General features: G+C 37.2%; 10 protein-coding genes, 1 non-coding gene and 7 pseudogenes across 15 annotated transcripts; 6 read left to right on the top strand and 12 right to left on the bottom strand.

The window, feature by feature from the left end:
- Nucleotides 1–7,473: 7,473 nt before the first annotated feature.
- On the bottom strand, nucleotides 7,474–7,580 carry LOC147925325 (small nucleolar RNA R71). The gene has a single exon (XR_015585557.1). It is a non-coding gene; the product is annotated as a small nucleolar RNA R71 (small nucleolar RNA).
- Nucleotides 7,581–49,783: 42,203 nt separating this feature from the next.
- LOC147925324 (zinc finger BED domain-containing protein RICESLEEPER 2-like) lies at nucleotides 49,784–50,910 on the bottom strand (annotated as a pseudogene).
- Nucleotides 50,911–59,171: 8,261 nt separating this feature from the next.
- Nucleotides 59,172–61,898, top strand: LOC104750246 (putative elongation factor 1-gamma 2). The gene is made up of 8 exons (XM_010472016.3): nucleotides 59,172–59,343; nucleotides 59,443–59,498; nucleotides 59,676–59,825; nucleotides 59,911–59,971; nucleotides 60,065–60,117; nucleotides 60,205–60,306; nucleotides 60,535–61,021; nucleotides 61,312–61,898. Exons 2-8 carry the CDS (start codon nucleotides 59,490–59,492, stop codon nucleotides 61,689–61,691), a joined length of 1,242 nt encoding a protein of 413 aa, XP_010470318.1. The 5' UTR covers nucleotides 59,172–59,343; nucleotides 59,443–59,489; the 3' UTR covers nucleotides 61,692–61,898.
- Nucleotides 61,872–63,679, bottom strand: LOC109129473 (alkane hydroxylase MAH1 pseudogene; annotated as a pseudogene).
- Nucleotides 63,680–65,151: 1,472 nt separating this feature from the next.
- Nucleotides 65,152–66,848, bottom strand: LOC104750245 (alkane hydroxylase MAH1 pseudogene; annotated as a pseudogene). Its single transcript, XR_015585296.1, has one exon. The product of XR_015585296.1 is annotated as an alkane hydroxylase MAH1 pseudogene (transcript).
- A 5,939-nt stretch (nucleotides 66,849–72,787) lies between these two features.
- On the bottom strand, nucleotides 72,788–73,052 carry LOC147925323 (small nucleolar RNA U3; annotated as a pseudogene).
- LOC109129472 (uncharacterized) lies at nucleotides 72,969–74,003 on the top strand. The gene is made up of 3 exons (XM_019237734.2): nucleotides 72,969–73,047; nucleotides 73,260–73,427; nucleotides 73,698–74,003. Exons 1-3 carry the CDS (start codon nucleotides 72,969–72,971, stop codon nucleotides 73,919–73,921), a joined length of 471 nt encoding a protein of 156 aa, XP_019093279.1. The 3' UTR covers nucleotides 73,922–74,003.
- Nucleotides 74,004–78,530: 4,527 nt separating this feature from the next.
- LOC104750244 (prolycopene isomerase, chloroplastic) lies at nucleotides 78,531–81,492 on the top strand. Its single transcript, XM_010472014.3, has 10 exons — nucleotides 78,531–78,805; nucleotides 78,975–79,198; nucleotides 79,305–79,415; nucleotides 79,489–79,542; nucleotides 79,631–79,722; nucleotides 79,820–80,015; nucleotides 80,222–80,413; nucleotides 80,501–80,659; nucleotides 80,760–80,996; nucleotides 81,082–81,492. Exons 1-10 carry the CDS (start codon nucleotides 78,631–78,633, stop codon nucleotides 81,394–81,396), a joined length of 1,755 nt encoding a protein of 584 aa, XP_010470316.2. The 5' UTR covers nucleotides 78,531–78,630; the 3' UTR covers nucleotides 81,397–81,492.
- An 86-nt stretch (nucleotides 81,493–81,578) lies between these two features.
- LOC104753535 (uncharacterized protein At1g43920, Chloroplastic-like) lies at nucleotides 81,579–82,369 on the top strand. Its single transcript, XM_010475776.2, has 2 exons — nucleotides 81,579–81,949; nucleotides 82,023–82,369. Exons 1-2 carry the CDS (start codon nucleotides 81,773–81,775, stop codon nucleotides 82,317–82,319), a joined length of 474 nt encoding a protein of 157 aa, XP_010474078.2. The 5' UTR covers nucleotides 81,579–81,772; the 3' UTR covers nucleotides 82,320–82,369.
- Nucleotides 82,370–84,611: 2,242 nt separating this feature from the next.
- On the top strand, nucleotides 84,612–86,772 carry LOC104753534 (putative pectinesterase 29). Its single transcript, XM_019237733.2, has 5 exons — nucleotides 84,612–84,919; nucleotides 85,066–85,225; nucleotides 85,770–85,985; nucleotides 86,111–86,385; nucleotides 86,472–86,772. The coding sequence occupies exons 1-5, from the start codon at nucleotides 84,678–84,680 to the stop codon at nucleotides 86,686–86,688; spliced, it is 1,110 nt and encodes a 369-aa protein (XP_019093278.2). The 5' UTR covers nucleotides 84,612–84,677; the 3' UTR covers nucleotides 86,689–86,772.
- A 1,956-nt stretch (nucleotides 86,773–88,728) lies between these two features.
- On the bottom strand, nucleotides 88,729–89,681 carry LOC147925322 (uncharacterized). The gene is made up of 3 exons (XM_087492578.1): nucleotides 89,372–89,681; nucleotides 89,029–89,252; nucleotides 88,729–88,872 (listed from the first exon to the last, which is right to left on the bottom strand). The coding sequence occupies exons 1-3, from the start codon at nucleotides 89,679–89,681 to the stop codon at nucleotides 88,729–88,731; spliced, it is 678 nt and encodes a 225-aa protein (XP_087348704.1).
- Nucleotides 89,682–90,678: 997 nt separating this feature from the next.
- On the bottom strand, nucleotides 90,679–92,340 carry LOC104750243 (F-box/kelch-repeat protein At1g57790 pseudogene; annotated as a pseudogene). Its single transcript, XR_015583700.1, has 2 exons — nucleotides 92,183–92,340; nucleotides 90,679–91,959 (listed from the first exon to the last, which is right to left on the bottom strand). The product of XR_015583700.1 is annotated as an F-box/kelch-repeat protein At1g57790 pseudogene (transcript).
- Nucleotides 90,861–91,211, bottom strand: LOC147925321 (F-box/kelch-repeat protein At1g57790 pseudogene; annotated as a pseudogene).
- Nucleotides 92,341–98,330: 5,990 nt separating the features above from the next.
- Nucleotides 98,331–99,630, bottom strand: LOC147925320 (uncharacterized). Its single transcript, XM_087492577.1, has 4 exons — nucleotides 99,564–99,630; nucleotides 99,254–99,328; nucleotides 98,794–98,934; nucleotides 98,331–98,650 (listed from the first exon to the last, which is right to left on the bottom strand). The coding sequence occupies exons 1-4, from the start codon at nucleotides 99,628–99,630 to the stop codon at nucleotides 98,331–98,333; spliced, it is 603 nt and encodes a 200-aa protein (XP_087348703.1).
- A 243-nt stretch (nucleotides 99,631–99,873) lies between these two features.
- Nucleotides 99,874–100,251, top strand: LOC147925319 (uncharacterized). The gene has a single exon (XM_087492576.1). The coding sequence runs from the start codon at nucleotides 99,874–99,876 to the stop codon at nucleotides 100,249–100,251; it is 378 nt and encodes a 125-aa protein (XP_087348702.1).
- A 1,076-nt stretch (nucleotides 100,252–101,327) lies between these two features.
- On the bottom strand, nucleotides 101,328–101,848 carry LOC147925318 (S-protein homolog 7 pseudogene; annotated as a pseudogene).
- A 1,477-nt stretch (nucleotides 101,849–103,325) lies between these two features.
- LOC104750242 (E3 ubiquitin-protein ligase ORTHRUS 2-like) lies at nucleotides 103,326–107,126 on the bottom strand. Of its 2 annotated transcripts, XM_010472012.3 has the most exons (9): nucleotides 106,553–107,125; nucleotides 105,441–105,976; nucleotides 105,214–105,339; nucleotides 104,996–105,098; nucleotides 104,850–104,914; nucleotides 104,657–104,759; nucleotides 104,417–104,537; nucleotides 104,034–104,248; nucleotides 103,326–103,747 (listed from the first exon to the last, which is right to left on the bottom strand). In XM_010472012.3, the coding sequence occupies exons 1-9, from the start codon at nucleotides 107,024–107,026 to the stop codon at nucleotides 103,532–103,534; spliced, it is 1,959 nt and encodes a 652-aa protein (XP_010470314.2). In that variant the 5' UTR covers nucleotides 107,027–107,125; the 3' UTR covers nucleotides 103,326–103,531. The 2 variants fall into 2 exon arrangements, 1 of the variants encoding a protein (XP_010470314.2); XR_015583693.1 differs by lacking the exons at nucleotides 103,326–103,747; nucleotides 104,034–104,248; nucleotides 104,417–104,537; nucleotides 104,657–104,759 and having other exon boundaries at nucleotides 104,896–104,914; nucleotides 105,181–105,339; nucleotides 106,553–107,126.
- A 2,293-nt stretch (nucleotides 107,127–109,419) lies between these two features.
- On the bottom strand, nucleotides 109,420–114,045 carry LOC104750241 (E3 ubiquitin-protein ligase ORTHRUS 2). Of its 2 annotated transcripts, XR_015585435.1 has the most exons (10): nucleotides 113,416–114,045; nucleotides 111,867–112,396; nucleotides 111,588–111,713; nucleotides 111,388–111,487; nucleotides 111,235–111,299; nucleotides 111,056–111,158; nucleotides 110,778–110,922; nucleotides 110,246–110,460; nucleotides 109,938–110,043; nucleotides 109,420–109,842 (listed from the first exon to the last, which is right to left on the bottom strand). XR_015585435.1 is itself a non-coding variant. In XM_010472011.3 (9 exons), exons 1-9 carry the CDS (start codon nucleotides 113,884–113,886, stop codon nucleotides 109,648–109,650), a joined length of 1,950 nt encoding a protein of 649 aa, XP_010470313.1. In that variant the 5' UTR covers nucleotides 113,887–114,045; the 3' UTR covers nucleotides 109,420–109,647. The 2 variants fall into 2 exon arrangements, 1 of the variants encoding a protein (XP_010470313.1); XM_010472011.3 differs by lacking the exon at nucleotides 109,938–110,043.
- Between the last annotated feature and the right edge of the window lie 11,761 nt (nucleotides 114,046–125,806).

Here is a 125,806-nt window from a genome sequence, read left to right as displayed (position 1 = left end):
GACAAGTACAAGAAGGATTTGAAGATGGTCAATGAGAAGCTTGAAAAGATCCTACTAAGCCAACAAAAGTCCATCCAATTCATTAGTGAAGAAGAGGTTCCAGTTCAAGAAGGAGATAGGGAGTTTGCTGAGTTGTGTTATATGCAGAACCAAGGAGGAGGATACAAAGGCTACAACCAAGGTGGAGGATTCAAGCAGAACAACCTCTCTTATAGGAGCACCAATGTAGCCAACCCTCAAGACCAAGTCTATCCACAACCTCAGCCTCAACAACAGAACAACTATGCACCTAAGCAGCAGCAACAAGTGTTCCAGCCCCAATTGTGTCCCCCACCAGGGTTTCAGACTAACCAAGGCCAGGAACAAGACCTAAGAGCAATGATACAACAGTTGTTGATTGGGCAAACCACTGGAAAGATTGAGGAAGCCAAACAGTTTGTTGAGTTGAACCAAAGGCTCACATCCCAATACAATGATCTGAACATGAAGTTTGAAGGTCTCAACTCTAGAGTGAAGTTTATGGAGAGCAACCTTGCCTCTACCTCAGCTCCTAAGCCCAACCAACTCCCTGGAAAAGCAGTTCAAAACCCAAGGGAGTTTACTGCCAAAGCCATTCATATATTTGAAGAAGAAGTCACTGAGGACAGTGAAGTTCAAGTTGGGGAGGATTGGTCATTTCTTGAAGCTCATAGTGAATTTTGTGCAAAGCAGACTGAATCCAGTATTGAACTCGACCAGGTGCTCGAGCAAGCACTCGAACGAGTGAGTGTTCGAGTGGTCGATCGAGCTGAAGAGTCAGAAGCTGTCAAGCCTGCTAAGTACATCCCTCCTGCCTACACACCGCCTCTACCATTCCCAGGACGTTTCAAGGCATAGAAGCTTAAGGAATTAAGGGAAATCATTGAGAAAAAAGAAATTTTGGCTTTGCAACAAGAGGAAGAGAAAGCTTTGAAGGAAGAGGTTGTGATTGAGAAACAAGAAGAAGTGATGGCCATACAAGAGATCATCATTGCTTACCAAGAAGAAGAGAGAGGACCTGCCTTGGAACAGTATGATCCATATCCTCTCTATAAGGATTTTTTGCTTGATTTGTCAAAGAAGAAGGCTCAAGCTCAAGATGAGAAGGATCTTGAAGACCTTGGAAGAGTTATCATCCCAATTAAGCTTAAGGATCCAGGTCCATTCTATCTGCCTTGCACACTTAGTTATCTTCACTACAACCAGTGCTTATGTGACTTGGGAGCATCTATCAGTGTGATGCCCTATTCTATAGCACAAAAGCTTGGGCACACTAACTTCAAGTCCACCAACCTTCATATATGCCTAGCTGATGGTTCAAACAGAGATGTGGTTGGCAAGTTGGAGAATATTCCAGTCAAGATAGGAAGAGCAAGGGTTCATACAGATTTTGTGGTATTGGAGATGGACAAGGAACCTGAAGATCCTATCATTCTTGGGAGGTCATTCTTAGCCACAGTTGGAGCTGTTAATGATGTTAAGGAAGGTCTTGTGACCTTGAACATTGCTGAGGGTATAGCTATGAAGTTTAACATCTATAACCCAACCAACCTCCTACCATTGATGATCAACCTTTTACTATCAAGGAAAAAGGTGGTCATGAAGGTTTAAGTGAAGTGGCAACTCCATAGGACAATCTCTCTCTTCATGAAGATTCTGTGGAAAAGCTTAAGAGGTCAGTTCAAGAGTTGACTGATATGGTTAAGGATCTCCAAGTCAAGCTAAACAAGAGGTCTTTGAGGAAAGCAAGACCAAAGCTCAAAATTAAGAAGAAATATGGTTTGTGTGTTAAGGGTGAGGTGATCAAGGATCAGACTCACAGTGATCAAGAAGTGCCAGGGAGGATTTCATCACCTCCTTGGTATCTAAACAAAGCCTAAGAAGGCAACCAAAGTCAAACTTAGTGACTTTAAACAAGCTCACTAGGAAGGAAGTCCATAAGGTATCCTTTGTAAATAAGCTTTATCTTCCTTGTAGTTTTGATGTGTTTTCTTTTATGTTTATGTTGGACAGGCCTTTCAATGAAAGTGTAGATGGGTATGGAGATATTTGGACTTGGGGAAGTAGACTCGCAAGCCCACTCGACCAGCCCACAAGAGGTACTCGACCGAGTTGGCAAAGAACTAAGGCCCACTCGATTCCCATTTCTCTAGAATGATCGAGTGGAGGGAAGAAAAAGAAGAAAAATTTGAATTTTCAAAATTTGTTCAAGGAGCTCGACCACGTGCTGGTCGAGTGTGGGGTCGAGTGGCAGCAAAAAGCAGGTCAAAGATTCCCATTTCAAATTTTGAATGGATTACTAGGAAGTCTCAACAAGCGGCTGAAAACTCCATGGATCGTCGTGATGCTAGTCTTGAATCAAGAGGAGAAGCTGGAAGAACCACTCAACGACCCACTCGAGCAAACACTCGACCGAGTGGTCATCCAAGTGGTAGGTCGAGTCAGATGCCGAGTTCAAGGAACCAGTCAGCTGAGGAAGATCCTGAGAGGACTGAAAGTGAAGAAGAAGGAGAGCCAACTCTTATGGAATTCATGAGGAGAAACAAGACCAAAGGGAAGAGGCCAACAGTTGAGATTAAACAAGAGGAGGTTGAGAGTGAGAGTGAAGAAGAAGATGAAGAAGAAGATGGAGAGGATGATGGAGAAGCAGAATCTTGTGGTTTGACAAAGAGGCAACTTTATGAAGCCTTCATGAGAATGGAGTTCCTGGGGACTAGATATCCACACAAGGAAACCATGGAGAAGCTAGCCATTGATGAAGATGTGGAGTATCTTTTTGAAAAGAGCAACTTAACCAAGTTCATGGGGCTTTGCATGGAGGGTTACAAGGAAGAAAGTTGTGAGTTTCTAGCCACAATCAAGATGCACACATATGCAAGGAAGGATGATGAGTTGGGAGCTGGTCATATTGCCTTTACTATCAAGGGGAAGAAGTATGAGCTTCCAATGAAGAAGATAGCCAATATCTTTGGCTTTGAAGTTGGGAGTAATAGGAGCTTAATGATACCAAGAGAAGAGCTCTTTGCTGTTTGGGAAACCATTGGAGACAACATCACTTACTCATCCTCCAAGACCAAGAGTTCAAAGATAAGAAGCCCAGTCCTAAGGTACTTCCACAAGGCCTTAGCAAACACCTACTTTGCTAGGAAGGAAACTGGAAATCTCAATGAGGGTGAGCTCAAGATGATTGATATGGCTCTCAATGGAATCATCCTTAAGGCAAGAGATGGAACCATCATTCTTGGGACCACTGTGGAGACTGACCATGCAATGGTGCTCATTGACCACATGATATATTTGAGAAGTTGGGTAGGCAAGCTACAAAACAAAGGGTCAAGAGGAGCCTTAGCCATTGGAGGCATCATCACTCCAATAATACAAGCTGCCAAGGTCCCACTTAGAGGAGAGAAGGTTTTGCCAAGATGGATTGATTCAAGCTACCTCACCTCTACTCTCATATTGGCCAAGGAAATGCATCAAGGAAATCACATTTTCAACTTTGAGCTCCCAACAGTTGGGAAAAAACAGTTGATCTTACCTAACCAAGAGCTCACCACCATTCAAGAAGGAGCAAACAATGACTTTTGGCCAGCTGATGAGTTCTTGTTTGATGGGATAGTTCAAGTTAGAATTGATGAAGCCGGAGATGTGCAAATGGCTGATGGGGAGGAGCAGTTTTACTTTGAGGATTATGAGCCCAACCCAAGAGATAGTAAAGGAGTGAGAGAGACTAGCAAGAGGTTGACACTCCTACAAAGGTGGAACAAGTGGCATGGGAAGAAGTTTGATAAGTTAAAGAAGAAGGTGGGCAATATGGCTAAGTCCATCAAGAGCCTAAAGAAGGAGATTGCTGAGTTGAAAAGTGGAAATTCTTCACCAACACCATCTAGCCCTTTGAGGAGGAGTAGCTCAACTAGAGCACTTTCAAGAGTTGAAAAACCTGTGGAACCAGCTAGAGCCTCCATGTACGAGCCAAATCAGAGGAAGAGGAGTTCAAGTAGCCGAGAACAACAATTTTCAAGGCACTCGACCGGGTCACTCGAGAACCCACTCGACCGAGCACCCAAAATGCACTCGGCCGAGTTCCAGCCCAGAACACCTTATGGGTTCCCAGCTCCAGCTGCTTATCCAAACTATCCAGGTTACCCTCCCTTCCCATCCCAATACTTCATGGATCCAGCACTCTTGCACCAGTTCTACCAGCAACAAGGTCAGAGTTTTGGCACTCGCAGTCCAGCTCGACCCCCCCACTCGAGCACGTACTCGACCGAGTCCCAGTCGGTTCCCATCGTCGAGCTGCCCCAATCACCTTCTCCAAGTCACCAACCAGACCCCAACTACACATTTGATAGCATGAATGAGGATGTGGACAGCTTCTTCTCCAATCCTTGAGGTACCACTATCACCTTCACTTGTAAATATCATAGCATTTGATGTTGTGTTTTGTTTTCTATCTTAAATCCTCTTACAAATTTCTTTCACACAGAGGACTGTGTGATTTAAGTTTGGGGGAGGGTTTGAGATAGCATTTGATGTTGTGTTTTGTTTTCTTATTTCAAATTTTTAGCATCATCATGTTAGTGTTTGCATAGCATCTAAGGCATAGAAAACCCCTAAAAATTTGAAAATTTTTGCAAAACGTTTTATAAAAAAAAGAGTGTTCATGTAGTTTGCATTGCATAATAGCATCTTGTTTAGCATGTTTCATGTAGGACTGTTAATTATTTGCATTAGGGATCTATGATGAGTTTTGCCTTGTTAGCTTGTTTAATTCACTAAACTAGGATCAATGCCCAAGTTAATAGTACTTTGATGCTAGTTGAGTAGTTAGAAGCATAAGATTGAACCAAGCCTTGAATTCCTGCATTGCATTTGGTCTAAATTGAAGCATGTTGTGATTTGATGTCATTTCCTATTTATATGAGCCTAATATTGACTTGTAATTATCAGTTTGTGCATTGCTTTAAACTCATGGATACCATATACATATTTGGATCATCTTTCTCCTTTTTACCACTCTTGTTGATCCAAGTAGCTGATTGAATCATTAAAATCAGTTTCCAATACCCTTAACCAACTCTTCTTTCAAGCCATGTTTATGCTTGAGTGTGTAAGGCCTATTTTGGGATTGAGCTTGGTAGAAAGTGTTAGGTTTGAACTGACAAGAATAATGCCTTTTGTAGTTCTAGTTTGCATTTTCCAAACTAGATAGGACTAGGTGATTTCATTGTTGGGTTTGGGATTTGGTTGTTTGAAAAAGAAAGAAAAGAAAAGAGGAAAAGAGAAAGAAAAGGTTAGAGTCTTTAGGAGGGGAATGTGTTTAAGTAAAATCAAAGTCTAGTGAAAGAATGGGAAGTATGATATTGTTTAAAGATGGTTTCAGTCAAAAAAAAAAAAAAAAAAAAAAAAAAGAAAAAAAAAAAAAGAAGAGTATAGCAAAATTCTTTTATGTCTTAAGAATAAGAAGAAAAGAGAACCATAACAAATAAGTGATACGTTACGGTTTTGACTCACTTTGACCCCGTTTATTTGATAGTTTTGTAGTTGTTTGAGTCCTTTTCAGGTTATAATAAGAGGCTAGGAAGCTGAAAGCAAGGATTGGAACAGCAGGAGCAATCGGAGAAGAAAGGAGTTGAATTGGAGCAGAAAAGCTGATTTTAGACCCAGGAACACATGCTCCCGATTTTCGAGCACATGCTCCCAACTCTACGGTTTCATGACGACACGTGGCAAGCATCTAGGCGCCGATTCCCTGCCTAATTCCCCTTATTTTAGGCGATCCTTTGTGAGAGAAAGAGGGCTGAGATCGCTTTTTAATAGGGAGATTTGAATTTGGAATCTTTCCTTATTTTTCTCTACTTGTATGCTATTTAACCTAGGGTTTTTAGGAGAGATAATGGACCTTTTTTCTTTTTTTTTTTGAGCGACGTTTTTGTGAGAGGGAGAAGAGCGGCTACCTTGTGAAGCATTCTCTGAACCCTTTTTATTTTTATGTCATTGAATTTCTCATCTTTTGCTATGATTCATTTCTCTATGTCTGAGTAGTTTTCTTTGCTAGATTAGGGGTTTCAAAAGGGGTTTCATGGGTTAGCAACAGAACACAAATAGGGCTTTATATAATCGATTGTCTTCACTATTGTTAGACTTAATGCTTAGGTTGATTTGATCACCCAATCTATGATTCTAGGTTTATCTATTCATCAAAAGTGTAATAGTTTCCTAGAAAAGACATTAGTGGGCAAATTATCCTAGACCTGCGAAAGTTGATGTGTAGGTGATTTGTGAACTTATCATTCCTGTTCTTTAATGCTTGTCTGCGATTCTGGGCTCAAACGACAGTTTAGGGTTTATGGACCGCCGAGCATGTGCTCCGGATGTCTGAGCATGTGCTCCGCGTTTCCGCACAGAATCGATCAGATAGAGTTATTGATACCACAACAGTGGATCAGTTTATATTTATGTTTGAGTTCTAGACTGGTACTTAATCTATGCCCTGAATAGTTGTTTAGTTGCTATCTCTGAAATTCCCGAGAATTATTCCTAATCTAGTGTTTTGCTTATTGCCTTTTTATACCGTTTTAATCGCGTTACTGTTACCAAACAAACCCAACTTTGAATTGTCTTAGCTTGAAATTGAACCAATAGAACCATAGAGTAAAACTTGGTCTTCGTGGGATTCGACCCCTAAGTACTACTTCTTTGCTGTGCACTTGCAGTAGGAAAATAGGGTTTAAAACTCTGTGTATCAAGTTTTTGGCGCCGTTGCCGGGGACCAAATTTTTACCTTTGGTTTTCGGCGAAATTACTAGACTAAGACCTTACTGATTTGTCTTCCTGCTTCTTCTTTGCGTGTGTTTCAGGTGCATGTCAAGAAGATCTACAAGTAGAAACAACACCGAAGAACTAGTTGCTTTGTCAGCCGCAGAGCTCTCTTTGGCAGAAAGAACAAACCGCAAGAACAGAAAGTTTCAATCCTTCAACATGGGTGACAACAGAAACAATGAGGATATGGCTGCCGAGTTGCAGCAACTTTGACAACAGTTGGGGCAGTTGCTCCATGCTCAACACGAAAGAGCCGCGCCGCCACAACCGTCCATTGGGGACAAGGACAACCCGCATGTATTCTACACCAACCGAGCGGCGATTGTTCCTCCCACCATCCCGAGACAAGATTTTGAGATCAAGCCACAGATGATCTCTCTAGTGAAGCAGCACCTATTTCACGGTCTCCCAGCTGAGATTCCGATGGACCATATCGAGAATTTTGAGGAGATATGTAGCACCACTGGTTCAAATGGGATACCGCCAGACTTTCTGAAGTGCAAGCTCTTTCCCTTCTCTCTTGCGGATAGAGCTTCACGTTGGCTGAAGTCATTGCCACATGGGTCTCTGACATCATGGGAACAGTGTAGATCTGCGTTTCTGGACCATTTCTACACCAAGGCTAAGACCGCTGCCCTGAAGAACAAGATTTCATCGTTCCAACAGCACACTGGAGAAGCCTTCTGCGAGGCTTGGGAGAGGTACAAAGAGTACCGTAGAGAGTGTCCGCACCATGGATTCAGTGATGAACAGATTCTGGGCATTTTCTATGATGGAGTTAACTGGGACTACAGAAACGTTCTCAACTCGGCCAGCAATGGGGATTTTATGACAAAGTCTAAGGAAGGAGCATATCAGTTGATTGAGAACCTAGCTGCAAGCTCCAGCAACAAGGCTCTTGAGTATGACAGGTCCGTGAAGGTCAACAGTGTCGATACGCAAAAGATTGACGAGTTGACAGCCAAGGTGAACCTTCTTCTGAAGGGGAGCCAGAAAACTGTCCATTTTGTCGATGAGACCGGAGACATGCCGCTAGCTCAGGAGATTTGTGATGGAGAGGATGAAACGATGGAGGTTAATTATGTGAGTGGGCAAGGTTTTGTGCAGAACAGGGGTTTCAACCCAAACTACAGAAGCCATCCGAACTTGTCCTATAGAAGCACCAACATGGAGAATCCTCAGGATCAGGTGTATCCGCAGCAAGGAGCTCAGAATCAGATGGGTTATCAGAAAACCTTCTCAAACAACTTCCAAGGCAAACAGTTTGTGCCCACTCAAAACCGTTTCCAAGGGGGGAACCAGCAGGCATATACAAGCGCTCAGCAAGCACCGCCTTTCACCAACCAGCAGTTGGGATCTTCACCTGCTAGCAGCTCTCAAGATGAGCTGAAAAACATGATGCAACAACTCTTGGTGAATCAACAAAAAGCTTCAGTGGAAATCAACGCTAAGGTCGATACAATGTACAATGACCTTAATGGGAAGTATGAGGCAGTAATGTCACATGTGAAGAAGCTTGATGTTCAGGTTGCACAGACTACTGAAGCCGTGAAAAGAACTCCTGGGACTCTACCCGGAAAAGGGGAAGCAAACCCGCGGAACGAGTATGTCAATGCGATTGAGCTAAGGGGAGGAAAGAAGTTACCCCCTAGAGAAGCACCATCCGCTAGGATTGACAAGGGCAAGGGTATTGCTGAAGAATACCTTCCTCAACATGCTGCTGAGACTCCACCGTTGAGTCAAAAAGAAGCCGAAGCATCCGGCGAGCATGTGCTCCCACCCAGCGAGCACGTGCTCCCGACTCCCGATCAGACCGTTCCTACTGAGGTACCTCCTGCATGCGTGTACACCCCTAGGGTTCCTTACCCTGTTCCTCCTAAGAAATCTCGCAAGGATTTGGAGGATGCAAAGTGCAAGGAGATGTTGTGAGAATTGACGGTAAAACTACCCCTAGCTGATGCTGTTCAGATGATACCTGCTTTGAAGAGATATGTGAAAGGGTTAGTTTCTGGGAGAGTGTCAGAGGAAGAGAACGTGATGATGGTTTCAAGAGAGTGCAGTGCTGTGCTGCAAAACAAAGTGCTAAAGAAGAGAGATGATCCAGGGCGATTTGTCTTATCCGTGAGAATCGGTAAAATGATTTTTGCAAACTCCCTCTGTGATCTAGGTTCCAGTGTGAACCTTATGCCATATTCAGTGGCTAAAAGGCTGGGATACACGAAGTTCAGGTCTATACGGATTTCGTTAGTATTCGCGGATAGATCCACCAAGCGCCCCATAGGAGTGTTAGAGGATTTACATGTCCAGATAGGGGACACGCTTATACCAGCAGACTTTGTGGTTTTGGAACTTGAGGAAGAACCACGTGACCCCCTGATCTTAGGTAGATCATTCTTATGCACGGCTGGTGCGATTATAGATGTGCAAGGGGGAGCGATCGATCTCCAGCTGGGGGATATGATCGCAAGGTTTGAGATGAATAAGCTGCTCAAGAAACCTATGATTGATGGTCAGACTTTTGTGGTTGATGATGGTTCAGAGGTTGCACATGAGGTTACCGATGAAGTTCTCACTCTCGACCCGTTGGAGGTTGCCTTGACAAAGGCAGAGGGTAAGTATGGATTCTTGAATGAGGAAGCTGACGGTTTTACACGCATTTTGGGTGCAGGTACACGGTTCCAGCAACTGGTAGCTTACGCCAGCCTAGACGATGAGAACCAATCAGGGGAGGAATTCGCCGAGGGAGCACCTGCTCCGGTAAAGTCAGCGGACGGTCCTTGGAGCGAGTTAAGAGCTCCAAAGGTAGAGCTAAAACTACTTTCAGCCGGACTAAGGTACGCGTTCCTAGGTCCTAACTCTACATACTCCGTGATAGTGAACTCTGAACTAAACAATGTAGAGACCGCTTTGCTCCTTTGTGAACTTAGGAAGTATAGAAATGCTCTAGGGTATTCACTAGATGACATCCCAGGAATCTCACCAGATCTTTGCATGCATAGGATACATCTAGAAGATGAATTAATGACTTCGGTAGAACATCAGAGGAGGTTGAACCCGAATCTAAAGGATGTTGTTAAGAAAGAGATAATGAAACTTCTAGATGCGGGTGTAATTTATGCTATTTCTGATAGTTCCTGGATTAGTCCAGTTCATGTAGTCCCTAAGAAAGGTGGAATTACAGTGGTTAAGAATGATAAGGATGAGTTGATTCCTAATAGGACAGTTACGGGACATCACATGTGCATAGACTATAGAAAACTTAATGCTTCGACCCGTAAGGATCATTTTCCTTTGCCGTTTATTGATCAAATGCTTGAGAGATTGGCTAACCATCCTTACTACTGTTTCTTAGATGGCTATTCAGGTTTCTTTCAGATCCCAATCCATCCCGACGATCAAGAGAAGACCACATTCACATGTCCTTACGGCACCTTTGCTTACCGCAGAATGCCGTTTGGCTTGTGCAATGCACCAGCGACCTTCCAACGATGCATGATGTCCATTTTCACTGACCTGATTGAGGATATAATGGAAGTTTTCATGGACGATTTCTCCGTCTATGGGAGCTCCTTTTCCGTTTGTTTGTCTAATTTGTGCAGGGTGTTGCAGCGGTGTGAAGACAAACATCTGGTGCTGAATTGGGAGAAATGCCACTTCATGGTCAGAGATGGGATAGTGCTGGGACACAAGATTTCTGAAAAGGGGATTGAGGTTGACAAAGCCAAGGTTGAGGTGATGATGAGTTTACAACCGCCTAATTCGGTAAAAGGGATCCGCAGTTTCCTTGGCCACGCCGGTTTCTACAGACGGTTCATTAAGGATTTCTCCAAGATAGCAAGACCTTTCACACGATCAAAGGAGCTTTGGTTAGCACTCCGATTGTACAACCGCCAGATTGGGACCTTCCCTTTGAGGTCATGACTGATGCGAGTGATTATGCCGTGGGAGCAGTTCTGGGACAGAGAAAAGACAAGAAGCTGCACGTGATATACTATGCCAGCCGCACCTTGGATGAGGCTCAGTGCAAGTAAGCTACAACCGAGAAAGAACTTTTAGCGGTTGTGTTTGCTTTTGAGAAGTTCCGATCATACCTTGTTGGTTCCAAAGTGGTTGTTCACACTGATCATGCAGCATTGAGGTATCTACTGACCAAGAAGGATGCAAAACCAAGGCTACTCCGTTGGATTTTGTTGCTTCAAGAGTTTGACTTGGAGATTAAAGACAAGAAGGGTATTGAGAACGGAGTTGCAGATCACTTGTCAAGAATGAGGATAGAAGAAGAGCTACCCTTGGATTGATAGCCTTCCTGAAGAACATGTTTACTCGATTGGCACCTTTGATCCCGCCGAGCACATGCTCCGCCTGGGAGCACATGCTCCGAAAACCCCGTGCAAGGCAATCGACACCAACAAACAGCCGAGTTTTCCTTGGTTTGGAGAGTATGCAAACTACCTAGCAGCAGAGAAAGAACCTACTGAGTTTGTGGGGAACAAGAAGAAGAAGTTCCTAAAAGACATAAGGCGGTATTTTTGGGATGAGCCTTACCTCTATAGGCATTGCTCGGATGGTGTTTTCAGGAGGTGTGTGACTGAGGAGGAGGTTCCTGGAGTCTTGTTTCATTGCCATAGCTCACACTATGCTGGACACTTTTCTACTTTCAAAACTGTGTCCAAAGCTCTTCAAGCGGGTTATTGGTGGCCTACCATGTTCAGAGATGCGCAGCAGTTCGTGTCTACTTGCGACACATGTCAGAGACAAGGGAACATCAGCAGGAGGAATGAAATGCCTCAGAATTTCATCTTGGAGGTTGAGGTATTTGATGTTTGGGGAATTGACTTCATGGGACCTTTCCCGAACTCATTCGGCAATGAGTACATATTGGTGGCTGTAGATTACGTGTCCAAGTGGGTAGAAGCTTTGGCCAGCCCCAATGATGATGCAAATACCGTGCTCAAGATGTTCAAGTCGGTTATTTTCCCACGGTTTGGTGTCCCACGGGTAGTCATTAGCGATGGTGGATCGCACTTCATTAACAAGGTCTTTGAGAGTCTTCTCAAGAAGAATGGAGTGAGGCACAAGGTCGCCACCCCCTACCACCCACAAACAAGTGGCCAAGTTGAGATCTCTAACCGGGAGATCAAGAGCATTTTGCAAAAAACAGTGAACACAACAAGGAAGGATTGGTCTCTGAAGCTAGATGAGGCTCTATGGGCTTATAGAACCGCCTACAAAACACCCCTGGGGACTACACCGTTTCACTTGGTGTATGGTAAGGCGTGTCACCTTCCTGTTGAGCTAGAGTACAAGGCTGCTTGGGCAGTGAAAATGCTGAACTTTGACACTAAGAGCGCCCATGAAAGGAGGAAGATGCAACTGCATGAGCTAGAGGAGATTAGGCACCTCACCTATGAAAACTCAAAACTCTACAAGGAGCGTACCAAAGCCTACCATGACAAGCGGATCCTCACTAGGACCTTTGCTCCTAATGATCAAGTCTTGTTGTTCAAATCTAGGCTGAAACTGTTTCCCGGAAAGCTAAGATCACGATGGTCCGGACCCTTCACCATCAAGGAGATTAGACCATATGGGGCTGTTGTGTTTCTGGACACAAAAGGAGGAGAATTTGTGGTGAATGGACAGAGGCTGAAACCATATCTTGCCGCCTCTGAGAACGCAAGGGGTGAAACCTTCGCCCTAGGCGACCCTCCTATTGCCTAAGGAGCTTTCGAGTCAAGCTAATGACTTAAAACAAGCGCTGGGTGGGAGGCAACCCACCAGGTATATATTGCTGAGTTTTTCTTTTTCTTTTTAGGATTTGTTTCTTCTCTTTTCGGTTTCAGGAATGTTGGAAGAAGATGCGGAGCACATGCTCGCAGGACGCGAGAAACCCGATGCACATGCTCGGCGAACTGAGAAAAAAAGAAAAAAGATGCGGAGCACATGCTCGCAGGACGCGAGCAACCCAATGCACATGCTCGGCGAACAGAGAACAAAAGAAGAAAAAGAGAAGAGCGATTGGGCCAGGTAAGTTTAATGAATTTCAGACCCAGGCCCACCAGGCCCAGGTAACCCACCAAATCGCAAACCCTTCTCTCTTTTCTTCTCCTTCTTCTTCCTTCTTTCTTCGCTTTTTCTTCTTGTCTAGGTCTCTTTTTGGCTTATTTTCACTTCGGAGACGGTGTGAAGTAAGTCTGGGGGAGGGTCACCTATGACATTTGTTTTCTTTATCTTTCTTTTTATTGAGTCAGTTTGTCATGTGAGTCGAACCAAAAATTGTGGGAATTAGGACCGAAATCTGTGATGTTTTTAACCATTTGTGAGTTTGACCGTTTTTCCTAGTGACCATTGTTGCAGAACTAAGAGTACAGAGACGAGCTAATACCTCTTCACATTCGGACCCTTCTCCTGGCCAGAAAAGCTTCATCCCATTAAGGTTTCACCGGAAAGACTTAGACTCTACTTTATTGGAACCTAACCGGATTTAAATTCTTCTCGTTTTGGGCATTAGGATAGGGAACGTGTCACATATTTAGGACTTCTTATTCATTTTGCCAATCTTGCTGATCCTGAATAGCTAGCTCATTTTAAGTTAGTACCACCCCGAGCCTAACCTCCTTTCAAACCACTTGCACTTGTATTTTTTGTTTTCTCATTCTGTGCAGCTATGTGCAAAATGGTCGGGGAGAGCAGGACTGACACAATCTCTAACTCGCTCTTGCTGGAGAATCAAAGAGGAAAAAGCCGGACGGACAGAGCACGTGCTCCAACCCAGCGAGCACCTGCTCCGAAATTATATAAATCCGAGTCCGCGAGTTGTTTTGAGCAGAGAGAGAGCCTAGGATACTGGGCAATATCAGAAGAAGATCTACCATCATCCTTCAAATTTTTTATCTAAAAAAAAAAAAAAAAAAAAAAAAAAAAAAAAAACGTTTAAGGATGATGGAAAGGGACCATAGCTAGTGTTACACACCCCCGAGCATGCGTTGTACCCTGAGGAGAAAAGAGAGGCTGAGTTTGAGAAGATAAGAAGAGGAGAGTGATTAGAGGTTGTGGACATCAATGAGTCCACTCTCCCTTACCATTTTGTGCGATATCCTGCATCTCTTTCGAAGTAATGGTAACTCCTAAACACTCTATAGCTCCACCATTAAAACAGTCTTTTATCTACCAAGCCTCGATTTCACTAGCTTAATGCCCTTAATAAGGAGCTCACGCCAATTTTAATTGAATGTAAAGAGTCTTTATCTGGAAAGTGATCTTTTTCTGGGTTTGATTGCCAATTATGGTTCTGGTTTTGGAGATGTTTGCTGGAGAATTTTATCGGTATAGCTTGTTCTAACACATGTGGTCTGCAGGTCATGGTCTACTCACGGTTTCTGAGATTTTTGCGAGTTCCCACCATGGCTCTCTTGGCGCTTGGTTTGAGTTTGTTTGAGGACAAACAAAGATCTAAGTCCGGGGGAGTTGATATGTTACAGTTTTGACTCACTTTGACCCCGTTTATTTGATAGTTTTGTAGTTGTTTGAGTCCTTTTTAGGTTATAATAAGAGGCTAGGAAGCTAAAATCAAGGATTGGAACAGCAGGAGCAATCGGAGCAGAAAGGAGTTGAATTGGAGCAGAAAAGCTGATTTTAGACCCAGGAGCACATGCTCCCGATTTCCGAGCACATGCTCCCAACTCTACGGTTTCATGACGACATGTGGCAAGCATCTAGGCGCCGATTCCCTGCCTAATTCCCCTTATTTTAGGCGAGCCTTTGTGAGAGAAAGAAGGCTGAGATCGCTTTTTAATAGGGAGATTTGAATTTGGAATCTTTCCTTATTTTTCTCTACTTGTATGCTATTTAACCTAGGGTTTTTAGGAGAGATAATGGACCTTTTTTCTTTTGTTTTTGAGCGACGTTTTTGTGAGAGGGAGAAGAGCGGCTACCTTGTGAAGCATTCTCTGAACCCTTTTTATTTTTATGTCATTGAATTTCTCATCTTTTGCTATGATTCATTTCTCTATGTCTGAGTAGTTTTCTTTGCTAGATTAGGGGTTTCAAAAGGGGTTTCATGGGTTAGCAACAGAACACAAATAGGGCTTTATATAATCGATTGTCTTCACTATTGTTAGACTTAATGCTTAGGTTGATTTGATCACCCAATCTATGATTCTAGGTTTATCTATTCATCAAAAGTGTAATAGGTTCCTAGAAAAGACATTAGTGGGCAAATTATCCTAGACCTGCGAAAATAGATGTGTAGGTGATTTGTGAACTTATCATTCCTGTTCTTTAATGTTTGTCTGCGATTCTGGGCTCAAACGACTGTTTAGGGTTTATGGACCGCCGAGCATGTGCTCCGGATGTCTGAGCATGTGCTCCGCGTTTCCACACAGAATCGATCAGATAGAGTTATTGATACCACGACAGTGGATCAGTTTATATTTATGTTTGAGTTCTAGACTGGTACTTAATCTATGCCCTGAATAGTTGTTTAGTTGCTATCTCTGAAATTCCCGAGAATTATTCCTAATCTAGTGTTTTGCTTATTGCCTTTTTATACCGTTTTAATCGCGTTACTGTTACCAAACAAACCCAACTTTGAATTGTCTTAGCTTGAAATTGAACCAATAGAACCATAGAGTAAAACTTGGTTTTCGTGGGATTCGACCCCTAAGTACTACTTCTTTGCTGTGCACTTGCAGTAGGAAAATAGGGTTTAAAACTCTGTGTATCAATAAGAAACCTCTCCTAAGGCTTGAAAACAAAAGAGAAAAGGGTATTTGAGAAGAGAAGAAGATAAAGGGTAGAACTAGGATCATTTGGGCTTAGAATGATAGGATCAAACACTTGGGTTACTTTTGGGTAGACAAGGTTTTGTTCTTGTATGTGTCTAAGTGCTCTTACCTTTAGCATTCTTCTAAAGCTCAATCCATTTTTTATGATAGAACCTTGATATTGATAAGCCCCACTCTAAAGAGAGACCATCATTGTCTCTAAACCTTTTACTACCAAACCAAATGAGTTTAATCATTGCATAGAATTGCCTCATGTTCTTGATTAATGAATGTTAAAGGAAATGGTTGATTTGAATGCATGTGGACATCTAAGACTCAAATCAGTAAAGGTTGTGATATGCTTGTCTAAAATCTTTAAGTACAGCTCATTCAACTTGCATCATAGTACTAGTAACTTGGACATTGATTCTAGCTGGTTTATTTGCAAGCTTTAGGAGCTGAGATCCCACTTTCAACCCTCCCCTACTTTCTTATGTCTTGTTTATTTGCTTGAGGGCAAGCAAAGACTAAGTTTGGAGGTGTTAATGTTCACATATTTTACCATGTTTTCCCTTAATATATTCACATCTTTTGCATCCTTTGCTATCCTTTTTGAGCATTATTGCATAGTTTTAGGATTGTTCTTGCATTAGTGTGTAGTTGCATTGCATTTGCATCTTTTCTTGCATAAACAGGTGATTTTGGAGCCTAAGGAGCATGGAAGCAATGCTGAGGAGAAGTGAAGCAATCATGAGGAGAAAGCAAAAGAGTTAAGGCTGGAGAACCAAGGTCTGGAGTCCAAATCGACTGCCCACTCGACCGTGTGCTAAGAGTGACTCGACCGAGTGGAAGGAGCACAAGAAAACCCAACTCGACCTAGCACCGGGTCGAGTTGGCCGAGCCGCCTGGCTGTTTTGTCTTTTAGCATTTTTAGGGCTTCCACTACTTTTTCTATTTAAAGGCCTTGTACCCTGCAGCCACCCAGAGTCCAGCTTTTTAGATAGTCAAAAACCTAGTTTTTACCCTTTTGGGAATTATTCCTTTTGCACTTTTATTTTTAGATCTTGTACCTCCTTGAAGGAGAAAAACATAAGATTCTTGGATTTTGGTTGTTCCATAACTTTCAAGATATTAAGAATTCGTGTTTGATTCCTTCTTCAATATTGTAGATCTTTCCTTTATCTTTCTATTGATGCAAGTTTCGGTATTTTCTGGGTTTATTACTTTGTTGTTCATCATGTGTTCTTGTGAGTAGTTGCTTAGGATCTTGAGGATGGGTTAGGTTGGGTTGTGGTAGAGGTTTGTTTGATTTGGTCAAGCTTAATTGTTGTAGATCTCTTCTAGGCTAGATATTCTTAATGTTGTTCCTATAACCGAGAGGGTAGGATCTGATCTCAAGCATCTTAGCATCAAACCAATGTCTAAGGAGCATAGATAAGGCTAGATCTAGAGACTATCATTAGGCTTGCTAAGAGATTAGAAGTCTTGTTTGATTTTTGACATATTGCTTAATGCTTGCTTGTATAGGTTTTTTACTTTGTGAGAACAAGTCTAGAAATATATGAGTTTGATTGTTTTTTGCCATGAGAGTGGATTAAACATGTTCTTAGAAATTATTGTCTAGAGATTAGCTCAAGTTGTTTGAGATTTGTTGGCCAAGTTAGATGACCTCAATCATTAGTCCAGCCCATGAATCCCTCCTCAAGACCTTCCTTGTTTATTGATTTACTAGCTTAAATCCTGTTGTTTGATTTGCTTTTGTATTGCTCTGTTTTTCTTGCATTGCTCTGTTTTCCGGATTTGTCCAGCTCGACCCTGCACTCGATCTACACTCGATCGAGTGCTTGCTCGAGTTCATCCCCAGAATTCTTGTTTATGCTTTGTAGTTGTCCTGTCTTGTTTCCTGTTTCATTTTAGTTGCCTTTCTGCTGCATTCACTTAGTGTCATGTTCATTACTTGTCTTGCATTAGTTCATTACTTGCATTATCATAGTTCTATTTCTGTTCTTGGTTCATCATAGCTTTGATTAGTCTGTTCTTTTTACATTTAGCATCTATCTTAGTAGTTTTTACTTTCTGCATTTTACATTCTGCAATAGGATTGTTAGTGACAAACATCCTTTACATTTGGCTTGACTTAGACATTTATGCACATCCTGATTGCTTGCAAACTCTCAGATTGGATTGACACCTCTTATACTACAATTGCATAAGGGGAATTGAAACACCTTGCTTTCACCATTGTTCATCATCATATCATTCATTTACATTCCATTTCACACACCGAGAAAAATACTAGTTTCAAATTTCAAGGGTGGAAAAGCATATACCTTCTATTTGGCTTGGTGGATCCCAATATATTACCTTTTCGCAAGCATGAGCTTCCCTAATTTCTATGAAAGTGGGCTTTCTCCCTTCAAGTAATGCTCGATGTGAGATGAGATTCAGCCGAATCATTGCTGCTAAGCTCCTCCTTGTCGTAGTTGGATGCTCCATGTACAACTCATCCAACCTAACTTTTTGATCCGATGTAAGAACACTATCATCAAACGGTGGCTCCACATAAGGTTCATCTAAAATGCTTTCATCAAATATGGTCTCCTCTTCTTGTGGCCAGTCATCGTAATCCATGGTCCCAGAAGCATTTTTCATTTTTTTTTTAAATCTACAAAAAAAAATAAATAATAATAATTAGTAAAAAAAAAAAAAAAAAAAAAATCTTAGACTATACTCAATTCTAAAATCTCAAAGGAAATCGTTTTGGTCCCCGGCAACGGCGCCAAATTGATCAACATGTCAATTAAACCCAATGTGTTGTAACATCCGAAAACCAAAATCCTGGTTTAGGGGTTGCATCGGTCGATGCATGAGGTGCATCAGTTGATGCATGTCCGGTTCTGCGTGTTTCAACTTAAGTTAAACGCTGCGTTTTGGGCAAAGGGAAAAGGAAAACGCCTTATATCGATTATTTTGTCTCAGTAGTCAACTTTGGCCGCTTTTGAGAGAAACAAAAGAGAGAAAGAGTGTTCTTGGTGTTCTTGGTGATTTCCGTGGATTGGTGGCATTTTCTGATGAAATGTGAGGCTTAGGACGTTGTAGGAGGCTTCTAGAAGTGTTTTCTTGCTTGATTGAGGATCAGAATCTTCTTGGCAAAGGTAAGTGCTGGACCATGGCTTATCTAGGCTAGAGATCTCTTTTATTTGCTTGTTTTGTGTTGTTAGGCTTGTTAGATTGGTATTTGGGACGATTGGAAGTTTTCTTGTGGCTTCAGGGAAAAATGATGTTCGGCATATGCATCGGTCGATGCACTTTGTGCGTCGGTCGATGCAAGTCTGCGAGGACGGCGCGATAAACTTTAGGGTTTTCATGCTATGTCGAGCATGCATTGGTCGATGCAAAGGGAGTATTGGTCAATGCAAGTTCCACTTGCATCGGTCGATGCCCACCATGCGTCGGCCGATGCAATCCCCAACTAGTGTCGATCGATGCATGTTGGTGTCGGTCGATGCAGAGTCCTGGTTTGTTATTGTTGATTGTTGATTGTTGGTTGATGGTTAGAGATGTCTCTATTGCTTGTGTGTATAGCCCAGTAGATGCGAGGATTGCCTTACTGACTGTTTATAAAATATTCATGCATTAAAATTTGTGTTTGGGGTGCAGGTAAAGCCAAAGTGTGATCGTGGAATCAAGGCAATGAAGAGGAGGATGTTCTAGGGACTCGATTGGATGTTGTCTGTTTATGCTAGGTTGCTAGAGTTGGGTCTGTAGAACATTGTTAGGATTGCTGGTTCTATGTTTCCCTATGGTTTGGTTAGTGGAATTGATATACTCGATTATTGGTTATTAATTATTGGATAATTTGTTGGTTATTGGTATTGGTATTATTTCCGCTGTTTGGTTTAATTGTGGTTAGGAGACTAGTGGGTATGGGACCACTAGTTATACATTATTTATTTATATTATATATTATTATTATTCTTATTATTTATTAAAAAAATAAAAAAACGGGTCGAGTCGTTTCAGTATGGTATCAGAGCTCTTACGGTTCTAGGTTTGGGTTCACTAGGTTTCTGTTGTTGATGTTGGGATTGAATGTCTTGATTGATTATGTGAGTTAGTCAATTGTGTGTGGCATGGAGTCCTAGAACATCCTCTTCGATCCTACAGTGTGATTCCAGGGTGAGTTTATGTCTCAGTGTTATAATAATTGTGTGGTTAAGCCTTCTGTTCATGGTAGTGCAGATGGTTAGAGAGGATGCTGTTGCTGGTCGTGGTCGTGTTCGTGGACACGGACGTGGTCGTGGTAGGGGCAGAGTCCCAGCGGTTAGTGAGACTGCGGACCAGAGTGTGACAGCAGAGGGTGTTGGCGAGTTGCAGGGTGTCAAGGGGGATTCCATGAGTGTGGCCGGAGGGGGTGATGTTGATGCTCTAGTAGCCGGTAATGTTAGGGCCCTAGGTGTTGGAGTCCCAGTGGGTGGAGTCTCGGGTGTCGACCTTGCGGGTTTTCGGGCACAGTTGATAGCGCGGTTGCCGCCAGTGGCACGGCTCAGGCTCGGGTAGTACCAGCAGTGGTGGCGGAGGAGCGGCAGCCAGTGGCTGACAGAGATGCTGACAGAGATGGGCCGTATTGGTACCGAGCGGTTTTTGGGAGGTACTGATCCTACCGCTGCAGATTCATGGAGGACGAGTGCTGAACGTAACTTCCATACTCTAAGATGTCCTGAGGAGTGTTGTGGCTGCTAGGAGAGTGCAGAGGGAGATGTCTTGGGCTGACTTCATCTTGGAGTTCAACCGCAAGTATTTCCCTAGAGAGGCACTAGATAGGTTGGAGGTGCAGTTCCTTTAGCTAGCTCAGGGGACTTGGTCACTGTGGGAGCTTGACTTGGAGTTCAGTCGACTTCTGAGGTATGGGGGTTAGGATATGGAGTCCGAGGAGGCTTAGAACAGGAGGTTTTTGAGGGCCCTATAGAGGGCGAAGTTATGCTACGCGTGTAGAGCTGGTTGAGACTACAGTAGGGATTGAGGAAGATATCCAGGCACAGTTAGTGGCGGTAGCCCAGCAGTTCAGCCTAGTATTGCTCAGCATCAGGGAGGTTCTAGCAAGGGCGGCAAGCCTGCGCAGGGATCCAAGAGGAGATGGGAGGCTACGCAGAGGCCGGGTGGTCCGAGTTGCTTCGGGTGTGGGGGCAAGGACCACAAGATTGCTAGCTGTCCCAAGAGGAATGCTCCGACAGCAGCAGCTCGTGTATGTTATCATTGTAGGGAGCCATGGCACATCAGACCCTTGTGTCCCAAGTTGCAGCCGGTAGCCGTGGAAACGTTGCAGCAGGTGCAGCCGGAAGGGCAGCAGGTGGCAAGGATTGAGCAGGCGCCACGGGTTTACACGACTGTAGAGACTGGTGGAACCATTGCCGGGGAGATCACAAATATAATTTTTACTACTTTGTCTTTGTGAATTCTTAGTAAATCAGTTTTTATTTTGTCCTGTGATAAAGTGTTAGGTTCTCAACACATGAGGTTTGTGTAAGGACCTTGTTGGTGGGAGGGTTTTAGTCCCATGTTATCTTTTATTCTGGAGCTACTCATAGCTTCATTACCCCAGAGTGTGCAGAGAGTGCGGGTATCCTGGGAGATCCCGGAGAACGTGCAGGAGTTGTCAGAGTTGCTAGAGGTAAGTTTCAAAGAGTCATTGGTCGAGCGAGGGGTATCGATATTCAGATCGCGGGAGAGTCTAGGTCTGCGGATTTTCTTATCAGCCCAGTAGAGCAATATGACGTTATTTTGGGGATGGACTAGTTGAATCGGCATATGGTTCATCTGGATTGTCATCGCGGTAGAGTGGAGGTTGAGCACTCAGGAGGGAAGTTGGTCTTTCAGGGGATTAGAACGACTTTGGGGAGTCTCTTGATCTCGGCCATTCAGGCTGGGAAGATGGTCGAGAAGGGCCGTGAGGCTTATTTGGTTACTATATATATGCCGGAGTCAGTGGGGAAGTCTACGGTTAGCAGTATTCAGGTTGTGGAGGAGTTTAAGGACGTGTTTCAGTCATTGCAGGGATTACCACCTTCTCGGTCTGATCCATTTATGATTGAACTGGAACCATGGACAACACTGTTATCCAAGGCTCCTTACAGGATGGCTCCAACAGAGATGGCAGAGATGAAGAAGCAGCTAGAGGATTTGTTGAGCAAGGGATTCATCCGTCCTAGTGTATCACCGTGGGGAGCGCCGGTGTTATTTGTTAAGAAGAAGGATGGGAGTTTCTGCTTGTGTATTGATTACAGGGGTCTCAACCGGGTCACTGTGAAGAACAAGTTATCTCTTCCCAGGATCGATGAGTTGTTGGATCAGTTGAGAGTTGCTACTTGGTTCTCCAAATAATAAATAATAAATAAACTACAACTAGTAGTCCCATACCCACTAGCCACCTAACCACAATCACAACCAACAGCGGAATAACAAATACCAATATCCAATAATAAACCAATATTATAACATAAACAATAACCAATACTTAACCAACAGGAAACATAAAACCAGCAACCTAGCAATGTTTCTAATAACCCAACTCTAGCAACCTAGCAATGCCAGACAACAACCAATCGAGTCCCTAGAACATCCTCCTATTCATTGCCTTGATTCCACGATCACACTTTGCCTTTACCTGCACCACAAACACAAATTGCAATGCATGAGTATTTTATAAACACTCAGTATGGCAATCCTCCCATCTATTGGGCTATACACACAAGCGATAGAGATACTCTAACCATCAAACCACAAGCAACAAACAAACTAGACTCTGCATCGACCGACACAAGGCTTGCATCGACCGACACAAGGCTTGCATCGACCGACATCACCGGGGGACTGCATCGACCAACGCATGGGAGCATCGGTCGATGCAAGTCCCCGACGCATACTCGACATCACGCGAAAACCCTAATTGCATCGACCGACGCCTCCACATGGCATCGTCCGATGCTCTTACGTCAATCTACGTCGTCCTCGCACTTTGATCTACAGGTCAATTAAAACCCAATGTGTACTCCACCACGATCTAGTGGTATCATTGTAACACTTCAGGATCGAATCCACAGAGACCAAGCTATTGCACTATGAAATTATCAAGATCAAATATAGCTAAGACAAAAGAAGCTTGTGTTTGAAAATCACTAACAAAGCAGTTAAATAAAAGAGTTTTTAAAATCAATAAATAAAAGCATTGGGTGCAGGGAATCATTAGGGATTATGATCACGAATTTAGATGATTAGATAGGAATACATTAAACACAATTATTGAACTCAAATCACGTTTGTAAAGCTATCCTACTTCTGCAGTGATAACTATCTAAGCAATGAAATTACTAAATCCTAAACTTCCGTTTGAATCCAGCAAATCAAGCAAGCATTAATAGGTTCAGGTTTTATTAGTTCACAAGATGCCTCAACTTCAACTTCTGTTGGCTAAGGTCCACCTTGCTCACCTAAGTTCTTTTCCAGCAACTCAACAACACTTTTGGTGCAACAATGAATTAAACCTAAGATCATAAACTAGGTAGCTAATCTAGTTTAGGCTTTAAGAACAACAATAGAAGAAGAACAAAATAAATCAATCCCCAATCTAAAACACCATCGTTAGAGAATCATAAAACCCTTTAAAGCCTGAAACCCAATAGAAAAACTACTCAGACATGAAGAAACAGAAACAGCTAATCAAAGATGAAGAAAGCATAATTGAATAGCAAAAGAATAGAAATAGGGTTTAGAAATCTTCTCCAAAGTGTTAAAGAGGATTAGAGATCTTTTCCCAAAGTTACAAGTGCTCAAAGGCTGCGTAGAATAAAAGTTTTTCTTTTTAGAGGTCGTGCCTCTTGCTTAAATACTAAAATAAAACCCTAAAACTCGGTTTAAAACAAAAAAGTAAAAGTTGCTTCGGGTACGGGATCGGTCGACCCAAAATGTGGATCAGCCAATCCAGGATGCTTTTTTCTGTGTTTGCTTCATATGCTTGCTAGTCCGATCAGTCTTCACCAAAATGGCTCCAGATGCTTGATTTCATCCCCAAAACACTCAGTTTCCTTCAAAAGCAACCTAGAACCTGTCCAAACTCATAAAAGACCAAAATGACTCTAAAAGCACACTTTAACTAATAAAAGACTCAAAACAAACCTAAAAACTATGGATAAAACCTATAAAATACAGACACACCACACTTGCATCGACCGACGCACAAAGTGCATCGAAACAATGCACATGCCGAGCATCGTTTTCCCTGAAGCTTCTCGCCGGATCTTCGTTCCTGTAACCACAAGACTCGATCCCAAGCCACAAGAAATCCTCACACGAACCTAAACAATGTTCTAACAAGCCCAAACAACACATAAACAAACAGATCAGAGAATCTCCAGCTTAGATAAGCTGTAACGCCCGCGAACCAATTTCTGGAATTTTGGTTAGGGTGTCGATCGACTCCACATGTGGTGTTGGTCGACACCGTTTGCTGACGGTTCGATTGGTTCGATTTTAATCGTCCAATTTGTGTGGTTGGTCTAAGAGAAGCCCTAAACTCGAGTTTAAAAGGGGAACTCGACTTATTTCGTCCTTTTAGCCGTTTTTTGGACAGAGAAGCAGAGAGAAGAAGGAGAAAACATTTTTGAGAGAGATTTGTGAGATCCTTTGTTGTTCTTGAGAGATCTATTGCTGTGGAGTGAAGATCTTGTGTTAGGAACGAAGGAGAAGGCTTCTAAGTGTTGGATTCGTCGTTGTTGAGTGAGAATCTTCCTTCAAAAGAGGTGAGTGCTTGACCATGGCTGATCTAAGCCTGAGATCTCTGTTGTTTTGGTTGTTCTTTGTGTTTGTGGTGTTTTGCTTGTGTGGGTTGGTTGTTTTTATGTTCCCATAGGTTCCTGAGAAGTTTGGAAGAGTTTGGGAGGGTTTGGAAGCGGTTTGGAACGGAGGTTCGTCGTTCGGCTTCGTGCAGATCGATTCTGCGTCGGTCGACACCGACTTAGTGTCGGTCGACACCGACTTAGTGTCGGTCGACACCAGACTTAACCGAGTCTTGTTTTCCTGGTTTGTTGTGTTGTTTGTGTTTTGGTTGTTGGCTTTAATAATAGAATATCAGTTGCTTGTGTGTATAGCCCAGTAGATGGGAGGATGGCTGCACTGAGTGTTTATTAAATACTCATGCATCTCAATTTGTGTTTGTGGTGTAGGTAAAGGCAAGTGTGAACGTGGAATCAAGGCGATGAGGAGGAGGATGATCTAGGGTCTCATTTGTGTGTTGTTGGTTATTTATGGTTATGTGTTGGAACATTGGTTAGAGTTATGATAGGTTGTTGGATAGAATGGTTAGGAATGTTATTGTATTAAGGATATGTTGGTTTGGTATTGTTTGTACGTTTCCGCTGTGTAAGATGGTTATGGCTGGTTTAAATGATTTTCTGTGGTTTGGGTTGATTTAATTAAGTAGTATGGGATGCTTAGTTATATATATAGTATTTAAAAAAAAATACGGGTCGGGTCGTTTCAATTTGGTATCAGAGCGTATACGGTTCTAGGATGGTCATGTGGATGTTGTGGAGCGGCTTAGGGATTTAGTTGGTTGAATTGATCTCTATGTTGTTTGATACTTGATGTTGAGTAATTAAATTGATTATGAGTAGTTAGTCAATTTGCTTGTTGTATGGAGTCCTAGCATCATCCTCTTCGAGCCTTCAATGAGATTCCACGGTAAGATGTGTGTGTGCTCTGTGTGTGATTTCCAATTGTGTGCTTAGCCTTCTGTTCTGTCAGTGCAGAGAGATGGTTAGAGAGGGTGCTGTTGCTGGTCGTGGTCGAGGGCGTGGACGTGGACTTGGTTGTGGATGCGGACGTGGTCGTGGTAGGGATAGAGTTCCAGTTATTAGTGAGACTGCGGACCAGAGTGTGACAGCAGAGGGTGTTGGCGAGTCGCAGGGTGTCCGGGGAGATTCCATGAGTGTGGCCGGAGGGGGCGGTGTTGATGCCCCAGTAGCCGGTGATGTTAGGGCCCCAGGTGTGGGAGTCCCAGTGGGTGGAGTCCCGGGTGTTGACCTTGCGGGTTTGCTGGCACAGTTGTAAGAGCGGTTGCCACCAGTGGCGCCGGCTCGAGCTCAGGTAGTGCATGCAGAGGTCGCGAAGGAGCACCAGCCAGTGGCTGCTGATGTGCGGGTTGATTCTCATTATGTCAGTATGCTAAGGGAGATCAACAACATCGGTACTGAGCGGTTTTCGGGTGGTACTGATCCTACTGTTGTAGATGCACGGAGGACGAGAGTGGAACGTAATTTTCAGTCTCTCAGATGTCCTAAGGATTTTTGGGTGGACATAGGGGTCCACCACTTTATTGGCGATGCTTAGTTGTGGTGGAAATCAGTGGCTGCTAGGAGAGTGCACAAGGAGATGTCTTGGGCTGACTTCGTCGAGGAGTTCAACCGCAAGTATTTTCCTAGAAGGGCAATGGACCGATTGGAGGTACCGTTTCTACAGTTATCTCAGGGGACTCGGTCGGTGCGGGAGCTGGACTTGGAGTTTAGTCGGCTTCTAATGTATGGTGGTCGGGCGATGGAGTCTAAGGTGGCTCAGATTAGGAGGTTCATGAGGGCGCTTCGTGAGAACTTGAGGGTCCACTGCAGAGGGAGGAGTTATGCTACGAGGGTGGAGCTAGTGGAGACTGCAGCTAAGATAGAGGATGACACCAGACTTAACCGAGTCTTGTTTTCCTGGTTTGTTGTGTTGTTTGTGTTTTTGTTGTTGGCTTTAATAATAGAATCTCAGTTGCTCGTGTGTATAGCCTAGTAGATGGGAGGATGGCCTCACTGAGTGTTTATTAAATATTAATGCATCTCAATTTGTGTTTGCGGTGCAGGTAGAGGCAAGTGTGAACGTGGAATCAAGGCGATGAGGAGGAAGATGATCTAGGGTCTCATTTGTGTGTTGTTGGTTATTTATGGTTATGGGTTGGAACCTTGGTTAGAGTTATGATAGGTTGTTGGATAGAATGGTTAGGAATGTTATTGTATTAAGGATATGTTGGTTTGGTATTGTTTGTACGTTTCCGCTGTGTAAGATGGTTATGGCTGGTTTAAATGATGTTTTGTGGTTTGGGTTGATTTAATTAACTAGTATGGGATGCTTAATTATATATATAATATTAAAAAAAATACGGGACGGGTCGTTTCATAAGCCATGGTCATGCACTTACCTTTGCCACAGAAGAAATCCAACCCAAACACAGGAAGAAAACGCCCCTAGGAAGCTCCTACAACGATCCCAGCTACAGATCTCTACAGGGTCAACCTCAAACTCCAAAACTCGAGTTTTAAGGGTTTTCCCTTTACCCAAAATGCAGCGTTTAATTTAAAACTCGACCGAGGAAACCGAACATGCATCGACGGATGCGATCCCTAGACCGGGATTTCGGTTCGCGGATGTTACAATTCTCCCCCACCAATTTAGATTCGTCCTCGAATCTCAAACAACCATCAGTCAAGGACTCCCGTGCAACCGTCTCTATGGCTTGCACTCCTCCGACCGTTCTACGAAAGGTCACCTCTAGGCGATAGACTCACGTTTCAGGTATTATTTGCTCCCGACTATTGGACTTTCCTTTCCTCGCAGGTCTAAACCTTGAGTTTATATTGGCTCCTCATCAGATCGAGGTCTGCATGCCATAATATATATAAGGAAGTCTAATACTCTTCTGTCGGGTTGCCACCCTACAGCGTGCCCCCGGATCGTCATCCGAAGTCGATATATCAACCACACTCCCAAGCCACAAAAGTATTAGAATATGGCGGTACTAGGAGAACCAAAGTCCCCCAAGAGTCGTGAGCAAACAGGGATTTCGGTTCGCGGATGTTACACATATTAACTACGTTTTTCTTGGTACGAACCTAAAGTATAATCCTACTCTGTAGTGGAAACTATGTTACATTCATCAAGGACGTTTCGCAGAAAACTTTGAACACATCACAATGATTATTTTCTTCTAGGTAGAGACTTTTTTTTTCTTATCTCTCTAATATAGATATTTATTAACATGAAACACAAATACAAAAGAATTTTCAAATAATAATATTTAATATTAATCAGATAGTTGGTTTAACCATTGCGCTACAGAAGATCTTTTGTTACACTTGTATATATGGTGTAGAAGAACATATTTTGGACTTGGGGATCTTGCGTTGTATAGTCACACTGCTAACATTTTATCTTATTTTTAATTTTCTATTCCTGTAAATAACCTAAGAAAATTTTACTTTGGAAAATGTTTCGGATTCAAGTTTTAAATATTCTCTACGTTTTTCTCGGTGCAAACCTGCAGTATCATCCTATATGTATTGGAAACAATGTTACATTCATCGAGGAGGTCTCACAGAAAACTTTGAACACATCACAAGGATTATTTGCTTCTAGGTAGAGACTTTTTTTCCTATCTCTCTAATAGAGATATTAATTCAATGTATGTTTAAAATACAAATATAAAAAAATATGAAAATATTAATATTTAATACTAAATGAAACAATAATTACTCCTATGAGGCTTTGAACCCAAAAATCAAATTCCAATAAGATAGCTGGTTTAACTATTGCGCTACAACAGATCTTGTGTTAGACTTGTATATATGGTGTAGTAAAACACATATACAAAAGAATATGAAAGTAATAATATCTAATATTGAAAGAATCAATATTAGAAAAACGTTTGAAATAAAAGAAATTTCAGCTGCCGAGCTTTGAACTAGGAAATCAAATATCAAGTAGATAGTTGGTTTAAACATTGCACTACAGCAGATCTTTTGTAAGACTTGTTGATGTGTGTGGTTTTTCACTTCAAATCTTTTACCTTAAAAAGACCACACAACTGCTGAAAGTGCACAGCTAATCGGTAGTAGTATTTAAGGATCGATCCCACACAGAGAGAGTTGTTGTTCAACGGAATCCGACGGAGGTAAGTAAGGCTAGGACTCAATAAAAATAGGGTTTTGGTTGTCACGGTTGTAGCAAGCAAATAAATGTAAATATAAGCAAGTAAAAATAATAAAACAAGCGTTGGGCATCAAAATCGCAGGGGTTCAATGATCTATCTATCTAGGAAAGTTTAGGGTTACTTTGTTTATCTAAAACTCGGACTACGAAACACTAATGAACTGTTAACTTAAAGTTCTCAAGCTAACCGTCTAAGATCACTACAATTCGTTACTCAACTGTCGCAGGCAACGACGCATAGATCAGAGCATTTAAAACAGGTTCGATTCTAATCTGTGGAATTCCATAGGTAAGGGGTATGTGCTTCCTATGTCTCCCCACACATCTAAGCTAGGTCAAGCACACATGCAAGCTTTTGGCAAAGCACACACACTTTAGATCATAGTTAGTTCATGAGGCTAACTTAAAGCATTAAGTAAAGACTTAGAATTAAAGCATAGAATAAACAAGAATATAAATCTAACAAACCCTAAAAATTGCCACCTAAACTAAGATCATTTTCCCCCCCCCCCCTTTGATTATCCCTTTAAACCCAACTAGAAAACTACTCTAGCATGTTTAAGGGGATCATCAAAGCAAGGTTTAAACAATTCATAAACATAAAAGAATAAATAGAGAAGTGGGTTTTAGATATTACTTCAATGATTGTCAAACAAAGTTGTAGGATCTTCTCCCTTAGAAACAAAGTACAAAGCAAATAGAATAGAAAGAGTTGGTGGATCTCAAAGCTTCAAAGAGAGGGACGAGGGAGAGGTCTGGACGTCGGCTGCTCCTCTGGTCGTGTCTCTTGGCTGCTCCAATGATTGCACACTCAAAACCCTAGGGCTTAGAAGAGTATTTATAGGGTTCTGTCTAGGTTTAAGGTTTTTGTAAGGGTAGAAACGTCTTCTCTTGTTAAGTGCATGGCAAGGGGCGGCGTAGGAATCTTCTGGAACGGTGGTGAAGACTTGGACTGGGCCGCCGTGGTGGTAGCTGGTCAGCCTTCAATAAAAAGCCCATTGGCTTGATGGTTCTCCTTACGTCGGTTTAAGGTACGTCTCAGTAAATCGAGCATAACTTCTGGATGGGTTGATGGATTGACTTGATTCCACTTCGAGGAGAAATATGACTCTCTCAACTTTCCATAGACACCAAGTATGTCGAAATGTGAGTTTTGAAAGTTCTTCAAACGTTGCCCGTACTGTAAAGCTCTGAAACTTTCCTAAAACGTATTTTCCTTGCCTTTTGGTCCTTTTTGCTATAAACCCTGTAAAACCTTCTTGGAACCTAAAATACTTGATAATGGACATTAAAGCCTTGAAATCATATTAAACTCTTCCTAAATGCATACTAAAATTATAGCTAAAATGGGTAAAATAATGATATTATCAACTCCCGGAGACTTAGTCTTTCCTTGTCCTCAAGCAAATAATCAAACTAAATCATGGAAAAGAGGTTTTGAAAATACTGGGAATTCACTTATCTTTGGGGATATTGTCTTTGCACTTTTCATAGCCTTGACATTAGGAACTTCCATTTGTAATCCATCATGAGAGTCATCAACTCTTCTTGATCCCACAATTCTTTAGAGTCTCCAGAATCTCCATTGTCATCTCTTTACATAAATTAAACCAGTAATAAAAAGTGAAATCTTACCAAGAGAAAATCGATCAATGGCTTGCAGACTCTCTTCAAGCCAAGACTTTCTTCATATGATTCCTTTCCTCTCCTTTTTCTCACTTCTCTTTTTCTTTTTAATCAAAGGTGTAGGCGAATACTGGGGTCATCGGTAATTTACCTACCCCTCGCTTCCAAGCTTTGTGTGATCATTTAACTCAAGAGTAGAATAATGAGGTCACAGGTAATTTACCTACCTCTCTAAACTGATCAAAATCATCTCATCTTTTATTCTCTCTTTTTTTTTATATAGTATTGAAGGGAAGAGAGAGGGGAACATACTCTTGAAGAAGTGTAATGTCTTGTGTGGCTTGAATGTAGAGATCTAGTCCATTGTATACCAATTCCCAGGGCTTGATAATTAAGTCCGGTTTAGGTCCTATAAAAGTTAGAGACAATGTTATATCATCTGAATATCCATCAAATAAGGACTTGGGGGATTGTTGAGTCGGCTCACAGTCTTTCCAAACTTTGGTTCTGTTGTCAAGCATAATCAAGAATTATAAGAGTGTTAATCCAAATCAAATAAACCTTTAGAATAAGATCATAATCCCCTACTAGTTTTGACTCAATAAAAAAAAATGTGACTCGATAAAATGTCAAAATTATTGATGTAAAAATTGGAAAAATGTCTCAACTCAACAAAATAGAGAGTATCATTAGTATAGGATGGAACATCCTTCCCCCCAGACTTAAATCACACCGTCCTAGGTGGGAAAAAAGAAAGAGATGAGGATTAAAAATCATAAGGAAAAGTGTACGGTTTAAGAACAATGTCACCTTGATGGAATGGTGTTGTGTCGACTCTAAAACATTTTATGGTTGCCCAAAAAATTGTCTAGAGGTCGGCTGTGGAATGAAAATGTGGTGACTAACCATTTGTAACTTCCTTTGGTTGGTTGACATCGAGTTTGAACTAGGCTAAGTTACAATCGAATTCTGTTTGATATATCTCTAAATGCATCCTCCTTGAAACAAAAAAACTAAAACCATCAATAAAAATGAGGAAATAAAAATAACAAATGCATACCTAAATAAAAGAATGGTGATTGTTGGTGGTGAGGATGGTGGTGGTTCAGATTAGTCTCGTGGTACACGGATGAACGGACATGGACATAGCAGCTGGTACGGTGGTGCGGTATGCGGTACATGGGGAATGGTACGCGGTACACGGTGCAGGACATGGCATCGGCTATGGCTCGTATGGCTGGGGGGACTCTCGGCATCGATCACATGAGGATTGTGATTGATCCGTTGCCTTCGGCTAGCTTCGGTCACATTGAACATGGCCGGTCAGTAGGTGGTGCTTGCCACTAGACATAGTTGTGCATTGCTAATCCATGGGTACTTCTTCTTCCTTCTTTTTTTTTTGGCTTTTCTGTTTTCTATTTTTTTTTATGTTTTTTTTTATATAAAAACCTGATAACTAAAATGCAAAAATATCAATAGTAAAAGAAAATAAATCCTAAAAATAAATACTTACTAGCTTGGGTTGCCTCCCAAGAAGCGCACTTGTTTAACGTCGTTGGCTCGACGTTAGTTGCTTTCTCAAGCAGGGTGAGGAGAGTGGGTTGTCCTTAGACAAGCTCTCTTGAATCTTTCTCCATCAAAGTTATCGGGTGGCTCTCTTGCATAGTCTTCTTCTCTACACCGTCGAGTAGGTGGGTTGAATGGTTTAGCTTCATAGAAGATGTTTCCATTGATGTTGGTGAGAGTCATTCTTCGGTTAGGCCAGTCCATGACGGCTCCGGCTGTGGCTAGGAATGCTCCTCCAAGGATAAGTGGTGTAAACCTTCCTTTCTCAGCATTGATAACTTGAAAATCAGTTGGAACATTGCAGATTCCAACTCTCACATGAATGTCTCGGACCATTCCTTCGGGTATTGTGAATGAGGAGTTGGCGAGTCCTATGCGTATGTCCGAGGGTTGTAAGTGTCTCAAGCCAATCTTCCTTGCAGCATCGGTTGACATGATGTTGATACATGAACCGGAATCACATAATGCATCTTCGAATTTAACATCATTGATGGAACAAGTGATGGGGAATCGGCCAGGGCTCTCCACTTTGTGCAGTGTGTTGAACGGTTGTGGGTATTGTAAGGCTTGATCATTTAGCTCCTTCATCTCTTTCCTTGACTCACAACTCTCAAGAAAGAACCGGTCAATATGATAAATAGAACAAGCTTTTTCAAAAGTGGTACCTTGGGGAAGTCTTCCTACAACTCGGTTGAAATCGCCTAGATCTCTTAGGCTTATCATGTGTGGGTACCAACGGTTGTTCAAGAGGGTGAGACAACGTGGTTCATATTGGAACTGTGTTCCCTTGAATGGCTCATCTTCTTCTTCATAAATCTCCCCTTCTTCAAGTTCTTGCAAAGGTTGGCCTCTTTTGAAGGTTGTGATGGTGTTACAAGCGACATGGGGTGTTGATTCGTCTTCTCCTTTTTGAGAGGTGTCGAGTCAGTTGAGGTTGCAGGTTTCGGTCTCCATGGAACCTTGTTGCTTGTTCTCCACGAAATTCTCTTGTGTTGAAGTGAAAGAAAGTTTTCCTTTTTCAAAAAGGAAATTAGAATGTTTTCCTTTTACGAATAGGGTTTCCTTTTCCTCCTCTTCTTCCTCATCAGATCGAGCTCCTTCCTTCTTGTGTCCAGCAACACTTGAGGTTAAATCCTCAATCTTATCAGCAAGATCTTGGTTCTTCTCCTTTTGTTCAGCTTCAATCTCCTTATGGCTCTCCTTTGCGAATGTAAACTCATCGGATATGAGTTCTCCAAAACGTTTTTGTTCGAAATCCAGACCAAACATCTTCCTCTCAGCTTCATATGCTCGGTTCTCAATATTCCCCACACGCCTTCTTGTGTCTAAATCCCTGTTGAATAAAACTCCAAACTTGGACTCATGGTCCTTTGTTAAGTTCGAAACTTCATTGCTCAAGTCTCTAATATTGATAGCATTATCTTGGGCACTCTTGAGATGTCTCTCTTGTTCTTCTTCAAGACAATGGAGTCTTCTCTCCATGGATTCAGCATGCTTAGATCTTTGATCCTCTATGCTTCTAACTCTAACAGCAATGTCATCGATTTTTCTTGAAAGATTGGAATCGATTTAGTCAAGCTTCTCATGCAGCATCTTCATTGTCTCATCTTGAAGATCAGCTAACTGACTTATTAGGTTCAGCATCTTTTCTTCTTCAGCTTTTTGTTGTGTAGACTCACGAAAATTGTCTTCAAAGACTTGGTGGGGAGATCGAATAAAATCAGGCTCTTGGTGTGGATAGGGGCGGTTTAAATTGGTATTGGGCCTCCTTGGATAAGGTCTTCGCAAACGACTTGGCCGGTGACTTGGGACAGGTTCCCAATCTTCATAAACTTCAAATGGTGCTGGAGATGGTCGGGCTCTAGGGTTACATCGGTTGAAAGCTTCTTCATGGTGTTGAAATTGTCCAAAATTGTTGTTTTCGGTAACTTCTTCATTAGGAACTGATATGTCATGCAACAGTAGAATTCTTTGAGCTTTTCTTCTCCATCTTCTTTAGCAGATGATAGATCATAGGGCTCATCATTCTCCATTGGCAAATCTTCATATTCTATAGCTCTTTCCTCGAAATAAGCTTCTTCCTCATCGGTTGGGTAATCTTTTTCTCTAGTCCACTCCTTGGACTTATTAGGATCGGTGGATACTACAGTGAGGCTCCATGTTCTTCTTCAGCATCAGTAGGTGGATATAATTGATCTTCACTCCAATTATTGCATTCACCGGATTTGTTGAATAAGGCTTCTACTTTTCACTCTAGACGGCTCTCAATGGTGTCGATGGTGTAGCCTATGTTGATGAGCTTCGTACTATGGTCTTGTAAATCCTCAAAGTTGTTTAAAACTTGATTGTTGATGGCATTGATTGATTCCTCCAAGCGTGTAACGCCCTTGGTAATAGTCTCGAGTTTAGCTCCAAACTCAATGCTCATCTTATCCAACTTAGCATTAAGAACTTTATCAGCCTCCTCTTGACTTGATATAAGTTCATCCATCATCTTCATGAGCTTGTCTTCATTGTAAGAGCCCCTTGCAGTGATAGGTTTTCGATTTTCATAGAAAAAGTTTTCATTGACATCGACATTCATAACTTCTTGCGGATCAAGGTGTTGGTCCGTTGAAAAGCATGGCACGTCCTTGTGGTACGGAGTGTAAGAATTGTCAGCTCGGCAGTAAGCTGGTCCAAGTGGTGCTCGGCCTCCAGATGGTCGAGTGAAAGCACTGCGACAAGGTTGCCTAAGTGATGGTACAATGCTTGGTCGAGAGCGACCAATGCTTGTACCTTGCAGCGAGTGGGCTTGCGGACCGGATGAGTCTCCGTCCGTGGCTTGGTAATGTGACATGAGCTCGGCTATTGTGAGATTCTCAAAATCTCCTGGGAGAGCGTCGAGGTCCATCCTCAAGGTCTCCTGAAACAATGAAAAACAAAAAGAAAAATTAAAAGCAAGGTGTCCTAGACATTACTCTAGTTCCTAAACTCTTGTAAACAACAATCTCTCTCCGACAACGGCGCCAAAAAGCTTTGATGTGTGTGGTTTTTCACTTCAAATCTTTTACCTTAAAAAGACCACACAACTGCTGAAAGTGCACAGCTAATCGGTAGTAGTATTTAAGGATCAATCCCACAGAGAGAGAGTTTTTGTTCAACGGAATCCGACGGAGGTAAGTAAGGCTAGGACTCAATAAAAATAGGGTTTTGGTTGTCACGGTTGTAGCAAGCAAATAAATGTAAATAAAAGCAAGTAAAAATAATAAAACAAGCGTTGGGCATCAAGGGGAATCCCAGGGGTTCAGTGATCTATCTATCTAGGAAAGTTTAGGGTTAGTTTGTTTATCTAAAACTCGGACTACGAAACACTAATGAACCGTTAACTTAAAGTTCTCAAGCTAACCATCTAAGATCACTACAATTCGTTAGTCAACTGTCGCAGGCAACGACGCATAGATCAAAGCATTTAAAACAGGTTCGATTCTAATCCGTGGAATTCCATAGGTAAGGGGTATGTGCTTCCTATGTCTCCCCACACATCTAAGCTAGGTCAAGCACACATGCAAGCTTTTGGCAAAGCACACACACTTTAGATCATAGTTAGTTCATGAGGCTAACTTAAAGCATTAAGTAAAGACTTAGAATTAAAGCATAGAATAAACAAGAATATAAATCTAACAAACCCTAAAAATTGTCACTTAAACTAAGATCATCTCCCCCCCCCCCCCCCCCTTTTTGATTATCCCTTTAAACCCAACTAGAAAACTACTCTAGCATGTTTAAGGGAATCATCAAAGCAAGGTTTAAACAATTCACAAATATAAAAGAATAAATAGAGAAGAGGGTTTTAGATATTACTTCAATGATTGTCAAACAAAGTTGTAGGATTTTCTCACTTAGAAACAAAGTACAAAGCAAATAGAATAGAAAGAGTTGGTGGATCTCAAAGCTTCAAAGAGAGGGAAGAGGGAGAGGTCTGGACGTCGGCTGCTCCTCTGGTCGTGTCTCTTGGCTGCTCCAATGATTGCACACTCAAAACCCTAGGGCTTAGAAGAGTATTTATAGGGTTCTGTCTAGGTTTAGGGTTTTGTAAGGGTAGAAACGTCTTCTCTTGTTAAGTGCATGGCAAGGGGCGGCGTAGGAAGCTTCTAGAACGGTGGTGAAGACTTGGACTGGGCCGCCGTGGTGGTAGCTGGTCAGGCCTTCAATAAAAAGCCCATTGGCTTGATGGTTCTCCTTACGTTGGTTTAAGGTATGTCTCGGTAAATCGGGCATAACTTCCGGATGGGTTGATGGATTGACTTGATTCCACTTCAAGGAGAAATATGACTCTCTCAACTTTCCATAGACACCAAGTACGTCGAAATGTGAGTTTTGGAAGTTCTTCAAACGTTGCTCGTACTGTAAAGCTCTGAAACTTTCCTAAAACGTATTTTCCTTGCCTTTTGGTCCTTTTTGCTATAAAACCTGTAAAACATTCTTGAAACCTAAAATACTTGATAATGGACATTAAAGCCTTGAAATCGTATCAAACTCTTCCTAAATGCATACTAAAACTATAGCTAAAATGGGTAAAATAATGATGTTATCACTTGTATATATGGTGTAGAATAACATATTTTGGACTTAGGGATCTTGTGTTGTTTAGTTAAAATGCTATCAGGTTATCTTATTTTTTATTTTCTATTCATGTAAATAAACCTAAGAAAATTTTACTTTGGAAAATTTTACGGTTTCAAGTTTTTCATATTCACTAGGTTTTTCTCGGTACTAACCTAAAGGATAATCCTACTATGTAGTGGAAACAATGTTACATTCATCAAGGAGGTCTCGCAGAAAACTTTGAACACATCACAATGATTATGTTCTTCTAGGTAGAGACATTTTTTTTTCTTATCTCTCTAATAGAGATATTTATTAACTTTATGTTTAAAACACAAATACAAAAGAGTTTATAAAGACTAATATTTAATATTTAAAGAAACAAAACTAGAAAAGAATTTGAAGTAAAAATAATTTCTGCTGCCGGGCTTTGAACCCAAAAATCAAACATCAATCAGATAGTTGGTTTAACCATTGCGCTACCGCAGATCTTTTGGTAGACTTGTATATATGGTGTAGAAGAACAGATTTTGGACTTGGGGATCTTTCGTTGTATAGTCATACTGCTAACATTTTATCTAATTTTTTATTTTCTATTTCCTTAAATAACCTAAGAAAATTTTACTTTGGAAAATGCTTCGGTTTCAAGTTTTAAATATTCACTACGTTTTTCTCGGTGCGAACCTACAGTATCATTCTACTCTGTAGTGAAAACAATGTTACATTCGTCAAGGAGGTCTCGCACAAAACTTTGAACACATCACAATGATTATGTTCTTCTCGGTAGAGACTTTTTTTTCTTATCTCTCTAATAGAGATATTTATTGACTGTATGTTTAAAATACAAATATAAAAAAATATGAAAATATTAATATTTAATATTAAAAGAAACAATAATTACTACTGTCAGGATTTGAACCCGGAAATTAAATTCCAATAAGATAGTTGGTTTAACTATTGCGTTACAACAGATCTTGTGTTAGGCTTGTATATATGGTGTAGTAAAACACAAATACAAAAGAATATGAAAATTATAATATCTAATATTAAAAGAAACAATATTAGAAAAAAAATTGAAATAGAAGAAATTTCTGCTGCCGAGCTTTGAACCCGGAAAACAAATATAAGGTAAATAGTTGGTTTACCTATCGCGCTACAGCAGATCTTTTGTTAGACTTGTAGGTAAAGACATTTTTTTTTCTTATCTCTCTAATAGAGATATGTATTAACTTTATGTTTAAAACACAAATACAAAAGAATTTTCAAATAATAATATTTAATATTTAAAGAAACAAAACTAGAAAAGAAATTGAAATAAAAATAATTTCTACTGTCGGGCTTTGAACCCAAAAATCAAATATCAATCAGATAGTTGGTTTAACCATTGCGCTACAGCAGATCTTTTGTTTGACTTGTATATATGGTGTCAAATAACAGATTTTGGACTTGGGGATCTTTCGTTGTATAGTCACACTCCTAACATTTTATCTAATTTTTTATTTTCTATTCCTGTAAATAAAATAAGAAAAATTTACTTTGGAAAATGCTTCGGTTTCAAGTTTTAAATATTCATTACGTTTTTCTCGGTGCGAACCTACAGTATCATCCTACTCTGTAGTGGAAACAATGTTACATTCGTCAAGGAGGTCTTGCACAAAACTTTGAACACATCACAATGATTATGTTCTTCTCGATAGAGACTTTTTTTTCTTATCTCTCTAATAGAGGTATTTATTCACTATATGTTTAACATACAAATATATAAAAAAAAAATGAAATAATTAAAAGAAACAATAATTATTGCTGTCAGGCTTTGAACCCGGAAATCAAATATCAGGTAAATAGTTGGTTTAAACATTGCGCTAGAGCAGATATTTTGTTAGACTTGTATATATGGTGTAGAAGAACAGATTTTGGTCTTAGGGATCTTGTGTTGTTTAGTTAAAATGCTAACATTTTATCTTATTTTTTTTATATATTCCTGTAAATAAACTTAAGAAAAATTTACTTTGGAAACTTTTACGATTTCAAGTTTTACATATTTACTACGTTTTTCTCGGTACAAACCTAAAGTATAATCCTACTATTTATTGGAACCAATGTTACATTTATCAAGGAGTTCTTGCAGAAAACTTTGAACATATCACAATGATTATGTTTTTCTAGGTAGAGACTTTTTTTTTTCTTATCTCTCTAATAGAGATATGTATTAACTTTATGTTTGAAACACAAATACAAAAAAATTTGGGGCATTATCAAAAATACCCTCTTTTCCATTTCTCTTTTTAAAAATACCTCTTCATGTTGACCATTTTTAAAACTACCCCTCTTTATGTACAAAATGACCAAACTACCCTTTCTTTGAATGACAATAAGAATGTACAGTCACCAAAATTAAAAAAAATTCCCGCCAAAAATGAAAAAATTTTCCCCCAAAAACAAAAAATTTTCCCGCCAAAAATTATTTTTTCCGTCAAAATGATTTTTTCCCGCCAAATTTTTGAAATTTATACCTTTTAAAAACCTTGTAAACCCTTTTAAAAACCTTGTAAACGGTTTTAAAAACTTTGTAAAAGCGTTTTCCTTTAAAACACCCTGTAAAAACCTTGTAAAAGCGTTTAAAAGATGTTTAAAAAACCTTTTCAAAACCATTTAAAACCTTTTAAATCTTTATTTTTAAAAATCTTTTAAAAGCGTTTACAAGGTGTTTATAAAACCTTTTAAACACTTTGAAATTTTTTGAACCCAGAAATCAAATATCAATCAAATAGTTGGTTTAACCATTGCGCTACAAGAGATCTTTTGGTAGACTTGTATACCGTTTTTGGAGAAAAAGAAAGAGAGAAAGAAGTTCTTAAGCGTTCCGGAGAGTTTTGAGAGATTTGTGGTTGTTCTTAGAGAGATTTGTAGGTGGAATCGTTATAGGAGCTTTCTAGGAGTGTAGATCTGTCGTTTTAGAGTCAGAATCTTCTTTGGCAACACTGAGTGCATGACCATTCTATGATTTTGCTTGCTTATGCGTTATGTGGTTGATTCCTCGGCTTGTTAGAGTGTTTATGTATCACTTGAGGCTTTGGGAAGCTTCCTTCTGGCTTTGGATCGTGTTTTGGTGGTGTAGGAATGGAGATCCGGCGAGGAGCTTCGGGGAAAAATATGCTCGACATGTGCATCGATTGAGGCACTTTATGTGTCGGTAGATGCAATGCGAGGACGACAAAATTTGACCTAGGAGCATCGGTCGATGCCATGTGGAGGCGTCGATTGATGCAATTAGGGATTTCATGAAATGTCGAGCATGCATCGGTCGATGCAGTGTTGGTGTCGGTCGATGCAGGTGAACCTTGCATCGATTGATGCAAGCTTGTGTTGGTCGATGCGACCCTAGTTGGTGTCGGTCGATGTAGATGTCCTAGTTTGTTGTTTATTTGTTGATAGTTGTTTGATGGTGTCAGTTAATTGCTTGTGTGTATAACGCAGTAGATGGGAGGATTGCCTTACCGAGTGTTTATAAAATACTCACGCATCTCATAAGTGTTGTGGTACAGGTAAAGGCAAAGTGTGGTCATGGAATAAAGGCAATAAAGAGGAGGATGTTATAGTAGCTCATTGACGTGGTCTAACTTCTGTTACGTTGTTAGAGTTGAGTCATTAGAACATTGATAGGTTGCTGGTTTGATATTTTATGATTTTGTTGGTTGGATTATTATTGCTATTGAATTATTGGTTATTGGTTTAATGGTATCTTATGGATATTTTTTGTTGTATGGTTTGATTGTGGTTATGTGGCTAGTGGGTATGGGACCACTAGTTAATTAATTATTATTATTAAAAAAATGGGTCGGATTGTTCCAGATACTACGAGAACTATAGTCCTGCAAGAGTCGTTCAAGATCAACTGTTCTTAGAGCAAACAATTCTGAACATGTCTGAGTCCTATCTCCTACTCATGTTCCCTTCCCGTGGTTTGCGTAAAAAATCACAATGTCCTACCAACCACATATTTCCGTCACTGGAATTCCAAATAACCACACAAGGATCACCAACATGCCATAAGGGCCGCCACTAAGGCCAACAAATATCCTAAACAGGACCACCACAAAGGCCAAAAATGTCTAAACAGACCGCCACCAAGGTCAAACAAATGTTCTAAAAAGGATCGCCACCAAAGCCACACAATTATCCTAACAAGGACGGTCACAAATACTACTCGTCTCGAAGGAACGTCACGACGACCATTTGTCTTGAAGGACCGTCGCGACAACCATTCATCCCGAAGGACCGTCCCGAAGACCATTCGTCCCGAAGGACCATCAGGAAGACCATTCATTCCGAAAGACCGTCACGAAAACTACACATCCCAAAGGATTGTCTAAACAGGCCACACGTCCCGAAGGACCGTCACACAGACCATACATCCCAAGGACCGCCTAAAAAGGCAACATTGGCTAAACAGCCCGCCAGAAAAGCCACACAATTGGCTAAACAGTCCGCCACAAAAGCCACCTAAAGTCTCAAAATACCGCAACACACAGGCCACACAGTGACTCAACAGTCCCCCAAAAAGGCCACACAAAACCCACCAAGGCTCTCAACCACTAAAAATGGACAAATTCTAACTCACATAAAACTTTCCATTTTTAGCACTTTCCACTTTTGAAAACTGTCCACTTTTAGAAACTTCCACTTCAGGAAATTTTCCTCTTTTAGCACATGCCTCGCGGAAAATCATATTCCAAACACGACCTCATCTTGGTACTTAGTCGCACAACCAACCATCCCTAAGCGACCAAGTATCAAGAGGGATGGGCTAGAATAGTCCATTCCTGCTCCAGCCACGGACTACGACTGGGACGAGAGTTGACAAGCTCAAGTAGCGGCCTACTTCTCGAACTACTTCTTGAACCTTGCCTTCATCCTCACCTCTGGCTCCCAAGAATGCTCCTCAACACCATCACAGTCTCATAGGAATCTCATCAAAGGAACCTTCTTCTTCTGAAGTTCCTTGACTTTCCTCTCGAGAACCCTTACTCGTCTCGCCTCCAGGGTCATGTTGGGCTGAAGATCCTCGGGAAAGGATGGGAGGCCTACTTGGTTACAATTTTGATGCCAGAGTCACTGGGGCAGTCTGTGGTTAGCGCTATCTGTGTTGTTGAGGAGTTTGAGGATATGTTCCAGTCGTTGCAAGGTTACCACCATCTCAGTCTGACCCCTTCACAATTGAGCTAGAACCGGGGACGACTCTGTTATCAAAGGCGCCTTCTAGGATAGCTCCAATAGATATGGCAGAGCTGAAGAATCAGCTGGAGGATCTTCTGAGTAAGCGATTCATTCGTTTTAGCATGTCACCGTGGGGAGCGATGGTGTTGTTTGTTAAGAAGAAGGACAAAAAATTTTGCTTGTGTACCGATTCCCATTATCTGAACCAGGTCACTGTGAAGAATTAGTACCCTCTTCCCTGGATCAATGAGTTATTGGATCTGTTGAGGGGTGCTACTTGGTTCTCCAAGATTGATCTTGCGTCTGATTATCATCAAATCCCAATAGGTGAGGTAGACGTTAGGAGGATGCTTTCAGGACGATGAACGGCCATTGTGAGTTTGTGGTGATATCATTCAGTTTGACTAACGCGCCAGCAGCGTTTATGAGACTGATGAACAGGGTGTTTCAGGTGTTTCTGGATGTGTCTGTTATAATTTTTATTCACGATATCCTGGTTTATTCTAAGAGTCTTAAGGAGAATGCAGTGCATCTGAGAGTAGTTCTGTAGAAGCTGTGGGAGCAGATGTTGTATGCTAAGTTGAGTAAGTGCTGTTTCTAGTAGAGGGAGATGAGATTTATGGGTTACATTGTCTCGGCGAAGGGAGTCTCTGTGGATCTAGAGAAGATAAGAAGTTTCTTTGGTTTGGCGGGTTACTACAGGAGGTTTGTGCAGCAAGGCACGACCGGTGACTAAGTTTACAGAGAAGGATGTCCCTTTTGTTTGGTCACATGATTGTGAGGAGGGTTTCATAAGCATGAAGGAAATGCTGACTACTACGACAGTACTGGGTGAGCCCTATATGGTTTATACAGATGCATCTAGAGTTGTTTTGGGGTGTATGTTGATGAAACATGGGCAGTTTATTCCCTATGCTTCGCGGCAGTTGCGGAAGCATGAGGACAACTATCCTACTCATGACTTAGAGATGGCTGCTTTAGTTTTCGCCCTAAAGTTTTGGAGGTCTTATTTTTATGACTCGAAGGTGTAGGTGTTTATAGATCATAAGAGCCTAAAGTACATATTCACTCAGCTTAAGCTGAATTTGAGGCAGAGGCGTTGGATGGAGCTGGTGGCGAATTATGATCTGGAGATAGCTTACCATCGTGGTAAAGCTAACTTGGTTGCAGATGCTCTGAGTTGGAAGCGGGCGGCTTCAGCTAAGGAGCAGGACATGGAGTCTCTGATTGGAGAGATTAGTGCATTGAGGTTATGTGTTGTCTCTCAGGATCCGTTGGGTTTGGAGGCGGCTAATCGAGCAGATCTTCTGAGTAGAGTGTGGTTGGTTCAGGAGAAGGATATGAGGCTGGTGAGTGCCTCTAGAAATGTTGATTCAGAGTATCAGGTCTCTGCCAATGGTACCATCCTTGTGCACGATCAGATATGTGTGCCCAAGGATGAGGAGTTGAGACAGGAAATCCTGAGGGAGGCTCATGCGAGCATGTTCTCTATTCATACAGGGGCGACTAAGATGTATCGTGACCTCAAACGGTACTATCAATGGGTCGGGATGAAGAACAATGAACCTAGTTGGATCACAAAGTGTGACGTCTGCCAGCTAATGAAGACTGAGAGTCAGGTTCCGGGCGGCCTGTTGTAGAGTTTGCCCATTCCGGAGTGGAAGTGAGACATGATCACAATGGATTTTGTGATAGGATTGCCAGTGTCTCGGACCTTTGATACGATTTGGGTCATTGTGGACCGGTTGACTAAGTCGACGTATTTTCTGGCCATTAAGACGACCGACGAAGCAAAGATCTTAACTAAGTATATTTCATGAATTAACGTACATTAGCACCTAGTAGGGATTCAGTATCTTTCGTGAATTAACACTGGCTTGAAGATGGTTCAGCATAATTGCAATTTGTCCCAAAGAAAGTTAACTCGTCCTTTAACAAAGAATCGATCGATAATGGTAAACCGCATCCACATTGTTGTTGTATGTTAGTTGTGAGTTCTTCTTATATTTTTGCTAAGCATAATTGGGTGAAAAATGGATTATGATCATGATGCGGGAGGATTTAATATATATTCAGGACCATTGATGTCAGAAGAAGGAAACTTGGAAGATATATATATATATATATATATATATGTGTGTGTGTGTTGAAAAACATGATAAGGACAAATCTTGGTGGCTGTATGATGAGCTCAATTTAAGCAGATAAATGTAAGAGGGACGATAATCGACAGGCGCAAGCCTCGCTTCCAGCTCAATTTATTTGTTTGTTAGAATTGTATGGTGTAAGAATTTTATGAGCTTGAGTTCTATATGTATAGTCATAATGCAAATAGTTTATCTGTTTTATATTCTCCATTAATCATTTTAATAATCTTATTTTCTACATTTCCTATCGATGAGAAAATCAAGCTTTTAAGAATCCTACTACTATGTAGGGAAAACGATGTTATTCATCAACGAGCTCTCCGACAAAAGTTGTGACACATCCCAATGATTTGTCTTCTCCAAGAAACTATATTTCCCACTAGTACAGAAAACAAGAGATTTTTATCCTCTATGACTATTGAGTGTTTATATCGATGCTCTTCTTACAAGCGAAGCGAATGGGAGGAAATCTGATCGTAGTTTAGAACAAAAGAAATTTTCGCTTTTGATAGTTTCATTTAGCCATTGTACTACAGCGAGTTTGTAAATAATACAAAAAAATATTTTACATATAAATATACAACAATATAAAGTATCTATTACATGTTAAAATTTAAGGATTTTATATATAGATTTAATGCCCAAACCCAAAGTTGTAGGCATTTTTGTTACAAAAACTTTCACAAAGTAATACTTAAACCCTAGATGTTGAGGATTCTTAATTTTGTGTGCGAGGCTGTGAGCTCAAGAAGATTTATATTTTTCGGCATTAATATTCAATTTCTTCCTTGATCACCTTTATATCAAAACCTTTAAAGGTGCATGAATCTTCTTAGGATAGATAGTTTAAACCGGTTTACTGAGTAAAGCAAGATTACATTCTGGTTTAAGTGTTTAGTATATAAACTAGATGATTGAGGTTAACATCTTGTAACAAAATTTTAATTAGATTAAAAAAACGGTGTTTCCCACCTTCACTCTCATCTTTTCCGGTTAATTGGAACTTAATATGGTATCAGAGCACTTCTTTTGAGTTTCTTTTGCTTTCGCATATATTAATCGGAGATGAGTTTTCCAATTTCATCGATTTCTCACTTTATCCAACTTCTTGTTATCACGATTTGTGATTTGTATCTTCGGATCTTGTTTCTGATTCAGATTCTTTTGATTTCTCTTTGATTGAGCTTTGGTGAACGGATCTTGCTTCAATTTCGATTCTGATTTCACTTAAATTTCTTTACTAATCTCATAAAATGATTTTGTCTGTTCTTCTGCCGCTTGCTCCGAACAATCGACCACCACTGCCGCCGACTACAATCAAACAACCACGTTGTGCAACAGATCAATATGCTAATCCTTATTCTTTTAACTACGGCTTCGGTTTTTCATTCTTGACGACGCTCAATGTGGATGGGTTTGAGTATTAGGAACAAGTTGGGATTTATCAATGGTACAATCACTAGACCTCCGGAAAATCATAGGGACTATGATGCTCGGACTCGATGCAATGATTTAGTATCCACTTGGTTAATGAATTCGGTTGATAAGAAGATAGGTCAGATTATTCTTTTTATAGCTACTGCTGAAGGTATTTGGAATAATTTGGTCTCCCGTTTCAAGCAAGATGATGCACCACGGGTGTTTGCTATTGAACAGAAGCTTAGCAAGATTGAGCAAGGTTTGAATGATGTTTCTACTTACTATACTGAATTGCTCACATTGTGGCAAGAACACAAGAATTATATAGATCTTCCAGTTTGCCCTTGAGGGAGATGTAAGTGTGATGCAGCTGTTAAATGGGAGAGACTACAGCAGCGGAGTAAAGTAACAAAGTTTCTTATGGGTTTGAATGAAAGCTATGATCAAACTAGGCGCCACATTTTGATGTTAAAGCCTATACCTACGATTGACGAAGCTTTCAACATGGTAACTTAAGATAAAAGACGGAATCATGTCAAGCCTCTCACTCGAGTTGACAATGTTGCTTTTCAAACTGTTTCACAATCAGATGGGGGATATGCAGAATGCATATGTAGCAGCTTATAATACAATCAAGTCTTATCCGAAGCCTGTTTGCACAAACTCTGGTAAGACAGCGCACACAATACATAAGTGTTTTAAGCTACATGGATTCCCTCCAGGATATAAGACCAATTCTATGGGTTACAGTTACAAAGGGAATGGTCAAAACCAGTTTCAACCACGTATGTCAGTCTCTCAATTCTAGCCTAGGATGATGCAAACTCAACCTCGGATGCAAATGGCTCCTTATGAAGCAATGCAGAAGGCCAATGCTATTGATAATGTCTATTCAGAGACTAATGGATACTCAGACTATGGTTTGCCTACTAATGTTGCTGCTGCGGCTAATGCGGCGTATATGCCGCCACAAGGGCCGTCTTATGGTGTGAGTGATGGTACTAATCTGTAGATTCAAGATCTGACACCATAACAGATACAACAACTCATATCTCAACTCAAGAGTCAAGCACAAGTTTCATAGAATGTAACTACGTCTAGTATGCCTCATATTGCGGCTGCAAATATTTCTTAAATTGGTTTGATGACTCAGAATTAGTCTTCTGGTACTGTTACATTTCCTTCAACTAGTCTTAAATATAGAGATAATACTCTAATCTTCAAAAATCATACTCTTTCATCTCTTCAGAAAATTCTTCCTCATGATGCTTGGATAATAGATAGTGGGGCTTCTAGTCATTTTTGTTCTGATTTAGCAATGTTAAGTGAGTTAACCCCTATGTCTAATACTACGCTTACTCTATCGAATGGTGCTATGGTTGCTATAACTCATATAGGTACAATATGCATCACATCAAAATTGATATTTGCATAATGTTTTACATTTTCCTGATTTTAAATTCAATTTGATTAGTGTTAGTTGTTTAGTGAAAACGTTGTTGTGTTCTGCTCATTTCTTTCCTTCATGTTGTTTAATCCAGGAATTTTCTCAGGACTTAATGATTGGGAGGGGTAAATTGTTTAACAACTTATACATTCTATAAAAAGAGCAAATATCGCTCTCACCATCTACTCCTGCGGTTTGTTCTTTTTCTTGTTCTATCTTGGATGATGGAGTTCTATGGCATCAACGTCTAGGACATCTATCTCTACCTGCTTTAAAGAAACTTGTCAGTCTTATTCCTTCTTTAAAACATATATCATTAGATGTCATGCAATGTAAATATTGTCCTTTAGCAAAACAAAAGAGACTAGCGTATATTTCACGTAATAATCAGGCTTTACGACCATTTGATCTTGTTCATCCTGACATTTGGGGTCCTTTTAGTGTTGAGTGAGTCAGTTGAAGGTTTCAGATACTTTCTAGCCTTAGTTGATGATTATACTAGGGTCACTTGGGTTTTTATATGCTAAGAAATAAAAGTGGAGTTTCTACAGTTTTTTCAGCTTTCCTTAAACTCATATCTACTCAATATGACTCGAAGATTAAAGCTATACGTTCTAAAAATGCACCTGAGTTAGCTTTCAATAACATTGTTAAGGAAAATGGAATAGTGCATTATTTTTCATGTGCCTACACACCTCAACAAAATTCAGTAGTCGAACGTAAGCATCAACATTTGCTTAATGTCATTCGCTCTTTACTTTTTCAGTCTAATCTATAATATTAAAAGGGCAACATTTTTTGCTATGTAGGCATAAAGTTTAAGTTTATTACATGTAATGCCATTGGAAATAGAACAAACAAAAAATTGAAGAGAGGATGGTTTGGTATTAAAAAAAAAATTGAAAAACACGCGGATCCTATATATATCCGATCCGAAAATGATGGGTTGGAGAAAAACGGAAAACAAGAACGATGGAAATAGTGTATTTTCATAATTTTCAAAAAAGGCATACACGAGGTTTAGATGAATCACGATCCTAACGTGTTGGGCTACGCTAAACAATCCGGCCCAGTTTCATATTACGTATCCAATAGTTTGGATCATCCATTGACTAATATGGGGATCATCCATTGGCATGTTTGCTTTGTTTCTATACTATTCAATATCCATCCATTGACTAATATGGGGAACTGATTAATAAATACACAGATATTCAGTTCATGCAATCACGCATGTTATGGGAACGAACGGTACAAAAAAAAAACAGGTCAACAGATATTAATTAACATAAAGTTTGCCCAATCATTCGTAATAATTAATTAATCGATAAATTAAAAATGAAAATACAACCGCAAATATAGTAATTCATCTTTTCGGTAAACTAAAATCATATCAATCAAAGTAAATTACTACGATTTAATTGAATGACAATTTTCCAAATTCAAAATTTTAATAACGATTATGAGAAAACAATTTTGGTAAATCTTCTTAAAAGTAAATATGCATTTCACATGATAAATATTCCTCAATCTACATCAAAATTACGGATATTTAGGATTTTGAAAACGTTTACGTAATATTATAGTTGACAAAATCTTAACTACTTGCCTAATCTTCCTTAAACAATATCATCGGATCTTTGCTATTAATATCGTGGCCTACAAGTATAAAAACCATAAAACGTGATGTAATTATCACTCAAAGCAAAAACAGAAAACAGTCTACGATTGCAATCGTTCTACAAAAAAAATATGGCAGCAAACAATAATTTCACAAGCTTTAGTATCATTAAGCCTTTTAAGACGATTTGGAAGATTCAAGTCAAAGTCAAGATTGTGTATTCTTTAAGACAATATACGTTTTTCTCCGGAGAAACCTTAGAGATCATAATGGCTGATGTAGATGTGAGTATATTACATTACTCATTTTATTCCTTTATGTTTACAAAAGCTATTATTATCACAGGTGATAGAGTTGGAGATAAAATATTGATTCTAGGGATACTCTAACACCATCAGATACCAAACTTGCTTTTAAGATACGGAGAAGACAACTGCTATTAGATGTTGCTTTGCCATGACCATAAACAGAAGTCAGGGACAGTCTCTCGAAAACGTTGGTCTATATTTACCTAGACCATGTTTCTCTCACGGCCGTATGTTGCTATCTCTAGAATGACTTCTAAAAACGGATTAAAGATCTTTATTGTTGACAAAGATGGAAACCGCAGAAAAGGACAATAAATGTAGTCTTCAAAGAAGTTTTCAAAAACCTGTAGATTTCAGTGGAGAAAGCATAATGGATCATGGGTACTAGGTATTTTCTGGAATCGATGGACTTAAATAAAAGCCTTTTTGTCTGTTTCAGATTCATGTGCTAATCGGTTTTCAAAATGTTGTTACACGGGGTGTACTTACTTTTTAAAGATACTTTAGGATAAGAATGGAGGAATGATCAAAACAATGATTCTTTTGACTTTAAAATATGGTATTGCACTGTTTCATCATCCAAATAGCTTTGTGTAAACTCCATCAGTGTGGCGATTTAAGAGGATGCTTAGCCGTGGGCGTTCAGATATCGGAGCGGGTTTCGGGTCGGATGATTCGGGTATTGGGTAAAATGGATATGGATTCTAATATCCATACGGATTATTAGGCATTGACGTTCGGATGTCGGATCGTGTTCGGATCGGACAATTCTGATATCAGGTACAATGGATATGGATTCTAATATCCATACGAATAATTTATTAAATGTCGGATCGGATTTCGGGTCGGATATTCATAAATCGGATACAGGTTTTGGATATTTTATACCTGATTGTTCTTTGGAAATGTGAACAATGCGAGACTAAGAAAATAAACAAGCCAATCACATCCTCAAATGTTTAAAACCATGTCAATAACAACCCAAAAATGTGAAAACCATGCCAATAACATCCAAAAAGGTAAAAAACCAAGACAAGAACATCCTAAAAACCAAAGTAAATAATCATCCAAAAGAACAAAGATGAGTAAAAAGATAAAAGAGAATTGAAAGTAGTTCAAGTAATGCATTGTCGAGGACTTCAATGATGGGTTTAACCTACATCAAGTCTTCTAGTTTAAGTCTTGACATTCAAACTCTGAAAAGAAAGGGAAGTAGTAAGTGATAAATGTTATCCATTAAAACTACTAAGAATAAATAAATTCGGTTTGGCCATACCTTTTTCAAGTTTATCAAGCAGTTCAATGTCGACAAGCAATTGTGTATTCGTAACAACTCCTTTCTCACCTAAGTTATTCTCATTCTTCATCCATTGTTGTGTGCATATCAAAACTTCCACCATGTAATGAGTTAAACAACTTCTGTGTGGCTCTATGACCCTCCCACTAGTACTAAATGCACTTTCAGATGCAACTGATGACACCTGCATTGCAAGAACATCCCTAGCTATTTCTGACAAAACAGGATACTTACCACTATTGAGCCTCCACCAAGACAGTACATCCCACTCTAATCCAACAATGGTTCTAGGATTTTCAACTTTTTCCTTTAAATATACATCCAACTCATCCCTACCATCATCAACCCCAATCTCATCAACCAACTCCTTATACATGAAGTCCATCCTCTCATACCCCATACTATCACACATTAAATCAGTGGACTCACCTTGGCTAAGAGAAGTCGAAGACTGTGATGATTGACCACTTGGTACTTTCTGGAGCCGATTGCTATACTCTTTAAAAAAGGATGTCAAAAAGGTTGTGATTGATTCACTCATCTCCTTAGAATCGGTTGTATCTTTCCCATAAAGCTTGTCAAAGAACATCTTAGCAAATTGCATTTTCTTGCGTGGATTGAACACACTTGCAATAATCAGAAACACATTGATGTTTCTGAATCCATCCCATTACTTATCAAACTTCAGCACAATAGCATCGACTTTTGATTTAAAGTCACTATCAATACTATTGCTTAGTGAGATCAAATTCCTCTCTATAGTCACTATCTCTCCATAACACTTATAAGAAGCAACTGAAGTTGAAGCAGACACAACCAAAGTAGAATTGTAGAAAATGATTAGAAATCTAACTAACCTTTCTATGGCATTCCAATCAGCTCTTGTAGGCGGCCCAATCTTTTTTTCCCATTCTCAACCTCATTAAAGTAGTCATTGTACATCTTGTCTTCTGCCTCCATTCTATCAAATGCCACTCTAAAATCAATAGCTCTTGACAACATTAAGTATGTAGAATTCCACATTGTTTTGATGTCCAACGGTAAACTCCCTCTAGTCATCTTCCCTGAAACAGCTTTTTGTTCAAACGAATCACATCTACTAGTAGAAGACCTCACATATTGAACTGCATTGCGTATGGCTGTCACATTCTCACTCAATTCATGCAACCCGTCCCTAACAATCAAATTGAGTATATGCGCATAGCACCTCATATGCATACACTCTCCATTTAAAACAAATGCTTCATTGTTCCTTAAGTTGAATGCCTCCTGAAATTTTTTCAAAGCAGAAGTATTTGCAGCTGCATTGTCAACTGTCACAGTTAGAATCTTCTCTATGCCCCACTCAGCCAAACAGTCAAGAAGAACTCGTGATACTGTTGCTCCTTTGTGATCTGTAATATACTTGAACCCAATAATTAGCTTCCTCAATCGCCAAGAAACATCAATGAAGTGTGCAGTTATTACCATGTAACTAGCACATGTTGCTTTAGCAACCCATATGTTAGTTGTCAAGGAGACTCTTGGCTTACTAGCAACAATCCAAGTTTTCAGAGATGCTTTCATCTCCACCCACGTACATTCTAACAATGTCCTTTGTAGCTGTTCTTCTGGAATGTGGTTTGTAGAGGTTGACTTTGTTGCAGAAATGTTTCCAACCGATGCTTTCAATGAAAGCAAGTGGCAGCTCTGACAGCACAATCATCTCATTCGAAGCCTCCCTGAACACTTCTTCAGTAAATTTTCCACTCTAAAGTTGTCCCTGATTGTTAATCACAGTCTGTGATTGTTTCTGCTTCCATGCTTGAAAATGCTTGCAGCTCTCCATATGAGCCTTCAAGTGAGAAGTCCCTGACTTTGAATCACAACCGTAAGACTTGTGGCAGTAGTTGCACTTACATCGCTTAACATTGTCATCAAATCTTGTGAAATGTCCACAAACAGTAGATTTTGTACTCGGCTTTCTCTTTGGTTGGTCCGGTTGTATTGAGCCTCCACCATCTGTTGGACCATCTTTCCTTTTGTTTCCACTCTTAGGTATCAAATTTGGGCCATCTTTCTCCTTGTCAATGTTGCCTGGAAATGGTGAGGAACCCATCTAAAAAGAAAAAGAATGCAAGTTAATAAACCAACTTATATGAAGCATCTGAATTTTGTTTCTAACTAGAGAAGAGAACAATAATACTCACTACTAAGAATCGGGATTGAGTAGAAGACTTATACGGATCATACTTATCATCCACACTACTCAAAATATTGTTTCTATCTAAACTTGAAAACCATCTTATACGAAGCATATGATCTTTGTTTCTAACTGGAGAAGATAACAATAATACTCACTACTAAGAATCGGGATTGAGTAGAAGACTTATAGGGATCATAGTTATCATTCACACTACTCAAAATTTTGTTTCTATCTAAACTTGAAAAACAAACTTATACAGATCATAACTTTGTTTCTAAATGGAGAAGAGAACTATAATACTCACTTCTAACAAGAGCAAAGAACTATAATACTCAGAATCGGGATCAAGCAAACCATTAACTAATCTAATTTAGGAGTTAAGAATCAAGCAAATTAAAACAAAAAATCAAGCAACTAAAATACAGATCTCACTACAACTTGAATTCCTCTCAAGGAAAAAGAAGAATAATAGAATAACTAAGAAAGAATATGAATCATAGACTTACCGATATCGATTTCTTGATACCTTCGATGGAGAAGAGTGGGGCGACGAGAATTGTATTCGGGATTCCATGGAAAGGATTTTGCTTTTATATGTAGAGAATTGTGAGATATAAGGGAAGAAGATCATGGATAAAACCATATCGGTGTATAGATCGCGAGAGATAAGGGATGTGGAGATCGATGTATCTCGGAGGATCGAGAGAGAAAAGTAAACGGGGATCGGATGAGTTCGGGTGTTTTTCGGGTTTCGGTTTTTATCTGATCCGTTCCGATGTCCGACGGATTGATAAATTAATAACCGTTCGGTTATTGTCTTCGGTTCGGTGCATATCCGTATCCGAGTTTTTCGGATCGGATATGGTTCGGGTAATCGGGTACGGGTAAAACACTGAGGCCTAAGGATGCTAATGAAAAGGAGAAGCTGATTATGTTGGAAAGACTAAAGTTTCTAAACATGTAAGGAATCTTTTGGGGTAAAGATTGAAGCAACGGGAGGCACAAAGGATAAAAGGAATGTGTCAAGAATCTAGATGTTTGATGGTTGCAGTCATCTATCCATAATTTTCTTTATTTATGTTATTACTTTGGCAACTTAATTATGTTCTTGATGTTTTAAATTTCAATAATTTTCACATGCTTAAGTATTACAAGTCACTCCTAATTTTGAAGTTAGAACGATCTATAAATAAAAAAATAAAGTATGTAATTACTAATCGATTAACAGAGTTCTCATATAAGCATGTTTATGCAGAACCACCATATTCCACCATCTTAGAGAATGTACATGCATATCACACACTTTGTTAGAATAAGCTATAACAACCAAAAAAAACATAACAAATGAAAGCTAGCAAAATGAAAATTATAGATTTGATCATATAGCTTAACGGAATTAAAAACTGATTGACGACCCCGCACTAACTTTTTCCATTAATCAAACACGAACGTTAAGTGGGCTATGTTTGTTATTCATGGTATAGTATTACCTACACATATTACAAAATTGTGCAATTAGATATACGAAGAGGTTAAGCAAAAATCTATAGTGAATATCTTAACTAAGTCGTATCTGTAAGTATATTCTTCTTCACCGGTTATGGTTTTATTTGGTTCAAATTTTCACTGTACGAGAACAAACAAATGAAATCAGACATCTTCAGAAAAATGACTTATAAAGGAAACATGCAAGAACAATCAAATACATGATCTACTCTACTAAACAAATTTAGAGAAAAATATATCTATTTACAAATCGTATTTTATCAAATAGCAACAATTTTTTTATATGCGCAAACATAAGAATAATTTCAAATATTGAAATAAAATTTTAAACAAATCTACATAAATTACTGTAGAATGTGTACAAACATGAAATTATCCACATATAAACAACGAAAACATGAAGAATATTACCCAAAGTCTTTTGATAAATGTATGAAAGTTGAATAAGAAAATTTGAATCTTATTAACGTAAAAAAAAAAATTAAAACATATACAGATCTTGGCTTACCTAATCGATATTAGTTCCAGAATTTGCTTTAAGTAGGAGATAGGTTGGATGCTAAACACGATTGATTGAAAATTTTGGGTAGGAAAATAGCACTACCGATCACTCTGTTTCTTTTGTAAAATAAAACTTATAGCTGTTCATCTTCTCCAAAATTTTTATTACTTCATTTTCCCTAGGTGCAGGTGGTGCAAACCAAAATAGCTTTCTCGTGGACCATTCATTACAAAATTAAGGCCCATCTATGCAATACACGACACAATATATGTTAAATAAATTAAAAAATATGTTAAATAAATTAAAAAGGTAGTATAAATTATGGGCCTTTAATAAATAAGAGCTGATCCATCAAATTGCATCATAATGGCTATGGGTAAACAAAACTAAACCCAAGAATCCAAACTATAAATCAGTAGGCATATATACAATATGCAACAATCAACACAAACAACAAACATTACTACCAGAAAATGATATTAAAAATAGGCATACTATTTGTAAGAAAAATATTTTACAAAAACACTTCCAACAAACACAAAAAACAAATTTCTAACTAACAACAACATAACATTTTCTTTCAGATTAAAAAATTAAATTTATAAAAACATCATCGCACGTACGTACGGATCCGTCTCTAGTATTCCTTTACAGCATTGGAGTGATTATGTTTTGACAGCTGTGTTTTTAATCAATAGGATTTCATCACCTTTACTGAACAATAAATCTCCTTTTGAGCTTCTTCTTAAGAAATTATCATATTACAATAAACTTCACACATGTAAATTTTTTCCCCTAGAACTAAACCATGTGTTTTTCTTGATTATCCTGATGGTTTTAAAGTGTACAATGTTCTTGATTTAGAGTCCAGTTTACACTAGTGTGAAGTTTATACTTGGTCTGGCTGCTAAACAGGGATGGAATCTAACGCAAATGGACATTTCTAACGCATTTCTTCATGGAGATTTTGAAGAAGAGATTTACATGTGTTTGCCTCTAGGCTATACACCCCCGCCAAACACCACGTTGCCTCCAAATCAGGTACTTTAAGGACATTACATGTTCCAACCGAGAACCAGCATGTCGATATACTCACGAAGCCTCTTCAACCTGGTCCTTTCCATCACCTGCTCAAGCTAATGTCACTATCAAGTCTTTATCTTCCCAACCAGAAAGTTCAAAGCTAAAGACTTGAGGGGGTGTATTAGGATAGATGGTTTAAACTGGTTTACTGAGTAAACCAAGATTACATTCTGGTTCAAGTGTTTAGTATATAAATTAGATGATTGACATTAATTGAGGTTAACATGTTGTAACAAACTTTTAATCACATTAATAAAATGGTGTTTCCCACCTTCACTCTCCTCCAATCGTTCTTCATCTTTTCCGGTTAATCGAACTTAATAAATCTTGCCACTGTTTTAATTAAGCTATGTCAATCGAAGCTACAGAGCTGAATCGAATTTTAGCCTTCAGTCTTAATCTTTCTCACACTCACTCTCTGACTCTCTCAATCTCCCAAGAGAAACGGAAGAAAAAGATAGAAACACATAACAAGAACCGAGGATCCAAGAAATAGGAAGAAGAAGAAGAAAAAGACGCGACCCTATTACGAGTTCGGGACTTGTTTGAGATTCCTATGTATCAGCTATTAGCAATTCACTATCTTCACATTAACTGAATTTCTCGGACGAATATTACACAACATCAATACGAGTTTTATCCTTTTATAGGATGCTCTGTTACAACAACTAGAAGTTTAGCACAACACTTTAATAACCATAACATGGACATTGAGCTAAACCTCAATCATCAAGTGGTTAACAGCTTCAGTTCATTTACCTCACCAAGCTCGACACTATCAAATTTTAGTTTCCCATAATATGTTTACTACTCATGTATTTTTTAAACCCGAATTTGCCTTGTTTTATTAGACGTAATGATGACGAGGCTACTGTTTTTGTGAAATTAAAATCGACCACATACATAGATATGGATGTGATCATATATAGTTGGTATTATTTTAGAACAAGAGTATAACGATAGCATAAACTTACAAATTACAATCTAAACTTGACGAGGAAACTTTAATCAATTTACTTGATGCATGCTCTTTGAGATCATCACACGAGTTGGTCGGAGCCACCTTTCGCAGTCTTTTCTGCTGCGGCTGGTCCATGTTTTTTTTCGACTTTATTATCTACAATTTTCTCTCGAGGGCTACAAAAGATTCTTCCCAAAAAATGGGAAGCAAATGCCAAGAATATGATCGCTATGACGATCAAACACCATTGCCAAATTGGAACCTCCATATCCCTAGCTTTGTTTCTTGATCACAGAGTAAACGCAGAGCAGAAGAAGAAGAGGAAGATATTGCTTGAAAGTTGTTGGTACTGTTGACCAAGAGGCGTAAGTTGTGAAGTAATAATACGCAAAGACTTGTGGAAGGTAACCAATTTTATAAACTTCGTAGAAGAAATTGAACTCAATATAAAAATATCTAATGTATGTATGACAAAAGAACAATAATATAGTTTAGTGGACCTAACAATAATGCTCACTAATCGTTTTGGAAGCTACTTGATTAAGAGATTTATAAATATGTTTTTCATTTTCACAAAATGCAAAAAGGATTACAAAACTCATCACAGTTGTATTAATTATAAACCATACTTGAAGTTGGAGTGTCAAAATCCTACATATGTAATTAAAGAACAAAGCGAGAGAACTCACGTCTAGAATATATAGATATTTTCGACCAATCTTGATATAATTATATAGAAAATGGAAAAAATTACGTAGATTACTTTTTTTTAATGATTAAAAGGTACAAGTATGTCAAGAAAATATCCAAACATGTAATTTGACATATATTTTTTTGGAAAGCTAAACCTTCTTAATGCACATGGAACTCGTGATCTTTGGGATCTATGATGTATCTTAATTAGGAGGTTAACCTTGACTAAAAAAAAGTAGGAGGTTAACCACTAGATCAACTAGTTCTCAGTTCTGAGTTATGTAGAATTTTAGTTTTTACGTTATAGTATAAACGAAAAAGATTAAAAAATTTTGTGTTTAGAAATTGAGAAATTTACTCGAATGTCACACCAATTACCAAATTTTAGTCTAATAAATTTTCTAATGATAAAATATAAAGTATTTTTGAAGGTTCACAAGAAACACAAAACAAAAAGAGAACCATCTCTGTTTGTTTCATCAAATGAAAAATTTAATGAATCATTTACGAATTTACGAATCTCTTTTTAGTAATTCATTCACAAAAAAAAACAAAACAATAAGGGAAATTACTGAAACAAATGACAGTAATTTTTGTTATATGAATGAAATATGTTAACAATGCGTATAAAGAGGTGGAACCATTCAAATTTTCAAATACAAAAAATGGAAAAACCAAAATTAAATATGTTAGTCGACTATAAATATGCATATAATTTTTCTTATTATTTATATTTTATATTGTATTTGTTTGTTAAATATTGAATTTTTGTAACTAGAGGAAAAACTAAATTTCCAGACCGTTTGTGCAACTAAATATATATATTAATATTTTAACCCGCAATATACTTCATGACCATTTGTTTGTTATATTTAATTTGTTTTGTTTAGTGTTTGAGAATCTATTTTAATTTTTAATTATTATAACAAAAAATAAGGGATCTAAATACATAGTAAATCATTTATACGCTATGATTAAGTCACATTTTTCCTAATAATTTAATTATTTTACACAATCTTAGTTAAATCAACTTAATTTTTATATGTCAAATATTCTAACATTAATAGTGTTGATAAATAATATAATGAGGATTTAACCCGTCTTAGCATAAATTCAATAATATTTATTAATTCAAACATGTCCTCTTTATAACTCATATACTATATAACCGTATTATATAATATTTTAAATTTTTTAATTTTACATATTCATAATATTTTAAAACTTTATTAAGTTTATCTATATTAATTATAATATTTAAATAAATGTGAATCAAAGTGCTTCTTATGTTAAGAATCAAAGCTCATAGGTTTTGGAAAACATAATAGGAATCAAATTTTTGTTTTTTTTTTGTTTAAAAAAGATTCAAAGATAGAATATCTTCAATACACAATAGAATGTATGGTTAAATATATCATAGTTTTTGTTTCCATATTGATTCTTATGTATTTTTTTAGTTGGAATGGTATGTAAAATATTTAGGAAACAAAATCAGAATTAATGCTATTTTTGGATTTTTTTTAAGGATTAACTTTGTAAATAAGTTTTTAAATAAATATAAATACAAGGGTAGAACTCAAAATGTACTTCAAAAATGTATACAGTAGAACCTCTATAAATTAATAACCTCTAAAAATTAATAAATTTCTCCGGCCCTAAGTTGAGACTAGTGTAATTTTGGACACTATTCGATAAAATAATAAATTAATAATTTTTTTGATATTCTCATGTAAAAATATGGTCCCATCAATATCATAAATTAATAATCAAATAAACTAGTATATATATATCTAAGAAATATATATATATATATATATATATATATATATATATATATATATCTAAGAAAATCTAGTGAAATATGAATCTATTATTGTTTGTTTGTTCTTGAATTTGCATTCTTGTTGGAGAGTATCTCTAATCTTTTTGATTGCATCAAAAACTTCTGGTGTTGTGTTCTCAAATCGCATCTAAAAATTATAGAGAGTTCTTGACGCGATAATTGCTTCCGTATGTGTAACTGGTTCTAAAGGTACCTTGAAAAATAATAGTAGCAATTTCTTCTAAACTCTGAATTTCTGATAAAAAATTCTTTTCATAAATTAATAAAATTTCATAGTCCCGACCTTATTAATTTATAGAGGTTCTACTGTATATAGATATATGTTAAGGAATAGGATGTTAAAAGGAAAAAAAATAGACATAATAAGCATACAGAATTAGTAAAGTTACGAGAAACGTATTTCACCATTCACCAATTTGTAGAAAAAAGAACTAGTAAAATTTGGACATTTTTATTGTAGAAAATAAACATGGTAAAAATTTAAAAAGTTATAATCAGTTAACCAGAACAAACCCACATTTGATAAACAAAACCAAAAAACTAAACCGAACACAGAACCAAAACCTAACGAGAAAGGAATATTCTCGAGAGCCAGCCGACTACACACATCCCTAATTTTACATACACTCTTTTATACTATCTTCGCCGCCGCTTTTGTATCCTTCTCTCTCTCGCTTTGCTCAAACTCTCTCGGAAAAACCTGCTGAAGCTTCTCTCTCGTAAGAATCCATTTCTCAACTTGTTCTCCTTATCGCTTCTCTCATTTCGAAATTTGATCGACGACTCATCGTTTACTTGTTGTTTTCTTTTGGTACTAGATCTGAACTCAGAAGATCTCCGAGTTCGTATCTTCTTCGTTTGAGCAATGGCTTTGGTAAGTTTCTATGAAACGCGATTCATCATTTCCTTAGCTCATTATACGTTTAATTAGAGCAGTGTACGATTGTTTTAACATACATCTGGATTTTTTGTGTTGCATAAAGAAACTGATTTAGTGATTTGTTGAGTGTAACTATGAAATTTCTCATGAGTTTTGTGGGAACCTTGCTAGGTCTTGCACACATACAAGGGAAACAAAGGTGCCTTTAAGGCACTCGTTGCTGCTGAGTATGCAGGTGTGAAGATCGAGGAGGCTGCAGATTTTCAGATGGGTGTCACTAACAAATCCCCTGAGTTTCTTAAGATGAACCCTATTGGAAAGGTTTGGAATCTGTTTCCATAAGGTTTTTGTTTTGATTGATGTTTGCTTTGATTTCTTAGCTGATAGAAGGTTATGATCTTACTAGGTTCCTGTGCTTGAGACTCCTGAAGGTGCCATTTTTGAGAGCAATGCCATTGCCCGATATGGTATTAAGTTCTTTTTCTTTTTCTTTCTGTGTTACATGATTCATTGCTTGAAGGTGTAGTCAAGATAATGACTATTTTGATGTTCCAATTCAGTGAGCCGTAAGAATGGTGAAAACTCTTTGAACGGATCCTCCCTCATTGAATACGTAAGCTCTTGTTTGTCGTCTTGTTTTCCTTTTTATTATTTCTTACACATTTTTGTTAATGTCTATGTGTATGGGTCGACCTTTCAGGCTCAAATTGAGCAGTGGATTGATTTCTCCTCGTTGGAGATTGATGCTAACATGTTGAAGTGGTTTGCTCCAAGATTGGGCTATGCTCCTTTCTCTGCTCCTGTAAGCTTACCATAGTTTTTATCTCTTCTCTCATTTACTCTCTGTGCTTAAAATTATGCACCCCTTGCACTCTAATTTTACTACTAGACTAGTGTTCTTAAGCTTACCATAGTTTTTATCTCTTGTCTCATATACTCTCTGTGTTTAAAATTATGCACCCCTTGCACTCTAATTTTACTACTAGACTAGTGTTCTTCTCGTCTTTATAATGGTTTTGTATGAATGAAGGCTGAGGAAGCGGCAATTTCTGCATTGAAGAGGGGACTTGAGGCTTTGAACACTCATCTCGCCTCCAACACTTACCTTGTTGGACACTCTGTTACCCTTGCTGATATCGTAACCATCTGCAACTTGAACTTGGGATTTGCAACCGTGATGACCAAGAAATTTACATCTGCGTTCCCTCATGTTGAGAGATACTTCTGGACAATGGTAAACCAGCCAAACTTCAAGAAGGTGTTGGGTGATGCCAAGCAGACCGAAGCTGTCCCTCCAGTTCCAACGAAGAAAGCTGCACAGCCTGCAAAGCCCAAGGAGGAGCCTAAGAAGGCTGCCCCTGCAGCAGAGGCACCAAAGGCTGCTGATGAGGAAGAAGCACCAAAGCCCAAAGCCAAGAATCCTCTTGATTTGCTACCCCCGAGCCCAATGGTTCTTGATGACTGGAAGAGGCTGTACTCGAACACCAAATCCAACTTCCGTGAGGTTGCTATTAAAGGTATGTTATATGTTGACTTCTCTTAATGTGCCTTTGAAGTCTTGCTTAATGAGATGCTAGAAATGTTTTTAGGCTTATGGAATCAATTTGTTAAGAACAATACTACAAACTGCTTTACTTTTTCTAATCTACCTGAACCAGAAGGACTGTATAGAAAATCCATACCTGAAACAACAATTCAGCCTTTTATCTAAACAGCCCACAGCAGCTCTAGACTTATAGCTTAGAGTTGAGCCTGAAAGTACCCTCTGTCAAAAGCTCAATGCCTTCAATGTTTGTATTAAATGCAGGATTCTGGGACATGTATGACCCAGAGGGGTACTCACTATGGTTCTGTGACTACAAGTACAACGATGAGAACATGGTGTCCTTTGTTACTCTCAACAAGGTTGGCGGGTTCCTTCAGCGTATGGACTTGGCACGTAAATATGCCTTCGGTAAGATGCTTATTTGCGGGTCAGAGGGTCCCTTCAAGGTGAAGGGTTTATGGATCTTCCGTGGACCAGAGATCCCCAAGTTCATAATGGATGAGGTGTACGACATGGAGCTGTACGAGTGGACCAAGGTTGATATCTCTGATGAAGCCCAGAAAGAACGTGTTAGCCAGATGATTGAAGATGCAGAGCCATTTGAAGGTGAGGCTCTCTTGGACGCCAAATGCTTTAAGTGAAAAGGCTCATTACTGTCCTCTCTATCTCCGTAGGGGTTTTACGCTGTTACTTGTGTTTTTGATATCCTCTAGAGTCCTTACAATCGTTGAATTGTAGAGTCTGGTTTTCTTTTTTCGGGATTAAGAACTAGTTGCTTCCCAGTTCCCCAATGGTATTGAGACAAAAATGCTTACTTAATACATTACAACTTCTAGTTTTTATTTAAATTCCATAAAAGTTGTCATCTCTTACAACATCGTAAGCAACTTTTTTAACAGAGAAAACCGTAGAATCGAACCATAATCTTAATTGAAGAGTCGTCTTAGTCCAAACTATTTTAGGCAAACCCAAAACCACCACCTGTGGATGCTCTGCTTCACTTGTTAATAAGATAATAGTAATAGTTACCATAGAAGCTAAGAATCATATCTTCTTACTGACCGTGACTTTGAGACCATGCTTCATACTGAGAATAACAGAGCGAACTGGTTCGATCATTTGACCTTCAACGATCTAAAGTCGTAGTTTTGTATGATGTTGACAGCTACCATCTTCAGCTGCAAGAGAGCCAAATGCTTACCCAAGCAAGTTCTTGGACAAATTAAAATACCAGGAACTTGTATGAAGGTTCATGTCTTAGCCCTCCTTCGTCTGAAATCCACCTCTCTGGTTTGAAATCTGATGCGTCTTCTCCCCATACAGATCTCATTCTTCCCAGTGCGTACATAGAAATTAGAATCATTGAATGCGCTTCAACTTTGTGTCCGCTTGGAAGCACATCGGACTCCAATGGTGACTTGTGATTAAAGGGAAGTGGTGGGTAGAGTCTCATAGTTTCGGACAAGGCAGCATGTAGATATACGAGCTTCTCTAGATCTGCTGGATCATACTTTGTGTTCATCTCACGTCGTATTTTGGCCATAACTTGGGGATGCATAGAAAGAAGCCAGAAGAACCAAGTGAGAGCTGAGCTTGTGGTGTCTCTTCCTGCTTTCAACAGACTAAAAACAATATCTCTGATAAACTTATCATTTCTCGGTTTCAAGAACTTATATTTGATAGTGTCCACGTTAATATAATATGTTAACACGTCCATTGATGTCTCTCTTTCCCCACGGCTTATCTCCTCTCTTCTTGAAGATATGATCTTCGCAAGCATTTCATCGACAGTGAGCATCGAAACTCTCAGCTTCCTCTCAAGACCAATCCCAATCCATTTTTGAAGCTTCCACAAAATAACCGGTTTGAGATGTCTATAGAAGATCGCTTCTTCACCGAGATCTACAGCTTCAGCAAACTCATCTTCCGGCATTTCAGTGGATAGAGATATTGGATCATAGCCGGTCATTGAAATCGAGGAAATATCAAACATATATCTCTTAAACATATCTTGTAAGTCTAAGATGATGTTCTCCTCAACAGCTTTATCAAGAAAAGGAATTAAGACCCTTCTCCAACTTACTTATATTGCTACTCACCAAGAACTCAAGGAAATCTTTATGGTGAAAAAGGGTGTGATTTGACTTCCTCAGATCCTCCCACAACTCCGAATCAGCGGCTACAATTCCATCTCCCAAAACATCAAAGATCTTCTTGAATTCAGGTCCTTTAGGGTAATTATGAAAGTTTGAACTTAGTATGTGATGGATGTTCCTTGGATCAGCCGTGAGTAAGAAGTCTGTTCCAGTAAACCAGGCTCCTTTGAAAACAAAATTCAGATCGCTGGCCTCAAGAGCCTCAACCATCCAATCATATATTCGATGGATTTCGACAACCAAACCTGGAATCACCCCGAGGAAAGGCCAGTTCTTGATCAAAGGGCTTTTGTGAGATTTCTTGTGGATGAAGAAACATTGGAATACAAAGAAAAAAAGGAATGCTATGATGAAGACTTCAAGTAAGCTTAAGATCATCATTCAAAAACAAAGGATTTCTTGAACAAAGTATCTTTAGTAACTTGGTTTGATATATAACCTTTTATAATTAAAAGGTATTTGACTGAAAAAGGACACCAACAGCTTAGTAATTTGTGTTAATGTTGATGTTGACAACTAATGATTAAACTGAATGCATAAACGTTGTGGTAGGAGCCCGAACCAAATTTGGGGTTTTAATAGAGACTCAAAGCCGAACTCATTTAATTTGTTGTCTTGTATTAACTGCATAAACGTTGTGGTAGGAGCCCGAACCAAATTTGGGGTTTTATTAGAGATTCAAAGCCGAACTCATTTAATTTGTTGTCTTGTATTAACAGCTGGGTTAACTGTGGCACGTGCTATGTACCATAATTTAAAAATCAACTAGAAAATGACCTTCACGTTTAAATATTTACTTCTTTTTTTTGCAACTTTTTCAATTTAAATACCATATACAATTGGTAATACAGTATTGTGAATTGATTAGTAGTAAAAATTTCTAAAAAATACCACCTTTTAAATATAATATTTTCAAAATTAAAATTCAAATAACAATCAGTATACAGTAAAATACTCCCAAATTATGCTAGTCATTTTCTCTATACTAGCGTTTACAAATTACAATGTTAAGGTAAAATTTATGTTGCATCTCATATATAAAATAAAGTTCGATATAGATTCTGATACGTTTTCGGATCATTTTTATTTTTCTCCTAGACATTGTGTTATTGTCTACTCTTAGTGCATCCAAAGACTTGTTTAGATAAACATGTTATAATTGGCCTCAACATATTAACGTTCAATACCATAACGAACACGATCTTTTCTTTGGTTTTCATAACAACACTATTCTAATTTTCTCTTTGGTGAATAGCGTCAACTGTTTATTTTTATTTTTTTTCCTTTTTTGTCAAACAACGTCAACTATTTCTTTATATTTCTCTTGTGTATATTTTTTTTTTGAAATATCTTGTGACTTAGCTTCCACAAGTACATGCATATATTATCCTCATGTTTCTACTTCCACAAGATATAGCAGCATCTGAACAAGAGGATTGAGGAACAAGAGTTGACGTGATCTTATGACATTAATTGACAATAGAACACAGAGAGGTTCAAGATGTGATTACATTTTGGGTATGTGAGTTGAGGTTTGTGTGTGAGACATTAATGTTGAAAGATAATATCAACATAATTTTTCAAATAATTTAACTAATTGTTATTATTGTTTTTTTATTTCGAATTGTTTAATTGTATTAGTTTTACAGTGAGCGACCAATCGGCAATCGGGCCAAATGCTTTTAAGTGAAAAGGCTCTGTTCAATAGGGGTGTATTCTGTTTGTGTTTTAAAATCTTCTGGAGTCCTTCTATCTCGGGTTTAAGAACTAGTTGATTCTTAGTCTTCAAATGCCGTAAAAACACTCGAGTTCTATAGTTGAAATCCATTTGAGTAAATTCAATAAATATTGTGGCCTCTTACAACACCATGAGCCACGTTTATATAGAGAAAAGAAACCGTGGAACAGGATCCTAATCTTAGTTGGATAGTTATCTCAATTTAAATGAGTAAAGGAAAACCCAAAACCTTGCAATATCTAAAATGAAGATAGAAACAACACCAAAACGTACGTAACAACTTAATGATGACCTGAATCACTTACTAAAAATAGAATATTTATAGTTACCGTAGACTTCAAAGCCTATCATATCTTCTTACTGACTGTAACTTTAAGACCATGCTTCATACGGAGAATGACAGAAGGAACTGGTTCGATCTTGTGACCTTCGACAATCTTAAAGTCATAGTTTCGTATGATGTGCATAGCTACTATCTTCATCTGCAAGAGAGCCAAATGCTTACCCAAGCAAGCTTTGGGACCGGCATTAAATGCAAGGAACTTGTATGAAGGTTCATGAATTAGCACTCCTTCGGCTGAAATCCATCTCTCTGGTTTGAAATCTGATGCGTCTTCTCCCCATACAGATCTCATTCTTCCCAGTGCGTAAATAGAGATTATAATCTTTGCATGTGCTTCAACTTTGTGTCCACTTGGAAGCACATCGGACTTTGATGGCGACTTGTGATTCAAGGGAACTGGTGGATAGAGTCTCATCGATTCGGACAAGGCAGCATGTAGATACACGAGCTTCTCAAGATCTGAAGGATCAAACATTGTCTTGATCTCATGTCGGATCTTGGCCATAACTTGGGGATGTGTACAAAGAAGCCAGAAGAACCAAGTAAGAGCTGAGCTTGTGGTGTCTCTTCCTGCTACCAATAGACTTAAAACAACATCTCTTATAAACCTATCACTTCTCGGTTTCAAGAGCTTATATTTGGTCGTGTCCACATTCATATAATACGTTAAAACGTCCATTGATGTCTCTCTCTTCCCGCGACTTATCTCCTCTCTTCTTGAAGATATGATCTTTCCTAACATTTGATTGATAGTGACCATTGTAGCTCTCATCTTCCTCTCAAGACCAATCCCAATCCAATATTGAAGCTTCCACAAAATTACCGGTTTAAAATGTCTATAGAAAATAGCTTCTTCACCGTGGTCTACAGCTTCACCAAACTCCACCTCCGGCATTTCAATAGATAGAGACATTGGATCATAACCAGTCATTAAAATCATAGAAGTATCAAACATGAATCTTTGGAACAAATCTTGTAAATCTATGATGATGTTTTCGCCAGCAGCATTATCAAGAAAAGGAACAAGACCCTTCTTTAACTTACTTACATTGCTACTCACTGATATCTCAAGGAAATCTTGATGGTGGAAAATTGTATGACCTGACTTCCTCAGATCCTCCCACAGCTCCGAATCAGCAGCTAAAATTCCATCTCCCAAAATATCAAAGATCTTCCTGAATTCAGGTCCTTTTGGGTAGTTCCGAAAGTTTGAACTTAGTATGTGATGGAGGTTCCTTGGATCAGCCGTGAATAACAAGTCTGTTCCAGTAAACCATGCCCCTTTGAGAGCAAAAGTCAGATCACTGACATCAAGAACCTCAGTGGTCCAGTCAATTAATCGAGGTATTTGGTGGAGCAAGCTTGGCAGCATCCCTAGGAAAGGCCAGTTTTTCAACAAAGGGTTTCCCTGAGATTTCTTGTGGAGGAAGAAACATTGGAATACAAAGAAAAAAAGGAATGCAATGATGATGAAGACTTCAGTTAAGCCTACCATCATTATTCTTACTCAAATAATATTTGGATATAGAAAAAAAGAGTCTTTATAAAATGTGTTTGCTATAGTGCCAATGCTGTGTGTTACCATCTAAGTTTATATATGGAAAGAAAATTTCAGTGGATTCAATTGAATGCATGAACGTTGTGGTAGGAGCCCGAACAGGTTTTGAGTTATGTCATTGTATTAACTGTGTTAACTGAATGCCACATGATCTAGTCGGCTATATTCTCTGTATTTTGTAAAGACATATATATATCTAAAATCAGTTCAGATTACAACTGACAAGATTAGGCGGTTATAATATTTCTAATTAAATTCAAGCGTTTCAATTTTGGTTGGTCTGTGATATTATTATATAATTTTCATTGATAATTTATTAAATGGTGTTACTGTGTCAACTACTATTCAACGATTTTAAAATCATAGTCTCAACAGCGGCTACTACTATCTTTATCTGCCAGAAAGTCAAACAATTACCAAACCAACGCATTAAATTAAAAGCCAAGAAAATATATGTGGGTTTTTTTATGTCTTAGACCTCATTAACTGACCTCCTTATCAATGAAAATGTGGGAGTAGAAAGTGGTGAGTATGAAGTTATATACACGTCCCTGTGGAAGTAGCAGCAGCTGAAGAGGACATGAAACATTGATCAGGATTGAGGAACAAGAGTTGACGCGGTCTGAAGTCTGATGAAATGACATGGGGCAGTTGAGTAGAACATGCATAGAAGAACGTACGTAAGCTGTAGATAGAAAATAATAGACTAAGTAAGTTAGGTGTGCGTTCTGAATTATGGGCATAATGAAAAGTACCTCCAACATCTTTCAAGCTCACCTAGTGAGAAAGATAAATTCTTTAATATCTTACAGAATGCAAGACACATATGGATAGTTTTCAAACCCATCAATATGTATTAATGTGAGGCAACATAAAATTCATGGTCTTAAAAGCCATGATGACTGTCACATTATTATGGGTCATTTGTTACCAATTTCTCTATGAACCGTGTTATTACCAAATGTGATTTCTATCATAACAACATAATATCATTTTTTCCGAAAAATATGCTCAAATGCGATCAACAACAATAAGTTAGTTACTGAAGCTGCAAAAACAAATTATCTATACCTTATGTCATCTCGAAATGTTACTTCATCCTTCCTTCTTTACAGTGAATGTATTTGACTGTTCACTTAACTAAATAAATAAATTTTTGTGACCCTCGTGGATATATATCCAATTGAAAGCCTGAAAGGTATGTCTACTCATATTCGTGGATCAGACTCACAAATTCCTATTAGCATAAGTCAATATGCTGCACGAATTTTGATAGAAAAAAAATAAGTTTAACACTGTAGTTTGATTAGCTGTCCATTTCTTGATGAATTACGAAAGTAAGAATTCCTAAATCAGTATAAATATATTTCTCTTATTTCGTTTTGATGTGAATACTAACTTATGTAGGCATGTAGCAACATCTACCGTATTTCACATTAGTCTTTTACGTATGCTCTTATGTTATGATAATCTTATTAGGCTTTATTGTAATTAGATTTGTAAGTCGGGTGAAGTGTTTTTATTACCTCGGTTCTACACAGGCTCAAATCGATTGTACAAGATTGGAGAGAGGTTCCTAGAATTTTCCCTTTTGGCCATTTGTACAGCACACACGTTATAGAGAAGGTTGACTACAGAATTGATATTGGGCTTCTCCTTCACTGTTGGGCTAGGCTTTCTCTGAATTTGCATTAATAGCAGGTTTTGTTTTGTGAAGCAAAGTAGTGTTGCTTTTACCCCCTTCAAACTTAAGTGGGTGGAACACCAACTCAAAGTTTGTCTCTTAGCCCATCTGCATTAGTAATACAGTTTGGGTGTTCTTAGCTCACTAAAATAAAATATATATGGAACAGTTCCATAGAACATGTTTTTAGGTCTTCAATTAGAACAGATTTTAGCCCAGTTCAACGACGACATGGCAGTCCGTGAATGGTTGAGATTTTTTACGAAAGAGACAATTTTTTATTTCTTTTTCTGTTCGAAATCGCATCTTGGTTTTCTTCTTTCTCTCCAAAACGGCGAAAGCTTCGTGGTCACCATCTTCTCCACGGCGAAGGTTTGTATTAAGTAATATGTTTGTTTGGTATTTTTTTTATCTTTAATATTTTTTTGTTTCATAAAAATTTGGTATTGTATTTTGAATTTTAGTATAAGTTTTTTAAGTTTGCAATTTAAATGTTATTTTAAAGTTTTTACAATTGTAATATTTTAAGATTATTATATTATTAAATCTTATGATCTTAAACATGTTCTCCCAATAACTAACTTCTTAACAAAAGATTTAAACTAATGATCTACATTATTTTCAAAATATTTTTACTCTAAGAAAACTCAAAAATGTTCCCCCAATGCATATGCCTTTAGTCTTCTCTCTCTACCCAGATAAATCTTCGATAGAAAGATATGTCTGTCTGACCAGCTTTTTCACAAACTAAATTAGTAGCTCGTGCTGATATGAAAATCCAAAAAGAAGAATCAGAGATCGATGCGGTTGATTTTTCTTTCTAAATATCTGTAGCCACTGGAGAAATCTCGTCATACATCATGTAAATGTTTTACTAGTTCATTTTTCATCAATCGATATGAAGCATGTGTGAGTCCATTGATAGAACTTTAATTATTAATTTCAAAGAAAACATAGAGAGAAGAGGAAGATTGAAGATTTTATCTGGGTAGAAAGAGAAAGAGAATCAATAGAAAGGTATGTCTGTCTTTTTTTTTTTGTGAAATCACTCGAAATAACACGTGGAAAAGTGTGATTTTTCAGTCATATTTTTTCAGCTAGAAATTTATAAAAAGTATCCTAAAATCACTTCAAACTAAATTTTAGTTATTGTTTTTTCAAAAATAATTTTTAATTTTTTGGTTTAAAAATTTTCAATTATTTAATTTAGTGTCTAATTAGTTTATCATTTGTTTGGATCTGCACTACACCACAAAACACTGATTTTTTCTTCTTATGTTTTAAAACCTGTTTAAAAATCGGCATAGGTAGCCGTGTAATCGCCGGTTATATGCTTGAGGGCTCTCTTCCACATCAATTTCAGCACAATCAGCCAAAAATCAGGAACAAAATCAAAAATTATTTTTGAGGATTTTAAAGTTCTAACTAATTTTTTTTTTTGTTGTAGATATATCATATAAGGGCTAAAACTACAATAATAACAAAGTAAAATGACTAATAGTTGCCAATAAAATAAAACCAGCTTAAATTAGGGTTTTGAGATAGAGTGTCATGAGGGAGAAGATGAGGATATTTTCTTCATTTTGTATTTATTTAAAGAGAAATTCAATAAGAAAAAAAAAAGCAAAAACCATTGGTGCGGTTGGTTGATCTTTCCAACTATCTGTAGCCACTAGAGAAATCTCGTCATACATCATGTAAATGTTACTAGTTCCTTCTTCATCAATCGATATCAACCATATGTGAGCCGCCACCGATAGAATTTTAATTATCAATTTCAAAGAAAACATAGAGCAAAGAGGAATATTGAAGATTTTATTTGGGTAGAAAGAGAAGAGAATCAATAGAAAGGTATTTATGTTTTTTTTTGTCAAATCACTCGAAATAATACATGTAGAAGTGTGATTTTTCAATCATTTTTTGTTTTGAATAAAATGTAAAATTTATTCGAAAAAACTTGTTTACATCGAGTGCAACTTATGTCTAAGAGTTTTTCGGACTAAATTTCAAACGAGAGTTTAAACTTGAGTCTAATATATAATTAACATAGCTAGTGAGATGATTCTTCTCAGCACAAAGCTAACCACATTGCCATACATCATGTATAGTTGCCATTGTCTTGAACAGTGAGTAGCCTATTCCTTACTTGCCTATCGAGTATGTTGATGAAGAGAGCATGTAGAACTGCAGTTTCCCCATGCATGCAATTGTTTCTCTCCCTCGAAAGAGAGTAAACCGAAGTTTGAAAAGCATACCAGTGTGGCCTTCCTCAAGGATTTGTCTATAAGGAGGGTAAAGATAGTCTCCCAATCCGTGGAGAATTTGTTGGCAAGAAGCTTTGATATGAGGCATGTCCAAACTCCAGTCCAGTAGAAGCATGTGAAGAAGAGATGGTTTCGCGTTTCTTGTGGGGCACAACATAAAACGCAGAATGCATCCACCCTTGTGTTCCAATGCTGCATTCGATCTCGAGTCGTCAATCGATTGAGTGTTGCTAACTAAACTAGGAACGAGTACTTAGATGTGGCTAGAGATTTTTGATTATTTAGTTTAGTGTCTAATTAGTTTATCATTTGTTTGGACTTGTGCTACACCACAAAACAATGAGTTTTTTTTCTTCTTATATTTTATATAGTTTACAACTTAAAATGTGTTTATTTTTTTTTAGTTGAGCTTTATTGGATAAAATAATATTTTTTAGATTTTTTTAGTTTGATAGAGTAATACAGTAAAACCCTATAAACTAATACTCGCTATAAATTAATAAATTTTTCCAGTCTTGAGTTGGACCGGTGTAAAAAATGACACAATTCGATAAAAAAATAAAATAATATTTTTTTTGGAAATCCTATGTAAAAATATGTCCTATATCATAAATTAATAATGATACAAATTATATATATATATATATATATCAAAGAAAATTTAGTGAAATATGATTCTACCGTTGTTTGCTTATTCTTGAATTTGCATTCTTATTGAGGCTCATCTCGAATCTTTCTCAATACATCAAAAAAAATTTGGTGTTATTTTCTCAAATCGCATCCAAAAATTATGGAAAGTGCTAGACACGAGAATTGCTTCCTTGCGTTTAATTGCTTCTAGAGGTACCACTATATTTTCTTCAACTTCATCATCACAATGAAGGATAGTAGCAGCAATTTATTCTAAACTTATCATTTACATATAAATAATTAATCTAGTAAACTACTAACATCCATTTTGTTAGGATATCCAATATTTTCAATTAAGAAAATTATATAAAAGTAAATTATAACAAAAATATCTATTTTAAAAAAGAAAATTTGTAAAGCTATTGATAAATTAAAACTTCACTAAATTAAAAAAAAACAAACCATGTCCCAGCCTTATTGGTTTGTATAGGTTTTACTGTATAGAATTATATGGTAGGTTAGTACATTTTTGTTTGTGTATGTATAAGAAAGTTAAATATTTTTGAGTTTATCAAATAAAATTAGTTGTTTAAAAATTAGAAGATGAACTATGGTTACAAAGTTATAATTTAGAATAAGAATATTTTCGGATTATGGTTAACAAAATTCGCAAATACATTCACACTCAAACATGAACCATCAAATTCAATATTCTGTCTATATTAAATTGCATCAAGCCGTCAACGATATACACCAAATGATCCAAACTGAAGAAGTTAAACAGTATATCAGAGAAGAAAGATTTATGGTCAGCTATAATTACTTTAGAAAACACCTGTTATTCCCGTTTCACCCGATCGAGAAAAAGTGGTGTCATTAGTTATAATGACACTTAAATTGGAGAAGCAACATAATTTTTTTTTTTTAATTACACCACACAAATTTGTTTTGCTTGTTACGTAAACATTGTAGAAACCAAACTGGAACGTTGATACATGGACTCAAAGCCTCAAACTGAAAACCTGCAACTACTCAAAGTGTAAATCATTGATAAGAAAAGACTGCTACTCATTAAAAACTTACAACTCATGAAACCTGCAAGTAAACATCCATCTTCATTATCAACAATATAATTGAAAGAATGTAATGGTTCATATTTTCAAACAATGTAACCTTGCAACTTAGATATTGAAGCCGAAAATTCTCATTAGCTGGAGCGTTTAGAGAGTGCAGAGATGTGGTTGGGGCTAGAGTTGTGTATCATGGAGATACAAGAAGATCACGGGGTTATGGCTTTGTTCTGAGAGGTCTTAACCAACCCTAGATTTAGACAAAAGTAAAACAATCGACAACACAAAACATTTAACCTGTCAAACAACCGTGCCACCATCCCCCAGAGAGGAAGACCTAACCGGGTGGCGAATCACATGGCGCATTAGAAACCGTGCAACCACGCCGGAGAGGAAGACCTAACCGAGTGGCGAATCGTCTACAACACAGAGAATCCCGAAGGAGCCGTCAATCACACTCAGGTCGCACGGCTATATGTCATCATCCAGGTTTAAGGGCCTGTCTCCTCAGAAACCAAGAACACAGAAGTACGAGCCTATAGAACAGATCTTAGGTCGTGACAACCAATGATCTCTAGCGATATATAAACAACAAAACTTATCCCTCACGTTGTCGATGTGGGACAAAGAAACGAAGCCTAAAAAGGTAAAAACGCATTGTCAAAAAAAAAGAAAACAAAACAGAGCTTAAAACGTTGTCGTTTCATTACTCCACACAAACTAAATTACGTGACCAGCGCTATTTCATCGTAAATCTTTCACAAAGTAATTACACTTTTAAACTGCAAAACTCTTCTTGCGTCTCCTCTTCTTCTTTCTTTCTCTTTTTCCTTTGATAAATGGAGAGATGAGAGAGAGATCTCGATCTCGACGATTGCTCTTTCACCGTGGCATCTTCTTCTCTTAGCTTCGATTTCTCTCAACTTCGTCTTAGGTTTCGTTTTCCTTCAGATCTGTGATTTCAAATTTCACAATCCGTTTTTTTATTTTTATTGGTAGAATCAATAAGATTCACTTAAATTTGTGCAAGATTTAGTTCGCATTCTAGCTGGACTTGGCTCTTTCTCTATTTCCGTAGATCGATTTGTGTTTTCTTGATTACATTTTTGAGCTAGGCTTTGGTACAAAATCTATATAAATGTTGTATGTTCTTAAAATCCTTAGTAGCTTCGTGTTAAATGTATTGATATGATTTGTTCATTAGGTATATCTGGTGATTCGAAGAGTTCGAGTACTGAAGCAAAAGCTGAATCTCATACTTCTTCCAGCAAAACAGACACAAAAGTGATACTCATACTGCTCGGGTTTGGTGCTGTAGCGGGATTCACGTTTGTCTTGTACAAACTGTGGCAGAAGAAGAAAAGAGACGAGCAGTATGCTCGGCTGCTGAAGCTGTTCGAGGAGGATGATGAACTCGAGGACTCCTGATTAAAAGTAAAACCAAAATCTGGAACAATGTCTGAGGCATGTATGTTTTCACCTATTAGTTGAATCATCCAATGAACCTCGATATAAGTTATATTGAGCATTATTGCCGGAGTTTTTAGCTATTTACGTACTTGAGTTATGCATAGCTGACTGACTGACTGACTGTGACTGATGTATTATATGTTAGCTTTGAATAAACGGTTGGCTATGAGTTCTTATGAAGTTAGGTTATAGATTTTGACCCCAAAAAAAAAAAAAAGAAGTTAGGTTATAGAGCAAACTTGTGATTTATGATTTCGTTTGCTTTCTTGTAAAATATCAATAAGTATAAATGTTTGGCACTTGGCAGGTGTGTATCAGATCGAACAAGGGGTTTATAAATTTATACATTCAGGGCATTAGAAAATTGAAGTATATGTATAGGACATATATACTTGGAATGGTGTAATTATTCACTGATCGTTGTTATTCTTTGAGTGATCTTAGCAGTTGGAGTCTCTGGAGATTTTGTTCCTCTTTAGTGTTACTGTTAGGTCAATTCTTGTAAAACTATTATATTACACAATTTTCTTTGATTTGTTGCTTGTACAATTTTTTATATTTGTTTCCAGGCATTGATTCAGGAATTTTGGTAGTATGGAATCAATGCATGCATGATAGATTTATCCCGAAACTTCTAAAATAGTGACAGTTTATACGTCTTATAGATTCAACACTTGGCTCATATGATGCCTTTGCGCGCCACCACCTCTTTTTCCAGGGTATAGTCCTGTAGTTTTGTTGAATGTTTGGCAAATCTATCATATACTTGAATCCGTGAAAGCCTGCCAGGTCAAGTTCAGAAGCCAACCGAAAAAGATACAAATGTCGCATTAATAATATAATGTTTGCAACTAACAAAAATCGAAAAGAAGTTTATTGGATGAAGGATTTTATGGATTTAGAATTCCAAACAAAAATTTTGTGTTATACAATCACAAATTTTTAATATCTCTATTAAAAATTACTGCAATTTGAGTATCATGTATTATTTGACTTTAAAATCTTTATCATGTATTATTTGACTTTAAAAATTATGCCTTATTTATTGATTTTAATTTTTTTTATCAAATTAATAAACATAAGGCTGTGTTGCGTGAGTGTCATTGCAATTTCAAATAGGTATTTTTATGAATCGTGTTTCTGTAGCATCTTTTAGATTTTAGAAAGAGTTTCCATGTAAGCTTACTTTTTATTGGCAAATTTATACATTTCTTAGTAAAGATTTTTTTTTTGTTTGTTTTTCCTTCGTTTCCTTATTATTATCACTAGGATGTCGGCCCGTGCGTTACCGCACGGGAAAGTGAAAACTTGAAATGACTAACATTGTTTTTTTTCACATTTCGAGTGAAAAATTTATGGTAATTCTTTAACTGCATAGTATAAAAGTTATAAATAATGACTAAGATGAATCAACCAAATTAGTTAAATAAAATATTTATTGTATATATAAAATGAAAAATCGATTCAGCGACAATAAGATAATAATGTTAATGATATATAAATCTACGTTTACTGAATCATACTCAAATAATCAATTTTGAAAGATATTCACATAAAACAATTAAATCATTATTCTATCAAAATTTATAAAAAATAAGAAAAGAATCAGGGAGAAAAAGTTCATACCTACAACTGCAACCAACCAAATTGACTAAAAAGATAAATCTATGAAAAATCTTAATTAATTACCTAAATTAATACTTGGAAGAGATAATCAATAAGGGTTAGATGGAAAACGACACCAAACAAAAGTTAGATGAATGAATCAATAAATAAAACGATCAAAATTTTTTAACAAAGATGAGTGAATCAATGTTGATTAATAAATTGAAAGAAAATAATACTCAAAATTTTTAAATTTGGAAGTGTTAAACAATACTCAAAGAACAAAAACTATTTTCAAGGTCCATAAATATATATATATATATATATATAAACAAAGAGCTGTGACACAAAAATATGCGAAAACTAACAAATTTGAACATTGAAAGCTGGGAGCACGTAAAAAAAACACAATTGTTGGATCAAAATATTGTAACTTTTAAAATTATAAACAAATCTAAACAGTTAGAGGAGATAATAAAAACAATCTCATCAGTTATTTTTAAATTGATCTCTAAAAGTGAGTTTGATGCAATATATAAATATATAAATCTATGAAAAAATAGAAATCACATTCAATTACCTAGATTAATACTTGGAAGAGATGATCGATATATGTCTAAATGGAAAACGACACCAAAACAAATTTAGATGAATCAATAAATAAATAAAACAATCCAAATTTTAACGAAGATGAGTGAATCATGTTGATTAATAAATTAAAAAAATATTACTCACAATTTTAAAAACTTGGAGGTGTGAAAGAATACTCAAAGAACAAAAACTCTTTTCAAAGTTCATAAAAATCTATAAATATAAAAACAAAAAGGTGTGAAAACAAAGAGGTCTGAAGTGAAAAAAATGTGTGAAAACTAACAAGTGCAGACATTAAAAGCTAGGGGTACGACGAAGAAACACAACTGTTGGATCAAAACATTGCAACTTTATATAAACAAAGAGGTGAACAAAAAGTTTTGAAAACTAACTCGTGCCCACATGGAAAACTGGGGATGCGACGAAGAAACGCAATTGTTGGATCGAAACTTTGCAACTTTTGAGATCATTAACAAAGGGTGTGATCATTAATAATACTCAAAGAACAAAAACTCTTTTCAAAGTCCATAAAAATCTGTATATATATAAAAACAAAGAGTGTGAAAACAAAAAGGTGTGAAACAAAAATGTGTGAAAAGTAACAAGTGAAAACATCGAAAGTTAGGGGTACGACGAAGAAACACAATTGTAGGATCAAACATTGCAACTTTATATAAATAAAGAGGTATAAAACAAAAAGGTGTGAAAACTAACAGGTGCCAACATGGAAAGTTGGGGGTGTGACGAAGAAACACAATTGTTGGACCGAAACTTTGCAACTATTGAGATCATTAACAAAGGGTGAGATCATTAATAATATTCAAAGAACAAATTTTTTTCAAAGTCCATAAAAATCTGTATATATTTATAAAAACAAAGAGGTGTGCAACAAAAATGTGTAAAACTTAATAGGTGTGATTTATAAAAGATGGGGGTAAGAAGAAGAAACACGAATATCGGAAAAAAAACTTGCAACTATTGAGATCATTAATAATTCTAAACTGTTAGATGAGATAATAGAAAAATTTCATACGTTAGATTAAAGTTGACCCCCATAAGTGAGTTTGCTATTATATGTAGATGCTTATTATTATTATTTTAAAATAGTTCAACGGATGAGATTTTTACATTTATACCGTTTGTTAAAAAAATTAAATAGGTTAAATAAGTCAATAATAGAACATATATAAAATTATACCATGTTTGTTAAATTTTTTTGGCTTATCCGTAACTCTAGCATCACTACATGTCATCATGCCTCTGGTATCTCGGTTTTGGTTTTTCCGGTTATCGTCGCAGAGTGACCACGAGTCGGGTCGTACTCTGAGCGAAAAAGATGACGTTATTGATATTTTTGACTTTCTGGAGGGTAATGTCCTGTAATTAACTTTATATGCTTGAATGTTATACTCTTTCCCAACTTAATTTTAAAAAAGAAAAAATTGTGTCTGAACAAAAAAAAAAAAAAAAGCCACGTACACTCATATTTTGTTCCACCGTATCTAACAGTAATAATAATCTAATTAAAAAAAATTAACAGGTTTGGTGAAGAAACACTAACAGGTCATTCGCAACGAAAATATAAAATTATCTTGAATTAGAGATTGATGCTTGTTAGTTAAAAAACACTTAAATAAAACAATTCTTTAGATTTTATTTATTAACTTGTAAGTTTTGAAAATATTCACAAAACAATTTTTTGAAATTTGTTTATGTAGTCTAGAAAAGTTTATATATATAATAAACAAAAAGGTGTAAGACATAGAGGTGTGAAATAAAAAGGTGTAAAAATTAATGGATGTGATTTTTGAAACATGAAGGTACAACAAAGAGATGCAAAATTAAGAGGTGTGATTTTTGAAAGATGGGGGTGCGATGAAAAGATACGATTAATAATTTGCAACTGTTGGAGTCATTAATAATTAGTTTATATATATAATAAACAAAAAGGTGTAAGAAATTGAGGTGTAAAATAAAAAAATGTAAAAATTAATAGATGTGAAACATAGAGGTACAACAAATAGGTGTAAGACATAGAGGTGTGACATAAAAATGTGTAAAAATTAATGGATGTGATTTTTGAAATATGGAGGTACAACAAAAAAATGCAAAAAGTAAGAGGTGTGATTTTTGAAAGATGGGGTGCGATGAAAAGACACGATTAATAATTTGCAACTGTTGGAATTATTAATAATTTTAAACCGTTAGATGGAAAAGTAGAACTAATATCATCTACTCGATTAAAGTTCACAAAAAAATGAGTTTGCTATTATATAGATTATAATTTTATTTCTTATATTATATTTATGGGCCTGAGCAAATAATAGATATGCCAATCTGAATATAGGCCATGAAACAAAAAAGGAAGAACAAAGCTAGTGCATGTAACGTGGCTGCTTTAAGGCCTCTTTTTGATATGTCAGAACAATAAGCCCGCCAAATCCACACACAACAGCGAGACAGGACACATCATGCTCTTCTCTCTCTCCCCTCCTATGGCCGCTAATCTCTGCGGTTGGACCCTTCAGTCTCCGTCTCTCTATAACTTTAGACGACCAACGGTCAGATCTTCCTTCATACGGTCTTCTTCGTCTTCATCATCCTCATCTTCCAATGGCAATCTTCCCATTAAACAATCCTCATCTGGTTCACTCTCTCTCTCTTCTTGTTTCTTGAAATTTGTGTAGAAAGTAGCAAACTAAAATTAAGTCTCTTACTGTGATTAAGTAGTTGTCTAATCTAACAGTTCCAAGGGTTAGTAATTTTTTATGTCCTGTAACTGATAATTTTACTGTATGGTTGGTGTGTTTTGTAGGGGAGTCTGAAGCAGATGTTGTGGTTATTGGAAGTGGTATAGGGGGATTATGTTGTGGTGCATTGTTAGCTAGATATGGTCAGGATGTGCTTGTATTGGAGAGTCATGATCAGCCCGGTGGCGCGGCTCATTCCTTTGACATCAAAGGGTACAAGTTTGACTCAGGCCCTTCTCTGTTTTCTGGTTTGCAATCGCGAGGTCCTCAAGCTAACCCACTTGCTCAAGTAATATGTCTCTCTTCCTATAGGGATTTTTGATCGGAATGAAATTGATCAAAGTCTTTGTCATGTTTTCTTATGCATTTTGGGTGATTGTGTTTTTATTTTTCAGGTTCTTGATGCTTTAGGGGAATCACTTCCATGTAGTAAATATGATTCTTGGATGGTCTACTTACCAGAAGGGGACTTCTTGTCACGCATAGGCCCTACGGATTTTTTTAAGGTAAAGAAGTTTAGCGTATGCAACTTCTTTGAGCTTTAGTCACTGATCTTGTTTCGTATTATTTTTTCTTCAGGATTTAGAGACATATGCCGGTCCAAGCGCAGTCCAGGAGTGGGAAAAGCTTCTTGTGGGTGCCTATGTCTGAATATAAATGACATACATCTACTCGTGAGATCTCATCTGCTAATAACCACATGACTATGATGAACCTGCAGGGAGCAATACTCCCTCTGTCTTCTGCTGCAATGGCGTTACCACCGCTGTCTATTCGTGGGGATCTTGGTGTTCTCTCCACGGCTGCTGCTAGGTATATATCAGAGTATCTTGTTTTATGTTAATAGAATTTGTTATAGTCATCTTTTGCTTAGTGCATTTTTAAAATGACTTATCTTTTATCTTGTTAGATATGCTCCTTCCCTTTTAAAATCTTTCATTGCAATGGTTCCTAAAGGGGCATTGGGCGCCACAAAGCTTCTCCGCCCGTTCTCGGAGATCGTTGATTCTTTAGGGTTGAAAGACCCTTTCATACGAAACTGGATTGATCTTCTCGCATTCCTTCTCGCAGGGGTCAAATCTGATGGCATACTCTCAGCCGAGATGGTAATGAACAACCATATATCTTTAAAACTGTAACTGCAATATTATGTCCATTACTAACTTGATTTGTTTGGTATAACATCTTAACTCTATCCTTCATTCCAAAACATGTCTTACATGGAGTCTTTGCACAAGAAGAAACAAGTTTATCATATTTTTGGTGGACAAGATCGGGTTAAAATGAAAGACTCTGCTTCTTATCTGTGCAGATCTACATGTTTGCGGAATGGTACAAGCCAGGTTGCACATTGGAGTACCCAATTGATGGCAGTGGTGCAGTGGTTGAAGCGCTTGTCCGTGGCTTAGAGAAGTTCGGGGGACGTCTCTCTCTTGAAAGCCATGTCGAGAATATTGTCATCGAGAATGGTAAAGCTGTTGGAGTCAAGCTAAAGAATGGTCAAGTATGAAGAATTCATGACGTTACATATATTAAGTCTCTCTTCTGTTTTCTCATCATTGCTCATTTCGATTATTTGAAAATGTTTCAGTTCATTCGAGCTAGAAAAGCTGTGGTTAGCAATGCGTCGATGTGGGACACGTTAAAGCTCTTACCTCCAGGAGCTCTCCCAGATTCATACGTTAAAGGTGTGAATACGACGCCCCAATGTGAATCATTCATGCATCTTCACTTGGGATTCGACGCAGAGGTATAGAAGGAAAACATAATAAAAGCAAAATCCAATTTACCGATGTTTCAGTTTAGCGTGTTTGTTATTTTCTTGGTTTCAATAAGTGGAACTGGAACAGGGAATAGCAGATGATCTTGAGATCCATCACATTGTTGTGAATGACTGGGACCGTGGTGTGGACGCTGACCAGAATGTGGTTCTGATATCAGTCCCTAGTGTTCTTAGCCCGAACCTTGCGCCACCAGGAAAACATGTTTTGCATGCTTACTGTCCTGGAACCGAACCTTTCAGTCTTTGGGAAGGTCTTGACAGGAGAAGTGCCGAGTACAAGAATCTCAAATCCCAACGGTCCGAGGTACCTATTCATTTTTTTTAAGCTTCAGTGCTCTGAATACGTAAACCCAAATCTCAACGAAAATGTACTGGTATCATTGGTGAAGGTGATGTGGAGAGCAGTGGAGCGGGCATTAGGGCCCGGGTTCAAGAGAGAAAAGTGTGAGGTGAGTTTGGTTGGAACACCATTAACGCATCAGAGGTTTCTAAGGAGGAATAGAGGAACGTATGGGCCTGCCATAGAGGCTGGGAAAGGTACGTTTCCTGGCCATTCCACTCCTATTCCGCAGCTTTTGTGCTGCGGTGACTCGACCTTTCCCGGGATTGGAGTTCCTGCAGTGGCAGCTAGTGGCGCCATTGTGGCGAATTCTCTTGTTCCTGTTTCTAAGCATTCTGAGCTTCTTGATGCTATTGGCTTGTAGAAAGATATGCTATTGATTACCATATAATATGTATGTTTCGTTTAAAAACCTTTCAAAGTACTTTCTACTATATTCGGTTAAAAAATGTCATTAAAATCCCGAAGTTAGCATTTTCTTTGATTTAAATCATGAAGTCTGAAAATGTTGAAACAAATCATTAACCTTTTGTTGACTTATATTTAAATCACGAAGTCTTGTTGACTTCGTCGTTTGAAGCACATCGTTAACTGGCCAAACGGAGATATTAAATGGGGTTTATTATCTGTTAAACAGTTCCGTTAGTTCGTCGTTATCTCCTTTAATCTAATCGAACATTCCTAACAAAATCCCCAAAATCACAAAACCCCAAAATCACGAACCCTAATTTTCGATTCAGATGAGTTCTAGCTCGGAGACATCGGTGGTTGCTTCGTCCAACCGTGGAGTGCCATCCAAGTGCATTTGTGGAGTCGGTGTGAGGATCTTTACATTGAGAACCGAAGAAAATCCTGGTAGACCGTTCTTCCGTTGTTTAACCAAAAGAGATCCAAGCTCGTGGACAAACAAAAGAGATGTAAGTAGTCATTGGTATGTTCAATGTTAATTATATGTGCAATGGTAAGTAATGGTGTTTGTTTTTGCAACAGGGTCACTTGTTTAAGTGGGTCGAGGAGGCGGTGTATGAGGAAGTTGATGATGCATTACCAAAACTAGGACTTATGGCGAATGAGATCGTGAAAACGAAATCCCAAGTTAATGAATTGACTGCTGCTTTACTAGAGTTGAAGGAAGAAGCATTGTGGAGCAAAGTGGAAATCCGCAAGTTCAGAACGTTATTGAAAGTGTGTTTTGTGTGTGTTGTTTGTATTTGTGTTGTCTCAATTGGCATTGCTTACCTAGTGATTGGTAAAGCACAGCAAATGAAGTTTGTTCTCGGTTATTAGTGTGTGTTCCTTGATGAGTGTGTGTGGGAGAACGTTCTTTATGGCTTTAACAAGACCCTGCAAATGATTGATGAAAACACATTAAACACATTATAATAACCGATTGATCAAAACACATTAAACAAAATTTACTAACCGATTGTTTGTCAGAAATAATAGCTATCTTTCTTCCATCCTCAAGCCCCAATGAAGTAGAGAGTAACCCCATGAACCAATCCCAATTGTCATCATTCTCTATCTCAACCACTGCCCAAGCAAGTGGAACTATCCTATTGTCACCATCTCTTCCAACAACAGCCAAGAGATGTCCCTTGATGTCCCATTTAAGAAAGGCACCATCTACTCCGATGATGGGTCTACATGTCTCCTTCCAAGTACCCCTTTGTGATTTAAAACATACAAATAACCGATAGAACCTTTGTAAGCTCCCAACTGTCGGACCAGGAATAGTCTCAATCTCAAAAACAGTTCCTGGATTTTATCTCTTAATCTCTGCTTGATCATCTCATATCCGTGAGAAATGCTCTTGATGACCAGCCTTTGCTTCTCGCCTCTCTTTTGTCTTTGCCTCAGAACATTGTTCTTCACTAACTTCTAGATTGTATTCTCTCTTAATCTCTGCTTGCATCTCTCTCGGTCTGATCTTTGGATTCTGTCTCAACCTATCCGCAAACAACCAAAGCTATCGTTCCTCGCTTTAACATGTGATTGTACCCTGATCTCACACATACATGCTTACTCTCGTATACCTTTATTTGCATCTTGTGTTTCTTCTTACTGTAAGAGCAGTAGCATCTCCACAAACACTTGACCTTAGGATCAATATTAGCACATTTTGCACCAATCTTCAAAGACTGCGATCTATACAGCTTAATGTCGTATCTGGTCTTCAGGGAATACCTGAGCACAAATATCTTGAACTCCTCTGGTGAACTAAACGTTTTCCCCAACTCGAGCTACACTTCAGGATCTTTGACTTCTACATGGTCTTCATTATCCTCGCCTTGGCCATTATCTTCGTCTTCACTTTCTGACAAAGGGTCAGGTATCTTCTCGTCATCAAAGATATCATCTCGACTGTCGTTATCAGTCTAGTCTTCCTCTTCTCTCGCACCCTGTCCAAACTCTGCTTCGAAGTCCTCGTTCTTCTATACCAACACGGTTTCCATCTTCTTCTTCAAAGACTTGGTTTCTATCATCCTGGTACCCTCTTCCTCTTCAGCAGCCTCGTAACCAACATCATCACAATCTTCATCGCCAACCACATCACAATCATCTCCACTTTGAGCACCTAAATCTTCAAAAGGACATGATTCACGCTCTTCTAAGGGAAGAGGAACACAATTATACGGAATAATTGCAGAACCTGAACCATCACCCAATTGAGGAGCGGTCAAATTGGGATCAGTCGAATCGTGAGCATTCGACTCTTTTGCAAAAGCCCCGTGCGCAGACGTTTCTCCATCTTTATCGGGCCTCTTCCGTTTAGGACGACGCGGTAAAAGCTTCTTTTCCTTAGTCATCGGTTCGATCCGAAGAGAAGATCCAAGGAGAAATCGCAAATTGGGGTTCATGATTTTGGGGATTTTGTGATTTTGGGGATTTTGTGATGAATGTTCGATTTAGGGATTAGATTAAAGGAAATAACGACATCGTAATGATGACTAACGAAATTGTTTAACAGATAATAAACCCCGTTTAATATCTCCGTTTGGCCAGTTAACGATGTGCTTCAAACGGCGAAGTCAACAAGACTTTGTGATTTAAATATAAGTCAACAAAACGTTGATGATTTGTTTCAACATTTTCAGACTTCGTGATTTAAATCAACAAAAATGCTAATTTCGGGATTTTAATAACATTTTTCCCGTTTGCTTTCCCCTAGAAAGAAATCTTAATAGACTAATTAGTTTTAATCTGAACCCAAAAAACCTTTTCAAGTAGATATAACATCATTTACACAGGTATTTACACTTCAGTAATCATATTATAAAACTTTTATTTTCTGTTTTTCATAAAAATGACCCTTTATTTGCGAGCATAGTAAATACTTGTATAAAAATAAAATCGTCGGCTAACCCCTAGTTAAATACAATATCTGAAAAACGGAACAATGTGACAAATTTCTTAAAACATATTATAAATAATGCATCTTCAAGTTTGACCAAAATTAATACACATAGTCAATTCTTCCTATAATATTTATTAATTTGGCTATTTAAGTATGCTTTTTGTTAATAGCTTTTGTATTAATGTAATATATATTTTAAAACAAATTTTGTTTCCTTATACATAACAACAGATTGACATTGTTATATTAACCCTCTAGACCTGTATACTGAAACTTCTGCCTTAGCAATGGAGTCTCTCGTTTGTGTTTTTGCTCTTTCAGTTTTGTATGTGACGGTTGTGTCGTCACATACCGTTTCTAATGTTTTTGAAGATATTAGACTTAAAGATACCAACAACGTTATAGTCAAAACAATTGTGGTAGATCAGTCTGGTCATGGTAACTTTAAAACCATACAGGCGGCCATTGACTCTGTTCCCTTCGGTATGAAAACTTGGACCAAAATTTTTGTCAGACAAGGAACCTACTAGTAAGTACTCCTTTATAGGCTTTAACTTTTCATTACATATTTTACATGCATTATAATATATGTTTTCTTTTTTTTTTGCCTCCTTATCATTTTCACTTCCCCACTTGTGAGATCTCTTGTACAAAAAAGTGTGTTGGCTGATGCAGTGAAAAGGTTACGATTCCGAAAAATAAGACAAAAATACAATTGGAGGGAAATCGATCATCACGAACGATAATTCAGTATAAAGATGCAGGGAGCTCCGCTAAAAGTGCTACTCTCACTGTGTTGGCTGAGTTCTTCGTCGCGACAAATATAACATTTAAGGTTTCTTGCATACTCCTATTTCCAAATATTTGATGTTTCAGAATTTTTTTTTCTTGCAAATTATGTTATGTCTTCATAATTTTGTATGCAAAATTTATTAACTTTTATGTTTCTGACTAGTTGCATTCTACAGTATATTTATTATTTGTTGACTTGGATTTAGGTAAATAATAAATTATATTACTTTCAAACATATATTAAATAATTTCTTGATATATGTGTAAAAACCTTAAACATGTATTTTGAATCAGGTGGAATACAAATTTGTAGTATATATATATATATATTAAAAAGAAAAAAGAAAAAAATTTGTAGTATTGTCTTTTTTTACTTCTATTTTATTTAGTGTAGAATCACAAATTTGTAAGCAACGTAGTCGCTGATTATACTTGTTGCATGATTAGATCTGAATGTGTATGACTTTAGATAATATTTTGGGTTATGATGTTGAAACATCATCTCTTTTTCTTTTATGATAATTTTTTTTTTTTGGATTAGAGATCTAAATTGTTTAGTGACTAAAATATTGAACAATTTGTTGCAGAATACCTATAATCAAGAAAAGCCTATGACACGGTATGAAGAGATAAGAGTAGCTCCAGCGGTTTTATTAGTAGCAGACAAGGCGGCCTTCTTCGGTTGCGGATTTTATGGTATGCAAGACACAGTTGGTGACTTAGTCGGCCGTCACTACTTCCAACAATGTTTCATCAAAGGAGCTATTGATTTTATTTGGGGAGGAGGCCAATCTATATACCAAGTAATCTCATTTACAATTCTAATTCTTTCTAATAAACCTATCTTACACACGCATGACTTAAAACCACCATTATACATTTAAATTTTTTTAATGAACAACACTAAATTAGGAGAGTTTCTGTTCAGAGTTGTATAATAGAGGTTATGGGCGTGACAACAGCGACAGCGAGTAATGATGAGGTGAACAGAGGATTGATTGCGGGTTACATAACAGCGCAAGGAAGGGGGACCGAGAAGGAGACAAGTGGGTTTGTGTTTAGTGGATGCGCCATTTTTGGACCTGGTAAGGCATTCCTAGGAAGAGCTTACGGAGGTTACTCGAGGGTTGTGTTTAGCAATACTAACATGGCTAATGTTATTGTTCCTCAAGGCTGGGATTCTTGGACACATCCAAAAGAAGTGTAAGTACGTACATAAGTATTTCTTTACAAATTAATCTGAAACAAGTATATGTATGTTAATAACGATACTTGAAATTGAAAATCAGGAATAAAGTAACATTTGTCGAAGTAAATTGCAAAGGGCCCGGAGCAAACAAAAAAGGAAGAGTGGCGTGGGAGAAGAATCTCTCACCTCAAGATGTATCATATTTTATAAATCATAAGACCTTTTTAAACAAAGATGGTTGGATAGAGAGTCTCCCTCCACATCTAAAAATATTTGGGTCCGAGCTTCAACCTTTTTATTCACCACCTCCTTTTTAAACCAATCATAATGCTTTATGTAATATTATATTTAAAATAAATCCAAATTAAAATTCAAAAAAGCAAAACCAATTAAGAAAAACATATTATGTATACTTTTAATAAAAAAAGTTAAATATTGGTTTGATTTAGATTTTAGAATTAAACGAGCTTATATATCGGTTTGGATTTATAAATAAGGATTAGAGTTTTGATTTTTTTTTCAACCAAACATTAAATAAAATAAAAATAAAATCCCACGGCTGGTTTTCCAAACCGGGGATAAGAGTTTACAAACAAAGTTTCAGAAAGAAGGGATCTAGACGCTCGAGCTAGACAATACGCCTTGAGGTTTGAAGTCCATGGAATTAGAGTTTAGATTTTAAAATTAGAAAAAAATTATATGTCTGTTTGGGTTTACGCATGGGTTGTTAGAGTTTAGATTTTACAATAAAAACAAAATTATTCGTCCATTTGGGTTTATAAAAAATAGTTAGAGTTTATATTTTTCAATTATACAAACTTATATGTCGGTTTGGTTTACAAACGACTGGTTAGGATAAAGATTTTACAATTAAAATAAAATAATATGTCAGTTTTGGTTTGTAAAAGAGTAGTTAGGGTTTATAATTTATAATTAAACAAAATTCTATGTCGGTTTAAGTTTATAAAAAATGATTAGAGTTTAGATTGTAAAACCATAACGAAAGTATGTTGGTTTGAGTTTATAAAAGAGCGGTTTAGGTTTTTTAAGTTGTATGATGTATACATATTTATTTTGTTATTTATAAGGAGGTGAATAAAGACTTAAATTGAGATGATAATTCATTTGGTTGAACAAAAAAAAATTATGTTTGTTAAATGTCAAAATAAGATTTTGTAATAAAAGTGTTTTATATTATGACTATTTTTATTTTGGTCTTCGATTTATAGCCCCACAAATTTCATGATTGGAAATACGAGTTTCTGTTAGGGGTTTCAGTGTGGTTTTCACTTACAGTGTGAGTGAAATTTGATGGAAGCGGTTAACGTAATAAAAGTAAATAAGTTTTGACCATTGGTAGCCATTTTAATCAATTCCCATTGAAAGGGCAAGTGGTTAAAAACTTCTAGACATGCTGAAAAGTTAGAGTCAACGTATCAACTTTTTTCCTTTTTTAGATAAGAGATTATAAGAGATTACAATATAACAAGAGATTACAATATATCAATAAGCAAGCATCCGCAAAAACTGAAAAAGTAAAATTATATGTTGCTTTCTTTTTTAGATTACCCGCTAACAAATTGATAAATATGTTATTTTTCTTGATGATTTTCGTCTTTAGTCTAATTTGCTCTTCTTATTTGGCTATCATTTTCTTTTATGAAACTCTTTTTTTTTTTTGAAAATCAGTTACATTGCAAACTATTTTATCATTTCCTTAGTATACAGATTTTGAAATTGGTTTTAATATTTAGTTTGTCAATCTTTAATAGGTTATTGTTATTAATAATTAATAACCTTTAAGGTGGTTTATTTTGATGGCCAACCAAAGGAAAACAAATACAGAAGAGAGGTAATAAATGGTATAAAATCCTTAGTTATTAACTGTTACTTCCAAAATTCTGAATTATTTTAATTTCAATTATTTTAATTCTAAAAATACCTTTTTCTTATAATTATTAAACACATTCAAAACATTACTTGATTTCAATGAAAATTGAAGCAAATCTATACTAGTATTTTTGCAGCAGTTTTTGCTCAAAAATAAGTTTTGAAAAGTTTTTACATTTAATGCATTGACTTAAATATTAATTACCAAAAATTTAAAAAGTATATATATTTTTTTTTGACAACAAAAAGATCAGCTCATAAGAGCCAATATGAAGAAAATCATCTACGAACAGAAAATGATGTGGTGAGGTACGCGCTTGGCGTGCCAAGGAGTCCGCACTTACATTTGCATTTCTTGAAATTAAAGATAGAGAGAAAGAAGAAAACTCTTCCATGTCCATCTTGATATTGTCGAGGTAGGGCTTGAAGACCGACCAGTCCTGAGGAGAAGAGACCATCTTCACCAATTATGAGCAATCTGTATAAAAAGCCACATCTCGATAGTCATGTACAATCATGCACCGCAAAGCCCAGACAAAGGCTTCTACTTCAGCGTGCAATGGGGATAGACTGCGTCGGAAATTGGCTGCGCCCCTCGTCGTCGAAGCTTCCTGAAAGGATGAACATACCCATCCTGTACCTGCAAAAACATCTCCTGCCTTCCACGAACCATCTATAAAACACCGATAACCTGAGAAAAAAGTGGGTAGATGGCCGACACGCCCCAGAGCCGGAAAGCCTGGGACGCGTAGATAGGGGGATAAAACCTCCTTAATATCCTCTGTCTGAGCCTGCAACCATTTAGACGCCTCGCCCACTACAACCGCAGAGACATCCTCTGGCCTTTCCATGGTATTCTCAAAAACACGAGCATTCCTTGCCTTCCATATATACCACATGATCCAAGGGAAAACCAGTACTTGAGACCCCGGATTAGATGACCCCAGGAAATGATCCACATTGGCATACAAAGAGTCTGTGGGAAAGGAAACTGGTCCAACCGGCACCTGAGTTAAAGCCTAACCTGTATGGCAGGTGGACACCGGAAAATAGCATGATTAATGTTTCCTCATCATCCCCACACCTAGAACAAACTGAGACATGCAATACCCCGCTTCTTTAAATTCGCTGAAACCGAAATGCACCTAGATAAAAATTGCCACATGAAGTGCTTAATCTTTGGTGGACAAGCCACCTTCCAAACCCCCGCTAGTAGAGGGTTAATATCCGGCCCACACTGATTAACCTGAATAACCCTCTGTTTCGCCAACCGTTCCGTCTCATATCCTGATTTAACAGTATATTTCCCGGATTTCGTGAAGTGCCAACCGAAAGGGTCATCCCTTTGAGAATTACCCAAAAGTAAGGCCTCGATAAAAACCACATCTTCCGGAAGAAAATGCTCAAGGAGCATATCCATATGCCAAGTATTAGTCTGGCGATCAACAAGGTGTGGAATTTTTAACGAAGGGTCCTGGAAAGGTCCCTTACTCAAAGCTGGTCTTAGGGATTGAGCTGGTATCCATGGATCATGCCATATAGAATTGGATTCTTCAGAGCCAACTCTTTTAATAAGTCCTTTATTAACCAAAGATCAAGCTGAAACAATACTCCTCCATCCCTAAGATGGAGAGTATGAACGTATTAGATCCATAGGATTAGTATTCCTATAATACCTACCTTTGAAAACCCGCGTAAAAAAAGAATCGGGAGCCTCTTTCAGCCGCCACAATTGCTTAGCCAACATAGCAATCATCCACATTCCTTTTTTTTTATACTCCTTGTTTATGATATACTACATGTGTTTTAACTTTTAACTCTTTTTCTGTTAACTATATTGTCTTAACTCATTTCTATTTGTTACTATGTAGTATAACGAAAGTGGAGTTCAATATAATGAAAGTGGAGTACAATATACCAATTCTGTGTGAAAAATACGAGAAACATTTTGGAAAAGTTATTTCCTAATGCGATGGTATATTTTGTTCAAATTTAGATATATATTATAATATGAGTGATTATATTGTAGTAAAAAACTTTGATTGCTGCATGATTAGGTGTTGAAACATATGTAGCAGATGTAAAAAATAAAAAGGTTGTGGTCATTGGTATCTTTGACAAGGATGAATTGTTGAGAAAACTTATTGAGGAGGCTGAAGAACGCAAAAGAGTTGCAAAGTTGTGTGAAGAAATTGACAACGGTAGAAATATATATCTCACTTGAATTATATATATCCAACCAAATACTGATTATGAAACGGAGATGGCCGACTATTACATGTTTAGTGATGAAAATCCTAATGCATGTTGTGATGCTCTATTCTGTAACACAGTCAGATGTTCATCATCATGGAGAATTTAGTATGCTAATGGATCTTATCTATCTTGAGATATTTTAATGGTTTAGTCATAAAATATTCATAATAATCCATAATAATCCCATTAAAATATAGATACAACATGTAGATAGGTATTGATTCACCTCACATCTCAAATCTGTTTAAGAAGCCTATCCAAACAGCTCTTTTTCCAATATCTCATCATATAAGATGTGTCAAGATCAAATTAATGATTACTCCACAAACATTGCCAAAATAGTTTAAATCAGCTCAAAAACGTTCTTGGGAGGCTCAATCCAAAAGTCATTAGAAGAAAGCTGGTTTCCGCAATCAAGATTATGCTCACGCGGGTGGTATCTCCTTTCATGAACCGAATACGCCACACAACGTTTCTCATCGTAACTTAACATAGGGAAGTAGACGCTATTCCTTAAACTCCCCTTGTTGACATAAGTTCTCGATTCACATGACTTACTACTCACAAAAATAGTTAAGCTGCCAAGTGTATCATTCTTTTCCCAAGTACCTCTTGCAAGATCGAGTTGAAACACCAAAGGATCCTTGTTTTCATATGTACATATCACAAATATATCTCCTTTATAACCCACCATGAACCTTCCTCCATTTCAACTCTCCTCATCAGGACATCTAGGTGGCAGTACATCAAGAACATTCCATTTGCGTAAAGACGGATCAAAAACCGCAAGCCAGTTCTTTCGGTTGAGACAGTAAAACACACCATTTGAGAAGACAACTTGGTTATCTTCAACATCAAGAAATTGAGACTCAACCTGCATTGAAGTCCACATCGTTTGACCGGGGCTCCAAGTGCGGATAGTGACATGGCCAGGATCATAATCCTTGATCGTAAACACAACACACTCACTAGATGTAGGAGCACAAGAGAAACCCACCAACTGATAATAATTCCACAACTGAAGATCAGGCAAGACCACAAGATCCATACTAAACGGATTGAACAAGACAAAGTCTGATGAATCCTCTTTGCTCATAAGTAACCAACCATCTTTAGAGTAATGAACAATAGAGCCAAGTAATGATTTAGGCACTTCCATTGCATATTTCGTACCGTTTGATGCATCATAAAACTCGTAAGTGTTCTTGGTTTGAGGGAAGCACATGAGCCAAGGAGATCGGTCTATGACCCTAACTGAAACTGCGGCTTCATACCACGATTTGCATACAACAGAAGCTCTTACGTTATCTTTGATTTCAAGATAAGTCATTACTGAGCTTAGAAGCTCCAAAGGAAGGTATCTCCATATTTGATTCTCAGCCTTTTCTTTTGTACACTCCATGTTCTTGGACCCTTCATTGTTTTTCACGCTCATGTTGGGTCTGAGAATATTGTTCATAAACAAGATCCAAAATCTAAATCAGTTTTAAAAAAAGACTAAAACCATTGAATTCAAGAATCTGGATTTGGGCATCTGGATTACGAAACTTGGTTTTCCAAATTGCCACTGATGATGATGATTATCAAGAACATAATAAAGCTTTCGGTTTTATCCCCCAAATCAGATACAATTAAAAGAAAAAAAACAGAACATAGAAAACTTACGAATCTCAACTTTACTGCTCCTGCTTGTACTTCTTGTGTTTGGGTGAAGGGTGACAACTGACAAGATAATGCAATTTATTATTCCTTTCATTTACAGATTTATCCAAAAAAAATGTTTATATGTATTTACTATTTCGACACACATTCCAATCCGTTCCGATTTTGTTTTTTTTTTTCGGTTTTAGAGTTTATTATTGATCCAATAAGTACCGGAAAATAATTATTTTGGTTTAGTTTGGTTCATATCCGTTCATTCTCGATTTTGTCAGGTATATATATAAAATTCTTAAAAGGATAATATAAATTTATTTAAAAAGACTCTTAAAAGGAAAAAGTATATTTTGCTATAGTTTTATGAAAAAAGATATTACACATAAAATTTGGTGGTATAATTTTATTATATTATTTTTGATATATTTTCTGTAATAACAAAATTATTTAACTAGATATATCACAAATTTTGTATGTTATATAATTTTTTGTTTGGTATATAATTTTCTTATAAATTTGTTTCTATATTTTGTTTTAGTAAAATTCTACAAATCATTTATCACTTTGTTTATTTATCAGAAATACATAAAAACAAAAACAAAAATTATTTTTAGGAAAAAATTAAAAAATATATATTTTTAAATATATTTCTGGTCAACGCCGGACAATGCCGGTCAGCAGTGGTCAACGCCGGATTCTGACCAACAAAACACTAGAGTTAAATGTTTATGGGGTTGTACACATAATCTATGTTTGTGTATGCATGTCCTTATGTGATGTCAATAGTTCACGTAGTTAACAAGATATTTATATTGTTTGCATGTGTGGCCATGTGTTGGCGTATATTTCATGTAGGTGACAATCATTTTTCCTATATTTTTTTGGTATTTTCAAATATTTTTAGATTTTTCAATACTCTGTTTTGTATATTTCTGGGTATTTCTAATATTTTGTTTATTCGAATCTAAAAATAACAAATATTTCCATGTGTATAATTGTATTTCGGGAAATATTTTAGAAAAGAATACCAACACGATATATTCCACTAATTATTTTGATTTTGTCACTTTTTTCGAAATAATTTCAAAGATATTTAGCTATTTTTTGAAAAAAATATTATTATACAACTGTTGTGTTGTAACATTTACATATACATATTGGAAAATATCAATTATATTTTAATACATTTATTTGTAGTTAATATGTTTCTTAGTGTACTAATATTTCTTTATCATATAATTCATATTACATAGTTCCTAAGTAATCCATTTTTGGACTATATATATTATGATATTAAGAAAACATAGTAAAAATTGATTAGAAATGCCTTGTTTTTTTTATAATTTACAATTGTATATAACTATAGATCAATAATATTCAATTGTTGTTCCTGAATTCTACAATGTATCCCTAATAACTAATAAATATACTTAAAATTATAATGTATATTTTCAAAACAAAGTATATTTTAGAAATTGGATAAACGAGGAACAAAGTGAGTATATTTTAGTTTGTTATAAAAACGGTTATGGTTTAATTATAATATTAACTAATTAACAATTTTCATATGGTTACGGTAAATATAATTTTAACCATCGAAATACGGGTTTTAACCATTTTATATGGTTAGAGTCTAGTTATGATTTAATATAGTCAGGTTATGGTTGGAAATATGGTTATGTTTTAATTTTTGGTCATGTTAGAGTAGGACGCTCAGAAAGAACAAATCAAGTATTTTTCTTGTGCTAAATTGTAAATGAAAATGGTTTAGGTCATATCCAAAGAATTGTAACCTATACAAATGGTTCCATAACAAATATAAAGAAAAACATGAAGCTGTGGGCACAAGATGAAGTGATGGTGTTTATGTTGTTGTCCTTCTCACATCAAGTCTTTACCAAGAGCTTCCAACGAACACCTTTTTAGCCTGACACCTTTTTCGCCCATGCTCAACATCTCCACACTCGATGCATTGCACTGTCTTCAAGGTGTTGTGCTAGCGGATCAACTTGACACTTCCCGCTTCGTCTGAAGTCCTTCAGGTACATTTCGTGACAATGTGTAACTCCTACAGATGCTTTGTTTCTTCAATCTCCCCCCTTTTTATCTGAGTGTGTGCCTCAAGCTTCCTGTAACAAGTTAGTGATGCAAACCGAACAGCAAAACGAAAACTGAACCACATAGCATTAAGATAACTGAAATACTTCAGAGCAACAAAAGGTTCAAAGGTTCAATACATAGCCGAGTAGAACTAAAAGGAGATGAGTTCTGCAATCGTAGATGCAATACATAACCGTTAGAGAGTTTCAGACTAAAGACAACCACTAAGTCAAACTCCTACTTATATTACTCCCCCTACATACGAGCATGCACAAATTTTTTCAGCCACTCTCGGTTTCATCACCGTCTTCCTCATCTTCTGGATCACCCTCACCCTTAGAGTAAATGAAATAAAGGTAATCTCCCCCTGCTTGAGTGCACAGACTCATATAAAAACTAATGGTAAATGATCAGAGAGAGTTAATGAGGAGAGAGACTCACCGCAAGACGTTCCATCATGAGTTTGGTGAATTCATGCAAGTGGTGAATGTCCGACAGAAGCGTGCAAGGAGTCTGAGAAGACAAAAGCTACTTCGGTTCAATCTTGAACTTAGCAGGTGCAGCAGAGGTAACATCACCGGAGAGAGCAGTAACAATGCGTTGGAAGCACAGGAGCTGATTGATGAGATTGGGAAGGATGAGACGAACATTGGAAGAGGCATTCGCAACGACAGAGCTGCAGGCACAGATCTCATCAAAGATAAACTTCCCAAAGTTAAACTGATGACCTTTGAGAATCATGAACAGAAGTGTAGACCGTTCAGCGGACATAGAGTTTGGGTTCATTGTTGGCATCCATTTCTGGCAGCAAATCTTCTGAAGCATGGCCACTGTATCTCCCATCTCCTTTTTGCTGCGAAGATCCCAAGCACGAATCCGACCATCAGTCAGGAGAGTGACAATGTCATCGAGGCTGTCAGGAACTTGGATCTGAGTCGCATTCAGAGGGTAGGGCTCATTGGGAAGCTAATACATGGTATTGATGATAGACGGAGAGAATTCATACATGGATCCACGAACAAAGACCTTGAGGGTGTCAAGCCCTTTTGTGTCACCTTCAGCAAGATTCGCATAGAACTCCTTCACAATATTACCAACAAACAAGTCAACTTCAGTGACCCTGGGCAAGAGACCAAAATCAGACAAGATTTTGTAAGCGTCACCAACGTGAGGAACATCCGGAGCAAGAAATCCCATCTGATTGAATGAGCGATCCGAGATTGTCTGAAATAGACGCATGGAGAATTCAGAGATGAACTGAGATGAGTAGGGGTCGAAGAATGGGAGCTTCAGTTCAGGGTAGTTGCGATCCCGAGTGGCAGTGAGGCGACGGTTGGCAACATAGCGAGAGAGAAACGTCGGTGGGGGAACCTCAGCAACATCCTCTTTAGGGTGAGTCGAAACTTTAGTGACATCCTCAAGATCATCACGAGGAGAGGAGCGAGTGGAACCACGCCGAGGCATAGGACGAATGGGAGTTGACAGAGTTTTAGTCTTCCCCTTAGAGCCGGAGGCGCGAGAGCACGAGCGTTTGGATGGAGGAAGAGCAGGACTGGTTCTACTGTGAATCTTTCAAACCAAGAGTTGGGAAAACTTGAGCGTGAGAACAGAAAAGCAGCCAAATCCTTGAAGATGGTTAACACAATAATTTTGGTTCGTGATGAGGATGGTGCTTTGAGGGATCAAGAGGGCCACTTGCGCAATGAGCATGGCCAAAAGCTTGATGCAGAGGGCAATGTGATTGCTACGCCAGTTGTCAACCCACAAGCTATTGTCAACCAGCAAGCTGTTGCCGATGAGGAGGTTAACATTGGTGTCGATCGACGCCAACAAGAGGGCATCGACCGACACCCACCTCCAGCAGACGTACGTGGAGCTGCCAACCACGTCCACAACCCGGTTTGAAGACAAGAACAAAACCGGGATCTGATCAGGACTATTTCAGACTTCAACAGAGCTGATTTGATGTATGAAAACCGCTCTCCAATTGTTCCACCTCCATTCCCAAGGAATGACTTTGAGCTGAAGCCTGCATACTTCAAACTTGTTGGGCAAAGACCCTTCTCTAATCTGCTAAATGAGAAAGCTTTGGACCATATTGAGCACTTTGAAGACTTGGTGATTAGTATCAAGGCCAATGGAGTAAATGAAGACTACATCTACTGCAAGCTCTTCCCATATACACTTGTAGGAGAAGCATCCCAATGGTTGAAACAGTTGCCAGCCCGTTCTTTGACCTCTTGGCAACAAGTGAAGGTGGCTTTTTTCAACTACTTTTATGATGATGCTATGTCAGATGAGCTAAGAGTCAGGTTGTCCTCCTTCAAGCAAAGACCAAATGAAGCTTTCAAGGCAGCTTGGGTAAGATTCAAGGCATATCGAAGGGATTGTCCACACCATGGTTTTTCAAGAGTGCAACTGTTGAGTATCTTTTTCAGAGGAATTGACTGGGAATATCAGCTGGCTTTGGATGCTGCAAATCATGGAAACTTCAAGACAAGATACCCAGATGAAGCTGAGAATTTGATTGAGAACCTAGCATCCAGTAACAGTACTAAGAGAGCTCATGCTGAAAGAAAGAGAATATATGGAGGATTTGATGCCAATCAACTTGCTTTAGTAAGTGCAAAGCTGGATTCAGTTAATAACCTTTTAGTTGGCAAGAAATCAGTTCACTTCGCTGATGAAGTTGAAACTTTTGCACCAGAACCTGAACAAGGGAATGAAGAAGATGATGTAAACTATGTCTATGGAACTCAAGGTCAGCGGTTTGGTGATCAGCAAGGTAGCAGGCCTTATAGTGGAAACAGCCATCATAGTAATTTTCAAGGCAATTCTTTTGGTTTCACACCCAAACCTTACTTTCAGAAGCAGCAAGGATACACAAGGACTTTTGGCAACAAGTCATATCAGTCTCCTCCTCCAAAAACAGCTAAGAGTAGTAGGATGGAAGTTATGCTAGAGCAACTCTTGCAGGGTCAATCGAGCAAACGTTCGTGTACTCACTCGATTAACTGATTGTGCATGCAAAAACGATCCAAGGGTAGCCAACACTTGATTCCTTTCATCGACAACATCGATAGACCAAGGTTACTCCGTCAAAAACAAGTACCACAACCGCAACCAACAACAATTGAGGAGGTCATGAATAATCAGAATGGTATTCCCACAAGTCCAGCAAGAGGAGGTTGTTGATATTCCCAACTCCAATCACTTCTAAACATGACACACTAGTCTAGCAAGAGGAGGTTGTTGCTTGGATATTACACACCAAGTAACAAGGAAGTGTTCTAGACAAAGAACAAAGAGATAAACTCATAAAGTGAAAAAGAAATTGATTGATGATTCTCAAATGAGATTACTTGAGTTTATATAGGGATAAGAGACTTGGTAACAAAACCAAGCATTGATTATTCTTGAAACTAAAAGACAATGAATATAGATAGTTGAATGGAGACCCAACTGTTGAAGTTTTCTTTCCCAAGGTGAGTTGAACTCCATTTTCATCATCCCTCTTTGACCACAAAATAAAGTGATTACTTTGGGCTTGTATTATGCTCAAAGTGGACCTCCAAACAAAAGAGTAGATCATTACTGAAGTGTGGGTCTATTGTCTCATTAAAAACTTTTCTGGAAAACCCATTGGGACAAAACCAAGGATAAGGAAAAAGAGTACAATGTCCACACGCCCTTCGGTCCACTTAGCTCTTTATTTTGTTCGGATCAAGCTTAAGGTATTATGTTGTACTTGGTTTTCCTCTTTGTTCCAAATATCTTCAAACATCAATTGGACAGCTCCAGCAAGCTGTTTGCTCCTCACCCTCGTAATTGGTCCAACAGGCAAGCAGAGCAACTTTCGGAACAAGCTCAGCTTCCACTTAATAATTCTCAGTATTCCTATTATCCTATCATGCCCCTCCTCTTCAAAAGGATTTGTCCTCAAATCCTGATCATCTGCAACAAATGGAGCCAAAACAGCAACATTAAAAATCGGACTCACTTTGTACCTACCTTGCAAGTCGAGTTTGTATGCATTGTCACTGATCTTTCTTTAGATCTAAAAGTGCCCATCAATTCTGGGCATGAGTTTTGACTTCCTTTTATCTGGAAACCGTTCTTTCCTCAAGTGAACCCACACTTGTTCTTTGGGTTTAATTACCATCTTGCGCCTTCCTTTGTTAGCTTGTTTTGCATACTGCTTTGTCTTTGCTTCAATATTGAGTCGTACTTTCTCATGAATCTGCTTAACAAGTTTAGATTTCTTTTTACCATCTATACTAACTCTTTCACTCAAAGGCAAAGGGATTAGATCCAAAGGTGTTAGAGGATTGAAACCATAGACAATTTGGAAAGAAGAATACTTAGTAGCAGAATGAACTAAATAATTATATGCATACATAACATGAGGCAAACATTCTTCCCAAGATTTGATGTTCTTTTTAATGATATCACGCAAAAGAGTATGCAAAGTTCTATTCACTACCTCGGTTTGTCCGTCATTTTGAGGATGACGGACAAACAGCTTAAGAACTTAGTATCTCTATCAGAAACAATAGTTCTAGGCATGATATGCAATCGCACAACTTCTCTAAAGAACAAATCAACAACGTTTGTAGCATCATCAGTTTTGTTACATGGAATGAAGTGTGTCATCTTAGAAACTATATCAACAACCACAAAGACAAAATCTTTACCAGTACCAGTTATAGGCAAACCAAGCACAAAATCGATAGAAAATATCATTCCAAGGCTGAGTAGGAATAGGATGTCGATACTTTACCGTGATGTTGTTAATGGCACGACAGTCTACACACATGCGCCAAGAGCCATCCTTCTTAGGCACAAGGAGAACATGTACAACACATGGGCTTAGGCTCTCCCTGATGTAACATTTTTCGAGAAGCTCTCCAATCTGCTTTTAAAGTTCCTTTGTTTCCAACGAATTGGTTCGATAAGTCGGCCGGTTTGGAAGTGACGCACCTGGGAAGAAATCAATTTGGTGTTCTATACCTCTTATTGGCGGCAAACCGTTAGGATTCTCTTCTGGAAAGATATCTGAGAATTCCAGCAAAATATCTATCAAATCACTCGGAAGCTTCGGTGCAAGGTCAGAAAATGCTATTAGTGTTTCTTTATACGTAAGCAAAAGCAATGGCTGTTGAGAGTACAAAGACTTCCTTACTTGACTCTCTTTGACAAAGAAGTTGGAGTTCTTAGGAGATACCTCTGGTTTTTCTGGTTTAATTTATTTTTCTTGGCATTTCTTCAACTGGACTTGGTCTTGAAGGACCTCGAACAGAGTTAAAGGAACCAGAGTGATCTTCTTTCCTTGGCTGAGTTTTGGTATAACACAACATTTCACTCTGCTACTCAGTTTACTCTTTTTGAAGTGGTTTACGGACAACCACCTCCCATCCATCTTCCATATCTACCAGGTGAAACTAAAGTGGTTGCAGTGGTTCAGAGTTTGCAGGACCGGGAAAATATGATCATGTTGTTGAAGTTCCATTTGATGCGAGCTCGGAATCGAATGCAGGAGTATGCTAATAGACACCGTTCTGAGAGAAATTTTGAGGATTGTGATTTTGTGTTTTCTTAAGATGCAGCCATATAGGCAACAGTCGGTGGTAATACGGGGGAATGACAAGTTGGCTCCCAAGTATTATGGACCTTACAAGGTGGTTGATCGCTGTGGAAAGGTGGCGTACCGGTTACAATTGCCTCAAGGATCTCAGGTGCACCCAGTCTTTCATGTCTCGCAACTTAAGGTGCTCGTGGGAAACTTCAACACTTCCACTAAATTACATGTAGATGTGAGTGACGTTTTTGTCAGGGAACATGAGAAGATTTTGGAACGACAGATGGTTAAACACCGATTCAGAGCTAAGACTAAGGTATTGATTAAATGGGTCAATGATGGGGACAAGGAAGCAACTTGGCAGTATATGTTTCAGGAATTCCTCAGGTGTTGCAAATAAAGGAAGTTGGAGGTCAGGAAGTTAATTATGGAAGTTTTGTGGGGTATTGGAATAAAGGAGTTAGTGAATAAGGTTGAGACGCATCACATCAGTAGTAGAGTGACACGTAATGTCGGTGGTTTTGGAGTGGAGTGAAGCACGTGCTTAGGAAGGCGGTCAAGAGCGCGTGAGAGGAATCAGATTGAACTTAAAAGGAATGGACGAGTCATCGTTTAGCTCATTACGAAATTTATCAGACCTTTTGATTTTGTAATCATCTCTCTTATCTCCTCTGTAATTGGTGTGTTGCTCTTGCTTATTGTAGTGGTTTCTTGTTTATCAAACTCTTGTAAGCTTGAGATCTGAATCTTATATTTCACAAACATTTGTTCATTTTGGTTGAATAATTTTTTGAATAAACTCGTTTATCATTATCAATATGCATACTAGGAAGATATAGCACGGCAGAGACAGGGCCATAATTATAATGGGGACCATGTATACAACGACCTTCATATGAAAATCAGCGGCTACTATAAGAGAATGATTCTCATCTGGATTATGAGGCTGATGCGACTAGTATAAGCGCCACTTATCGAAAGAATCTACTCGAGGACCTAGTAGTCAAGAACAACTCTCTGAAATCTGGACGGCTAAGTATTGACGCACATAACTTGGAAGCGAGACCAAACTTAGTGAATGATGTCAATCGGGATCAGATCGGAGTTGCCTTCTCTATCTATCGAGTTTCAAAGATATAGAAATAGAAGTAATATGGATATATATAAAAAAAAAAAGAAATATGCGGTTTAAGATGTTAGAAGATTTACTTTTTTTTTTTTTTGAAAAAACATTAGTAGGTCATTTTATTGAGTATTTTAGGCCCAAACTAATTAAAAAGGCTGGCCAAAAGTTGAGGAGAACAAACAACTTATATTGTAATCAAACAATTTAAAGGTAATCAAAACCATTAATTCATATAAAAAATCCCATTTAAAGGTAATCAAACAATTATTTTCTTTTTATAGTGTATATTGTAAATTAGGATTTGTCATATTGCATACTTACGAACTGATAATTTTAGGTTTTGCATATAATTTCAAAAATCCAATATATTAAGTATTATTTCCTTATATCATTAAATTCATTACATCAAATATAAAAGACAATATGGCTTTAAGACAAAGATTTTACCAACTATACATAAACTTTTCATGATAATAATCATTTGAAAGATAGAGTCCATCTTCTCTAGCATCCCAAAACGTTACTTCACCAAATTTAAAGAAAATATGAGAATCTTCATCGTAAGCAGTAAAAGTAACAGAAGATTTAAAACCCACTCCATGCGATAGTTTGCAGTCAAACTTAGTCCCACCAAAAAATTTATCCCCAAACTTAAAGGAATAAAAGTATGAACGACCTACTGAGTGAATACCAAGATCGTCTTGATCAGATGTACAATGAATCGTGAGAATATCATCACTCCTGTTGAGAGAATTATAGATAATTACTTTGTTTTTTGGAAGATTTTTGCTAGCATTGTTCGATCCAAAACTTAAAGCAATTACAATGATTAAAACAAAAAAATGATTCATGATTTAGAGCTATATTTATATATATATATATATATATATATATATTGTATAAGTTGGTAAAACCAAGTCACCCAAGTAGTATATATATATATATCCATTAGATTTTAAAATTAATATCTTTGCATAACTTAAAGGGAATCTTTGACTCTTTTATTTTGGTAACAACTTAATTAAGTATCTAAGTTTAAATCTATACATCCAATGCACATTATAAAGAGTACATGATAGGAACAAATATTGTTAACTTAATTAAGTACCTAAGTATAAATCTATACATCCAATGCACATTAAAAAGAGTAAATGATAGGAACAAATATTGTTAACTTAATTAAGTACCTAAGTTTAAATCTATACATCCAATGCACATTAAAAAGAGTAAATAATAGGAACAAATATTGTTAACTTAATTAGGTACCTAAGTTTCAATCTATACATCCAATGCACATTAAAAAGAGTAAATTATAGGAACAAATATTGTTTTTGTAGTTTTGAATATATATCTTTCTCTCGCTAAACTCTCCTCCTTATCTCTAGTTTATCTTATGAGTTTAATGGTTGATATTGTTGATTACACTATAAAAAGAATTTAATGGCTTGTTGTTGTTGCGCTCTGTCTCTTTCCGAAGACGTAAATTAATTTTGGTTCATGTAATCTCAAGCTCACAAATCATTCTACTCTATTTTTTCTTAGATATCAAGTAAAAATATCAATAAGGGTAAATTAATTATCGTCGATGCTATTATAAACAGCGACTTGACAAATACACAAACCAACAATATCAACCAACCAAATTTCTGAGGGGAAGAGCCAATGTTGTCATGTTTGTGCACATTCAATTGCATCGGCCTCATGTTTAGATAGTTATAGGAAATGTATACTATAAATAAAGATGTGAGATTCCTATAAGGAACCTTATAACATATTACTTAGAAATTAAACATGTTTAATCAGTTGGTGCACACAAAAAAAATAGTTTTAATCAGTTTCTGAAATTTAATAAATGTTTAAAACCTTTTTTTTTTTTGAACAAAGGTTTGTTTTCATTAATCAACCGAATATGAGTTCATACAAACCATAGAAACAAAGAGAATGCAGTTTAAGACAAAGTAAAAGAAACAATAAGGGGAAAGCAAATACTACACGAAGGTAGCTAAGGTAGCTAAACAAGGATCTTGGGAACCAAAGCTAGATAACAAGATGGAGCAAAAGACAACACGGTTTGTTGAGAATTCATCCACGGTTTATAAACCTTTTTTTTCTTTGGGAAAAAACCTATTACATGCATCTATAACCTATATACGCTTTAAACATCTTAGGAGCAACCAATTGAACATCCAAATTGAAAAAATAATAATAATAATAATAATAATAATACAAAAGGGAACAACTGAACCTAAGTAGAATCTAGATTGGATTAGCGTGATGAGACAACATCCAAACCTAATATAATGGTTTTAAAATCTAATACACAAGAAAATCCAAAACAAGAAAGAAAATAAATCAAACCGGAGAACCAGGTTTTTAAGTATTGAGTACTCTGTTGAAGTAAAATACAAAATAAACAGATCGCAATACGTTCCACGAATGTTACGTACTCGAGTTTTAATTAAGATTGAAGTCTTAAACTTGCAAAACAAAACCATATAGCCTCAAACTTGGCCTGATGGTTCAATCCAAAAAATGCCATTGGAAAGGTCCCTACCTACTCCATGTCTGATTCAACGACACTTTCGGTAATCACTGCGTCAGTGTCCAACTTAATCCGTTTCTTTGGCTGCTCATTCTTTTCTGACACAAACACATCAGTTTCTTCCTCAGAACTGGTACCAGAGCATTCACCTTCATCACCTTCAGGCTCTGCGCTCTCCTCTTCCTCATTCTTCAGCCTCTCTATCAAATCCATTACATCTCTGTTGACCTGTTTACACACATTTCCCAAAATTACTCCTCAATTTGTGTGATCGTAACAAAATTGTAAAATATCATATGATTTGCTACAGTTTCAATTTTAAGGACTGGAAGCTTCAAATAAAAAAATGACATAATTAAAATCCTCACAAATTCATTGGTTATATACCTTTCCCTACACATTACTATTGACCAACTTCATCTATCTAGAAGTCATATGATATTATGCTAAAGAAGTGTGTGCTATGTTCACTGTATGAAATCAAAGCAAGAAGAAGATATGATGATGTTTTTACCTGAAGGTTCGGGAGAAAATCAGAAAGGTCAGTGGGACAACAAGGGCAGTTCATGACATTCTTCTTTGCGCGTAGTGTACGTCCACCTCTGCTTCTCTCTCTCATTAGAGTTGTCCCAGCAAATTTATCTTCCAAACATGGCTTGCAGAAGTTATGAGCACAAGGTGTTGTCACAGGAAGAGTCATCACTTGTCGACAGATCAGGCAACTAAACTCTGCATCAAAGAAAAACCCAACAGTTTACATATTCCAGGTTTGGAGAAAAGCTATATAAAGAAAGAGCTGAATATTTTTGTTAATCATAAATAAACATTTTAGGAATCTTTAGCCTGATCACTTTCTAGAAAAGGTAACTTCAAAATTGTTTAGAATGGCACACAGACCTTTCAGAAGTTTTCCCCTCACGGTGTTTGATTTTGCTGTCCTCAAACTTTTCCTCTCCTTATTCACCCGCAATTTACTAGCAGGTGGAGGCTTCATCCATCTCCAACGACCTTCACCTTCCTGATCAAGTAAGCTTATTATCAGTAAAGTATAAGGGGATAGATAACAAATAACGAACTAACAAAGGAAAATTTGATATAACTCGCCAACTATTAAAAATCAGATTTTTTGAAACTTACATCAAAATCCCACGATGGACTTTCCTTTCTCTCAAACAGGTCCATGGCCATATTAAGTTCAGGAACATTAGGTATAGGTCTTGGACGATCTCCTTGCTCATCACTACAATAAATCACACCATTAAACTCTAATGGAATATATATATATATACACATATATATTAAGTGCACGCTTTCAAGACATAGATCAAACCTGGTCCATGGAGCTGGCTCATTGTCACATCTAACAAATAGGTAACGACAGACATGAAAAGAACCCTATGGACCACAGAAGAATAGGTCAATGCATGAAAAAGAACAGGGAAAATTTGCAGTTGTTAGCTATGCGTGTATGTGTACCTGTTTTCCAACTTTCCGCCAGCACTTCTCAATCCTGTAAACCCCATCATACCTCACTCCTTCCATAGGGGCATATGCAGAATGACACATCACCTTGTGAGACCTGATCATATATGGCAAAAGGTTATTGAAGAGATAAAGATCATTGAAGTAAGCTTCAAGTTGAAAAGTGAGAAAGATGTTACATGCAATGGAGTTGTTCTCAAATAACAGTTAACCTGATAACTCGAACAGGATACCCCATCTTGCAACTAAGTCTTAAAGCTGCATTTTTATTTTTGAATACTTGATCATGAGACTGAATCTTGGCAGTCCTTTTGTTGCGACTGAGATCTCTTCCTCCGCTGCGTGACACATCCACACATTAAAACAAACAGACACAGAACATATTAGTAAACTAAAGAATATATAGCTACATGATTATTAGAATAAATAAAATGCATACCTTCCGGTATATATGAACCACTCCCCATGGTCCTCATCATCGACGTAACCACCAGAAAGCACCACGGACTGAGCTCCGTGTTTGGCTTGTCCGGCAATGCCGGGGACAAGTGGGAAGTGCACCCCCCACTGTCGACACTCCTGTCGGTCCGCCCAGGACTCCCCGACCAAGACACCGAGGTTCCTACGAGGATCATTTTCCGCTGGTATGGGACCAAAATGATCGTTTGGTATGGTGACAAATATCCTTCCACCTGAAGCATTTGCGTTCCCTGTTTTCTTTGCACGCTCAGTTGTAAATGCTTTTTCTGGTCGGTCTTGGTTGCTAACAAAATGACGGTCCTTTGAAGTACCCGCATCATCAGCACGTTTAGGGTGTTTTGCTAACCGAATAGCAGCGACGATGGACAAGTTGATACGGGGATCTCTTGCAATTTTTAGAGGAACAACGGTGCGGCACTTTCCACATGTAGGTTTTTTATTAGCGCTCATCCACTTCTTGAAACATTTCAAGCAAACGTTGTGCCCACATGGTGTCTGAAAAACAAACATACAAGATATCCATCAGCCCCTATACTTCAAATTTGTCACACACACACAAAAGATTCATTTTGAAAAGAAGAAGTTAACACTTATTTAAGTCTTTCCACTCTTTCCATGTCGACTACTCATCAATAGCAAAAGTTAATGAAACCCCAACTTGTCGAAAATGAATATAGAAAACATCCCATAAACGGCACTAAACAACAATATAGACAAGAACAACCTTCAACAAACGTGTACACATACCACTTCCTTTCCTAACACTATTATCAACAAGTATATCAAGACCATGATACAACTCTCCAGTCTCAACTAAACAATATCCAACCCAACAAGTGTACACATGGTGTTGTCACATATGGTAAGCACAATTAAGTCTATGTTTTTGTTTAAACCCATCAAAAGTAACAATTAAACCTGTCAATAAAACCCTAAGTTTTGTAACTGTGGTATGACACAAACTTGAATTAGTAAATTAAGTGTACACATAAACGATCATGCATAGTATCTTGGTATCGGACAATGAATTAATAAGCATGAAGCATAAGAGAGAAGAGAAAGAGAATGTACCGTCACAGGTAGGTCAAGTAACGACATACAGTAAAAACATATGAAGTTTTCATCAAGAGTAGATAACACATCACTTTTTCCTTTACCCTTCTTCATCTTCTTCTTCTCTTCTTCTTCGTCATCCTCAGCGACGGCTTTACCACTCATTACCTGTTGCCTCTTCCTTGCCTTCTCCTCAGCACTCAAAGACGAATCCGCCTCGATGGCGTGGATGGCCGCTACAAGATCTGAACCAACAGATCCGTACCCGGCCGCAACGCCTGAAACAGGAAGAGGATCGATATCGCCGGAGCAATCAGGACAAAGCCAATCGAAAGTGAACGCTAGGGTTTCAGGAGGAGACGAGAGACAGGACACGTGCCAAGGCGTAACGCATGTGCCGCAAGTGAGAGTTACTTCAGGCAGAGGCTTGGATTTGCATCGCATGCATACACCGTTGCCGTTGCAGGGGAGTTGGATGACACGAGAAGCCATATCCGATGATGATGAGAATAGCCAAAAGATGAGGTGGAGAGCGAGAGAGGAGAAAACGATGAAGATGAAAAATGAAAAGTGAGGAGAGCGGGGTTTTAAAAAGCACTTAGGGAAATCAAATTAGGAAGGAGATTTCGTAGAGTCAAAAATAAATAAAAAATTGTCCTACTATGAAATATCTACCATTGAATATGGACTAATTAATTATCATGTTTATTTATATTGACCAATTTTGGGTAGTGAAATTAATTAGTACCTTTTAATAGATTAAGAAAGAAATATCTATGTGAAAATTATGTGGATATTATATCATTTTACAAGGTCTTGTTTATTAGTTAACCTTTTTTTATAATTGATTTCTAATACAAACAAAAAAGATAATAGCAAGGCCTATTAGTTGAAACGCATGGGTATTAAAAAGTTTGCTCTGCTGACTAATGTGGTGGTGTGGTGATGTAAAGAATTAATACCAGAAAATGGAAGGTCGTCTACATTGATTCACATACTTGAACGATGTCTATGCGAGATTCTCCATTTTATCATGTCACAACTCACAAGCATAAGTTACGAGCTATTTCATTTCATTGATGTCTTTTCTCAACAACTCCATCCATTTAATTTGGAAAAAATAGAGAGATCGACCATGTTTTATTATTTATATGGTTTTGACGAAGCCACTTACATATGAAATATATATATGACTTTATGGAGGTTTATGTAACTTGATGTATCATACCATTAGAAACATATAGGTCGATGCTTCTAATCATTTTGGAAGTACAAAATGAAGTTGACCCTAAATAAGTGCTCGTTTCAAGTATTTTGGGGGAATTCTCTCTTGGTTACAACATAGTTCACGTATGCAAACAAGTGAATGCAAGCTAAATCATTGTCATTCAAAACTTATCGTCACATTAGAATGTAATAGAAGTATAAAGACTCACAAAAAGATAGTAACCCTAAGTTGTTTTTTCTCCAAAGTCGCCGACAAAAACCATTTTTTTTCTAAATGACTTAAAGAGGTCGACACACACACACTTTTATTAGTTCAGAGAAACCTCGATGCAAATATATTAATACTTAACTAATCATCCCTTTTAGGCCAAAGCCCATGCAAAATGACAACTTCGATATGTCCGATAGTCTCACCCAAAGTTGTGAGTTTGTTGCTAGAGGAGATAAAAGAAACCGATCACCCAACTAGAAACTAAATAACAGTGGATCTTATTAAAATATATATGTATTTGAAATTTGTTTGGCTTATACATATTTTACAACGTTTTCTCTTACCATTTTTTTCAACTAAGTAGAAGTCCAAAATGAAATTGAACCCAACCAAGTGCTCGTTTCTAGAAAATATGTACCATTAAATATGGACTAGAAATTTCATATTTGAACATCTAAGATAGTAGAATAATTAGTATTTTAATAAATTAAGAAATAAATATGTATTTGAAAATTATATATGGCTACTACGTCATTTTGCAAGGTGTTTGTTTTCACTAAGAAATCTTTTATTCTGTTTAAATACAAAGAAATGATAACAATGGATGTAAAATTTAAGGCATGGTGAGGGTATAAAAAAATACAAGGATATGAAAGGTCTACAATGATTTTATATATTTGAACAATGCCTAAGAAATAGCCCCGCTTTCATTATATCACATGTGGCCATGTGGGTTACGAGTTATTTCGTTTAATTGATGTCTTCTCAAGATACAACCGTATCCATTTGATTTGAAGAAAAAAGGCAATTGTTTACCATTCATGTGGGATCTACTGCTACTAGATGTTCGCGTTCCTATGTAATTAAAGAATGACGAAACCACTTAACAAAGATGCATAAACAACATGTTGTAAAATGAAATAGATGACATTATGGAGGTTTAATACACTAGATACTCGTCAAATAACTTTGTGCAACATACCATGTAAAATATGTAGGTTAGTGCTTAATCCAATCTGAAAGTACAAAGTGAAATTTATTCCAACAAATTGCCCGTTTCTAGTATTTTTGGGGAGATTTTTACACGGTTATAACATTCTCCAACAATGCATAACAGTAGATGCATACTAAATTAATGACATCCATAACAAAGAAGTCTTAATTAAGACTCACAAGAAGGATAGTCACCCTAAGTTGATTTTTCTCCAAGCCTTACTGACAAAGCTCATCTCATCTCTAAATGACTTAAATGGACACAAGTCTTTGTATAGATTTGTCAAGCTACGATCGTCAGTGGAATAAAAACCTTTGATGACAACATAGTACTGGTAAGCCTATTACGGTTGTCTCTAGAAAAGTTGTAAGATTAGAATAGACAAACCCAATATATTAACTAAATATATAACCTAATAAAAAACCAGAAAAACCAAAATAAGCAAAAATCAAATAAAATCAAAGTTTACCCTCGATTTAGAACTCAGTTGTAGTAAAGTCCAAAATAACAGAACGCAAAACAAAGAAAAATAGCGTACGACATCAGGTACTAGGGTGATTTTTTTTCTACTTCAGTCTTCGGTACCAAATCAAAACCATATAAGTCTTCATAACTTTACCGAATGGTTTGATCCAAAAAAGCCATTGGAAAGGCCCCCCTACCTACTTCCTGCATGCAAGATTACACAACAGTTGCAGAAACTGCTACGTCTGTGTCCAGCTTAATCCGTTTCTTTGGTTGCTCAGCTTCTTCAGACACGACCTGAGTGTCTTCTTCAGGGTCCGTACCTGAGCTTTCACCTTCATCTACAGGCTCTGCATCGTCCTCTTCCTGGTTCTTCAGCCTCTCTATCACCTCCATCACTTCTCTGTTAACCTGTTTACACAATTGCGATTAGGAAGCGAAGAATAATTTCACGAGAGATTATTCCTTAATTTGCATGATCATAATAATGGTAAGTAGCGAAATACCAGACTTGGTACAATGTCACTTTTCAAGAATGGAAAGCATCCGTGAATGACATACTTAAATCCAATCACATTTATCATTTATATAGGCTTCTGAATAAACTTTTTCCTACACAATCACATTACAAAATCAATAGGTATTCTATGATACGATAACATTACAAAATCCGTTGACCAGCTACATCTAGTTCTAGCAGAGCCAAAATCAATGCTAATGCAATTTGCACTTGAAAATATAAAATTATACGAAAGGAGTGTGCTATGTTTACTGCAGAAACAATGCGAGAAGAGAGATGATAATGATGATTCACCTGAGGGTTCTGGAGAAAGTCAGAAATGTCAGTGGGGCAACAAGGGCAGTTCATGACATTCTTCTGTGCGCGTAGTGTGCGTCCACCTCTGCTTCTCTCTCTCACTAGAGTTTTCCCAGCAAATTTAGCTTCCAAACACGCCTTGCAGAAGTTATGAGCACAAGGAGTTGTCACAGGAAGAGTCATCACTTGGTGACAGATCTGGCACTTGAACTCTGCATCAACAAAAAACCCCAAAGACAGTTTAAGAAAGAAAGAGCTGAACATATCTGCGTCATATTACTGTTAACTTTATCAGTTAGGTTAACCCATTTCGGAAACATTGACTTCCTGATACTAAAGTTTCCAGGGAACCATAGCTTGAGCCTCCAAGTACAAAACATATTTTATTTTCTAGAAAAGATAACTTCGAACTGTTTAGGAAGGCCCAATCTAGAAATACAAACATAATGCACTAGTACTTATTTGGCAACAAGGGAATAGTCTATAAACATAATAACAGCAGAAGTAGAGAATTTGGACACACACAGACCTTTCAGAAGTCTTGCCCTCACTGTATTCGAGTGTGCCGCCTTTATAGCTTTCTTCAAACTTTTCCTCTCCTCAGGATCCAAAACATTCACTGACTTTTTACTGGCAGGTGGAGGCTTTATCCATTTCCAACAACCCTCACCTTCCTGATCCAGTAAATTTATTATCAGAAAATACCACTTGTATAGTTTATATAACAGATAATGAACCGACCTAAACAAAAAAAATCAATATCTGCTCACACGCCAACTTGTATAGTTGAGATGTCTTGGAACTTACATCAAAATCCCATGATGGACTTTCTTTTCTCTCAAACAGGTCTGTGGCCATGTTAAGCTCAGGAATATTTGGTAAAGGTCTTGGATGATCTCCATGCTCATCACTGCAATATATCTCAGCATTGAACTCAAATGGAATATATATAGAAAAGTGGCACACTTTCAAGCAGTAGATCAAACCTGGTCCATGGAGCTGGTTCATTGTCACATCTAACAAACAGATAACGACAGACCTTAAAAGAACCCTATGGACCACAGAAAAATAGGTCAATGCATAAAAAAGAGAACAGGAAAAGTTTACCGTTCTTAGCTATATACGTATGTATTGTATACCTGAATTCCAACTTTTCGCCAGCACTTTTCGATCCTGTAAACTCCATCATATCTCACTCCTTCCTCAGGGGCATATGCAGAACGCTTTTCCTTGTGAGACCTGATCATATATCGAAATAGGTGAAAAAGTCAAGATCACTGCATGTTGAAGAGTGAGAAAAACGTTGCATTAACGCAGCTGTGCTCGAATAAGAGGTAACCTGACAACTCGAACAGGATACCCCAATTTGCAACTGAGTCTTAAAGCTTCATTAGACTTCTCGAACTTTTGGTCAAAAGACTGATCCTTGTTAGTCCTTTTGTTGCCACTGAGATCTCTACCCCCACTGCATGATACATCCACACATAATCAAGACAAAAAGAGAGAATCTATCAGTAAATTGGAGAATTGATACTTCTATACACATGAGAGAAGTAAATTGTACAAGATTAATTAATAAATCAAATGGACCAAAAGCTACAAGAGATTAAAGGCACACCTTCCTGTGTATAGAAACCATTCTCCATGATCTTCATCATCCTCATAACCTCCAGAGAGTGCTACAGATTGAGCTCCATAACTTGCTTGTCCAGCAATGCCAGCAACATGTGGGAAGTGAGCCCCCCACTGCCTACACTCCAGTCGGTCCTCCCATGATTCTCCAACTAAAAGACCTTGACTCCTCACAGGATCATTCTCAGCCGGAATGGGACCAAAGTGGTCAGGTGGTATTGTAACATAAATCCTACCACTGGCAGCATTCGCCTTCCCTGTTTTCTTTGCCCGCTCAGTTGTAAATGCTTTATCTGGTCGGTCTTGGTTGCTCACGAAATGATAGACCTTTGAAGTACCCGCAGCAGCACTTCTGGAGACTCTTGCAAACCGGATAGCAGAAACAAGGGAAGAATTGATACGAGGGTTCCTTGCCATTTTCTCAGGAACTATGCTGCGGCATTTTCCACAAGTACGTTTTCCCTGACCCATCCACTTCTCGAAACATTTCAAGCAAGCGTTATGCCCACATGGTTTCTGAAATGGAAACATACAAAATATCCATCAGCCCTACTTAATATAGCCTTCATCTTTGTCAAAAAAAAAAAAAAAAAAACTTCTATTGAGAAAAACTTAACACTTCTAAAATGAGTTAAGAAAAAAATCATATAAACGGCAACTAAACAACAAAAAGTGTACATATACCAATCCCTAACCTTTGTTGCATGGAAACTCTTTTCGAGGTCCGTTTCCCGTTTCCGAAACGTTTCGGAAACTGAAACTCGTGGAAACTCAAAAACAAGGCACATAAACAAGATTCCTAGAAATTTCTGTTTGGAAACACGATGGAAACACGACGGAAACTTCTTTTTTAATTTGAAACTTAATAAATAAATATTTTAAAAATATAAAACTTCATTATAGATATAAATATATAATATTATTAGTGTTTTAATTCAACTATTTAATATTTATATTTGAAGTTTTATTGTTTGAAGCTTTTTGATATGGTTTTTATGTTTGGTGTTTTATAATATATATATAGATATAGATATAAATATATAATCTATATATATATGTATATGTACATACGTTTCCAAAACATTTCCATTTCCTAATTTTTGAAAAAAACCGTTTCTTGTTTCCGAAACGTTTCGTTTCCGCGTATCCGTTTCCGTTTCCATGCAATCTAGTCCCTAACAATTATCAACAACTATATTGACACAATGATACACCTCTCAACTATATAATCCAAACCCAAAAGGGTAAAAAAAAAAAGGACAACTTAAATAGTCTGTTAGCAATCATGAACTATAAATGTAGCTAAACATTGACACAATTTGTCACAAATGGTAAGCAAAATCAAAGTCTCTGTCTTTGTAAATCAGCAAAAGGAACGATTTAATTGTGTCAATAAAGTCTAAGCCGTTGTATCAGAAGCTCTCGAGTTAGTAAATCAAACTATACACATTAAACAATCACAATCAATACTAAAACAGATTCAAGAAAATAACACTACATTAACAAGTATAAGAGCCAGGACAGAGAGAACGAACCGTCACAGGTCGCTCAGGCAACTGCATACAAAAAGAACACATCAAGTTATCTCCAAGAGCAGATAACACATCGAGATTCGCATTTTTCCCTTTACCCTTCTTCTTCTTCTCTTCTTCGTCAATTTCATCGACGGCTTTACCACTCAGTAACTGTTGCCTCTTCTTAGCCTTCTCCGCAGTACTCAAACTCTCATCAGCCTCGATCGCGCGGGTCGCCGTTACAAGATCTGAGCCAACAGCTCCGTACCCCGCCGCGACGCCGGAAACAGGAAGAGGGTCGATTTCGCCGGAGCAATCGGGACAATGCCACTGTAAAGTCGAAGCTAGGGTTTCGGGAGGAGATGAGAGACAGGACACATGCCAAGGCGTAACGCACGTGCCGCAAGTGAGAGATTCTTCAGGCGGAGGTGTTGATTTGCATCGCATGCATACTCCGTCGCCGTCGCACGGGAATTGGATGTCACGCGCCATTTCAGAGATATCGAGGGATTTGGGGGAATGGAAGGTTCTAGTGAGAATTGGGAATTTAAGAGGAGGGAGAACGAAAAAACAAAATAGTGAAGAGGCGGGTTTTTAAAAAATTTTGGGACTATGAATGCGTCTTTACACCAAAAGGAAAGGAAAAAAAAACATTGAATTTGTTTTGTCTTTTTAACTAGCATTTTTGAAATTTTTAAGAAAAATTTCGAAAAGGAAAAAAATTGAATACTTTATTTAATAAGGAGAAAACCTCCTATTTTTTTTTCAGCAAAATAAATTTTATTTAGAATAAAATCTGTCAATATACTGTACAAAGGTTCCATCAATGTAGAAATCTGTATCAATGCAACCTAGTTGTGCTAACAAATGTGCTACTTCGTTAGTTTGAACGATGTAAATGTTCAAAGCGAACCATTTGGAAGTGCGTTGAACAGAGTTGAATATCTTGTAGCAAGCTATAAACGGAGAACCATTGACAGTGTCTATCAACGTTTTACAATCGCCTTCAAAATATACATTGGCAAAGCCCTGGTTCGAAGTTTGTTGCATAACAAACAATAAAGCTTCTGCTTCAGCTTCTAAAGGAGATAGTACGGCTTCAACAAACTACTGTTGAGATATTTCAGGAAAAGTACAATAGTATCAAAAACAAAAATTTGACAGTTTATCTAAGTAATTAATTTATATACACTACAAAAATTCATATTTAATGTATGTTTGGTTCGGTACAATATATGTTTCCAATATTTGGTTTTTAGAATGAAAGAAAAAAAATGTTTTTAGTATCTTAGCCTCCCTCAACCTCCTATTGAAGTCAGTTAGTAATTTGGACCTTGAATGGTAAGATAACTGCTTTTTTCTAAGTGTGTTTATCAATAAACTGCTTTGTACACAAATCACAAAAAGATAGTGTAATTTGCAGTTTTTAAAAAGAGGAAAAATTTACGTGTTTGTGTTTTTCAAGGAAGAATATTATTCATTTTGTTCCTTAATAGATTGATGTTTTGACAATTTCACATATATTACGAAAAAGTTAAAGATTTATTTATAAATTAATTTATAATTATTTTTTGGTTGAAAAAAATAGAAATCTTAAATAACGTGACATGTGGAGAAAAACATAAAGTAAAAAAAAAATATTTTAGTTTTTTAATTGTACAACATCAATCTTTTAGGAACAAGAAAAAAAATTCTAACATCAATCTATCATAGATGGAGTAATCAGTAGACAAAAAATTCAGCAGTTTATGACCACCAATAATTCAGCAGTTTTGTTTCCAATTGCATATTGGATAAAACCAAATTTTAATTTATTCTTTCCAGTCTAATTTATAAATTATAACACTATTTTTTGAATTGTTAATAATTCTCATGGATAATTTACTTTTTAAATGTGTCATTTTAAAGATAAGTTATAAAATAATGAGATTTTTTGATAAAACATACTTAAATAGAAGAAAAAATCACTCAAATTGCAATTTTTATTTTGATTTTGATTTTTTTATTGACGAATATTGCTATTTGTTTGCTAAGATTCATATAGATCTTCAGCCCATCTTGACTCTTTAGGCGAGGCCGGTGAGAATTCTCGAGAGGCAGATCAAGGAACTTTAATGAAAGAAGATTCTTTTGATGAGAGTCCAGTGGGACTGTGATGGTGTGTTGGAGGAGACTTGGGATCTAGAGGGCAGGATGAGGATAATGTTCAAGAAGTGGTTTGATAAGAAGGTCGAGACTTGAACTTGACTATCCTTGGTTTCCAGTTTTCTTTTTGTTCGCTTGGTGTCGATGTATCTTATTTTTTATTATGTATTTTCGTTGAAATTGTAACGATTATGACATTTTTAGTGATTAATCTATACTATTTAAGCAAGACTACTCACTAGACTCAAATTGGAACATGATGACATTTTTAGAGAATCGTTTAATTTAATTAAATTACTCTATAGTTTCGATTTAACTAAATGATGTTTATACCCTCTCGGCGAAAACATATTTACAACTGGGTTAACACAATAATCCCGTTTGACCCGACTATAGTAGAATTCAAAACACGCGGATCTGTTTGTAACCCGGTTTGACACTATTCGGATCTTTTATTTGGTTTGATTCAAGAATACTTATTCTCATCACCAAACAAATGTATAATCCCTATAAATAAGAAAACTGGTATCCGAGTAACTGGTATCTGAGTATTTAATGGCTTCAGTAATATCAGATATTAACTATTACCATACTTAATCCCTATAATTATTACGAATAATAATAATAATGAGAAATATTTAATACGTATCAATTGTGACTTTGTTGCTTCCAAAATAATCAATAGATTAAATACGAAACTATATATATATGTAAACTTATTTGATTTGTTTTTATATTGTGAGATATTTACGGAAACAACAAATCAACTTAATACAATTAAATAAAAACAAATCATCATTTAGTTTAGATTTTTCAATATTTCCTTAAAAAAATTATAGTAATTAATTATGAGTAGTATAGATGGAAAGAATAAAAAACTCAGAAATTATATATATGTAAAGTTGTAAACTAATTTACAGAAAGGTGTAATGTATATCTCACATCGACTAAATATTTTGGAATATGGTTCATAATCACTATACATATATGACTAATATTTTTTGAGTAGTCATATATTTTGAGTACAAATGAGCAGGAAGCTTGATTTATCAAGTATCTAAATTTAACAGTTTAATTTGGTTCTATATTTGAGCATATTTAAACTTTTCAAAAATAAATATTTTGTAATATATTTACGTTTTTAAAAAGTTTAAGATATTATAAATATATATATTTTTATAGAATGTTTAAATTATTATAAATATTTGAACTCCGTCGAAAGTTTAAAATATTATAATATATTTAAAGTCTATAAAATATTTAAGTAATATTTTTACTCTTAAAAAATTTAAAATATAAAAAAAAATTAGTTAAACCCGTTAAAACATGTATTTTTATCAAACTATAAATTAAATTGTTTTTTTACAATTTTTTTCACTTCATAATCGTCCCGAAACGCAAATGTGTGTAATTGCGAGATGTTTTTGTAAGTTGTTTAAAGTTGCTTCCTTAATAATCATTTAAAAATTTGAAATTATCTATACTATTAAATCAGAAGTATTCATGGACCAACTTTTGTACCATGACTTTGTTTTGGTAGTTTTAAAATAAAATGGTTAGTAATCAATAATTATTGATACATTAGTATATTATGGCATTAAAATTCTCTAACCATTCAAATTAAGTTGGATCTCGCACGGGTCATTTAGATAAACTCATCCTCTTACAAAACTACTATCTGATAGTGTGGTGTGTCTATCCTCTTACAAAATTACTATACGGTATTGTGGAGTGTCTATCCTCTTATAAAACTACTATCCAATATTGTGGTGTGTCTGTTTCCGTGAAAAGTTACATTATGTAAACTAATTACTCTATTAGGATTTCTAATTTACCATCTAACCCCAAATATACAAATAAACACTATATAAAGAAATAAATTAAGTCAAAACAAAAAACTACATTACAAAAATACAAATTACCAAAAAAAAAATAACTAACAAAATATATAATCCCATGTTGTAGCATGGGGCTCCCCTAGTAAGATGATTATTTCTTGAGTTGACTTGTGTTATCATGGAAAATGAAAGAGCTTGGGTTTCTATAAATGGAAATTTTCTATAATTTGAAAGTGCCAAAAATAGAAAGTTTTAAAGGAGTTAGAACTTTGCTAATTTTGTAAAGTGTTGTGATCTTTTTTTCTGGTAGACTGTAGGAGACAAGCGTCCCTTACTATTTATTAAAGAGTGAAAATAAAAGATTACAACCGAACATTACGAGGGAACATAGTCCTATTAACATCCTCTAACATGAACGTCCTAATAACATACGGACAAACATTCAAATAATGAAAACCAAGCGGTAAAGAAAACACATAGTTCGCAATCCATCTGCAAGATGATTAGCTTTCCTATACATGTGAGAAATCCGGACTATCCAGTCCCTTGAAAGAAAGCCATAGGAAAAACGTACTAGGAACGACAAAGGAGGAGACTCATTTATCCCTATCGTGAAAAAACCAACAACTATCTCTGAGTCCACTTCCAGCTCCACACAAGTCACCCTACTCTCCGAAGCGTTACAAAGCCCATAATACACCCCTATAGCTCCGCCAATAGTGCCGAACAAATACCAATGTTTAAAGCAAAACCTTAACACCATTCCACATCTTTATTTCGCAGAATTCCCCCTGTCGTTGCCAGTCTCGGGTTCCTTCTAGAAGCTCCATCAGTGTTCACCTTCACCCATCCATCACACGGTCTTCTCCAAGAAACTAACCTCTCAAACCCTTTCAACGCTCCTACAAGTAGTCCCCGATCTGGACTTAGCGTGACAAAACTTTCTACATTTACCACTCACACCAACCACATTACCCCAACGTCACTTCCAGCCCCACCATATAGTCATAACAAATAATGTTGGCCAGGTGCACTCTCCAACCACATAATTCCTCTTATAAATCCATTCAAGTAGTGAGCGTGCAAAGAATGAGCTCCTCTTATCTCGAGGTACAATTTGGTTCCACAGACCAGATATAGCTGGGCAGTCCTGAAGAACATGTATAATCGTTTCTTCACCACCTTTACACACTTGGCAGACACCCTCATCAGATAAATGTCTTCCTTTCCTTTCCATGTTAGTCATAATGATCTGATGAGTAACCAGCCAGAGAAACAACTCTTTCCGGAGCAATAACCTTCCACACCCGATCAAACAACTTTTCCAACTGTTGCCTTGGTATTATACACCGTGTAAGAAACCCACAAGAAAACTTGACTATGAACACTCCATCTACGGTAGCACCCCAGGACAGCCTATCTTTAGCTCCTGTAACAGTATCCAAAACCACCGATGCAAGGCGCAACCTGATCTCAGGCGTGACGTAGGGTGAAATAATCTCCAATAACCAACCTCTCCCATTCAACCACATGTCACAACCATATGTTCCTGTGTACCATTATCTCAAAGGACTTTATGACCTAAGGATAAGACTCAAAGGTCAAGACCTGAGAGCAAAGGAGATGCATGAGTTGAGACCAAATAATGTCAAAGACGCGGGTTATTCGCTAGATAAAGTCCTCTTGGATTAGTCGGAGGATGTGCAGGCCATAGTGTTGGTTTCACGGTAGATCCTTGTCTATTGGTCATTGTGCTAGATTCGAGGACAAATCTATGCTGGTGGGGAAAAATTGTAATGCCCGTGAACCAAGTAGTGCTTGGGAGTGTTGATCGACACCACTAGGGTGTTGCTCGACATCGACAATCTAGTTAGGGTTAGGATTAATTCTAATTTCTCCAGTTTGTTTTGTTTTAGTGGGAAACCCTAAGGCTCAGGTATTTAATGAGAAAACTCGACATCCTTGTTTCGTTTAGCCACTTTACGTTTGAGAGAGAAAAAGGTTCCAGTGAGTTCCTAATAGTTTATGTGAAGTTTCTTGCTTGTTCTTGTGAGATGTTTCCCTGTGAGTGGAGATCTGAGGCTAAGGATGTGAAAGGAGCTTGATGTGATGCTTTTTCTGGTCGTGGTTTGGTCGATTCTCTCTGTTATGCAAAAGTGAGTGCATGATCATGGCTTAAGCTAAGATCTCTATTTATGTGATTTTGTGACTTGTTTGATTGTTTCCTTGCTTGTTTCGTGCGATTCGTGGTTCCTGTGCCTTGAGATGGCCTCTAGGAGTGTCTTCGCCGCATCCAAGGTGGCGAAAGGCGGAGATCACACCTTCAGCTTCGAGGATAATGATGATGTAGGGTTTGTGTCGATCGACTCCAGGAGGGTGTCGGTCGCCATCAAGGCGTGACGGCGTGAGGGCCTTGGTGAGTGTCGGTCGACACCATATGGAGTTGTCGGTCGACACCAACTAAGGTTTTTGGGTTGTCGAGGTGGGGTGTCGGTCGACACCAACACCAGCAGGTGGCTGAAAGCTTGTTCTTTTCCTGGTTTGATTTATGATTGTTGTTTGTGGTGTAGGTAAAGACAAAGTCTGATCGTGGAATTAAGGTAGTGAAGACGAAGATGTTCTAGTGGCTCGACTGATTTTGGTCTGGCTTCTGTTAGGTTGCTAGAGTTGGGTTACTAGAATGGTGAAGGGATGATGATTCATTGTTTTATCACTTTATGACTTTGTTTATGTTATTTGCATTCTTTGTTAGTTACCATTTTTTATTCGTTTATTCGTTATTGGATTAGTGGTATTGGTTATGTTATCCGTTGTTGTTTGATTGGGATATTTTGTTAGTGAATATAAGATTACTAGTTATATTATTTAAAAAACGAGTCTGGTGAGAATTATTTTCTTAATTTTAGTGAAAATTCTAAAAAATTATATTTTCTAATATAGAGGGAGTATCATTTCGGATTTCTTAAAAACAAAATTTTAATCCTCACAAAAAGGTTTGTCATACTTTTGCCCCTTAGCTCCTTTTAAAACTAGAGGTTACCTTTAAAATATAACCATATTGGAGTGGAAAGGAGTTTTGCTACATATTAACATACTCATAGTCCTTTCCACGTTCAGTTAAGCAACGGTCAAATACATATTCAAATTAGAGATTTAAACGTATAATAAAAAGGTTACTTTGTGGAAAGGAGTTTTAGAGAAACGAACGTATTGGAGTTTATCAAATATGATTTTAAAACAACACTAATTAGAGCTCTTAGAGCAATTTCAGTTTTAAAGTAAAGGAAACATGTAAAATACCAAAGAAAGCAAGAAAACCACTCTTAGACGAGCAACTTCAATTATAGATACTGATTGGAACTAAACTATAAGATAACTATAGTTCAAACTTTGACTATGCATGATACTGTTTAGTATCGATCTAACTAAGACTTTTGTTAAGGTAAAGATTATCTAAATTCGTTTCACAACTTATCAGCTATAAGTCTATAACGTACAGTTGTCAGCTTTGTAAACAACAGTTCAGCCCTATTCAAACTGACGAATACAATTACGTTTAAAAAAACTGCAAATTCATTATCAGCATATATATACTTGAGAAATGACTCCTCAAACTTAGGCTGTGATTGGTAACAGCGGTTACTTTTGGTTATAAAGAATTTGACTTAAAAATTTTAGCTGCAGAGAATTTGGTTGTAGATGTTGTGACGGTAAAAACTTTAATTGTTAAAATCCGATTGTTTACCAACAACTTTTAAAGCTGTATATGTCATTTTTATTATTATTATAAATATTAATAATAAATATATTATGTCAAAAATTAATTCATATAGCACTTTAATGATAAAATAAATTTTATTAATGATAAATTAAAATTTTAAAAAATATAAGTCAATCAAATATGTCCTCACCATGTTTTATTTGTGAACAACTTTCCACCCAATTGGCTCATTTGAGCTGATCTTTAGTTGAAAAAAAAAATCAAATATGTGATTTCTTGATTGATTATTCTGGCAAATATCAATAGTATTTTTAATTGTTTGAATGTTTTTTTTATTGAGTAGTTATATCAGCAGTCAAAAATCTATTAATCTAATCAATGCATTATTTGAATGTTATTCTATTATTAATCATGAATTCCATAAACAATTTTATAGTATTATTAGTGATGATGATGAAAAAATAAAATTTATTATTGAAATGGATCGAAAGAGAAAAAAATAAGAATAATTAATTTATGAAAATAAAATATATAAAATATTTATATATACTTTTGGAGAGCTTTTAAATATTAAAAGGATAAAAAAGAATGATTTTTAAATTGTTTAGTTTTAAAGCATGAGTTTTGACGCTTTAAAAAAAGAAAAATAAAGAATGAAAAAACAAGTTGGTTTCAATGCTTTAAAAAAAAAAAAAAACCAAAAAAGTATAATTGGCAAAAAAGCTATTTTTAAGGCTTTAAACATTTTTAAAATTTTAAAAGTGGATTGCCAAAGCCTTAAAATTTAGACCGATTTGTAAAACTATAAAATATACATGTGAACCTTAGTGGTCGAAATCTGAGTATCTTGCTGGTTGTTAGACATTAACGTAGCTCTTATTCTCTCCTCAAATTAGACTGAAACAAACTCAAACATAAAGATTTATAATTAAGAAGGATGTCAGGAATTAGAAATTTTAGGCCCTGATTCGTAATAACTGTTATTTGAGACTATAGAGGCTATAGAGACTTTGACTGTAAAATTTTGGCTGTATAAAATTTGACTGCAGAGACTTTGGCTGTAAATATTTTAACAGTTGTTAGAAAAAAAACTTTAAAAGTTGTAACTATAATTTTATTAATAACAAAATTGTAAGAAAATATAAAAGTGATGATAAAATAATAAATTTGTGAAGAGAAGTGGATATCAAAAGAAAGAGAAAAAAATGCTGATAATTAATCTGTAATAAAAAAGTTTGTGCAAAAACATATAATTTATAGAGAGTTTTTAATTATGACAGAAGAAAAAAAAAAAGTTTTTAAAATTTGTTAGTTTTAAAACAGTCATTTTGAAGCTTTAAAAAAAGAAAGGAAATAAAGAAGGAAAAATTTAAAGTGGCTGCTGAAACTTTAAAAAATAAAAAAATCATAAAAATCTGATTGGTAAATAAAATGCTTTTAAAACTTTTCAATACTTTTAAAGTCTTAAAAATCTTCACCAATAGGGCCTTAATTTATTACTTGTGTCTAAGAAGATAGTTATTATCAAATAACTTTACTAAAACCCATAATATACGCAGAGAACCATTCGTAGTCGATAACACATGATTGCAAAATTTATGAGAGTTGGACATACATAAAATCACAATCTCATAGATAAATTCATTGGGAGAGGTATCATACCTGCAGTAAAAGCAGACCCGATCTCATATACAGAATAACAGAAATGATGCAAAATCCTTACGGGGATGGATAAGGATCCCAGCTTTGAGGTTTAAGCAACGGGAAGTCGCCATGGGTTGATACATCTTTGAATCCAACAAATAAGATAGGTGAAGTGGAAACGGTAGAACTTAGATCTGTAAGATGATAACACAGAAGCAAATATAATTTCGAATGGGAGATGAGGAGACGAAGAGATGACCTTAATAATGCGGCAGTTTGCAAGATGTACTAAATAAATTACATTGTGTTTCATCTAGCATCATCGTTTTTTCTCTATATAAAATACGTACGTGGTTTTTTTTAATCTAAGCTGATGTGGCAGGTTAAGAGACTGTTTTAACAATGATGATTTTTTTTGGTAAGAAAGAGGGAACCTAGGGTCCCTTAATTTATTAAAAACGAAAATACAGACTACAGACACACCCGTCGAGGGCACACAACTCCGTTCGCATTCTCTGTGAGAACTGAAGACACGCTACTCGGGCAAACATCTAACAACTGTAAACCAAACGGTAATGAAAATGCATAGCTAGCCAATCCGTCTGCAAGACGATTCGCCTCTCTATACACATGGGTAATACGGACAGACCAGTCCTTCGATAGTAAGCCATAGCACAAATGCACTAGGAATGAGAGGGGATGAGTATCGTTTATTCCTGTCTTGAGAAAACCAACCACGAGTGTGGAATCAACTTCCAACTCCAAACACCTAACACGCCTCTCCCAGGCAATCACCAACCCGTAGTAGATACCCCAAAGTTCAGCCAATGGAGCAGAACAAAAGCCAATATTGAAAGCGAACCCGAAAATCCAACGCCCCTCACTATCACGCAAGACCCCACCCGCGGTGGCTAATCCCGGATTACCACGAGATGCCCCATTCGTATTCAGTTTCACCAAGAACCTTGCAGTGGAGACCAAGCTATCCCCCGCAACTCCTGTGTTTCTTGCGTACCATTATTGCAGAGTTTAGAATGTGCTTGATAAACTCCACTGGACACATCCTTTACAAACTGCACTCTATCCCGGCACTTACCCCTCTCCCCAAACACATTCCCACAACGCCACTTTCATCCCCACCAAGCTGCAATGCCAAAAATTGTAGCCCACAGGGCATTATACTGTAACCCGGTGTCCCCTAGATTCCCATACACCCATTCCAGCAAGGTTTGGCTGAAGAACAGAGCCATCCTACTTGGTTGCACTAATCCTTTGCTGATCCCAACTCGTTCCATCAATCCAAAGATCACAAACACGCTGTAATGACCCTCACCAAGAAGTGAAATTCGAAATGAAAATCCATGGGCCAAGGTCGAGTAAAGGACATGGAATTAAGCCAAAGGAGGAAGGAAGAAGAATTACAGAAGTAATGTCCGGAAAATTCTGAACAAGTTGGAAGATGGCCAATGGTACCACGTACCATGTACTGACCAGGACGTGTCGTCCGTACCATACGTACCATCCGGGACGTACCATATGTACCATGCAAGACGAGCTGTGCATACTGCCCGGGACGTACCATCTGTACCGGCCAGGACGTACCGTCTGTACTGACCAAGACGTACCATCCGTACAGTCCAGGATGTACTGTCCGAAATGTCCGAAAGTTGCCGAAAGGACCAATGGTGGCCATGAGCGGGGAGAATGGTCCGAGTAACGCCGAAAGAGCCTAAAACGTTCAAGCGATGACCGAAGGGGTAAGCGGAAGCGGACGTTGGACGATGGACGAGAGAAGGACCATGGGAGAAAAGTTTGTCTTTTAAGAAATTGACCAATGAGAAGACATGCATTCATGCAGAGACAAAGTGGGAGAATTAAAAGAAATGGCGCAAGCTCATTGGGGAGTGAAACTCACGCGCCACATGCAGCCAAAATTTTGCCATTTGTCGATTTCCACTAAGGAGAAGAAGGAGAGCCTCTCGCCTATAAATAGACCATTTGCGATTGAGAGAAGGAAGTTTTCTCATTTCTCTCCCAAACTCTTGCTAATTTAAAACTCAAAAGATTTTTCTCTCAAATCCAAGAGAGAAAGATAAAGAGAAATCGCCTTGAGAGAGTGGAGTAGCGAGTGTGAGTTAAGGGAGAAGCAAAGAAGGAGTCTTTGGAGAGAAGGTGTTGTTGTCGCCGAGTCTTTGAGCTGCGAATCAAGAGGAGACCAAGGGGCGCTTAGCGGTTGGAGCTAAGGGAAGTGAGATCTGATCAAGTGGTGCAGTGAAATCCGAGTTTCCATCATCGGCATAAAGGGTGAGTGCTGCGGTAATGCATGCATGTAAAATTAGTTTAATTTTGTTGCATGCGGTTCATGGTAGGCTTTATGAGAAGATAACCATGTGAAAGTGAGATTTGTGGTAAGGCATGTAGAGTAGTTGCATGTTCATGTTGGTTTAAAATCGCTTGCATGCATTCATGGTAAGGTTTATGATAAAATCACCATGCGCAAGTAAGTACATGCATGTTACATAATTGGATCTCACCTAAGAATTGGTTAAGTGTTAATCCGATTGCATTTTAAGGAAACGGTGGACTTCAAATTTGGTGAGAAGGTTTACATGCATCATGTGACTTAGCGATTTGTTTTATTAGCATAACTTGCTTAATAAACCGGTTGCATGCATGAAAGGAGATAGGATGTTTGCAAGTTTATTTGCATATTTTCGGTTGAGGTTAGCCGTTGCTAATTAACTTAATGCATGTTAAGTTTAAAACCGAATTTTGTTGCATGCGCATTTTAAATGAGATTTACTTAGTTAAATCATATCATTTTGGCATGCGGATGGTTGAGTGTTTGCTTAAGTGAATTTAAGCATTTACATGCATATTTTAATCTTAAGATCTTTGAATTTACATTCTCGTTCTTGTTGATTATTGCATGTTGTACCGCATGATTGTTCTTGCTTGTTGGCTCGACTTTCTTGCTTGTTTGGGTGGTAAGTGTGTTTAGCAAGTCTCTTGAATTCATTTCTTGAGTCTTAGCTTGGAGAAGTAGAGTCGATATTTCTGGTTC

This window comes from Camelina sativa, chromosome 16 (assembly GCF_030686135.1).
Source record: "Camelina sativa cultivar CO46 ecotype springtype chromosome 16, ASM3068613v1".
Lineage (NCBI taxonomy): Eukaryota > Viridiplantae > Streptophyta > Magnoliopsida > Brassicales > Brassicaceae > Camelina > Camelina sativa.
The sequence above is the reverse complement of the archived record's forward strand: the minus strand, read 5'-3'. Positions and strand labels throughout refer to the sequence as shown.

What these genes read in the sequence shown, in the direction of transcription:
- LOC104750246 (XM_010472016.3), top strand. An exon ending in AGATGAACCCTATTGGAAAG is followed by an intron (nt 59,826 to 59,910) that starts GTTTGGAATCTG and finishes TGATCTTACTAG; the next exon opens with GTTCCTGTGCTTGAGACTCC. An exon ending in CCGTGAGGTTGCTATTAAAG is followed by an intron (nt 61,022 to 61,311) that starts GTATGTTATATG and finishes TATTAAATGCAG; the next exon opens with GATTCTGGGACATGTATGAC.
- LOC109129472 (XM_019237734.2), top strand. Translation starts at nt 72,969, where the DNA reads ATGTCATCATCCAGGTTTAAGGGCCTGTCTCCTCAGAAACCAAGAACA. An exon ending in GCCTATAGAACAGATCTTAG is followed by an intron (nt 73,048 to 73,259) that starts GTCGTGACAACC and finishes TCTTTCACAAAG; the next exon opens with TAATTACACTTTTAAACTGC. An exon ending in TTCTCTCAACTTCGTCTTAG is followed by an intron (nt 73,428 to 73,697) that starts GTTTCGTTTTCC and finishes TTTGTTCATTAG; the next exon opens with GTATATCTGGTGATTCGAAG.
- LOC104750244 (XM_010472014.3), top strand. Translation starts at nt 78,631, where the DNA reads ATGCTCTTCTCTCTCTCCCCTCCTATGGCCGCTAATCTCTGCGGTTGG. An exon ending in CATTAAACAATCCTCATCTG is followed by an intron (nt 78,806 to 78,974) that starts GTTCACTCTCTC and finishes TGTGTTTTGTAG; the next exon opens with GGGAGTCTGAAGCAGATGTT. An exon ending in GCATACTCTCAGCCGAGATG is followed by an intron (nt 80,016 to 80,221) that starts GTAATGAACAAC and finishes TTATCTGTGCAG; the next exon opens with ATCTACATGTTTGCGGAATG.
- LOC104753535 (XM_010475776.2), top strand. Translation starts at nt 81,773, where the DNA reads ATGAGTTCTAGCTCGGAGACATCGGTGGTTGCTTCGTCCAACCGTGGA. An exon ending in CGTGGACAAACAAAAGAGAT is followed by an intron (nt 81,950 to 82,022) that starts GTAAGTAGTCAT and finishes TTTTTGCAACAG; the next exon opens with GGTCACTTGTTTAAGTGGGT.
- LOC104753534 (XM_019237733.2), top strand. Translation starts at nt 84,678, where the DNA reads ATGGAGTCTCTCGTTTGTGTTTTTGCTCTTTCAGTTTTGTATGTGACG. An exon ending in GTCAGACAAGGAACCTACTA is followed by an intron (nt 84,920 to 85,065) that starts GTAAGTACTCCT and finishes TGGCTGATGCAG; the next exon opens with TGAAAAGGTTACGATTCCGA. An exon ending in TGGACACATCCAAAAGAAGT is followed by an intron (nt 86,386 to 86,471) that starts GTAAGTACGTAC and finishes ATTGAAAATCAG; the next exon opens with GAATAAAGTAACATTTGTCG.
- LOC147925322 (XM_087492578.1), bottom strand. Translation starts at nt 89,681, where the DNA reads ATGGATATGCTCCTTGAGCATTTTCTTCCGGAAGATGTGGTTTTTATC. An exon ending in AGCGAATTTAAAGAAGCGGG is followed by an intron (nt 89,253 to 89,371) that starts GTATTGCATGTC and finishes CGGTTGGACCAG; the next exon opens with TTTCCTTTCCCACAGACTCT. An exon ending in AGACAGAGGATATTAAGGAG is followed by an intron (nt 88,873 to 89,028) that starts GTTTTATCCCCC and finishes TCATCCTTTCAG; the next exon opens with GAAGCTTCGACGACGAGGGG.
- LOC147925320 (XM_087492577.1), bottom strand. Translation starts at nt 99,630, where the DNA reads ATGTTGTGTTATACCAAAACTCAGCCAAGGAAAGAAGATCACTCTGGT. An exon ending in TTCCTTTAACTCTGTTCGAG is followed by an intron (nt 99,329 to 99,563) that starts GTCCTTCAAGAC and finishes TGGAATTCTCAG; the next exon opens with ATATCTTTCCAGAAGAGAAT. An exon ending in CCAAATTGATTTCTTCCCAG is followed by an intron (nt 98,935 to 99,253) that starts GTGCGTCACTTC and finishes TTGTTGATATAG; the next exon opens with TTTCTAAGATGACACACTTC.
- LOC147925319 (XM_087492576.1), top strand. Translation starts at nt 99,874, where the DNA reads ATGCAGCCATATAGGCAACAGTCGGTGGTAATACGGGGGAATGACAAG.
- LOC104750242 (XM_010472012.3), bottom strand. Translation starts at nt 107,026, where the DNA reads ATGGCTTCTCGTGTCATCCAACTCCCCTGCAACGGCAACGGTGTATGC. An exon ending in TGGTTCATATATACCGGAAG is followed by an intron (nt 105,340 to 105,440) that starts GTATGCATTTTA and finishes TGTGTCACGCAG; the next exon opens with CGGAGGAAGAGATCTCAGTC. An exon ending in GGCGGAAAGTTGGAAAACAG is followed by an intron (nt 104,915 to 104,995) that starts GTACACATACAC and finishes TGTGGTCCATAG; the next exon opens with GGTTCTTTTCATGTCTGTCG.
- LOC104750241 (XM_010472011.3), bottom strand. Translation starts at nt 113,886, where the DNA reads ATGGCGCGTGACATCCAATTCCCGTGCGACGGCGACGGAGTATGCATG. An exon ending in TATCCTGTTCGAGTTGTCAG is followed by an intron (nt 111,488 to 111,587) that starts GTTACCTCTTAT and finishes ATATATGATCAG; the next exon opens with GTCTCACAAGGAAAAGCGTT. An exon ending in GAACCAGCTCCATGGACCAG is followed by an intron (nt 111,159 to 111,234) that starts GTTTGATCTACT and finishes GATATATTGCAG; the next exon opens with TGATGAGCATGGAGATCATC.